At 40.6% G+C, this 144,179-nt stretch overlaps 3 protein-coding genes across 9 annotated transcripts; all 3 read left to right on the top strand.

The window, feature by feature from the left end:
* Positions 1-27,072: 27,072 nt before the first annotated feature.
* RCOR3 (REST corepressor 3) lies at positions 27,073-80,236 on the top strand. 5 transcript variants are annotated; one of them, XM_058701980.1, is made up of 12 exons: positions 27,075-27,476; positions 27,876-27,932; positions 36,819-36,896; positions 39,521-39,573; positions 41,434-41,595; positions 43,021-43,145; positions 43,901-43,979; positions 54,318-54,536; positions 60,438-60,515; positions 68,785-68,842; positions 76,900-77,141; positions 77,607-80,236. In XM_058701980.1, the coding sequence occupies exons 1-12, from the start codon at positions 27,305-27,307 to the stop codon at positions 77,949-77,951; spliced, it is 1,668 nt and encodes a 555-aa protein (XP_058557963.1). In that variant the 5' UTR covers positions 27,075-27,304; the 3' UTR covers positions 77,952-80,236. The 5 variants fall into 5 exon arrangements, with proteins under 5 accessions (XP_058557964.1, XP_058557965.1, XP_058557963.1 ...); XM_058701977.1 differs by having other exon boundaries at positions 27,075-27,479; XM_058701983.1 differs by lacking the exon at positions 27,075-27,476 and adding an exon at positions 37,266-37,448 and having other exon boundaries at positions 27,873-27,932.
* On the top strand, positions 54,543-58,489 carry LOC131496427 (vesicle transport protein GOT1B-like). Its single transcript, XM_058701984.1, is given in 3 exon segments — positions 54,543-56,994; positions 56,996-57,019; positions 57,021-58,489. Coding segments are annotated over 3 exon segments (549 nt in total). The 5' UTR covers positions 54,543-56,637; the 3' UTR covers positions 57,189-58,489.
* A 10,465-nt stretch (positions 80,237-90,701) lies between the features above and the next one.
* TRAF5 (TNF receptor associated factor 5) lies at positions 90,702-142,245 on the top strand. Of its 3 annotated transcripts, none has more exons than XM_058701954.1 (11): positions 90,702-90,860; positions 118,932-119,150; positions 120,740-120,797; positions 123,603-123,704; positions 126,482-126,646; positions 127,413-127,490; positions 127,817-127,891; positions 132,717-132,809; positions 136,731-136,871; positions 138,975-139,143; positions 139,808-142,245. In XM_058701954.1, exons 2-11 carry the CDS (start codon positions 118,933-118,935, stop codon positions 140,383-140,385), a joined length of 1,677 nt encoding a protein of 558 aa, XP_058557937.1. In that variant the 5' UTR covers positions 90,702-90,860; position 118,932; the 3' UTR covers positions 140,386-142,245. The 3 variants fall into 3 exon arrangements, with proteins under 3 accessions (XP_058557937.1, XP_058557940.1, XP_058557939.1); XM_058701956.1 differs by lacking the exon at positions 90,702-90,860 and adding an exon at positions 107,611-108,711; XM_058701957.1 differs by lacking the exon at positions 126,482-126,646.
* Positions 142,246-144,179: the final 1,934 nt, after the last annotated feature.

Genomic DNA, 144,179 nt, shown 5'->3' with positions numbered 1-144,179 from the left:
ATCATGACTAAGGTATTCACCAAACAGGTTAGATAAAAACAAAATAAAAATGACTTTTTCTGTTTTTTTAAGGTTTTATTTTAATTCCAGTATAGTTAACACATAGTGTAATATTAGTCTCAGGTGTACAACACAGTGATTCAACATTTCCATACATCACCCAATACTCATTACAACACATGCACTCCTTAATCCCCATCACCTATTTTACCCATCCCCCACCCCCCCCGCAACTTCCCTTCTAGTAACCATGACTTTGTTCTCTACAGTTACAGACTGCTTCTTGATTTCTCTGTCTCTCTCTCTCTTATTTTTCCCCCTTTGTGTTGTTTCTTAAATCCTACATGTAAGTGAAATCATATGGTATTTGTCTTTTTCTGACTTATATCACTTAGTATTATACTCTCTAGCTCCACCCAAGTCATTGCAAATGGCAAGATTTTATTCTTTTTTATGGCTGAGGAATATTCCATTATATATATATATCCATTATGTCCAATAAATATTCCATTATCTATATCTATCTATCTATCTATCTATCTATCTATCACTTCTTCTTTATCCATTCATCTATCTATGGACACTTGAGCTACTTCCATAATTTGGCTATTGTAAATAATGTTGCTAGAAATATAGGGGTGCCTATATCCTTTCAAATTACTGTTTTCCTATTCTTTGACTAAATATCCAGGAATGTGATTATTGAATCATAGGGTAGTTCTATTTTTAATTTTTTGAGGAAACTCTGTACAGTTTTCTATAGTGACTGTACCAGTTTGCATTCCCACCAACAGTGCAAGAAGGTTCCTTTTTCTCTGCATCCTCACAAACACTTGTTTCTTGTGTTTTAGATTTTAGCCATTTTGACAATTGTGAGGTGATACCTCATTATAGTTTTGGTTTGCATTTCCCTGATGATGAATGATGTTGAGCATCTTTTTGATGTTGAGATGCTTGCCATTTTTATGTTTTTGGAGAAATGTCTATTTGTGTCTTCTGTACATTTTTTAATTGGATTATTTGTTTTGGGGGGTGTTGAGTTATAGAAGTTCTTTATATACTTTGGATACTAACCTTTTATTGGATATGTCATTTGGAAATATCTTCTCCTATTCAGTAGGTTGTCTTTTAGTTTTGTTGATTATTTCCTTTGCTTTGCAGAGGTTCCTATTTTGAGGTCATCCCAGTGGTTTATTTTTGCTTTTGTTTCCCTTGTCTTAGGAGACATATCTAGAAAAATGTTGCTATGGGCGATGCCAGAGAAATTGCTGCCTGTGTTCTTTTCTAGGATTTTTATAGTTTTAGGTCTTGCATTTAGGTCCTTAATCCATTTTGAGGTTTCTTGGTGTATGGTGTAAGAAAGTGGTCCAGTTTCATTCTTTTGCATGTAGCTGTCCAGTTTTCCCAACACCATTTGTTGAAGAGACTGTCTTTTTTCCATTGCGTATTCTTGCCTCCTTTATTGAAGATTAATTGACCATATAGTCATGGGTTTATTTCTGGGCATTCTGTCTCATTCTATTGATCTATGTGTCTATTTTTGTGCCAGTGCCATACTGTTTGGCTTACCACACCTTTGTAGCAAACTTGAAATCTGGAATTGTGATACATCCACTGTTGCTTTTTTTTTTTTTTCAAGATTGATTTAGCTATTCAGAGTCCTCTGTGGTTCCATACAAATTTTAGTGTTGTTTGTTCTGATTCTGTGAAAAATGCTGTTGGTATTTTGATAGGGATTGCATTAAACATGTAGATTGCTTTCCGTAGTATGAACATTTAACAAACTTTGTTCTTCCAATCCTTGAGCATGTAATACCTTTCTTTCATCTTTTCAGTTAAGTTTATTCCTACGTATTTTATTATTTTTGGTGCAGTTGTAAATAAGGTTGCTTTCTTAATTTCTCTTTTCTGCTGCTTCATTTTAGGTGTATATAAATGCAACAGATTTCTACACATTGATTTTGTATCCTGTGACCTTACTAAATTCATGTATCAGTTCTAGTAGGTTTTTGTTAGAGTCTTTAGGATTTTCTATATATAGTATCATGTCATCTGCAAATAGTGAAAGTTTTACATCTTCCTTACTAATTTGGATGCCTTTTATTCCTTTCTCTTGTCTGATTGCTGTGCCTAGGACTTCCAGTACCATGTTGAATAAAACTGGTGAGAGCGGACATTCTTGTCTCGTTCCTAGAGGAAACGCTCTGTTTTTTACCATCAGATATGATGTTAGCTGTGGGTTTTTCAAATATGGCCTTAGAGGTATGTTTCCTCTAAACACTACATTGTTGAAGGTTTTTATCATGAATGGATATTGTACTTTGTCAACTCCTTTTTCTGCATCTATTGAAATGATCATATGGTTTTTATCCTTTTCTTATTGATGTGATGTATCACTTTGATTTATTTGAGAATACTAAACCCCACTTACATCCCAGAGATAAGTCTCACTTGATCTTAGTGGATCTTTTTTTAAAGTAGTCTCCACACCCAACATGTACCCCAATACAGAACTTGAACTCATGACCCCTGAGATCAAGACCTGAAGCTGAAACCAAGAGTCAGACACTCAACCAACTGAGCCACCCAGGCACCCCAGTGGATCATTTTTTAATGTATTTTTGAATTTGGTTTGTTAATATTTTGTTGAGGATTGTTGCAACTACAGATATTGGCTTGAAGTTCTCTTTTTTTGTAATGTCTTTACCTGGTTTTGGTATCAGGATAATGCTGGCCTCATAGAATGAATTTGGAAGTTTTCCTTCCTCTTCTATTTTTTGGACTAGTTTGAGAATAGGTATTAAGTTTTCTTTTTTTTTTAACGTTTATTTATTTTTGAGACAGAGAGAGACAGAGCATGAACGGGGTGGGGGGGCAGAGAGAGAGGGAGACACAGAATCTGAAACAGGCTCCAGGCTCTGAGCTGTCAGCACAGAGCCCGATGCGGGGCTTGAACTCACAGACTGCGAGATCGTGACCTGAGTTGAAGTCAGACGCTTAACCGACTGAGCCACCCAGGCGCCCCATTCTTTAAATGTTTAGTAGAATTCACTTGTGAAGCTGTCTGGCCCTGGACTTTTGTTTGTTGGAAGTTTTTTGATTACTGATTCAATATCATTACTGGTAATCAGTCTGTTCAAATTTTCTAGTTTTTCCTGATTGAGTTTTGGAAGGTTATATGTTTCTAGGAATTTAACCATTTCTTCTGGGTTGCTCAATTTGTTGTCATATAGTTTTTCATAATATTCTGCTATAATCCTTTGTATTTCTGTGATGTCAGTTGTTATTTCTCCTCTTTCATTTCTTTTTTTTAATTTAATTTTTTATTTTTTTAAATTTACATCCAAATTAGTTAGCATATAGTGAAACAATGATTTCAGGAGTAGATTCCTTAATGCTCCTTACCCATTTAGCCCATCCCCCCCCACAACCCCTCCAGTAACCCTCAGTTTGTTCTCCATATTTATGAGTCTCTTCTGTTTTGTCCCCCTTCCTGTTTTTATATTATTTTTGTTTCCCTTCCCTTATGTTCATCTGTTTTGTCTCTTAAAGTCCTCATATGAGTGAAGGCATATGATGTTTGTCTTTCTCTGACTGACTAATTTCACTTAGCATAATACCCTCCAGTTCCATCCATGTAGTTGTAAATGGCAAGATTTCATTCTTTTTGATTGCCGAGTAATACTCCATTGTATATATATATACCACATCTTCTTTATCCATTCATCCATCGATGGACATTTGGGCTCTTTCCATACTTTGGCTATTGTTGATAGTGCTGCTATAAACATGGGGGTGCATGTGTCCCTTTGAAACAGTACACCTGTATCCCATGGATAAATGCCTAGTAGTGCAATTGCTGGATCATAGGGTAGTTCTATTTTTAGTTTTTTGAGGAACCTCCATACTGTTTTCCAGAGTGGCTGCACCAGCTTGCATTCCCATCTCCTCTTTCATTTCTGATTTTGTTTCTTTGAATCCCCTCTCTCTCTCTTTTGATGATTCTGGCTAAAAGTTTATCAATTTTGTTGTTACTTTCAAAGAACCACCTCCTGGTTTTATTTATCTGTTTTATTGTTTTTTAGTTTCTTTTTGTTTGTTCATTTTGTTTTGTATTGTTTCTATATCATTTATTTCTGCTCTAATCTTTATTATTTCCTTCCTTTTACTGTATTTGGGTTTTGTTGTTGTTCGTTTTTTAGATCCTTTAGGTATAAGGTTAGGTTGTTTGAGGTTTTTCTTACTTCTTGAGGAAGGCCTATATTGTTATAAACTTTCCTCTTATAACTGATTTTGCTGCATCTCAAAGATTTTGGACCATTGTGTTTTCTTTTTCATTTGTCTCCATGTATTTTTTTATTTCCTCTTTGATTTCTTGGTTGACTCATTCATTGTTTAGTAGCATGTTATTAAACCTCTATGTTTTGAGCTTTTCCTAGATATTTTTCTTGTGGTTGATTTCTAGTTTCAGAACATTGTGGTCAGGAAAGATGCATGGTATGACTGATCTTTTTGAATTTGTTGAGATTTGTTTTGTGGCCTAATATGCGATCTGTTCTGCAGAATGCTCAATGTGCACTTGAAAAGAATGTGTATTCTACTGTTTTAGGATGGAATGTTCTGAATATATTTGTTAGGTCCATCTGGTCCAATGTGTCATTCAAAGCCTCTAATTCCTTGTTGATCTTCTGTTTGCATGATCTATCTATTGATGTAAGTGGGGTGCTATTATTGTATTATTATCAATTACTTCCTTTTTTAAAACCTTATTTATTTATCTTGAGAAAGAAAGAGAGCACAGAGAAGGGGCAGAGAGAGAATCCCAAGCAGGTTCCGTGCTGTCAGTGCAAAGCCCGATGTAGGGCTCAAACTCATGAACTGTGAGATCATGACCTGAGCCAAAATCAAGAGTCTGACATTTAACTGACTGAGCCACCCTGGTACCCCCGATTATTTCCTTTATGTTTGTCATTAACTGCTTTAAATAGTTGGGTGCTTCTTTGTTGGGGGCAGAAATATTTACTATTGTTAAATCTTCTTGCTGGATTGTTCTCTTTATTATTAAATAGTATCCTTCTTTGCCTTTTGTTACCCTCTTTGTTTTGTACTTTGTCAAATACTTTTTCTGCATCTATTGAAATGATCATATGGTTTTTATCCATTTCTTATCGATGTATCACTTGATTTGAGAATGTTGAACAACACTACATCCCAGAGATAAATCCCATTTGATCTTGGTGAATCTTTTTTTTTTATTTTGTCCAATATAAGTATTGCTACCCCAGCTTCTTTTAAAATCCATTTGCATGATAAATGCTGCTCCATTCCTTCACTTTCAATCTGCATGTGTCTGTAGGTCTGGAATGAATCCTTATAGGCAGCATGGGGATGGGTCTTATTTTTTATCCATTCTATCACCCTATGTCTTTTCATTGGAGCATTTAGTCCATTTACATTCAAAGTATTATTTACAGGTATGTATTTATTGCCATTTTGTTACTTGTTTTATAGTTGTTTTTGTAGTTTGTTCCTTTCTTTCCTTGCTCTTTTCTCTCATGATTAGTAGGCTTTCTTTAGTGATATACTGGGATCCCTTTCTCTTTATTTTTTGCATTTCTATTACTGGCTTTTGATTGGTGGTTACTATTCTGCATATAGTAGTCTATCTTAAGTTGATGGCTGCTTAAGTTTGAACCCATTTTTTACATTTCTCCTCCCCATATTTAAGTGTACAGTTTCATACTTTACATCCTTTTATCCTGTGAGTCCTTTGACTGATTTTTCAGGTATACCTATCTTTACTACTTTTGTGTTTTCTACTTTCCTTATTCTTGATTACGGTCTTTCCTTTTCATTCAGAGTCCCCTTTGACATTTCTTGTAGGGCTAGGTCAGTGGTCATGAATTCCTTTAACTTTTGTTTGTCTGGGAAACTCTTTACCTCTCCTTGTATTCCAAATGATAGCCTTCCTGGATAGAATATTCTGGGCTGTAGATTTTTTCCTTTCAGCCCTTTGAATATTTTCATACCATTCCCTTATGTCCTGCAATGTTTCTGCTGAAAAATCAGCTAACAGCCTTATGGAGTTTCCCTTGTATGTAACTGTTTTCTTCTCTCTTGGTGCTTTTAAAATTCTCTCCTGGAGCACTTGGGTGGTTCATTTGGTCAGGCATCTGACTCTTGATTTTGGCTCAGGTCATGGTTTCACAGTTCATGGGATTGAACCCCACATTGGATTCTGTGCCAATAGTAAGGAGCCTGCTTGGGGTTCTCTCTCTCTCTCTCTCTCTCTCTCTGTCTCTCTCTCTCTGCCCCTCCCCTGCTCACATGTGTATGTGTGCTCTCTCCCTCTCTAAATAAATAACTAAATAAATAAATAAACCAAACAAAACAAATAAATAAACTTAAAAAAATAAAATTCTCTCCTTACTACTTTTTGTCATTTTAATTACTATGTGTCTTGGTGTGGACCTCCTTGGGTAGATTTTGTTGGGCGTCTCTGTGCCTCCTGGATCTGGATTTCTGTTTCTTTCCCCAGATTCAGGAGGTTTCCAGCTATTATTTCTTCAAATAAACTTTCTGCCCCTCTTTTCTCTTTCTTTTCCTTCTGGAGTCCCTGTAATGTGAATGTTATTACACTTGATGGTATCACTGATTCCCTAAGTCTATTCTCATTTTGCATAATTTTTTTCTCACCTGCTCAGCTTGATTACTTTCCATTACTCTGCCCTCTAGGTCTCTGATTTGTATTTCTGCTTCCTCTAATGTACTATTTATTCCATCTAGTGTATTTTTAATTGCTTTTATTGTGTTCTTCATCTCTGATTGGTTCTTTTTTAATCTCTTTGTTAAGGGTCTTGCTAATGTCCTCCACTCTTTTCTCAAGTCCAGTAAGTATCTTTATGATCATAATTTTACATTCTCTATCAGACATATTACTTATTTCCATTTTGCTTAGATATCTTGCTGTGATTTTTGTCCGTTTCTTTCATTTTGGACTTATTCTTTGTCTCCACATTTTGTCTAACTCCCTGTGTCTTTTTCTCTATGTTAGGAAAGTCAGCTATGTCTCCTGCTCTTGAAAATAATGGCCTTATTAAGAAGAGGTTCTATAGTGCCCTGCAGTGCAATGTTCCCTGTTTACTGAAATCTGGCTCTTCAGGTGTGTCTCCTATGTGCATGTGCCCTGCTATTGTGGCTCAGCCACATTTTTCTTCAGTCCTGTTATCTGCAGTGGCTCTCGTTGCCTCTTGTGGTCAGTGTTTGGTTCCCTGTGGTGTTAGTGGGCCAGTCTGGAGCTGCCTTGGGTTTGAGTCAGACTAAGCATTTACCAGAGATGTGGTAGCACCAAACTGCAGGGTATTTTCCCAAAGCCCAAAGGCTTTCCTTATTGTGCGAGGCTTGCAGTCAGACCAGTTGTCAGCCTTCAGCACACTGCTGAGGCCTCTGACTGGTGTGTGTGGTTATCTTCCCCTCTCTCCAGGGCAGGAGTCATCTTGGAGTGGTGCTAGGCAGTGAGGGGCTGCTTGCACACTACCAGGTGTGTGGCACCTCCCTTGATGGGCTCTAGCCAAGAACATATTGGAGGGAGCAGATCTGCAATATGCGGGAAGGGGGGGTGTTGGGCAGTGTAGCAGTCCAGCGGTATTAGCAAGGTTTGGGCCACTGGCCCTCTGTGGGAGTGGCCCTGCAATTTCAGGACTGAGGCAGGCTTGGCTGGAGACAAGACTTGACTGAAACACAGCACAAGGGGACAGAGAGGAATAGGGGACTGGTGTTAGCAAGTTAGGTAGTGTCAGCACTAGGGTGGTTCCTATAGGTGGCCATGTGTTTATGCTAGGGGATAAGGGAGGAAATTGGCCCCTGTCTGCTCCTTTATTCCTGGAGAGGTCTCCCAAGGATCTCTGCCCCTTTGGGACATGCTCTGAGATGAGTAAACTACTCTCCCTCCTGACACCCCAGGCATTTTTCAAACTGCTGCTTCTATGCTGTATCTCCATGGACTATTTTTGGTATTGTCTCTTTAAGGGTGGGGAGTCAGTTTCCTTTTGACTTTCCTGGCTCTCCCAGAGCTGAGCCTGTTGATTCTAAAATCCAGGTTTTAAGTTCTACTGGTTGTAAAAACTCACGAAGTTTGGCCCCTCTGGTTTTCAAAGCCAAATGTTATGGGGATTCATTTTCCTGTGTGGGCTCCTCAGTGTAAGGGTGTGTTTCTTTCCTCTTTCCATGCCCACAGTCTCCCTCCCTCCCAGGGATAGTGCTACAGGTCCATTTAGCTTCCAATCTCCACTCTTCCTACCCTCTCCAATATGGCCTCTTCTCTATATTTAGTTGTGGCATTTGTTCTGCCTTGTCTTCAGGTCATTTTCTGGGTTATTCACTGGTATATTATCTAGTTGTTATCTGTGGAACAAGATGAGCTTAGGGTCCTCCTACTCTGCCATCTTCTTTTTCATTGTTTTTGATTCTAATAAATATTAAGATGTTTAAAGGCCAAGAAGAGGCCAAATGGAAAGGGAGATATTAAAAATACAGAAAAAGTGAAATAGAATAACCTAATGATTAAGATTCCAAGGCTGTGCACATACTGTTCCGCTCTTAACACAGACTCCCTTCCATTTACTCCATCTGGTCATCTACCACTTGTTGTTCAGATCTCAATTCAGAAATCAAGTCCTACAAAAAATCTTACAGAATCCCCACTCTGTGTTTCCAAAGCGACTGAGGCTTATCCTACCGTATTTAATGGCCTTGTCGGCTTGTTAGACTCCCTCACTAAAGACCAAGTCTAGTTAATCCTTGTAACCCCCAACCTTAGTCAGAGGACTTGGTGCACCCAGTAGTAGGTTCTCAAAGTTTGCTGAATACATACTTGAGAGAGAGAGAGAGAGAGAGAGAGAGAGAGAGAGAGAGATTTGGCCTTGCAGCCATAAAAACAGGATGGAAACTTGTTTTTCTTGAAGGGAAACACTTCAAACCATCATTTTAGTGGTTTCAACTAAGGTAGGTATACTCATAACTCTGTTATTATATCTGAATGCTGAAAGAGAAAATATAAAAGGAACTAACTACTCTACAGTTTAAAATAACTAGTAGAGGGGTACCTGGGTGGCTCAGCTGATTGAGTGTTTGACTCTTGGTTTCAGCTCAGGTCATGATCCCAGGGTTGTGGGATCAAGCCCTGTTCCAGGCTCTGCACTGAGTGGAGACTGCTTGGGTTTCTCTCCCTCTCTCTCTCTCTCTCTCTCTCCCTCTGCCCCTGCCCCTTTCCCCTGCCTTTTCTCTCTCTCTCTCTCAAATAAAAAATAAGTAGGGGTGCCTGGGTAGCTCAGTTCGTTGAATGTCTGACTCTTGATTTTGGCTCAGGTCATGATCTCACAGTTTGTGGGATCAAGCCCTGTGTCAGGCTCTGCACTCACAACTTGGAGCCTACTTGGGATTCTCTCTCTTCCTCACTCTCTGCCCTGCTCACATGTGTGCACATGCTATAAATAAATAAATAAATAAATAAATAAATAAATAAATAAAATGTTTAAAGTAACTAGTTGATTCCAATAGGGGGCGAGTTGTGGAAGGCAACCCATTTCAAATCAAATGTAATCAGAAAATATGTTCTTCTTTATGGCTTTAGATTTACTGTCCCAGAGAATTAATATTTGTTTTTGGACAATATATTATTATTATTATTATTATTATTTTATTTGAAAGAGAGAGAGTGTGTGTATGCACGAGTGAGTGAAAGTGGCAGAGGGAGAGAATTTTAAGTAGGTCCACACTCAGTGCAAAGCCCAGTGTAGGGCTCAATCCCACGACCATGGGATCATGACCTGAGCCAAAATCAAGAGTTGGACATTGAACTGACTGAGCCATCCAGGTGCCCCGAGGGCAATATATTATGAATACAACATTTATTATTTCACAGTTCATGTGGGTCAGGAATCACAAAATGGCTTGGCTGAGTCCTCTGAGCCAGGGTCTCTCACAAGGCTGCAATCAAAATGTTGGATGGGGCTATACATATCTTCCTTGACTTACAATGGGATCACATCCATATAAATCCATCATAAATTGAAAATGCCATTAAGTTGAACATGCATTTAATACAACCAACTTACCAAACATCATAGCTTAGCCTACCTTCATGCTCAGAACACTTACATTATACTACAGCTGGGCAACATCATCTAGCAGGAAGCCTATTTTATAATAGAGTGTTGAATATATCATGTAATTTATTGACTACTGTACTGAAAGTGAAAACCAGCCTGGTTGTTTGGGTACAGAATGGTTGTCCACCCTCATAATTGCCTGACTGACTGGGAGCTACAGCTCACTGCCTCTGCCCAGTGTCATGAAAAAGATCGTACTGCATATTGCCAGCCCCAGAAAAGATTAAAATTCAAAATTTGAAGTATAGTTTCTACTGAGTGTGTGTGTATTGCTTCCATACCATTGTAAAGTGAAAAAATTATAAGTAAGTTGGGGGCTGCCTGCAGTCACCTCAAAGATCAGCTGAAGGAAGAATGTGTTTCCAAGCTCACCCATCTGGTCATTGGCAGGATTTGGCTTCTCCTGGGCTATTGCACTGAAGGCCTCAGTTCTTTGCAGACTGTTGGCCAGAGGCCTCTCTCAATTCCTTGCCATGTAGGCTTTTCTATAGGGTATCTCACAACATGGCAGCTGGCTTCATCAGAATGAACAAGAGAGAAGAACCAGAGAGAATGTGTGAGCAAGATGGAAGTCACAGTCCTTTCTAACCTAATCTTGGAAGTGACATCTCATCACTTTTGCTGTATTCTATTTGTTAGAACCAAGTCACTGGATCCCACTGACACTCAAGAGGAGGGGATTGTACAAGGGAGTGAATATCAGGATCACAGATCACCAGGAGCCATTTTAGATGGTGACTACCACCACAGTGTATTCATGTTTGTCTCTTCGTGTACAGCAGGAGAGCAACAGTTGTGCAATTTACACTGATATCTACATCAAAGAAAGGACTCAACTCACCAGTTCCAACCTATTTTGGACCCATTAGGAGAGCCAGTGTGTCAAATCTCCCCATAGCTGTGCACCAAAGCAAAAAGAAAAAAGGGGGAAAAAAAAGTATCTGTGTGATTTGACATCCCTCACCAGGCTCTGAAACTACAGGGCATCATTTCAGACTAAATGATGCAAATTTACAGAATAGTACAAATAGTACAAATGAGGCAAAAAGTATGAATCCAGGGAGCCACCACCATTCTTGGTTTACCAAAAGGTTGATAAAACTTTCACAGGGAAGAATTAAAAAATGAGGCTGATAAGAAGAAAGGTACTATCTTACCCTAATTCACCAGGAAACAGAGCCTGAAACAACGGCTTAAGTATACATTCTTTATTGAGGAGTGTGAACCAGGAGGCAGGATCAAGGGATGTGGGGGAACAGGGAAGACAAAAAAACACTGCAAAGATGCATTATCAAGTTGGACACTACTGTGGGTGATTTACTGTAGGATCCACTGGGGCTTCCAAGGAGTTGCCTGAGATACATCTCCAGGCTGTTAATTAGAGATAAAACGGGGGTAGTATTTATCAGTTGGATCCCATACCCCACTGCTCAAAGATCCCCCCTCCAAAGCCTTGAGTTGCATGGCTCAGTACTCCTGAGTTGCATAAGCATGAGAACCACAATCAGTTTCTACACTGTTCTTCACTATGGAATCATCAGACAAAGCCCAGGTGGAGAGTGAGAAGCAAGCTCCATGGGCCTGATGTGAGATATTGCCAGGTTGCACCTAGAGGAAGCTGAAAGGATATGCAGAGAATTTGTTGCCACAGCAGGAGCTGGAATAAAAGATAAGTGAGGCCAAGACACTCTGAAATGGTTCACAAGAAGTTTCACAAGAGGTATCTGATACAGAAACAAATCTGAAAGCTGCATAGTCAGTGTAGGTGACTCTAGTTATGGGAATCCCTTTCTGAAAAACCTAAGTTGTTCAACATCTTAGTTTGGGCTTCTTAAAAAGCAAACTCTTGGGTGCAAGGCTTTGGGTGTAGAAAGTTTATTTGTGAGGTGATTCTAAGAAGCACAGAAGAAGACTTGGGAAAAGTGAGACAGAAAATGGAGAAAAGCCAGCAAGTGTGCTTTATTGAGTGGCGTTAATGAGTGGGTTAGCAATGAGTGGTTTTCCATTGTTAATGAGTAGACAACTAGGACTCAATCCCACAGAGAATTTTCTGAGGAACCAGGTGGGACAGCACAGAATCATCCCTGTGGTGGTGAGGTAGCTGGGGCATTTATTCACCCACCCCAATCCCTATTGGTTGAAGATTGCCCCCAAAGGTGTAACTCCCCCTCCACACTTGTGTGTTGCATACCTGCTGTAGCAGAACAACCTCCCATGGGACTGAAGAGACCCTTCAGGCAAAGGAAAAAGACATGGAGGCTTGAGGTAAGAAACTGTGTGTGTGGAAACCATACTCACAGTGAACTTAAGCCCAGGGGGATATGAGGCAGGATACTGACAGTGTTTGCTACAGATAGTTTTCCTTTGGATTCAGGGAGAAGCCCATTCAGTGCAGAGTTTTGGCCTTTTTTTCTTCCACATTGCAAATCCACTTTTAAAATTGGCTCAACGCATCAGTAAAGAGATTCATGTGTATTTGCAGTCTAACTGATGATCCTGGATAAACTGGAGTGGTAGTCTTCCTCAGTCTCATGTCTTCCCTGAAGGATACCCTGTCCTAGATTTCCTCTCAGTGACCAGCAGTACAGAAAACAGTGACACACAGCTGACTAGGTACCTCGAAAAGAAACTGAGTAGGCAGCTTAAGGGCAATGTGAGTCCGAACTTCCCCATGATCTCTACACTGACCTTTGGAAGGGGAGGGAAGGTAGAGGCTTGGACTATAATTTGGTGGCTGAGTGTTAATAGCTTATGGTTGGGGGAGAGGGTTGAAGTCAGAAAAAAAGGTCATCTATTAAAGTGGAGAAGTGAGTAGTACAGATGGAGAAATGAAAACAATGGAGAATATCTGAAATAGCCCTTGTTGAGAATGAGAAAAGGAGTGGACTTTAAACAACAGGATTGTTGGGAGGTATGGCAAGTCATATTGAACTCATGCCAGTCAGTCACCAGACTGGCATTTTGCCCACTGGCTTAATTCTCTTGAGCCAGGCTCAAACCCAGGTACAGATTTATAAAAGTGGGTGTCACCTCAGTGTTTTCTCTTGTACTGGGTTACACCATTCAATATAATCTGCCCAACTGGTTATAGATTTTTGCATCTAGTTCACCTGTTAAGTGGAAAAGCATGGGGCTTTAAGTTCCAGGATTATGTTTTTGATCATTCTCTCTCTCTCTCTCTCTCTCTCTCTCTTTCATATGGTTACGAATCCCTAAAAGCAACTGACTATAAATTACTCATCTATGTGTTCCAAATATCTCAAAATTATGATGGGTAAATGTTTATGAAATCCTGATGGAATGAATTTTAAAGACTCTGGGTTTATCAGCTAATGTCTAAAACATCTCTGTTCTTTCAAACGAAGAAACTGTGAAAAAAAAATAGAAAAAAACTAAGAACCAGGAAAGCCTTTTCTGGTTTATTAATAAAACAGGAAGAAAAAGGGGGCACCTGGGTGGCTCAGTCAGTTGACTGTCTGACTTCGGCTCAGGTCATGATCTCACTATTGTGAGTTCGAGCCCTGCATCGGGCTCTGTGCTGACAGCTGAGAGCCTGGAGCCTGCTTGGGATTCTGTGTCTCCCTCTCCCTCTGCCCCTCCCCTGCTTGCTATCTCTCTCTCTCTCTCTCAAAAATAAATAAACATTTTTTAAAAAGGAAGAAAAAGAGAAGACTGAGTTAGTCTGAAAACCCAACAACTTAAGACCTTTCTTAAGGGGCGCCTGGGTGGCGCAGTCGGTTAAGCGTCCGACTTCAGCCAGGTCACGATCTCGCGGTCCGTGAGTTCGAGCCCCGCGTCGGGCTCTGGGCTGATGGCTCAGAGCCTGGAGCCTGCTTCCGATTCTGTGTCTCCCTCTCTCTCTGCCCCTCCCCCGTTCATGCTCTGTCTCTCTCTGTCCCAAAAATAAATTAAAAACGTTGGGGGAAAAAAAAAATTAAAGACCTTTCTTAAAACACAGCTTTCATTTTATAAGAGAAATTGTTAAAGATGTAAAACATTTGGTTGGTAAAAACAATGTATGCATATTTATATTCCATTCTATTTCACAAGGATTTTATTTTTATTTTTTTTTATTTTTTTTTCCAACGTTTTTTATTTATTTTTGGGACAGAGAGAGACAGAGCATGAACGGGGGAGGGGCAGAGAGAGAGGGAGACACAGAATCGGAAACAGGCTCCAGGCTCCGAGCCATCAGCCCAGAGCCTGACACGGGGCTCGAACTCACGGACCGCGAGATCGTGACCTGGCTGAAGTCGACGCTTAACCGACTGCGCCACCCAGGCGCCCCTCACAAGGATTTTAAATAGCTTTATGTGTGTTTGTAAAAAAATATATACAATCATATAAGAAAAATTTTGTGTAAAATAGTATTATTCACAGTGAGGTATTAAACCCCAAAGAGTATTCAGTGGTGGATTGGGAGTTCACAAAACCACAAGATAAATATGATACATCTTTCAGAAACAAGAGTGTTACAATGATTTTTCTTCCTGAAGGAGGGTGGGGAAGGAGTAACCTAAGAGGTAGATTGGGGTCGATTACTATTCTAGGAAAGCAAAGCATAAAAAGGCTGTGATGGTTAATTTTATGTGTCAACTTGACTGGTCCATAGGGTGCCCAGATATTTGATCAAATATTTTGAGTGTTCCTTTGAAGGTGTTTCTGGGTGAGATTAACATTTAAATCCTTAGACTGAATTAAGCAGGTTGCTCTCTCTAATGTGGGTGAGCCTTGTCCAGTCAGTTGAAAACATAATAAAACAAAAAGGCTGACCCTCCCCTGAGTAAGAGAAGCCTATGTCAGCTAACCACCAACCAATCAAGACACATGAGCAAACCCTGCCAAGAATTAGCCATGACACCCAGCTGAGTCTAGCATAGATCAGCTGACCCTAACCAATATACACCATTGAGCGAAAATAAATGCTTAGTGTTGCATGCCCCTGAGATTTTCTTGTTGTTATAATGCAGAAACAGCTGACTGATACACATTTATGTCTGTCTCTATTGGGTTGACAATATAATCTGTATTGCACTGGGTTATAAAAGGTTTGAAAAGCCACTGGTCTAGTAAAGCACCCCATTTCTCCTTCATTCCTTGCTATTTAATAAGGCTTAAACGAAGTTCTTATCTAGAAGTGGCTTCTTGCAGTAACAGAGAATGAAGGTAAACACAGAGAAAATGGAGCTGAGAGATGAGAAATGAGATGTGTACTTGAGTGTGTGTGTGTGTGTGTATGTGTGTGTGCATGTGTGTGTGTGCGTGTGTAGGTGTGAGAGAGAGACACAGAGAGAGAGACTTAATAGCAATAAGGGTCCATTGCAAGCCCTGAGAGCCACAAATTTGGCCCATGCTAAATAGAATCACATTATTCTGATAACCAAAAGTAATGAAATCAGATCAAGATGTAGCTAAGAGACCCTGTAACCAGAAGGAAAGGGGAACTAAACATAGTACAGTTGGTAAGTTACTTTTAACAAATCCTGTATATATCCAGTAAATCCAGGTTTCTTCAGGGAACCTGTTTCTTTGTATTGTTACCTCTAGGAATATTGTATTCTAAGTAAAGGAACATTGTATAGATTTGGGGTGCCATTTCCTTGGTCTCTTTCTGAATAAGCTCTTTGATTTTATTTCTAATCTATACATTTAATAATAATAATTAACATCTGAATATTTGCTATGTGCCAGTTACTGGTGTGTGTGTGTGTGTGTGTGTGTGTGTGTGGGATTAAGGTCCAAGTGCCAAATTTATAGATCATTCTATATATTACATTTAGATTACTATCTCCAGTCTATAAGAATATACATTAGGAGCCCCCTAATTTCATGAGCAGCATTTTTCTAAAACATTTTCAAGTCACTTTCTAGGGTTATTTCCACAAATGAATTTAATGTTAGTTTGTTTCCATTTCAGAGGTTGCCCTATCTAATCTTATCCCCAAATCTTAATTTTTTGTTAATGCTTATTTTATTTTTAAGAGAGACAGAGACAGAGACAGAGCATGACCTGGGAAGGGCAGAGAGAGGGAGACACAGAATCCAAAGCAGGCTCCAGGTTCTGAGCTGTCAGCACAGAACCTAAAGCAGGGCCCAGACTTACGAACTATGAGATCATGACCTGAGCCATAGTCAGATGCTTAACCAACTGAGCCACTCAGGTGCCCCTAATCTTATCCCCAAATCTTCAAATTAGCTCAGAATTTGGATCCTAGACTGATTTTAGTGAATATGTTCTTTAAACGCCTTTTTCAATTGAAAACAAATTTTGATTTGTGAATTCTATTTTTTGTAATATGTAAAACTTAGGGAAAGAAGTGTGTAAGGAAAGGATAATATGGATTAGGGGCAGAGTTAAGATATAAACTTTAAACTTGTCAGTGTCTAGTCTTTTCATTTTTTTTTTAATTTAGCCAAATAAGTCTTTACCAAATCATATTTGTATGATCTAGAAATTTAGCAAAACTGCTTAAATCACCTTCCCACTTTTAAAAGTCAGGATATGTGTTCAAATATAATTGTCCCAGACACATAAATGTCTATATTATTTTAAAAGGCAGGGAGATTTCATAGTCTCCTTTCATAAACAATTCCAGAATTTAAAAAAAAAAAAATCTTCAGGAAAATGTACTTTACTTCTAACTGCAGGATTCATTCACAAACAAATATTGAGAATCTACTATGCACAGGACTGTACCCAATGCTGAGAATATAAATTAAGACACTATTTTTAAAAATTTTTTTAAATGTTTATTTATTTTTAAGAGAGCATGAGCTGGGGAGGGACAGAGGAGGAGACACAGAATCCCAAGTAGGCTCCAGGCCCGGAGCTGTCAGCACAGAGCCCGACGAGAGGCTTGAACCCAGGAAGCACAGGATCATGACTCTGAGCGGAAGTTGGCCTCTTAAGCCACCCAGACCCCCTGACACTATTTCTGTTAAAGAGAAATTCTTTTTATCATAGGTGCAAATGCCCACAGCTAAGTCATATGCTAAGTAGGAAAGTTAGAATTCAAAAAGTTCACAAAAGGTTCACATAAACTAAAACAACCAGGTGAAATTAAATGACAATACATTTATATTCATTTGCTCAGGAGGGGAAGGAGGGAAAAGGGGAAATAAACCTCCTGGAGTCTAAGAGAGACAAGCTAAACAATAATAGAGATGACTCCAGATTTAGTAACCATGTGCAGTTATTGCCAATAAAGCTTATTTCAGGATGGATTAATTTTAATGTGTCTTTTGTTGTTTTTTAGCGAGAGCGCGTGCGCTCTCAAGCGGGGGAGGGGCAGAAGGAAAGGGAGAGAATCTCAAGCAGGCTCCACCCCCAGCACAGAGCCAACCAGGAGCTTGATCTCACAACCATGAAATCTTGAAGTGAGCAGAAATAAAATGTCGGATGCTTCACCGACTGAGCCACCTAGCACCCCTGAGATTAATTAATCTTAAAAAGGTGCAAAGGGGCCAACGTATTTCCAATTGATTTTGCACCAATTCGACCTCACATGGGGGGGGGGGGCGGGGAGGGGAGTGTCTTACTTTAAGTATAAACGAGAGCATTTTAATAAGATAATAAAAAAGCTGTTGGATCTGAAAACAGTATCATTGAAGATTTCTCAAAGAGAATAATGCTGTTTAGTCTGAAAAAGAAGCTGAAGTGGGACATGATTGTTCTTTTCAAATATTTAAGAGACTAGTGTGACAGAGCTTGCTAGTTGGCTTTTAGTACCCATTTCGTCCTTTATCCTCAGCACTAGAACCTTGAGTTTTAGTGGAGCACTTGGACATTTCCTAGCCTCCTTTGAAATTAGTGGGCCACGTGACTAAGTTCTGAACATCGATATATCAGCATAAATTGTATGCGGTCCTTCTAGAAAATCTCCTTAAAGCTAAGGGGTATGCCCTCCTGCCTTTCTTCCTCCTTCCTGGAGTCTAACAGCCATCTTGGATCACAAGAGAAAAAGTGATACTCTAGGAAAGGTGGAGGGCTGAGATAAAAGGAGCCTGGATCGCTGACACCTTCATTGAAGTTGTCATTTCAGCCCAGGACTGCCTACTTCTGGATATCTTTTATATGAAAAGTAAATTTTCATTTTGTTTAAGACAGTTGTTTGGGGGTTTTCTAGATATAGTTAAACCTTGGGTAAAAAAAAAAAAAAAGAAGAAAAGAGAGAAATAAGAGGTTTTCTAAGATTCAAACATCTTAAAAAATGAAATAATCTACTTTGTGTTGCAGTTTACTGTCTCTGTATCTGTTTAAATGGAGTTTGTAGGAGCAGCTTCAGAAATGGTAAGTATTCCCGGCAGTGAAGAAAAAAAAAAGGGCATTGCCAGACCTCTAAATGTCCTGTCAGCTCTTTAAGATTATATGATCCCACCCCCATTCCACCTTAGGAATCTATGGCTCTCAAAAAACAAAACAAAAACATAAAGCTCCTTCCTGTGGTAAATATGTAAATGTTTGGGCTCTCCCCACCATTGGGCCAATGCTGCACAGCATCATCTCACTCCGTTTTGGCGTTAAACTTATTCTGAGACAGGAACTTCTAAAGTAATAGTGAAAGAGTACAAAAACCAATAAACTTCTCAGCAAAGTTGGTGTCATAAAGAAAATCATTATAAGCCTTGATAGTATGAATAAAATAGGACATCTCTTGATGTCCTTCCTGTGTGCCTAGTTTAGTTGGTGAATTAAGGTGTAGTCCACAATTACCGCCCTGCTTAATTTTTTTTTCTTTTTGTAAAATGAAGACAACATGTCTATCCTCTTTCCATCTTTCCTCTTCCTTTCTACTTTTCAGCTTCTATTAGGTGGAACTTTACTTTTACATTATTTTAAAAATTATACTTATCTTTGTCTATTGATTCTTTAAACATTTATTTCCTCAGAACAGTAATACATATACATGGTAAAAGAGACCAACTGTGAATGGAATATACAAATAATAAAATCCCCCTTCCATCTCAGACTGTGACACCCCTTCCCCAACAGTAAAATTTCTTTATATATACTTTCAGAAATATTCTCAGCATATAAAGGCAGATATATTTACTTGTGTGTTTATTAGAAAGGAGATACATATTGCTATGGTCTGGATATTAGTTTTGTTCAATTCAGCAAACATTTATTAAGCATCTACTATGTACAGAGACCTAGATAACCTTTATTCTCTCTTTTCCTTAGCATAAAGTTCCAGCTGTGTATATCCCTCTGATAATAGGGAAGAAATAGCATTTGGTACTTCAACTTAAAAAAAATTTTTAATGTTTATTCATTTTTGAGAGACAGACAGAGACAGAATGTGAGAAGGGGAGGGGCAGAGAGGGAGGGAGACACAGAATCCCAGGCAGGCTCCAGGCTCTGAGCTGTCAGCCCAGAACTCAATGTAGGGCTCGAACCCTGAGATCATGACCTGAGATAAAGTTGGACGCTCAACTAACTGAGCCACCCAGGCATCCCCGGTACTTCAACTTTTGAAATATTACATATATACATACTCTTGCCTATAACTCTATAGCTACTTGGCTTTAAGATGCTAAGTGTATTTCCGTGTTTTTCTTTTCCATATGAGTACTTTTCTGGAGTAGGATCATATTACTTGTTCCCATTTCCTTAAAGGACCTCTTTACTTCTCAAACCACTGCAGTTTGGTTCTTCTGCTCATGATCCCAGTAAAACTGCTCTCCAAAATCATTCATGTTCTCTTGTTGAAGCATTGTACACACTGTTGCCTTATCTTAACTGACTTCTCTGCTGTCCTGGTGATCCTGTTTCTATTCAGATCTCTCTATACTTTTGCTTTCAGGAAGTTATACTCTCTGAGTTCTCTTATTTCTGTATTTATGCTTAGTCTCTTTTATGGATTTCTTTTCCTCTTTATAGCCCTTCAACATTGGTGCTCATTTGCTTTCATTCTCAGCTCTTTATACTTCTCATTTTACATCCTCTTCTTGTGAGATCTAGTTAGGTCTCATGACCTCAGTTAGCTACAATCAATTGGTAATAAAACACTTTCTGCACTCCTGATCTTAATTATATATCTGCATGCTGGATATCTCCCCATTGAGAACCCAACATATCTGGAAATGAATTTATTTTCCTTGTCTGTCAAATTGATACACCTTCAGTATCTATCAACTCTGTTGTTGACACAATCCACCCAGACACTGAAGCCAAAATCCTGGCATCAGCTTAGACTCCTCTATCCCCTTTTTATTTCCATATTCAACCAATCCCCAAATTTTGCTAATTTTACTTCCTAAATATTTTCATCAGTCCCCACTTCTATTCATGCTATCACTGCCATAATTTGAAACCTCATAATTTCCTAATTCAACAGCCTAATTGATTTCTTTGCCACATTTAATTTTCACCTAGAATACCAATTGAACTAAATCACTCTCTTGCTTAGATCCCTCTGATACTTTTCCATTGTCTATAAATTGCTTAACCCTTTGAATACTATCAAGGGTTTTATGTGGTTCAGTCCTTGCCTCTCTAGGCTCATTCTGAGTTCACTCCATGCTCCAGGAATACAAAATTATTTGTAGTTTCCTGACATAATTCAAGATCCTTTACATTTCCTACACTAAGATTTTTTTTAAAGCAATCTCCACACCCAAATGTGGGGCTCAAACTCACAACCCTGAGATTTAGTCATATGCTCTACCAACTGAGCCAGCTAGGCAATCCCAATACTATTTTCTGGAATCCTCAACATTTTCATGTTTTTTTATGTCCTGCTTAGGAAATAATTTGACTACCCAAAGTTATGAGGACAATAACCCATGGTATTTTATAAAAGCACTATTGTTTCGGGGCGCCTGGGTGGCTCAGTCGGTTGAGCGTCCGACTTCGGCTCAGGTCACGATCTCGCGGTCCGTGAGTTCAAGCCCCGCGTCGGGCTCTCTGCTGACAGCTCAGAGCCTGGAGCCTGTTTCAGATTCTGTGTCTTCCTCTCTCTCTGCCCCTCCCCCATTCATGCTGTGTCTCTCTCCGTCTCAAAAATAAATAAACGTTTAAAAAAAAATTTTTTTAAAGCACTATTGTTTCACCTTTTATTTTAGGTCCACAATCTATTGAGTTTTGTTTTTTTATTTTAGTATGAGTAGGCATCAAGGTATTTTGTTTTCCACATAGTCAATTGACCTGGCAGCATTTATTAAAGCATCCATTGTTTTCTCCACATTAGTAGGGTCACCTTTGCATAAAATGTTCACGAGTTCTATCCATCTACTTTCTAACACCTGGTAGCATAAATCCTCCAACTTTGTTCTTCCTCCAGATTGTCTTGGCTGTTCTTGATCTTCTGAATTTTCATGTAAGTTTCAACTTGTCAAATGACATACACACAATCTGCTGGGATCCTAATAAGGATCAGACTAAATTTATTGATCAGTTGGAGTGACTGACATTTTTATATTGAGTCTTGCAATCCATGAGCATACTGTATCTAACCAGTTACTTGGGCCTCCTCCAATTTCTCTCAATACTATAATTTTCAGTACATTAAAACCCTGGATTGAGAATAACTTGTTCTGTGAGTGTTCCACAAGGCAAGCAAACATTTCTAATAAATTTTAACTTGATAAACAAGCGATGTCTTGCAATACGAGTAGTAAGAGACACCAAATGTCACATGTTCACAACTGAGCCAATGGTTCTTTTCTCCCTCCCTCTCTCTGCGAGATTGTGGGTGATCATCTCCCATGCTTGGTCACATGAGACGTGGTGTTTGGCAGAAATCAGTGATTTTTCAGAATGTTGTCACAACTGGCACTAGTGAATTTTTTGTCACTTCAAAGCACCTGTGGATAGTCCTTTGCTTTTCTATATAAGAGTAAGCTAGGAATGCTTTTTTCTAGGTCAGGCTGCCTGCAGATATAGACCCTTTTCTCTGCTGCTTGTCAGTTACATTAAATACAGTAGATGACAAGAGTTTATTAATACTATACTGTAGTCAATATCCGTGCGAGTGTTTACAATGCCCACCCCCCTGCAGAAAAAGGTTCAAAAGAAAGGTGGTAAGAAAGGGATGATTACAGGGGCGCCTGGGTGGCGCAGTCGGTTAAGCGTCCGACTTCAGCCAGGTCACGATCTCGCGGTCCGTGAGTTCGAGCCCCGCGTCAGGCTCTGGGCTGATGGCTCGGAGCCTGGAGCCTGTTTCCAATTCTGTGTCTCCCTCTCTCTCTGCCCCTCCCCCGTTCATGCTCTGTCTCTGTCTGTCCCAAAAATAAATTAAAAACATTAAAAAAAAATTTAAAAAAAAAAAAAAAAAAAAAGAAAGGGATGATTACAGTGGAAGTTAAGAAGGAAATCATTGAGAAATATGAATGAGGTATGCGAATGGCTGAAACGGTAAGATTTTATAAGAAGTGTATGTCTGCATCTCATCTGCAGCGGAGGAGAAAAAGGCAGAAGAATCCCTCACTTCAAATGAGATTAGGGAGATGTGTAAAATGTGTGAAACGGTGCAAAATTTTGTAGAAAAGCACCACCCGAATAAGGCTGTAGCAGTTAGTGATGAATCTGTTTAACGATAATGTGATGTCACATTTCCACGAAATCCTCCAAAGGAGTCAAAAGCAAGTGTCATTGGATAAGTTCTTCATTTTAGCTGCACAAAACAAAGAAGATTCCATTGAGCCAACAGACAGCAGTGATCCATTAGTGACAGGGAAAGTCGTCCTACACGGTAACCTTCCTCTCTCTTCTCCCTCACACCAGCCATGAAGATTTTCAAAGGTAAGTACAGGTTAATTTTATTTTCCTTTACATTTTGCATTTTCTTTATTTTGTATTATATTAGAGTATTATAATCATTTTAATATGAACATTTTTAGGTTGTGGATTTAATCATCTGAGTTTCCACTATTTCTTATGGGGAAATTCGCTGTTATATACAAGTGCTTTGGATTACAAGCATGTTTCTGGAATGAATTATGCTCGCAAACTAAGGTTTTACTATATATAGTTCTTATATATCTTTCATTAGGATTTATTCCTTGGTGTCATGGGTTAAATGGTGCCCCCAAAATATCAGGTCCTAATCTGTGGAACCTGTAAATGTTACCTTATTTAGAAGAAGGGTCTCTGCAGATGTGATCAAGTTAAGGCTCCTGATACAAGGAGATGATCCTGGATTATCCAGATGGGTCCTAATGCTATCAGTGTCTTTATGTAATAGAAGAAGAGGAAAATTCACGACACACACAGAAGAGAAAGCAATGTGAAAATAGAGGCAGAGATTGGAGTGATGTGGCTTCAAACCAAGGAATGCCAGCAGAACTCAGAAACTGGAAACGGCAGGGAACAGATTCTCCCTAAAGCCTCTATAGGGAGTGCAGCCTTGCTGACACCTTGATTTCAGACTTCTGGTCTGCAGAAATATGACAGGAGTTTTTTTTAAGCCACTGAGTTTGTGGTAATTTGTTACAGCTGTCATAGGAAGCTAATACACTAGGTATTTGATATCTTTGATGCATTTGTATGTTAACCACTTTTTTAAGATTTCATTTTCTAATTGCTTAGTGCTAGTATTTAAAAATATAATTGATTTATGGGGTGTCTGGGTGGCTCAGTCAGTTAAGCATCTGACTTCGGCTCAGGTCATGATCTCAGGGTTTGAGTTCAAGCCCTGTGTTGGGCTCTGTGCCAACAGCTCAGGGCCTGCAGCCTACTTCGCATTCTGTCCCTTCCTTTCTCTCTCAAAAATAAATTTAAAAAAACATTAAAAGAAAAAAATATATATATATAGTTGATTTATATACTGACTGTATCCAGCAATTCACTAAATTTATTATTAATACTAAAGGTTTATAGATTATAACTTTACTTACAGACTATCAAGATTTCTCCAAATAACAGATTTATGTATTTCTTTCCTATCTTTATACATTTTTCCCTTGCCTTTTTGCAATTGCTGGATGTCCAGTACCATAGTTAAGTATTTCCTCTTATATCTTTTGTTTTCTTAATGTCTGTTTTTGAGAGAGAGAGAGAGAGAGAAAAGACAGAGTGCAAGCAGGTGGGGGCAGAGAAAGACGGACAGAGAATCCCAAGCAGGCTCCAAGCTGTCAGTGCAGAGCCCAACTCAGGGATTGGTCTCAGGAACTGTGAGATCATGACCTGAGCCAAAATTAAGAGTTGGATGCTCAACCAACTGAACCACCCAGCCGCCCCTCCTCTTACAATTTTTGGTTTTGGAAGTATGAGAAAGTATCATCTATTCCAAATTTAAACTACAATGAAAATAGTAAAAAAAAAAAAAAAAAAAAAAAAAAAAAAAATTTTAAATAAAAAAGCAGCCAAACAAAATAACTAACATTATTCTAGTTAACAAATCAAGAGGCCTTTTCTTAAACCCTTCTCATGATTCTGCATCATTGGGCCTTATTTATTAATGCTTTCTTAAAGCTTTTTTCTTCCTTGATGATAGAGACATCCCCAAGATTTTCTTCTTAGGTTTTTCCTTTTTTTAAAATACTGTTCTTGTTAACTGTTGGGAAATCATTTTAAGGCTTAATATTATTCTTCAGAACCAGGCCAGCTTCAGGTGCTTTCCTTTTCTTCAGGGGCAGAATAGAAAGAAAAGCCCCCATCCCTGAGGTTCTTTTCCTAAGAGTGGAATGCCCTTGTTCTGCCCTCTTTGCTTTACTCAAATAAAGTGTAGAATCTTCCTTAAGGGTTTTACTAATAATTAGAAATAAGTTACAAAAGTCCCCAAATCTTCACCTTGTTTTTTCTTTTTAAATTTTTTTTAATGTTTATTCATTTTTGAGAGAGAGAGAGAGAGAGAGACAGAGCATGAGCAGGGAAGGGGCAGAGAGAGGGAGACACAGAATCTGAAACAGGCTCCAGGCTCTGAGCTGTCAGCACAGAGGCCAACGTGGGGCTCGAACTCATGGACTATGAGATCATGACCTGAGCTAGTCAGACGCTCAACCGTCTGAGCCACCCAAGTGCCCCTCTTCACCATGTTTTAATCCTTGACTGTATGCAGAAATTCCTTTCAGTGCAAAAGAGGTTGGAAGGTGTTGCAAAATTGGGGAGTTAGAAAACATGCTGGCCAAAAGGCCTCAGAGCAGTATTTATCTTTTGTGAATTCACTTAGTTCAGGGTCCGGCCTTTGCATTACTGGACCATACATGCTGAATCATGTTCATTAGAAGCTTGTGTATAAAAATAAAAATACCAATGTATTAATTTACAGTGAAAAATGTAATTGTCATAGGAAATGGCTATTTATTTCATTTGGCCAAGCCGTTCTTTCATTGTAGAAAAACTACATGGAAAATAAAATAACATTCAGACCTGCACTCATTGAGAAAAGTAAAAGAGTAATAGGTTTAGTTGTATGCCTTAATGGAATCACATAAAACTTTGATAGAGCAAACTACCTCCACTATCAGAACAAGATAGGTTTTGTACCTGCTCAGGAGACTTCCCCTTTAGGCAGGGATCTTGCCAAATTATTTACTTCCCAGGCTTTTTTTTCTTTGTTTGTTTCTTGGCTAAATTCCTGATTGAGGCATTCCTGCTTTAGGTATGTTACTGCTTTCAGTGAAGTCTTGGGCTGGCCAGAGAGGCTTATTTCTGCTTTGATCCACTCCGCATTGACCTATAACAGAATTCATACAAGACAATCTTTAAGGGTTTGGAGAAGACCTTACCTATGGATCCCAAATACTGCTTTGCATAGGTTTGCATGCTAGATGTTCACAGGAAGTCCTCAATTCTTACTGCTGAGCAAAAACAGTAAGTAAATGATAAGAGAAGCAAATCATAAATCGCTCCCAATGCCAGACAGCGTGGCACATAGCAGACATCCTCAAATCTAGTAAACGAAATATGCAGTTCCCTATTCCTTCTGGCTAAGCCAATTCAGAAAAGCATTACAGAGCACGTCGCCTGCCAGGCTGGAAACCCTGCCAGAATGCAGCTCTTGCCTCACCTCTGCTGGAGGACTCCGCCCTCTCTTAGAGCTCTGCTCCAAGCCCTGACCACGGGTCAGCACGGACTGAGTAAGCACCAACTGGACAAGGCCTCGGTCCTAATTTTATTTCACCACTGACAGCACCCACTTCTAACTGAAAAAACAGCAAGACGAAAAATGGGTAAAAATAAAAAGGTGAGAAGAGAAAACGGGGGAAAGGTTAGAAAAAAAAAAAACCACCCCAAAACACCTTTTAGCAAAATACAGCTGCACTGGTCAGCAGTGGAAACTCATCTCGGCACCCTCGGTCTCTCTAGGGAGTCAAGCCCCAGTTCCGGGATTCAGAAACAATAACTGCAGCGTCCAGATAACCATGACCGCGTCTGCTACTCAGGCCCACTAGGCCTGGAACTCACAGGGCGCCCCGCTACACAGTCCGACTCCAGGGCGGGCAAGGGCTCGACACCAGCTCGACGGCGGCGGAGAAGCCGCGAAACCGAGCAGCCGCACCGCCACAGTCTCTCAAGGGGCCCAGGCTCCCGCCGAGACCCGCCCGGCCGTCCGGACCCCCAACCCCCTCGGAGAGAGGGGGGCCGCGCCTTTGACTCGGGCGCCTCGGGTCGCGGCCGCCCTTTCTCAGACTGGACGCGTTCCTTCCGCCCTAAGAGGGCAAAGAGTCCCACGCCCTCGCGTTTCCCTGCGCCCGCGCGCCAGAGCGCCCCCTAGGAAGGAAGCCCGAGAGGCAGCCGCGCCTCTGCGGCGATTTTATTAGCGCACGGTTGGGGTTGCCCGGGCTGTCGACGAGCCGGGCTTCCCCGCCCCTCCCCCTCTTCCCCTCCGCCCCTCCCCGCCCCGCGGCCGGAACCTCCCTGCGGGGCGGAGTGATACCGGCGGCGGCGTAGAGCGCGGCGCGGCCGACAGGGGCGCCCGGGACTGCGCGGGGCGGGCGGAGGGAGGAGGGGAGAGAGGCGGGGCCGGGGCGGGTTGTTGTGAGGCGACTGCGCTACTGCCGGACCGGGGCGGTTATGGCGGCTCCGTATTAACACCCTCCTCCTCCGCCTCCGCCTCCGCCGCCGCCGCCGCCGTCTCCTCCTTCTCCTCCTCCTCCTCCTCTCCCTCCCGCCCTCACTCGTAAGCCATCTCCCCCTTCACCCTGACGCCTACCCCTTCCCCTCACCTTTCCCCCTCCCCTCTTCTACCATGCCCGGCATGATGGAGAAAGGGCCCGAGTTACTGGGGAAGAACCGATCGGCCAACGGCAGCGCCAAGAGCCCGGCGGGCGGCGGAGGCGGCGGCGGCGGCGCCTCGTCCACCAACGGCGGGCTGCACTACTCGGAGCCCGAGAGCGGCTGCAGCAGCGACGACGAGCACGGTGGTAGCCTCGAACTCCTCCCCGCCAGCCCGCCTGCCCCTCTCCCTCCTCCCCTCCCCCAGCCCCCTCCCCTCGCCGCGCTCCCGCCCTCCCTCCCCTCGGAGCCCAGGCGCTGCGGTAGCCTCGAACTCCCGGTGCAGTGCAGCAGCACCCCCCACGACCCCCGTCCCTCCGCCCTCGACCAATCCTCCGCCCTCGCCACCCCCCCCGCTCCCCGCCCCCATCCGCTGCCATCTCCCGGAGTGCCCGGAGTTAATATCTTCCCATCCACCCGCCTCTTCTTTCCTCCCTCCAGCAATTTTTATATTTTATTAAGTGTCTCTTCGTTTTTCTTCTTTTCTTTCTTTTCTTTTTCTTTTTCTCTCTCTCTTTTTTTTTCTTTTTGGCATTGCTTTGCAGATGTTGGGATGAGAGTCGGAGCTGAATACCAAGCTCGGATCCCTGAATTTGATCCAGGTAGATATATTTGTTTTAAGCAAAATCCTTTCTCCCCTTTTCTGGGAATGGCTTAGGGTGGAAGGGCGGGCGAGGTAGGGGTCCGGGTGTGCGGTTGGGAGGGGATGCGGGGCTGGGATGGGCAGGCATCTGGCGGGGAGGCTGTCAGGCTTGGCAGAGCTGTGACACAGGGCGTGTGGGCAGATGTGTGCATTGCAAGGTTAACATGGTTCCTTTGGAGGCCACTTGCCCGCTGGTGGCATCGCCTTTCTGCCCCCATGAGCCTGGGGCGAGGTCGGAGAGAGCAGAGGGAGGCGGCCCTCGGCGGATTCGGGGGTCCGGGGCTGGGAAAGGAGCGGCTCCTGGGCCGAGGGCTGGAAGAGAGGGTGTGCGGGCTGCGTGTGGAAGAGCCATGCAAATGTCAATTGCCACACCGCCGGCCCCGGGGAGCGGAGGGCCGCGCTCCGCAAGGGCGGCGGATGCCGGGGGCTGCTGTCATCGGCCGAAGCCGAGGGCGAGCCCTGCCCGACCCGCGCTCACACGGGATTTTCTTTTCTTTTCTTTCTTTTTTTTTCTTTTTGGCTAGGTGGTGTAGCTTTGGTCGAGACAGCTCTGCGGAGTGTAGGAGCCGCGGAGAGAAAGGGATGGGGGAAGGGGGTGGGGAGAAGCCAGAGGCACACCTCGCCCTCGAGCCAGCCCTGGGAAGTCAGACCACAGGACAGTGGCTGCAGCTGCCAAGGAGACATTTTCTCCCGAGCAGCCAGGTTCCAGCGTCCTCTGCCAACCCAGCTTGCGGGCTCCCTGTCTACTTTTCTCCAAACAGGCTCTCTGGCGGTCACGGGATTTCAGTCTGGACGGGGATTGGGCGAGAGTTCCGCATATGGAGGCGCCCTTGCTGGAGCCTCCCGGAGTGGAGCGGGTTTTCTTCCCCCCACCCCAGACCCTCTTCAGTGCAGGCTTTGGACAGACTTTGAAGGAGCTCTCTCATTTTTTTGTTTTTCTTTTTTGTTTTTCTTTTTTTTTTTTTCTTCCCTTCTCCCTTACAGTTGATCAGTTTTTTGCCCATTGCCCGCTTATAATAACATTGTGTCGAACTCTCGAGTTCTGTATTAGATATTCATTAATATGGCTTGTATTTTGGGGAGGGGGTATAGCTTGTTTGCTTCATTATAGGGTGTAGATGGGTATTATCGTTCTTCCCCTGCCCATTACGACAATGCGAACTATTTACCAACCATTTGAAGAGTTTTAGATAGCAGCTCCTCCTGTCCCAGGGGAGAGGATAAAATAATGAGTGTTAAAAGGATTGTCAAAGCAGTCTGTTTTTCAGTAGGTAAAAACAATGATACAAGAGCTCTCACTAGATCTGGGTTGCCTTCTAAATGACATAGCTGTTAATAGATTTTATTCAGAAGCTATCAAATGTGTGTCCTGGTGGGCTTAAATAATTTTAAATGTTTTGTGAAATTAATTTTGTTTATTGATGCAACTAGTAGGTGGATGACACTTTCACATTACTATGCTGCCTCAGGTATTGACATTTGGAAAAAGCATGCTTTGGCTTAAGATACATTGATTTCAGTTCCCAGCTGTTTAATTTTTGTGCTCTGAGCAAGCCAGTGGCCTTCCCTGTTCCTTAGTTTCCTAGCTGTAAAATGGAAATAAAAAAACTTCATGGAATTCTTATAAGGAATACATGACTGGGCATGTGGGAGTTATTCAGTAAAGGTTAAATTTCATAATTAGGAAGAAAGATTCTGCATACACTTATACCTTTCTGATTTGGGGCTTTCGTTGGTACTCTGCTTTTTGGGGAAATGATAAACTTACTTACAGATTAGAACTCAACAGTCAGAACTGTTCATAAGTTAATAAACATTTATCTTTTTGCTCCATTAGGTAGGTTTATATTTCATAGACAGCTGTACACAGGTAGATTAGGTGGTCTTGTGTGTAAAACCCAGGCTTCTCGCTGGAACCCATTTATACATGCCATGGCATAGACCACTGTAAAGGTTTTTCTTTTGTTTTTTGCTTTTTAGTCATATTTTCAATTTAACTTAGGTTACAATTGATACTCTTTATTAGAATAAGGATATATGTCCTATTTTAAAACCTCATCTAGACGTTTTCTCCTTAATCATCTGCAGAAGAATACTGAGCCCAAGGACACAACTAAAACCAGTTATCATTTAAACCTAGGTGGACTTTTCTATAGCCATCGTAAGCAAATCTTGTCAAACATGAAGATTATCAGTTGTTAGATACTTTTTACGAGGAAGTATTGAACCTCTACACCTTTCAACATAGTACCATTGTCTATTTTATTCTGAGTGTTGTACTGTTGTGTGAAGTTTCTACTTCATATCAATTCAATGTAATTCACTGAGAAATTAAAACATTTCATTGGAAAAAGGAAAAGAGATCTTCATTAATTAATGATAGAAATTGAGAAATGGTCATTTCCTGTCTCCTTTTCTCTTCTTCAGAACATCATCTTTAGTCTTGTTAACCACTTCATAGAGTTTATTCACCAGTAACCATGCAAGCTATTTGGAAGAAAAATTCCTTAGCTACCAAGATTATTATGATCAGAATATAGGAAAATTAAAAGAGGATTCGGGTGTGTCTGGAGGATATTTTTATTGGGGGAGATGATAGTGATGGTAGAAATCAAACACAGAATGACTTACTAAAATGGGTATTTTAAAAAATATGAGAAGAAGTGTGATTTAAGTTGGAATTACTGAATATAGGAGATTAGGAATAGTTTATGTTAATTAACAGATCATTGCTAAAAAGACCTTCATAAAAATTTACTAATTGGATTTGATTATTTTCTTAGGTGCCTTTTTTTTTTTTTTTTAGATTTTTCGCTAGGTCTTCCCAACTTTTATTTAGTGCCTCCTGACTATTCATCAATCAAGGAGGAGCAGTTTCCTGTGGTGATTATAGCCTCAAATCGTATTGTATGCCTCTTAGTTAATAGGGCCTAGTGACCTCGATGACCCATCTGATGTATCCAGACCTTTGTTTTCTCATGTGTCAATGGGAGATAATGTTAACTATATCATAAGATTAGGTGAAAATTAATGTCTATAAAGCAGCGGTCTACAGATGTTTTGCTTGTATATCCATAAAAGAATTTTCAAAAAAAATATTTTCTTACATATTTTTGACATCTATCACTTGTTGCTGTGTTTAAATAGTTGAAAAACATTATCTCCAGTGTATTGAAAATATTAACACTTTGAAATAAAGTTGTTATACCTTATTTTAAGTGTATGAGATTAAATTTACTGCAGTAATATGATAATATCTATTTATAAAAAGTATGAAATGGGGCACCTGTGTGGCGCAGTCAGTTAATCTTCCAGTTGACCTCAGCCCAGATCTAGATCTCTGTGTCATGAGTTCAAGCCCCGCATTAGGCTCTGCACTTGGTGAGGAGCCTACTTTAAAAAAAAAAAAAAAAATGAATAGGCTCACAGTCTGAAAGTTTACATTTTTCCTTTTTATCTTTTACATCGTTTCCATGCATTTTCCCCACAGGATTTTATATTTTTTTGCTTGAAAGTGCTTTATTGATCTCTACCACTGTAATATGTATTCTTGTGAACCTAAGGTTCTAAGTGTTAAGTCTCTTCTGATTTGAATGATTACAATTATTGTGTAATTGATTGAAATTGTAATAGCTATGATGCCTTGAGTAAAGGAGAGCCTTGCAAACACCCTTTGTTTGGCACTATGGAGGTTTAAGATTTTAGGCAGTGTACTCTTGTCAGATGTGGGAGGGGGTGAGAGCTGCTTTTTTAGGTGAGAGAAGGTATTTGTGAAGAGGGTCAGAGTAGAATGAGCATACAGCTTAGACTGCAGGTGAGTTCTTAGGCAGATTTTGTGGGAAAGGGAACATAGGGAAGTTAAAGGGAAAATTGATTCCCATAAAATCTATTTATGCTCATGTACTCCTTGGAAAGTCTTTGTTTATCCCAGTTTGAAGGTGGTGAATTAAATCTATAAATTGTAGAATGTTAAAAAATATTTGGTATGGGAGTACCTGGGTGGCTCAGTCGGTTAAGCGTCCGACTTCAGCTCAGGTCATGATCTTGCCAGGTCCGTGAGTTCGAGCCCGGCGTCGGGCTCTGTGCAGACAGCTCAGAGCCTGGAGCCTGTTTCAGATTCTGTATCTCCCTCTCTCTCTGCCCCTCCCCTGTTCATGCTCTGTCTCTCTCTCTGTCTCAGAAATAAATAAACGTTAAAAAATTTTTTAAAATATATATTTGGTATGTCTTAATATTCTCAGTATTTAAATTCTTATTTTAGAGAGAGAGAGAATGGGGAGGAGTGGCAAAGGGAGAGAGAGAGGGAGAGAGAGAATCTTTAAAAAAAATTTTTTTTAATGTTTATTTTTGAGGGAGACGGCATGAGCGGGGGAGGGGCAGAGAGAGGGGGAGACACAGAATCTGAAGCAGGCTCCGGGCTCCGAGCTGTCAGCGCAGAGCCTGATGCAGGGCTCAAACCCACAAGCCATGAGATCATGACCTGAGCTGAAGTTGGACACGTAACCAACTGAGTCACCCAGGCACCCCTAAAGAGAGAGAGAGAGAATCTTAAGCAGGCTCCATGCTTAGCATGAAGCCTGATGTGAGGCTCAATCCCACAATCCTGGGGTCATGACCTGAGCTGAAATCAAGAGTTGGATGCTCAATCAACTGAGCCACCCAGGCACCCCAGGATTTAAGTTCTTTATATAGACTATGTATCCCAGGATTTCAGTCAAAATCCTTATTTTAAATGTCTTAAATCTGAGAAGAAATAGAAGATTTTTATTTTTGTACCTATTTTGAAATTTCCTATAGATGTCGAAATCCTGGCTTATCAGAATTATACCTTTGCTTTTTAGTTGTTGGTTTTTCCCAGTTGGTCTCATAAATGTACTTTATCAACTGCAGTTAAGGATATCTAAAACATTTCAAAAGGATTAAGTTTTTAAGTGTTTCATGCTTTTAAAAACTGTTTAATAATTTTGTTTTCAGAACTGTCCTGCTACTATATAGTTTTTTCACATGATGGTAGCTTGCTGTCTAGGTTTCTATTTGTTTTTTCATCTCTTTAGAAGATAGGATACTTCTAAGACTGGATTATTTTGTGGTGAGTCAAGTTTGATTCTCAGTATTATTTCTGAGTACCAGACAGTTTGGGGATATAATGTTAAATATTAGTACACATAAAAGAAAAATAACCATTGAGTTTATGTCCTTTTAATATTTTTGTTCACCTTTTATAATGGAAAGGATAAAACTTTATGGGATGCAAAGCATCCTGCGGGGTACATTGTTTTTAATAATACAAGTTACTTTCTCCTCTTCTTTTGTAGGAGAGGAGTCAGGTCTGAGTTGCTAGTCACTTCAGCTATCCAATCTCATTTTCAGGGGGTTGGTGAGAGAAGCATCAGCTGTTTGTGTTCATTTATGTTGTTATCTGATTGATACGGTGACTAGAACCCGTTTCAGAGATAGAAGGGAACTCAAGAAAGAACTGTTTTCAATAAGCATATACTTATGCTTAGAAATGTCCTAGGTAAAGCTTACTAGATGCTGGGTACTTTGCATACATTAATTCGTAAATTTTTTTTTAAGTTTATTTATTTTTGAGAGAGAGAGAGAGAACACTAGCAGTGGAGGAGCAGGGAAAGAGAAGGAGAGGTACAGAATCCAAAGTAAGCTCCAGGTTCTGGGCTGTCAGCACAGAGCCCAACATGGGGGCTTGAACCCACAAGCCGTGACATCATGACCTGAGCCAAAGTCAGACGGTTAACTGACTTAGCCACTCAAGTGCCCCATAATTCATTAATGTTTAAATAATAACTACGAAGTAGGTACTCTCATCATTGTGGCTTTTTTTTTTTTTAATGTTTTATTTATTTTTGAGAGAGAGAGAGAGTGCAGGGGGAGGGAGAGGCAGAGAGAGAAGGAGACACAGAATATGAAGCAGGCTCCAGGCTCTGCACTGTCAGCACAGAGCCTGATGTAGGGCTTGAACTCATACCACGGGATAATGATCTAAGCCAATGTCGGACACTTAACTCACTGAGTCACCCAGGCAACCCTCATTATCCATGTTTTTAAAGAAGAGTTTAAACTGAGGCACAGACAGCATAGATAAATTTCCCCAAGATGATAAAGCTAGGAAGTGGCAGAGGTTGGATTCAAACTTGGAGTCTGGCTGTATGATGGTTACACTCTTAACCATTATGCTAAAATATCTCATTTCCTATGAACTTCAATCATCTCTTAAGCCTAGTTGACACATACATGATTGAAAATGGTGAAGTCTAGTTCAAGGGTTAGGAAAAGAACATTGTGAAATGCCTAATTAGGCATTCTCTACTACCAGACATGATTACTCTCCCTTATTAGCACCACCCCCCTACCCCCATATTAGAAGAGCTGTTAGTCCTCACAGTTTGGATGTCAGTTTTTGTCAGATCAGGCCCTTAATTACAGTGCTAAGAATTTTTTTGGAAACTTAACTGTTATTCTTCATAGGGAAAAATACAAAAAAAAAAGTTTATATCTGTGTAAGGAGAGACATTTCAGGAAGATATTTTAATTAAGATTTTCTTTAATGCAAGAATCAAATGCAAGGAAATATGTTTAAATATTAAGCATGATGTGCTCTTAAGACTTGAGACTTATGGAAACCTTTGTTGCATTCCTTATTCTATTAAGTAGGATTTAAATTATCTTATTGTCATAATCCATTGTGAAAAAGGATCAGTGCCATGTTAAAGATTTGAAATTTAGAATACTCACTAGAAATAGCAGTAGATAAAAGGTTTCTAACACTTAGATAGCATGTCTGTTTTATTTCCATCAAGTGGCTGCCTCTTTTGCTTTTGTGTTTGTATTTTATGTGGTTAGAAATTTAATTTAGATCTTACTTTTGAAGTCTTTTTTTTTAAAAACCTGGAATTTGTTTTCATTGAATATGAATTTTTCATAATGTACTTCTAACTTGCATTTTTGTAAATTTTCAGCTTTTATTTTTGTCCTCTTTTATTAAAGATACTCCTGACAGGGATGCCTGGGTGGCTCAGTTGGGTAAGCATCCAACTTTGGCTCATGTCATGATCTCACAGTTCGTGGGATTGAGCCCCGCGTCAGGCTCTGTGCTGACAGCTCGGAGCCTGGAGCCTGCTTTGGATTCTGTGTCTCCCTGTCTCTGTGCTCTTCCCCTGCTTGCACTCTGTGTGTGTGTGTCTCTCTCTCTCAAAAATGAATAAAGATTTTTAAAAAAACCTTTTTTTGAAGACCTTTATGACAAAATGCAGTAGGTTTTGCTTTTCGATTCACTTGTAATTATGGTTTTTCTACTACTTTGGTAGTGTTCCCTCATTTCAGATTTCTCCATCCTTAATTTTTCCTTACAGTAAAACACATATATTTTTTCAACAATTTTAGCTTCATATATATCACATATATCATTCTCTAACTATAATTTGTTGATTGAATATACAGTAGTGATGTGTAATGATTCTCCAAAAATTGAAAACTACTGAACTATATTAAATTATTGTTGGATAGATAACTTCTCTAGTTTGAGATTGTAGTAGTAGTTCTTTACCCCTGGAAGTGAATGTTGTTTATTCCAAATATCTTATAACTTTATGAATGATTACAGTTGAACCTGAGAATTCTGTTAATGTTTTATGTGAACAATTTTGGAATTCTTGCCATTAGTGGTGGTAGCTATCAACACCTCATAAAAGTCAGTTATGACATATTCATACACAAGTCTTCAAGTGAGTAGGTGGCAACAATGCTTCATTTCTTGATGGTTTTAATTAACTTGAATGCACCTAGGAATTAGAAGCCAGAAAAAGACAACCAAGTAATTAAAAGACAGAACCCACGGGCATGTACTTGGCATTGGGATAGTTGTGTCAGCCTTACATCCATTCTGTGCTTAATTTACATGCAGTTCAAATAGAGCTTGATTTTTCTGACTTTTTAGATTATAACAGATTAGAAATAAGAAACAGTAATGGCGTGCATCTACGTTAGAGGTAGACTCTCAGGTTACATTTCAACAGCATTATTAACTTTTACAGTTTTTTACTTTGTTTTCCTCTTACACAGAGTACATACTTTTATAAATATAAACTGTAATAAATGAAATTAATGCTGAAAAAGAATAGCTGGCAGATTCACAAGGAATAAGACTAAATAAAAACCTTAAAAAGCAGGCATAAGTATTTTTAAATTATGGTAATCTTGGCCCATTTAGATATGGGGCAAAACAGAAATAAGTTACCACCTGATGTATTCTCTAGTTTTTAAAGTCAGAATTGGGGCACCTGGGTGGCTCAGTCAGTTGAGTGCCCGATTCTTGATTTCAGCTCAGGTCATAATCTTGTGGTTTGCGGGATCCAGCCCCCTGTTGGGCTGTCTGCTGACATTGTGGAGCCTGCTTGGGATCCTCTCCCTCTCCCTCTGCCCCTTCCCCGCTCATGCTCTCTCTCTCTCAAAAATAAATAAACTTTAAAAAAAAAAGAGTTTTTAATGATCCCTAAGTAATGTACAGAAGATCAAACCAGGTTTATTACCTGCCAAGAATTAGGGCTATATAATGTACTCAAGAAAGTTTTTTTTGTTTTTGTTTTTTTTAATTTAAAGAGTGTAAACTTTATTGGGGGTAAATTTTAGTGTTTGTGAAATTTTCTTCAATTCCATAAGTGAAGTATTTAGTACATTTAATGTGAGCCTGTTTTCCTTCTGTTTCCCTGTACTTTCTTTGTCCTTTTGCAGGTACTATACTAAAATAGAGATAAAGCTTGCTTTGTTTATATTTATTTTGAATGTAAATAAAATCCATCATATTTAAAGTAATCAATTTTTTCCCCAGGTGCTACAAAATACACAGATAAAGACAATGGAGGAATGCTTGTATGGTCTCCGTATCACAGTATCCCAGATACCAAATGTAAGTTTTCGGAAATTGAGTGTTATGTCCATAGGGATCTATCAACCAATTCAAAATCCAACCTGTATTTGTTTTGGGTTGCTTAGATTCTCATAAGAAAACGGTTTGCTTTTGTTTTGTTTTGTGTTTTGATGGAGGTTGTTATATTAGAATGTTTTTCCTTTTGAAAGATAGTGGGTTGATCGTTCCAATTTGTGTCAGTCCCAGGAAGACTGAAAATACCTAGGATCTGATGGCATTGCTGCTTAAATCCTCAAGCAGGGGAGGGAGTTACTATGTAGACATCTGCACAGGCTTTTCCTCAGTATATGGAGCTGTAAAGAAATGCCTTCAAACTTCAAAGACCCCACTATCATTACCATTTTAAAGAGGAAAGGGGAAAGAACTGACTTCAGCAGCCATCAATCAGGTCATCTTTGAGCTCTCCATTTCTGGACGGAGACCTTCTGGATCATTGACCATGCACTTCTTGAATCATGGTGTGGCTTTAGACTTCAATGTGATGTAGCGGACCTGATCCTTTGCGGCACATCAGATATAGGAAACGTGCAGGTAACAAAACTAAGATACCCACCCCTCCATTCAGTTATCATTGAATTTGTTAAAACCCAAACAAAACCCACCACACAGTTATTCTTGCAGCTATAAAATAAGCTTGTCTTTTAAAAATATTTGCTAAATCTTAAAGATGTCCCATGATGGTTTATTTAGTCCCATGAAAATTAATGATGTCTTATATATCATGTGCATAAGTCTAAGCATACTTATTGATGCAGTAAGAGAACTAAAAATGGAAAATCGAGTATTTTGTTGCATACCTGATAATTCCTATTTGAGAGCTTTGGAATACCAACAAAAAGGTCTAGCTGGTAATCTAGGAGTTACATGCCCTTGAGGCATTCTTAACAGAAAACACAAAATTGTACATTTGGCCTGGGACTGTATACTGAGAAACCTGAAGGAGATTATCAGGTTTCTCTGGTTCAGTTCTCATTACAAGCAAAGGTTTTCATTCATAAACTGAGCATCAGGGTATCAATGGCTTTTGCTGTCTTAGCAGTGTTTTATACAATGGTGCATTTCTTAGCAAAGTGGAAAACAAAATTCAGAAAGCCACCATATCCTGATTGTGTGGTATCCATGTAGAATGTCCTAGACTGAACATCTAGTGCAGTGGTTTTCAGCCCTGGCTGTGCATTGGAGTCGTTTGGGGGAACTTTTAAAAAACAGTACTGATGTCTAGTCTCTATCTCAAACCAATTAAATCAGAATCTTTAGGGGTGGAGTCTGGACTTACTTTTTAAAAGCTTCCTCACTGATTCTATGCATAGCCCAGGTTGAAAACCACAAGTTAACTGGTATTGGTTAGCCTTCTGTTCATAGAACTGTAAGACATTTTTGTTAAAGTTAATCAGCATGTATTTAGACCTGTCTTGTGTTTTAATGCTATGTGAAGTTCTAAATGAAATATAATATTTGGGTTTTCTGCACCAATATTTGGATCCCTGCACTAGGGAACTATATAGTAGCATCCATAAAAAATAGTTGTTATTCTAACAACATTATTGTTATAATATCTTATTTATATATTAAGCTATATTATATTGACTACTAATAATAGCAAACTCATATAAAGTACCTAAAATTATGTCAGTTGTTATTCTAAGCATTTGATGTATATTAGCTCATTTAATCCTAGGAAGAAGATACTGTTTTAAAGTGAGGAAATTAAGGTACGAAAAGGTCAAGTTAATTGCCTAAAGTCAAAAAGCTAGCAGCAAGGCTGAGAATCAAGCCCTGGTAAACTAGCTGTTCTGGGATCAGAATTCTTAACCTCTGCTTCTCCAAATATGCTAAAGGAGAATTTTATATATTAAAAAATACATAATATACTTAAAAAAGGATCAAACAGGAGTGACTATATGGATTTCACATAAAACCGAGTCCTGCTGAATGTGAAATGGCAGATGTCTCAGCAATGAGGCCTTGAAATACCTAGTATATAATCATTGAAGCTGTGCTTATCTAAGTAATTCTGTTGGCTTGATTACATATGGAAGTTGAATGAAAATGGAATATTTAGACACCTTCTATATGGCCTGCAGGAAGAGCTGAAGAAAATTTAGGGATACTGAAGCACACTTAAATGTGTTGTTATTATGTATAGCTGGCAAAACCATACATAAACTGTCCTTTGTACAGCGATCAGAAAGGGGAAGGTAAAGACTTGGGCCAGCTCTTACTACAAGGTGGGGTCTGAAACAGCTAAGTCTCTTCAAATAAAGATTGCAACAGAAAATGAAGAAGTTATCCAATATTTTACATGTATTAGGCTCTATAGACTACATACCAATTGGTCTTTTTTGTACACAAAAATACTTGTGTAATGTCATTGCATTTAGTACATATGTGCTGTATAATCATAGCTATAAATCATAGTAGGTAAAATTTTAAACCAAGTAAGCTTCTAATCCTGTTCCTAGAAGTAAAAGTCTTTTTTTTTTTTTTTTGTAATGACTTCATGGAAAATGAATTCAGCTATTTTTTTTTTACTTTGTTAAAAAATGTAGACCTGAGAAAATGAAGTAAAGAATAATTAATTATATAATATTGTTTCATTGCAGTGGATGAATATATTGCAATTGCAAAAGAGAAACATGGCTACAACGTGGAACAGGTGTGTAGAGAAATGTTCTGATATTAAAGCTTGCCTCAATACTTGCTGAATCCAAAGAATATCTCCTGGTTGTTTCTGTCCTAAGAAAGTGTAGTTGAACCAATTTTGTAGATACCACAAAAGTCCTAGCAAAGTCTGACCTTTCAGAATGAAGGATTTTGCTTTTATAAACACTATTTGTCTCAAGGACTTGAACATTTTTCTTTCATTGTTTCTGTTTGTTACTCTACTGTGAGTTCTAAAAGTATCTGAAAGCCTTTAGGATGACTCTGACAAATGTTTACCAAAAAATGGAATTGTTTGTTTGTTTATTTATTTATTTATTTATTGAGTACAGGTAATTTTCTGTGATCTTTTAATCTAAAAGACCTACAAGGTAAACTTTTTACTGAAAGAAATGTTTAAGACTTTTAAATTTTGAATAAAATAATTCATAAAGAACATTTTTAAAAATCAGATAGCTTTAAAAGGACAGGGCTCCTGGGTACCTCAGTCGATTGAGCGTCTTGGTTTTGGCTCAGGTCATGGTCTCACGATCTCACGAGATCTCACGATCTCATGGTCCACACTGACATTTCGAGGCCTGCTTGGGATTATCTCTCCCTCTCTCTCTGCCCCTTTCCTGCTCTCTCTTGTCTGTCTGTCTCCCAAAATAAAGAAATAAACTTTAAAGAAAATTTAAAAAAATAAAAGATCTATATAGCAGATGGTTCATTATCTCTAATAATGAGGGAATGAAGAATATGAAAAATTAAAAATGAAATAAGAGATTTTTAAATCTCTTCAGCTAATTATTGGAATGACCTTTATCAGAATTAATAGTAAAACAAATAAATTATTGATAACCTGTATTATTTGAGAACTAACTTTATAGTCTAACATGGTTAAATACTAAGAAATCATTTCTGTGAAATTGAGATGTTTATCTAAATGTAGTTACCTTTTTTATGAATTTTGAAGCCTTTGATTATATATTTTGGTTTTAATTCTTGACTTTTTGTTTAATATTTGAGGCATTAATCCTTGAAAATGCGACAGCACATATGTTAATTTTCTTATTCATTTTAAAGGAGTATTACCAAAGTACAAAAATTAATTTTAAAACTCATTATTTAAAAAGTTGCTATATCTCTTCTTAAAAAATGAAATGTGTTAGTACCTTATAGTAAAGGTAAAGGTCTGTGACTTACTTTAATCATAGAAGGGAAAGTTGTGCAATAGTTAGAAATTACCCATTTCATGCTTTCTTATGATTTGGTAAACAAGTCATTGGAGTTATTAATATGCCTCATAAAAATTTTTTGTGTATATTATGATAATGAAGAACTTTAAGAAATATATATGGTAAATAATAAGGTTGCAATTGAGGTACTCCTTGGAACTATTGAGCCGGTGATATACTTTTAAAAGGTTAATACTTAAAACATGACTATGTTTTGACTGAGCACTTCTAGTTTTGTGTTATGATTGATAGTTTCATTCCCGTATTTACTAGATATTTTTCCTTATAGCATGTTTTTCTCTACACATTGACAAATGAGTAAATGTGGGTCAGAGTCTTGATATGAGCCTACAAACCTGCTTTAGTAATTATAGTCACTCTCCTCAGCTCACTGTTTTTCCTAGATTATGCAGCAAATGTGGTATGTAAGAACATTCACTGTTCTGAGGCCCTGTTTTAAAAGAAATAAATAAATGAGGTCTGCTACCTGGGCATCCTTGATTAAAAGCCCCAAACTGTGAGTGTATTTTCAGTTGAAGTCTTAGGCTTAAGATTTTAACCTAATTTGTGTTTAACTCTCTTAAGTGTGATGGAACATAAGTCCATTAAAACCAAAGGGGAATGATTTCTCTTCAAAGGCACTTGGCATGTTGTTCTGGCATAAACATAACATTGAGAAGTCCCTTGCTGATCTCCCTAATTTCACTCCCTTTCCGGATGAGTGGACAGTGGAAGATAAAGTCCTGTTTGAACAAGCCTTTAGTTTTCATGGGAAAAGCTTTCACAGGATTCAGCAAATGGTATGGTAATTTTGGTTTTACTGTGTTTCATACCTGAAAGATATCTTATGCTATGATTAAACACTTTGTGATTATTAAATACAAAAAAGTTTTCAGTCTAATTTCCATTTTTAAAAATATTTGACATTTAAAATACCTATATACTTGCTTATGGTCCTATTTTCTACAGCCATTCTAAAGCATGACAGTTAATGTGCTATTTCATTATAAGTCATGTTTTGTTTTGGCTTAAATATATGTGTAATAGAGTTATTAAATGTGCTTGTTCTAGGGAAAAAAATCATAATTTCAATTTTATTTTTAAATGTTTCATTTTTTAACATTAGGATTTAATTTTCTAATTTATATTCCTTTGGATATGAAAATCAATTTTTAAAGTTCTGTATTTCAATATTGCACAGGTGCTGTTGCTTTTTTTTAAGGAGAAAACGCTTTATTTCTATATTTTAAATTTTTAGTATGGTGTCAAAATAATATAAACCTGAGAAGTTGCTGCATTAATGGATGAATGGATGAAAAATTATATAATGTTTACAAATATATATAAGTGTGTTCCATTAACTGAAGAGAGCCTTTTTGATTGGGAGTGCGTATCCTTGTTTGCTAGGATGACAAATCAGTGCATGATCGTTAGTCATTTTAATACCCAAAGACTTTATTTGGCAGCTAAAGTCTGTTTGTATGATTTATCATCTTAAAACCTGGATTTAAAACAAAATGATTAAAAGAATTCATTGTTAAGAATTGAATAGCTTTTCTTGAAAACATTAATGATAAGTGACAGAAGCCAGATATAAAAGGTCACATATTGTATGATTCCATTTATATGAAAGGTCCAAAATAGGAAAATCCATAGAGACGGGAAGTAGATTACTAGTTGCCAGAGACTGGGATAAGAGAAGACCAAGGAGTAACTGATAATGGGTATGGGGTTTCTTTTTGAAGTTATGGAAATGTCTGGAATTGAAGAGTGATGGTTACATAACTTAGCAAATATACTAGAAACCACTGAATTGTAAACTTTAAATGGGTGAATTTCCTGGTATATTAATTATGTATCAATTTAAAAATTCCAATTTATAGAGGAGGGAAAAAGTAACTCTTTAAGGGAAATATGTATGAAATGCTAACATCAGACTGGGGGACATCTAGGTGCATTGTTACCATGTTAGTTTGTGACATTCTTCTCTCCCCTCCCCCCTCAGAACAAATAGGAATAGTCATTCAGAAATGTCAGTGACACAGGTGTGACGGTTTCCTGTGACTGTAACAGCACTTTTTAGTTCTATAATTCATAAAGGTACCCATGAAAATATTTTTCATCTATCACTTTAAGTATCAAAGAATAATATCAGAAATATTATTCATTCTGTTAATCAGTTTATGAATTAAACTTGCTGATATTGACATGATTTTTTTTTCAAGCTTCCAGATAAGACAATTGCTAGCCTTGTAAAATATTACTATTCCTGGAAAAAAACCCGATCTAGGACAAGCTTGATGGATCGCCAGGCTCGTAAACTAGCCAATAGACATAATCAGGGTGACAGGTAGGTTGGATGCTTTTATATAGTTATATTGCTAGGGACATTGGATTGGATTGCTTACATTTCCCAAGGCAGAAAAATTATCACGACACATTGTAAATACTTTTTAACCTTACATTCATGTTTCTGCTCTGACAGGAAGAGTTGAGTGATCAGAAGTCTTAAGAGCAAGAACTTTCTGCAACTCTTTCACTGTTAGTCATAGCCAGCAAACTTGCAGCTGAGTTATATTGGAGCTGTGTTTAACTGTACTCATGATGGCTTTCTTTTAGTATTGCTGTATTCAATACATATTTTAGAATACATTAAGAAGTGTATTCTCTAGAACATGGCTTGCCTGAGTACAGTAACCTGAGTAATTGAAATCCACATTATTTCACCACTTTCTGGTGATATAAAATCATTTTGCTTCCTGGTGTTTGTCTTTATCCTCCAACTGGAGAACTGAAATCATGAGTATTATATCAAATTAATATATGTGTTCTCTTTCCCAATGATACTCTTTCTAAATATTTTTCCTATTGGGTCTCTGCTTTTTAGGTAGAAATGTTTGCTAAAATGATTATATGTGCCCAAAAGGATCAATGTTTCCAAATACTACAGAAATTTAAATTATAGAAGCTCATCTTCCCAAAGACAGCTCATGTTTTGTTGGGGAATATTTAGTGAGATTATTGGCAAGGTGTATTGCAATTTGATAAGAGCCCTGGAATAGAATAAAAATGGAATTAAGTTTACTGATCTTTGTTTCTTCTCAGCGATGATGATGTGGAAGAAACACACCCAATGGATGGAAATGATAGTGATTATGATCCAAAAAAAGAAGCCAAGAAAGAGGTAATGATGATCATTAGAGTGCTTATAGTTGTTCTACAAATCCATGCAAAAAAGAATGAATCGTATTTCATGTTAAGGAAAACATTTTTATATAATGGCATAGGAAGTAGTAAGTTTCAGTGTTACAGGTTTTTGAAAAAAAAAAAGTAATATCTAGAACTCCTAGTTAGCCAATAGTTTAAATAATTGTTGGCAGGGGGGGACACCTTGTGCCTCAGTCAGTTAAGCATGCCACTCTTGGTTTTGGCTCAGGTCATGATCTTGTGGTGGTGAAATCGAGCCCTGCGTCAGGCTCTGTGCTGGCAGCAAGGAGCCTGCTTGGGATTCTCTCTCTCCTGCTCTCTGCCCCTCCTCTGTGCACACTCTCTTACAATAAGTAAATTAAAAAAAAAAAAAAAATTGCTGCGTTATCTCATCCACTTAGAAGTGTAAAAGCCCTGCCACAATCCCTAGTCTTTAATCCAGAGAAAAGAAAACCACCCTCAGATGATATGAGTATAGTATAGCGTAAAATTATGCTTTCTGGTTTTGTTACACAGTTTTTCTTGAAAATACTTTTTTTGTTCCATGTTATAGCAAATTAGAAATTACAGATTTTTCTCAGTCTATAATGGGGTTACATCCCAATAAACTCATTGTAAGTTGAAAATACTGAAGTCAAAAATGAAATTTAATACACCTGATCTAGCGAACAGTATCCCTTAGCCTAGCCTAACTTAAACATGCTCAGAACATACATTAGCCTACAGTTGGGCAAAATTATCTAGTACAGAGCCTATTTTATAATATAGTGTTGAATATTTCATGTAATTGAATACTGTACCAAAAGGACAAAATAGAATGGCTGTCAGTGAATCAGTTGTTTACCCTCATGATTGCATGGGTGGCTGGGAGCTGCAGCTCACTGCCACTGCCCGGCATCACGAGAGAGCATCATACTGCGTATTACTAGCTCGGGAAAAGGAGCATCCGAAGTCCAGTTTTTGTTGAATGCCTGTGGCTTTCACACCATCATAAAGTTGAAAAATTGTAACTGGAACCATCATAAATTGGGGACTGTCTGTAGTAGTGGTATACTGATAGCAGTGAAAATTAAAAGCGGCCTCAAAGGAAGAGATGGAAGAATCCCCAGCTAGAAAAGCACCCATATTCCTCAAAATGATAATAATGATGACTTAAAGTTACTAAGCAAAGGCTAAATTGTTATACACACTCATTTATAAAAGCAAGGAATTATGTAATGGTACAAAATAGACCCAATATTGAAGGGTAAAAGATTGTGTTATAGACAGCTGTGGAATGGTAAAACTGAAATTGGGAGACAGAATGTGACCTCATCCTGTTTAATGACCCCTATTCCTCTTAAGGAACTCACTGCCGTGGCCTATCCTGGCCCTTGGCCATCATCTTAATTTTTTTTTTTTTTTAACGTTTATTTATTTTTGAGACAGAGACAGAGCATGAACAGGGGAGGGTCAGAGAGAGAGGGAGACACAGAATCGGAAACAGGCTCCAGGCTCTGAGCCGTCAGCACAGAGCCCGACGCGGGGCTTGAACTCACGAACCGCAAGATCATGACCTGAGCCGAAGTCGGACGCTTAACCGACTGAGCCACCCAGGCGCCCCCCTTGGCCATCATCTTAAATTCTCATCAGTGACAACTTAAGGATCCTACTCTTGCCTCAATTTGATATGTAACTAATTTTCTTACTACTGCTAAATGTTTTCAAATTACTTGATTCCTTAATTTTTTTCCAAGTCTGCCTTGTTTCCCTGAGCTATAGACCCAAGGATCAACTACTTAAATTGCTCTCTTCCTAGTATCTTTAAGTGCCCATGTCCCTATTTTGCATACCTTCCCTAACCCTGTAAACCCACACTGCTTCATCAGTTGCTGTTCTTGGTCTGAGAGGCACAGCAGGAGAACATGGCACAATCATGTAAATTGTTGCTACTTAGAAAAAATAGCTTCAGGTCTCTGTGTAGTCCTTAATGCCTGTTTTTAACCTCTCAGCCTCCAGGTTTTCCATTGGTAAAATGAAAATAAGAATTGTTCTGGGAATCAGAGAGGTAATATGTATAGAATCACTTAGAGTACCCAGGACACAATAAATCCTGAATAAAAGTTGCTGGTTTTCTGTATACATCATCTACCGCTTCTCCCCCGCCCAAAATCTCAGCAGAGAACTTCACCTACTCCACAGAGAAAATATCAAGCAGGAGCTCCCTTACATTCCAGCAAAGTTTTTGAAGTCAGGGACTGAGTTACATTGTGTATCTTGTATCTCCTAGCACGTTACACAGTACTCATTTTCCACTTCTTTGTCAGTATTTGAGGTGATCAGACTTTAAAAAAATGTTACAGATCTGTCAGTATGAAATGATATCAGGAACATTTACTGAATGAAGTCTGCCTAAATGCCTGTCTCACACAGTAACAAAGGTCCCTTCCCTTGTGCTATATAATTCCATTGCTTGTTTGATCCCGTCTATCCTTTCATGTCACATCTAGAACTTTCCCCATTAGTTATCCCTCTCTATGCCATATTTTCAGCCTTTTCTCTTTTTTTTTTAAATTTTTTTAATGTTTATTTTTGAGAGAGAGAGCGTGAGTGGAGAAGAGGCAGAGAGAGAGGGAGACACAGAATCTGAAGCAGGCTTCAGGCTCTGAGCTGTCAACACAGAGCCCAATGTGGGGCTCGAACTCACGAGCTGTGAGATCATGACCTGAGCTGAACTCTGATGCTCAACCAACTGAGCCACCCAGATGCCCCTCAGCTTTTTCATTGCAGTTCAAAAGTATATCCAGGTCTTCTGTTTAAAAGCATAACTATCTTGGGGTGCCTGGGTGACTCTGTTGGTTGGTTAAGAATCTGACTCTTGATTTCAGCTCAGGTCACAATTTTGAGGTCATGAGATCGAGCCCCACCACAACCACACCCCACATCAGACTCTGTACTGAGTGTGGAGCCTGCTTTGGATTCTCTCTCTCTCTCTCTCTCTCTCTCTCTCTCTCTCTCTCTCTCCTGCTCTTCTCCCCTGCTTGTGTGCGCTCGCGCGCTCTCACTCAAGTAAAAAATAATAGAAAAGCATAAGTATCTCTCTACTAGTCTAGAAGAAACTCTCCTCCTTAATACTACTTCACTCTTGACTTTGCTTCAGTCAGGCTTCTATCTTTTCACTTCACTGAAACTATGGACAGAGGTCATCAGTGACCTAACTGCCATATCCAGTGATTGATTGTTAATTGTATTCTACTTGTGCTTTCTTTATCATTTCAAGTAACTTCACCCCTCCATTCTTCCTGAAAATCTGTTCTTTGATTTTTGTAACATGATTCCGCGATTCTTGTCTACTTTTTAAACTGTTGTGTCTCAATTTTGGTGACTTTTTTTCTTTTTCAGTTACTATTTTAAACTATACTATTCTATACTTTCTCAATTCTGTTTGTTTTGTCATTGTTTTTAATTTTTTCTTTCAAGTATAAATTTTGTCCTTTTCTTTATGTTGTATGCCATTGCCTTATTTTCAGGTTTTCATCTCTTTGAATTACTGGAATGTTCTGTCTTCTCTCCTTGCTTCCAGACTCTTCCCACCACCCCTTCCAGTCTGTTCTTTAACCCTATTACTGAAGCAATCTTTTGAAAACCAAATTTACTGCTGGCAACCTTTTCATGGCTTTGTAGGATTAGGATAAAACACAAAGCTCTCCAGTGAGGCATTCCCTACCCCACCCCACATATTTCAAATTACTAGCAGTGTTTTTAGATAAGTTTTTTAGTTCCCTGGCTTTTGTCCTGTGGTTATGTTGGTTCTCTCTTTTTCTGGAATTCTCTTTCTTCCCAAACCTGCCTAGCTCTGCTGATAGCTCAGAGCCTGGAACCTGTTTCAGATTCTGTGTCTCCCTCTCTCTCTGCCCCTCCCCCCCACATGCTCTGTCTCTCTCAAAAAATAAACACTTAAAAAAAAATTTTTTTTAAAGCGTTCTTTTGGAACAGAGCTTCCCAGGTTTAGCAGGTTTTAATATTGCAACCATAAGGGGCATGTAGAAATTATGGAGGGTTTTCGTTATTACGATGATTGTAGAGCACTGCCGGTATGTGGTGGGAAAGGCATGCCCACCAGCTCTCCTGCAATGCACAGCACAGATTTTTCCCACCAAAATGCCACCAGTGACTTGACGGAGTAAGTAATACCCTAGCAGTATTTGGAATGGAATTATTCTAGGGTATAACCATGTTCAACTTTACTGGGTAATGGCAAACCATTTTCCACATTTGATGTACAGTCAACCCTTGAACAGCATGGGTTTTGAACTCTGTGGGTCCACTTACATGCAGATGTTTTCAATAAATCCAGTACTGTAAGGTTTATTTTCTTCATAACATTTTCTTTTTTCTAGCCAAGTTTATTTTAAGAATGCAGTGTATAATATATACAACATACAAAACATGTGTTAATTGTATTGTCAATAAGGCTCTGGTCAACAGTAGGGTATTAGTAGTAGTTAAGTTTTGGGGGAGTTAAAGGTTACATACAGATTTTCGACTACAAGGAAGGTCAGTGCACCCATCCCCTACATTGTTCAAGTTCAGTTGTATTTCTTTTGGGCCATAGGGTACTTATTAGCCACTTGCCAATATGTGACATAATCACTTATAAAATGTTACAGATATGGTAATATGAAATGGTGTTGTCTTCTCAATTTCATCAGATTACTAATGGCGCTGAATATTTTTCTGTCTATTGTGTCTTTTTTAGAAAAATGCTATTTGTGTTTGTTTTTTATCTTCTTTTCTGTTGGGTTTTTACATCTTTTAAGACAGAATATAAAAGTTTTCTTTCATATTGAATTCTTTATGTATTTTGGATACTAATCCTTTAGTTAAGCATGTTGCAATATCTTTTAGCAGTTTGTGGTTTATCTTTTAACTCTCTTTACATGTTTTGGTGAACACCTATTTTGTCAGAAGCGTGTAAATATTCGAATTTCAATGTTCATTTATATTCTTCAAATTTTAAAGTTTTGCTTTTTACACTTAAGTCCTTGATCTGTTAGTAATTTAGTTTTGTTCATGTTGTGAGGTAGAAATCCATTGTTATTTTTGTTTTCTAATATAGAAGTGAGTTTATCTCTTTTAATTGGTCTGCAGTGTCAGCTTTATCATATATGAGGTTTTGTATATACATGGCTGTCTAGTCTGCTCCTCTTGTCACTTAAATATCCCCTGTCCCACAATGTCTTAATTACTATATCTTTATAATAAGTCTTGTTAGCTGATAGGTTAAGTCCCACTGCTTGGTGTTCAGATCCTCTGTGTTCCTCTCTCTCTTTTTGCCTCTCCCCTGCTTTTGTGCAGGATCTCAATCTCTCTCAAAACTAAATAAAACAAAAAGAGTAAGTTCTTTGACTTTTGCTCTTGAGGCTTAACAATTCCTAGAAAAGCCATATTAGATATTCCTTTGAATCTACATATAGAAGTGGAGATATACAAATAGGGAGAGATGAAACTTTTGTGTAATTTATTTGTAGATAAGTTTACATTTCCTACAAAGGTATTTATGTTATCTGAAAATGATAGCAGTTTTATTTCTTTTCAATTCTTACCTACCTTTTAATTTCTTCCCTTATTGAACTGGCTAGGTTCACCATTATTATGTTGAAAAGAACATTATGATAACAAATGTTTTTACCTTATTCCTAATTGTAGAGGGCATGGTTTTTATGTTTCAGCATCGACTAGAGTATAATTGAAGGTTTTCGACTTGCTCACATGACTGGTAGTTGATATGCTAGCTGTCAGCTGGCATTCCTCTCTAGCCTGATGGCCCGTGAGTGATCTGAGTGATCTGGCTTTTTACCATGGGCTTGTTTTCTCCAAAGCATTCATCCCAAAAGCACTAAGTGGAAACTACCCAGCCATTTCTGGCCTAGCCTTGGAAGTTATTCAGCATCACTTCTGTGGGTTATAAGTGAGTTACTGAAGTTGATCCAGAATCGAGGGGAGAGGATATAGATCCCCACTTCTCAGTGACTGGAATGTTGAGAATTTTGATGACATGTTTTGAAACCTCCAGGTTTAGAATATGGAATTTTCAGAAATGTTTTTCCTTATGTGCTTGAGAAGAATATATACCCTTTTGGTTACAGGATTCTGTCTGTGTCTATTAATTGTAGCTTGTCCGTTCTGTGCTTGAAGTCTATGTTCTCTTACTGCTTGCTTCCTTGCTAGCATGGTTTTTGTTATCTGCTTACTGATCAATTAATTGAGAAGTGATGTTTTTGTGATATTTTATGTTTTGAAGCTATTAGGTGCATAGAAGTCTAGAATTATTTTATCTTGCTGTTGAATTGAGCCTTTTATCAATATGTAATGACCCTTTCATCTCTTGTAATGTGTTCTGCTTTAAAGATTATTTTGCCTGGTATCTTTCATTTATTAAGTATTTACCTGGTATATCTCTATTATTTTCTTTCAGCATTTCAACAGTGTCCTCTGTGAATCACTGATCTATGTGTATTTTTGTTCTTTCTTGTTCTTACCTTTTGTCTTGTTTTTTCTAGTTTTGTTTCTCTTCCTTCATGGCTTGTTTTTTTTTGTTTGTTTGTTTTTTTGGGATTAAGACTGCAATTTCTGTTCCATTTTTTTTAGTCTCTGCTAGTTTGGGATGTTTCTATATTTCTATTCTTATTGTGTACCCTGGAAAATTTTCCTGCATGTTTAACTTGGTGGAGGCTTTTTTGGTTTTTGTTTTTTGAAATAGGCTACACACTCAGTGTGAAGCCCAATGCAGGGCTTGAACTCAAGACCCTGAGATCAAGACCTGGGCTGAGACCAAGAGTCAGACGCTTAACTGACTGAGCCACCCAGACACTCTCCTGCATATTTAACTTAAAATCTAAATTAATGACTTTTTGATTAATACAAGGCCCTTAGAATGCTTTGACTTTATTCACTACCCTCCTCATTTATATGCTATTTTTGTCTAATTTAAGTTACATCTTGTTTTTTAAAATCTCATATAGTTGTTCTTTATTTACATTTATACACGTGTTTAAAATTTACTCATTATTCTTTCTTGAATTTTAGACATTTCTTCAAAAATCATTTCCCCTTGTCCTGAAGTGTATGTATCTTCTACAAGTTAAATTTGTGAGATCTGTTACTTATAAACACAGTTAGTTTTGGTATGTCTACAATGTCTATATCTCTCTTGTTCTTGAAACCCTGGTTTTGCTGGGATTAGACTCCTAGGTTGACAGTTAATTATTTGAATATAATATTCTACTGCTTCTCATTTCTATTATTCCTGCAGAGAAGTCTGCTGTCAGGCTAATTATCATTCCTTTGGAGGTAATTTGTCTTTTTCTCTGTCTTTATGGTCTCTTCTTTGTCTTTTTTTTTTTTTTTTTAAGTTTATTTTGAGAGAGAGAGAGAGAACACGGGCACGTGTGTGGTATGGGAGAAGGCAGAGAGAGAAATCCCAAGCAGGCTCCACACCACCAGTACGGAGCCTGATGTGGGGCTCAAACTCACACTGTGAGATCATGACCTGAGCTGAAGTCGGATGCTTAACTGACTGAGCCACACAGGCACACGTCTACTTTGTCTTTAACGGTGTTTCACTTTTTTTTTTTTAATGTTTATTTTTGAGAGAGAGACAGAGTGTGAGCAGGGAGGGTCAGACAGAGAGAGGGAGACATAGATCCAAAGCAGGCTCCAGGCTTTGAGCTGTCAGCACAGAGCTTGACGCAGAGCTCGAACTTGTCAACCGGGTGATCATGACCTGAGTCAAAGTCGGACACTTAACCAACTGAGCCACCCAGGCACCCCAGTGGTGTTTCACTTTAATGTACCTGTGTGGAGCTGGGGTTTTTTGTTGTTGGTGTTTTTGTTGTTTTTTGTTTTGTTTGTGTTTGTTTTTGTTTTTGTTTGTAAACTTGTTTTGGATTCATTGTATTTCCTGAATCCTATGTCTTAAGTTCTGTAAAATTCTCACTGGTTGCCTCTTTGAATATTATGTCTTCCTCATTCTCCCTATTCTTTCCTTTGGGAATCATTTTAATGGACTTTAACATGTCTCTTAACCATCTCATTTTCTATCTTTTTGTCTTTCCATATTTCTGTACTGCATTATGGTCATTTTTACATGTGTGCAATTGCTGCTGTTCTTCTGAGCTCTGTCTGATTTTCTGAGTTTCTAATCACGGAATTTCTAATCTTCTTTATACTTTTTTTTTTTTTTCTAGATGTTCTATTCAGTTCTTTTGCATATCTGCTTAGTCAGTTCTGATAGACTCATAAAAGAATGTTCCATATTTTCAATTCTGTCATTTATTTCTTTACGCACATGTAACACATTGTATTTTCTTTATCCAGTAATTCTAATATCTTCAATCTTTGCAGATCTAATTCTTTTGTTCCGCTGTCTGTCACTCATGGGACTTGTTTGCAGTTTGTGGTTGAGAGCTCATTTTCCTTGGAACATACTTGTGGAAAACTTTTGAGACGTGGGTTTAAAATTCATTCTTCTAAGGGGTACCTGGTTGGCTCAGTTGGTTAAGCATCCGACTCTTGGTTTCAGCTCAGGTCATGATCTCACGGATTTGTGAGTTTAAGCTCCACAGCACGGAGCCCACTTGGGATTCTCTTTCTCTCTCTCTCTGCCCTTCCCCCACATGCACATGGATGCTCTCTCTCTCAAAATAAATAAACTTTAAGAAAAAATAAATAAAATGCATTCTTCTAGAGACACTTTGCATTTGTTTTTGCTAAATGTCTGAAGGCCCTACCAACCTGAGGCCCTTTCTTTCTTTCTCTCTCTCTCTTTCTAATTTATTTATTTTTAAGAGAGAGAGAGTGTAAGGGAGGGGCAGAGAGAGAGGGAGACAGAGGATCCAAAGCAGGGTCTGCATCAAGAGCACATAGCCGGATCAGGGCTCAAACTCACAGTGACATCATTACCTGAGCTGAAGTCTGACCCTTAACCAACTGAGCCGCGTAGATGTCCCCCAGTGTGAGACACCTGTTGTCCATTGAAGCATGGGTGTTAGGCAAGTGCCAGCTCCTGTATACTCACTTATCCCCTTGGATTCCTTTTCTAAAGAATTGGAGTATTAAATCTGTTCAGTTGAAATTAGGTGCCATTCAACCTAATGGGCAGTTTCAAATGGATTCCTGTCTCAGAAGCACAGAATAACATTGTATTTTTATGTCACACTTTAAGAATATTGAAAGTAACAATGAAATCCTACTTAACATTTCATGGTCATTATTATTAGGACTGTCTTAACCTCTTCCAAAATACAAATTCACATCATGTTTTATTCACAGATAAATAGATTTAGAGTTTAGAAATGTCAAGTTTAAGATAATTCCGTGTTGGGGCACCTGGGTGGCTTAGTCAGTTAAGTGTCTGACTTTGGCTCAGGTCATTATCTCACGGTTCTGAGTTCGAGTCCTGCGTTGGGCTCTGTGCTGACACCTCAGAGCCTGGAGCCTGCTTCGGATTCTGTGTCCCCCTCTCTCTCTCTGCCCCTCCCCCACTTATGCTCACTCGCTCGCTCTCTCAAAAATAAACAAACATTTAAAAAAATAAGAGGGGTGCCTGGGTGGCTCTGTCGGTTAAGCATCCAACTTCGGCTCAGGTCATGATCTCACGGTTCATGGGTTCGAGCCCCGTGTCGAGCTCTGTGCTGACAGCTCAGAGCCTGGAGCCTGCTTTGGATTCTGTGTCTCCCTCTCTCTCTGCTTCTCCCCCACTCATGCTCTGTCTCTCTCTCTCTCTCTCTCTCTCTCAAAAATAAAATAAACATTAAAACAATTTTTTTAAATAAAAAAATAAAAAGATAATTCTGTGTCCTTTTTAATCTTTAGGGGCCTACTTCTCTTTCAACAACTTTAAAGTGAGAATGAAATGTTATTGGCCACTTGTCATAATTCCTAATTTGCTTCTTTTTAATTTCTTAAAATACTTTTGCACTTAATAAGTTATAGCTTTTTTGGCCCTTTATTGCTGAGGGAAATGGTATTCTATTTTGAAGCAAACAAGAATAGTTTAGAGTCCAACTTATTTTTTCATTTGTTCATAGTCCTCTATAGGCCTCTGGGCTGGAAACCAAACATTTTATTGAGTAGATTGGGTCAGGGATGCATTATGTTGTATACTTTTTTTCCCCCCGTTGGTAAGTGCTGCGTGAGTACTCATATGTGATGTAATGGGTTAGAAGTCTTTTTTAGGTGTACTTAGTGCAGCAGATACTTCTAGTAATAGACTGTTTCAGGTTATTTGTGTGTGAAAACAAAATAACCTGTTACTCTACCTTTATCCTTCTAGGGCAATACTGAACAGCCTGTCCAAACCAGCAAGATTGGACTTGGAAGGAGAGAGTATCAGAGTTTACAACACCGCCATCACTCTCAGCGCTCCAAGTGCCGTCCACCTAAGGGCATGTATTTAACCCAGGAGGATGTGGTAGCAGTTTCCTGTAGTCCCAATGCAGCCAACACCATCCTGCGGCAACTGGACATGGAGCTGATCTCTTTAAAACGTCAGGTATTTCATAAAAATCATTTTTAATGATCCTATCCATTTTGTTTATCCCCTTTTGAAACCTCAATGAACTTCACCTCTTTGCACGTTTTCTCAGCTACCTGTTTACATAAGTTTCAGTCTTTAAAATTTACTTTGTTTCCAAATTCAAAGATGCTTCTGTCTATTCTAAATTTGAATCCCAGCATCACTACCTGTTAGCTCTGTGATACTGGGAAATAATAGACTCTCTGAGCTTCAATTTTATATCTATGAAATTGGGGGTAATAATCCTACTTCTCTTGCAAGTTTTTGGGAATTGTTTGAGATTTTACATGTAGGTTGTTGAGCAGCGTCTGGAACATTTTGAATGCTCAGTGAGTACTGGCTGCTCTCACCTCCTCATCATTATTACCAGTGGTAGCAGCCGAGGTATTATAAATGTATTCTCATCATAATTAGGTTAATCATGGTTAAGAGTAAGGATATAGGGTCAGTGAACCTAAATTTTAACCCCACCTACATCGTCTACTTCCTGTGTAACCTTAGGTGAGCTGTTTAACTCTTAACTCAGTTTCTTCATCTTGAAATGTGGATAACAACATGATGCTTGGGAAGAATTAAATAAGAAAATACATGAGAATGCTTACAACAGTGCCTCACACATAGTATGTACTCAGTTAATGGTTGTCATTAGGTCTCTGGCCTTTCTCGGTCACCTTTTCCTCTTTTTATTTGTCTCCGTTGTTTTCCGTGTCTCTTAGATCTAGGTACTCTTCCAAGTCTGTACTTTCTTGGTCTGTATCAACCATACACTACATGCCAGTGACAGCTGAATCTACTTCTCAGGCTATGACTTTTCTCCCAAGCTCTATATTGCTGTATTTCTAGCTACCTGCTAGGCATCTAATCTATCCCCTAAAGATTTATTTTCTGTTTTCTGTCTTACTGAAGCATGAGAATCATCTTTGATTTATCCCTTGCCATTATCACATCCCCCAGTACACACAAACCCAAGTGGTAACCAAGTTGTGTAAGTTTTATCTGAGAAATTTTCTTTAAATCAGTCCCCTCATTTTTAATCCCATCACTACTACCTTTGTTCAGGCCCTTACCACCTCTTATCCAACCCTAACTGTCTTGTTGATTGTCCTTACTATCCACTTCTCTGCAGCTCCATGTTATACATTGCTGTCAGTGTTATCTTCTTAAAATACTCGTATGATCAGAATCATTCATCTTAAAGCTCTTCGTTAATTTCTACTTGCTTTCACGTTACAGCACAGGCAGACAGGAATTTATGTTAAGAAATGTAAAATTAATCATGAGTTAGGAAACCACTGAAGGATTTTAAAGAGAAGTGTGACATGATCTTACTTACATTTTTCAACTGTATCTCTTCGCATCTTTTAAGTAGTTGCCCTAGAGATTACAGTATGCATCTTCAACCTACCATAATCGTCCTAGCTTAAGTATTACAATATGCTTCCTTGGAGTTAATATTATACCACTGTATATACAATGTAAGAATCTTGCAGCAGTATAGTGTGGGAGCAAGATCATTTTTCTGTGTCCCAAACATTCAGATTTCTCTATCTTTTGACCCTTGTTTTTTCCCCAAACTGCTCTTACATTCCTCTTCTCTTCTCCAACCGACTTCTTGAATAAATATCTACCATATTAGCTTCCTCTGCTTTCTTATCATCACATATTCTCTGACCCATCCCAATCTAATTTCTGCCCCATACACTATCCTAATTCTACCACTGCAAAAGCAATCTCAAGTTTATTTGTTAACAAGTTGCCAGATCTCATGCCCTCTTCTTGGTTCTTATTTCTATTGAATCTATTACTGCTCAATAATATTTGACACTGACAACCACTTCTTCCTTCTTAGACTTCCTTTCCTTTGACTGCTCTGACGCTGGACTCCAATATAGGTAGCATGTTTTTGACTGAATGCTTAGCCTTTAGTTGAACAGTGAATGTATGTAAGACTCCCATCTCCCAAACTACAACACCCCTTCTCCTTAGAGAACTTCTAAAACACTTTGTCTATAATATTTTTAAAAATGGCTTGAGTGGTCTTAAAGCTGGGGTAGGAGTGGCTGCATCTTTCCAGAAGATGTGGTGGTTCTTGCCTGGGCTGCTTCCTGGCGCTTCTCTTGACTTTGCTTCACGCCCTGGGCACCCCGAGGTTCTTTTGCAACTGCTCTCACCATTGGCAGCCATGATCTCCTTACCGGACACCCAGAGAATTGGAGTGGGATTAACAGGATATGGAGTATTTTTCCTGTTCTTTGGAATGATTCTCTTATTTGACAAAGCACTACTGGCTATTGGAAATGTTTTATTTGTGACTAGCTTGGCTTTTGCAATTGGTTTACAAAGAACATTCAGAGTCTTCTTCCAAAAACATAACATGAAAGCTACAAGATTTTTCCTGGGTGGTATATTTGTTGTCCTTGTTGGTTGGCCCTTCGGTAGGCATGATCTTTGAAATTTATTGATTTTTTTCTTGTTTTCAGGGGCTTCTTTCCTATGGTCACTGGCTTTATTAGAAGAGTGCCAGTCCTTGGGTTCCTCTTGAATTTACATGGAATTAGATCATTTGTTGATAAAGTTGGAGAAAGCAACAATATGGTAGAAAGACAAGTGAATTGGGGATTCATTTAAAATATTGTATTATTTATAAAGTCCTTTGAAGAATATTCAGCACAAAATTAAATTACATGAAATAGCTTGTAATGTTTTTTACAGAAGTTTAAAACTTAGATCCCACCAAGTACCAATAGCAGTTAAAAAGCAATGAAAGCAGTCTTCTAATCAAGTGATCTAAGAAGTCAGCAAGGAAACTGAAGGAGTGAAATCTTTGTTACAATACATATTGAAACTCTTGAGGATGATTTTTATTGTTTTTCTGCAGTGTGGGAAATACAGCCATCATTGGAGAACTGTGGTTCTGTTTCTTTTCTTTTTCTTTTGAAGATGCAGGAGCACCCATAGGCATTTGCTTTTTGGAAATATCCACTGGAATGGCAAAAGTATTTCCAGTTGCATTGTGTCTCTGAAAGTGATAACATGAGTTAGATTGGATTATGTCATTTTAATGTATTAAAGCCAAGGAAAACCCAGTTTTGATGTATGAAAGTCGTTCGACTTTTTTTTTGGTAACATGGTTAAAATTTTTAAAAAGTGCTCAAAATTTTTTGTTTTTTTTATTTTTTGTTTTATTTTTTTAAGTTTATTTTTATTTAGTTTGAGAGAGAGAGAGAGAGAGGGAGAGAGAGAATCCCAAGCAGGCTCTGCACGGCCAGCACAGAGCCTGATGTGGACTTGAACCACGAACCATGAGTTCATGACCTGAGCCGAGATCAAGAGTCAGATGCTTAACTGACTGAGCTACCCAGGTGCCCAAGTGCTCAAAATTTTTTTAAATAATGAAGGGATAAAATGTACTCAGTCACCTGTATTTATACTTTATCCTTGACACTACTACTTCACTTATAGCTTATATTTATTGATTTTTATGAAGGACCTTCTTTAAAGCTTTAAACTCCTTTCTTGGTTAGTCCTTTGATGTGTGACGTAGTAAAGGTTTGCACTCTTGGGTTTATAAATTCTACTACTTTTATATCCCAGACCCATCTCCTAGTGTCTAAACGGACTTCTCCCTTACCCACTCCAGTTACCTGTTCGTTTTGCATTCCCTGTCTCAGCACCACGCACACTCACTTATTCAGGCCAGTGACTGGAGTTACCCTTGATTCCTGAGTCTCCCCTGTCAGCTTTTCCCAAGCACATCTTAATTTTGTTTCCAAGTTATTTATTTTATCCGTCTGTGTGCCACCACCATCGCCCCTTCTTTCCTGCTGTGGTAATTGAAGTCCTCAGTATTTCTTCTCTGGCTTGTTAGATTAATTTTCGTCTTCACTCTATCCCCTTCTCCAAATTACAACTGGAATTATTGCTCTAAAAAGACAGGGGCGCCTGGGTGGCGCAGTCGGTTAGGCGTCCGACTTCAGCCAGGTCACGATCTCGCGGTCCGTGAGTTCGAGCCCCGCGTCAGGCTCTGGGCTGATGGCTCGGAGCCTGGAGCCTGTTTCTGATTCTGTGTCTCCCTCTCTCTCTGCCCCTCCCCCGTTCATGCTCTGTCTCTCTCTGTCCCAAAAATAAATAAAAAATGTTGAAAACAAAAAAAAATTTAAAAAAAAATAAAAAGACAAATATGGTTACATTTACTCCCTTGCTTAAAAGTTCTTCAGAAAGTTTCCTTTAGTCTTTAGGCAAGATTCAAATTCTTTGTTCTGGCCCAGCCTAACTGCTTTCTTGTCTTTTCTACCTGCTGTTCTGCCTGGAAGGCATTTCCTGCTCCAACCTTATCTCCCTGCTTAATTCTTGTTAATCCTTTAAAACTAAATTTAGGTGTCATCTCCTTTGGAAAATTTACCCTATTTTCCCCACTACCCACACCCACTAACACATATACAAAACACTTACTCCTTTCTCTCTCTTCCTCCAAGTCTAGGTTGGGTGTTTTAGCATTTACTATACTTTTATATTTATCTCCCCACTAATCTATGAAATCTTTAAAGACTGAGACTTTTACATTTTATCTTTGTATGTCTAACATGGCTGACCACCTTTGAATGATCTCTGAGGAAAAAATTTCCACAAATCACTTTATAAATATTGTCCAAACTAAAAAAAAGAGCAAACCAAGAAAAAATGTAACCAAATGAGCAAAAAAAAAATCCTAACCCTTAATATTCTAGTAAATGTTAATAATATTTCTAGTAAAATAGTAGTTAAAAACTTGACATGGTTCAAATTCATGTTCTGCCTCCTAGAGCTGTGGCCTAGGGAAAGTTTCTTGACTTCTCTGTGCCCTACCTTCCTCATCTCTAAAATGCTTACAGTAAAAGTAGAGTCAGTTCTGCTATAAAGCTTGGTTTGAAAACATGAATCTGTTCCAACACAACTGATAACACTAGGAAACAATTTGAGTATAATGTGCATTTTGCATTTGGTTATGTTTGATTTTTGTCAGTGAAAAACTGTACCTTGCTGAGTATACATCCGCACACTTCAGATGCGTACTATCTCCCTCAGTTCACTGCATATTACGAACCACACACATCCACATGTGGTATTAAAACTTTGCATCTGATTTCAAATAACCTCCTTCTGCCACTTCCCAGTAACTCACAAGCTGCAACTGTTTTGACACTACCTTCTCTAAGCAACCTCAGGTCTTTTCCAAGGTGAAGTACCATCTATATTGTAGCATTTGTGAATTTCTTTCTTATTTAGAATGCATAAAACTATTATTTTTATGAGGTTCCTTTTTTTTGTCATCGATGAGGTTTTTCAGTGTTGTGTCCCTAACTGTTTCCCCATAAGTCCTGTGGTTTTTTTATTGTGCAGCTTTGCGTAGTGGGCTGATTTTTGAGAATGCGTATGTCAGGTTATAGCAGAACTGATTATACTTACTTCACAAAATAGTTGAGAATTAAATGATTTATTACATGTGAAGCACCAACAGTGATACTTATGATTATTAAAATTATCATTCTTATTGGAATAATTATTTGATCAAAACATTATGGTAATGAGAAATAGTAATGGAATTTAATTCCTTTATATACCATTTTTCTTATGAGGCGATATTGTTAAAAGATACTCAGATACTATGATTTGTAGACTATTAGTTTTTTAGATATATATAAAATTAGTTGATACATATATAGTTGATGTGGGTATTAGTTGAATGGCCCCAAGTGTGATAAAGTATAAGTGTTTGTCCTCCTGAAATAAAATTTAAGCAGGTTTTGGTATATATCCTATATCCTTTTCATTTATTGAATATTCATACATTTACCTAAGTATGTGATCTGATTCATACTTTGGGTTATTTTGTTGAAGGTTCAGAATGCTAAGCAAGTAAACAGTGCACTTAAACAGAAAATGGAAGGTGGAATTGAAGAATTCAAACCTCCTGAGGTATGTTATTGAAGAATATATGTGACTAAGTGTGGTGAAACCTTATTCTCTGAATTATCTATCCCGTATTTACTATTTTGGTCACATGCGTTGTTAATACTTTGAAGATGTCATAATGTGGGTAATTTGTCATGTCTCTATTTTGTCATTTAGATAGTTAGTCTTTTGAGACTTGACTAATGATTTAAGTGAATTCATTTCTTTCCTGCCCTTAGCAATTCATATCAAGCGAAGTAGGGAAAAACAGTTATACAAATAGGCCCAGTGCACTGAGAGTAGAAGGTAATTGAGAAGCAAGCCAGTACATCTCTGGGTCTACAGCAGTATTTGCTCGAGGTGTGTGACTTGGTAATACAACAGGAAAAAGATTACAAGAAAAGGAGCTCATTTAGCAATTGTAATTTTTTATTTTAAGGTATTTGTCTTTTGATTCAGATTTTGTGTTAGGATTTTAGTAGGTGGACTTAATTAACATTCTTGTACTCATACCCCTGAAAATGTGAAATCTAAAAACAAGATATAGATTAACCTTTTTCTCAAGCCTTTCTTGTATTTCGTCTGAAATCTAATATATTTTTGATATTTGTGACAATCATAGGAGTATTTAAATGCCCGTAAAGTCCAATCAAATCTTTCTACAGAAGCTTCTATTTTAAATCTTTTCTCCATTCTCTCTTTTTAAGACTCCTATGCTATGCTTCATATCCTGGACTTGCCTTTCTATGTATGTAATAATCAAATAATCTTATTTGGTCCTAATGTGATGCCCCGTACCCCAACCCCCACGCCCCATCACAGGTTGCCTGAAATATCTACAAATGAAATATGTGTGAGGGGCTGGTGGGGGAGGGCAGAAAAACAGTGGTTCAGAGCTAATGCACCATATTCTGTCTCATTTGAATCTTTTAGAAAGGAAGAATCATTAGGAATAAAATTGTTTTTGTATTTTTGTTTCAAATGGTCTCTTTCAAGAAGGTTAGGTAATGGAAAAGAATAAGACATATATAGACTAATAAAATATCTCATTCCAAAACCACAGGTTATCCGGCAAACATTCTAGTGACATTTCTATTTATCTAGAAATAGTAATACAAAGAATACTACTTTATATTATTGTAACAAAAATTATTTTAAATTTTACACTGAAATTATTTTAATTTTATATTTATGCCTTTAAATGCATAAAGGCCAAAAACTTTAAATGCCTATAATTTCATAACTTAAAACTTAAATTTAAAACATACAGTAGATAGGGGTGCCTGGGTGGCTCAGTCAGTTGGATGTCTAACTGTTGATCTTGGTTCAGGTCATGATCTCATGGTTTCATGGGTTCCAGCCCTGCTTGGGATTCTCTGTCTTCCTCTCTCTCTGCCCATCCCCTACTTGTGCACATGCTCATGCGCGCTCTCTCTCTCTCTGTCTCTCTGAAAATAAATTAACTTAAAAAAATAGCAGATACTGAAAACATGGGAGTACCTTAAAGAATTTTGTCAATAAATTTGAAAATTTAAATAAAACTTAGAAATTCATAGGAAAATCTATCTCACCAAATTGTTTTAAAAAGAAAACCTGATAAAGGAACAATTAACATTTTTTTCATAAGAAAACACCAGGCCCAGACAGTTTTACAGAAAACATCTACCAGATTTTCAGGGAAACTGATTCTGACCTCAGTACTTCCAGAAAATTGAAGGATAACCTCACTCATGAACATTATATAAAGTAAGACATGAAAATGCAATAGCACTTACAACTTTATGCCATCTCATTTGATGCTCATATCAATCCCAAGAAGTAGATGAAGCAAATACTGTTATTTTACACGATAAAACTGGGCCTCAGAGAGGTTAATTGGCTTGATCAAAGCCACACATCTAATAAATAGTCAAATTTTGGCTATATTTCAGAATCTTAGAGTTCAGTTGAAGTCCTAGATTAATATCATGCTCCCTCTTACTTTTGAAAGTTTTCATTTAATAGCAAAATTGTATATTGATTCTCACATTTAAATGCAGTTTTGGGGGGCGCCTGGGTGGCTCAGTCGGTTAAGCAGCCGACTTCGGCTCAGGTCATGATCTGTGCTGACAGCTCAGAGCCTGGAGCCTGTTTCAGATTCTGTGTCTCCCTCTCTCTGACTCTCCCCTGTTCATGCTCTGTCTCTCCCTGTCTCAAAAATAAATAAAATGTTTAAAAAAATAAATAAATAAATAAATAAATAAATAAATAAATAAATGCAGTTTTGGGGTTAGAAGTTATCAAACATTTATTACATCTTTTGGGGTTTTTTTGTAAAAATAATGATAAAATGAAACTACCAAAATCTTAACATTCTATTATCCATAGAGTGAAGTTTGAATATTACTTTGAGGTTGATTTATTGAACTCAGATGACTTGAAAAAATATGTGTATTTTATTATCTAGAAAATACCCAGGATATATTTATATTTATCATATAATTTCTGTTGCTTTGCAGGGGAGAATAACCTGAATAGATACATTTCAAAATACTAGATTAACAGTCACCGTAAACACCTTGAAAAATTAATCTATCCCCTTTTCTTTAGGTTAGTTAATAGGATTGCTACCTAATACCTAACAAAAGAATTTCATTAACCATTGGAACAGGAGGCTACTAAATGATGTAACTCAACGGGAAGTGAACAGTTATTAAGATGCTTTACTTACTCATTTGGTTGTATTTGTTGTTTTCATTTAGGAAAATATTTGGTGAAGAAAGTCCATTCACTCCCATAAGTATTTGTTGATCACCTATTTCATGTAAGGCACTGTTTTAGGCACTGGGGGAAGTGTGTAAGGGAAAGAGGGGACACATTAAAATGAGGAAGAGATGGATTTTTTCATCTGCTTTAAAAAAAACCAAAAAACACCACCTTACCGTCTAGATGTTATAAGACGAAATGATTGAAGTTGTGTGATAGATTTACAAGTAAAATGCTACAGGAAAACAAGTGGTAATATTCATTCTTGCTAGGATAATCAGGAAAGACTTCCTAACGGGAGATGCTTTAGCTGAAGTTTGAAGGATGAATAGGAGTTTTACACATAAAGAAAGGGCAAGTGGAGGGAATAGTATGAACACTGGCTTGGTGTTGAACAGTACATTCAAACTATGTATAAATCCAGTGGGGAAAAACCAGTCAACAGGTATTCCCTGAGCACTTAGGATGTGCTCATTGTAGTGCTGATTACTATTCAGAATCCAGTGGAAGTGTAAAACATAAAACAGTTTTTTCTCATGAAGCATGTTGTCTACTTACGAAGGCAAAGTTGGATGCAGAGGATGAGTAAACATGGTGTATGAGAGAGATATTAACAAGATTGGGTTTCACAGGGACTTCTTTATGATAGAGAGCAGTGGGCAAGGGCAGGAGTATAAAAGTCTGAGAGCTAGGAAGAGAAGTTTGCCTTTTAAATTAAGTCAAATGGGAAGACCTGTAAGTTCCTCCTATAGGAAGGATGTAATGGGAATTTTTAATTTTAGGAAGATTATCTTGGTAGTATTGCATAGGCTAAGTTGGAATCTTTATAGCTGCTAAAATACTAAGCACGTGAGTGATAAAGTAAATGGTAAAAGGAGTTTTGGGTAGGGTCAGGTATTAATTGCAGGAGTGGCCAGCAAGTGATAAATCCAAAGAACATTGCCAAATAGAAATTAATGTATCTATTTGAAACCGTGTAAGAGTGTTGGGAGGAGTGGTGACATGTGGGGTTATGCTTTGACTTGTTTTAGTTGGAGGTAGGTGCGTGGGGACAAGGAGATTAATGAATCCAGGAAGGAAGAAACTTAAAAAAGTGCTTTTTGAAGCTAGAAATTTCCCCATCTTTGGATGTTTTCATGCATAAGTGGGTGACCTCCTTTCATTACAGATATTGGATGGAGTTTTAAGCATTGGATGAAAGGTTTAACTTGGTGACCTTTCCTAATTCTTTCAAGTCAGAGATAGTATGAATCTGCTACTGACAAAAATGGGAAAGATGTGAAGCCTGATTTAACAGGGAAAGGATGCAGTGAAGATTCTGAAGGATCTTCTAAGGATGTCATAGATTCTTCTAGAAGGCTCTTTAGGCCTTTTATTAGTTTCATGACTATTATACATTGGATTATTTTAGTTTAGAGTAATGTGTTATTTTTAAAACAACAGCATTTCAGTTGGGGCTTTGCTGTAGAAGTATGTTCTCTGTGCTACTACCTAGCTAGCCACAATTACTACACAGTTTTAGATGGCTAGATATATTCTAGTTGTCCTTTCCTTAAGTTAAATCTCTACCAAAGTTTCTTGAGTTTAAAAGAGAATAGGAAAATCAATAACTTAAAGGAATCCTGTATATTTAAAAAATTTTGACCCTGTTTCTCCTTGTCTTCCCTTTCTTCCACTGCTTCCCTTCTGTCATACACAGACTTTCTAATTCATGCAGTTTCAATCCCCCTCCCTACATTTTTCAACTGAAGCTGCTGCTTAAAGGCTAACACTGGTGCTAGTGACCGAATTCCACAGCTCTCACTCCTTTCCCTGGCCTTTTTCTGAGCCCTTGACATAGATGACAGCCTCTCTTTCTCCCTTTAACTTCTGAGAGGTGATGTTGTCTTTTATAACTATTATGTTCCCATCTCAGCTGTAATTTCCTTTCTGTACATAAATATAAGCATTCTCCCAAGTTTTTATCCTCATTCATTGCTCTTCTCTTTGGAGACAGCATACAAGCTCATCACTTCAATATATTAAAATTATATCATATGTACATATAAATGACACAAACTCAACCACAGATACTCAGCCAAATGAAAAAGAATGTTTAATAATAGCAAGTAGAGTAATGCTGGCAGTCCTGCCTGGACTCCATTTATCAAGCATCTCCCCCAGAGTGAGCAGTTAGGAGGTGGAACTGTGAATCCACTGTTTCTTGAGTCAGCTTCAGCTTCCATGTGCCTCCTGTGTGAGCAGTTTCCTTGACTTGAAATTCTAGTATTTATGTATGTATTCATGTTGTTCATTTGTTGCTACCCTAAATTTCAACCAAAGGCTTCATCTAGGATTCACTGAAAAACTAATGGTCCATTTCAGTGCTGAAGGAATACCTGGCCATGTGGACTTACTGAGAGATTGTGTGCCTGTCTCCATTACCACCTTTAAGAATATTTCAAGAGTAATTTGGAATTAAAAGCAAAAATCTTTCTTTAATTCATGGGCTGATTCTAGAACCTTCATCTAAGTAAGCTATGGCTCCATTGTTTTCCCTCAAACTTTTTCCATACCCTTAAAAACTGTGTTTACATGGATGAACCTGTTTTAGCCTCAAGTGGATCCTGAGCTCCACCTGAATGGACATGGCTTAATTACCTCATTGTCAGTGAATCCCCAGTTACTGTCACCATCTTAGCCTTGCCTTCCCACACCTCCCCAGTCAGCAATTCAGAACTTCTTAGGTCCTTAACAGCACCACCCTTCTCCCAGCTGTGTGGGCTTAAAGTCTTATTCTGCTTAGAATCCTCTTTCTCTCCCCTTGTTCCCTCTCCCCCAAGAAACTATTGCTTATTAAATTTAGTGTGAACTCATTAACCTTGATATTTACTGCCCTTCCATAAATGATCCTTACCATATTTTAGTTTAGTTAAATATCACCAACTTCCTAGGATTATTTATTAGTTCTTCCAAATTGTTGATCTGTTGTTGCCTATACGTGATATGCCTTCTCCTCATCTTTGCCTTTCGGAAACTTACCCTGTTCTTAAACCCACCTCAATGTCCAGCCCCTCCAACTTTCCTTCTTTTTTGTTCTAGTCATTGTGACTTTTCCCTCTCAGCTTTAAATTCCCCATATACTCTGAACTTTTAATTTTATTAATAGCTATTTGTGTTTTTCCTGTGTCCTGATTTGCTTATAAGCTGAAAATAAGTTTTCATAGTGCGTGTTACTGCTCTTTTATTTTTTGTTCCCTTTTCATTAATGGTACCTTTTCTCCCAGTTTCTGCCTTTCAGGTTTAACAAACATCAGTTAATCAACTTCAACTTCAGTTGGCTCAGGCATTGTGCTAGAGGTTTTTAACATATGTTCTAAACATAGCTTTACAAAAATTTTACATTTATCCTAAATTTAATCTTCAGAACACTTGTAATGTAGTATTACAGGAGATCTTCAGTATCCAGTGTTCATTAATCTGAAGGATTCACGGATAAGCAAATTTGCCAAACAAGAGAATATTCACTGATGAACTAAGCACTTCTAAAATTAGGCTCTGCTCACCAGCTATCCCTCATTAACTCTGGCTGTTATCTTTCCCATCCATCACATCAGCATCCTTCTCTATTGCTTCCTTGCTAATCTAATGCAAATACAGCACAAACCAAAATGAAATTATAAACCTTGCAAAAGATGCAAAACTTCATAAAGTCTATGAAAGTACAAGAGAATGGCTTTAATCACTTGCAAAATTGTTGACAGATGGGTATTTAGCAGAGTTAACAATTGAAAAAGGGTTGATGACTCATACGCATTTCAAAGAACAATTTGAGTAGCAAAGAATTAAGGGAGGCCCTTGAAAAAATTGTTGGAAGTTTTCAAAACAGAATTACCTATTATATGCTCATGTTACAAATTTCAAAGCTGGTGAATGTTATGCCATTATACTATTATATGCCAAAAATAAAAAAATAAATAAAAGCATATGAGTGAAACCATTAACTATTTAAAAAACAATTTTCATAAGTTTTAGTTTCATATTTCAGATTAAGTTGTAGTCAACCCTTTATTTTTTTTTACACCATTTATTCTGAAATGCCTGGACCTTTTAAAAAGGTTCTAGAACAATTATCCTTGGGTACCAAGGACCTCTTTTATCTACCTTTCACAGCCCAGGTGGCATCAGATTGCCACCTCAAATATTAGCTCCTATTCCATTCTTGTAGCCCTCTTTTGGGGGAACATATGTTTAAAATTTTGAATTTTTCTTTTGTTGTCTCCTTTTGCTTTTCCATTCCTTCCTTCTTTCGTTTTCACACTTTTAAAGTTTGGTTCACTCTTTTCTTATTACTGCTTCTTTATGCTATAGCCCCCTCTTTTTCTTGACCTTTTTGCTGTTCTTTTATTTCGTTGCCAGTATCCTAACCTTGAGGCTTATCCACTGTCTGTCTGGCCTTGCCTTGCTATCTCTTTTAATCTCATCACCTGGTATTCAGTGCTCTCTGGTTTAGGTTTGTCCCTCCTTTATTCAGTCTTTTTTTAAACTTTTTTCCTTTCTTCTCTAATAATTTTTTTCTAATTTAAATTTTTTCTTTTAGTCTTTCTTCTGAATGCTTGCTTTTTATACACCTTCCTCATGGTGAGAAAGTAGATGTACCCAGAACCTCTTTGTACTGTAGAAACTCTTATTGCTAAGACCTTGAGTGAGATAAGACCTAAACACTTGTTCTCAAAGAAAGCATTTCTTTCTGTTTTGCTATCCATCCATGTATCACAGCCTATCCATCCATGTATTACACCAGGACAATTTATCTGGTAGTGTCTTCTGCAAACCTCTGTAGACTGGTGTACTTATTTCTGTCCCTCCTTCTTCTGCCAGAAGTCCTTGTACTAATCAGTGAGTATACACTAATGAAATTTGATTAGGTGTTTAATATTGTAATTTTGTCATAATAAAAATCCTGAACTTGGATTTTTTCTTAAACAAAAATATTGGCAGAAATGTGGGGAGGTCTTGGGGGAAAAATCTGTTCTTATAGTGCGTCACTCTCTGCTTCAGAAATTAAAAGAAGTATTTTAGCAGTTAGGCCTCGTCTCTAGTTCTATATTCATTTGTAACACTGGTTTTGGTGGAGCAAGGTTAGGTTTATTCTAAATATGAAGAGAAAAAATTTTAAAGAGAGTCACAGATCTTCTCTAAAGAAGATTAATTCTCTTAAATGTTTAAAACCAAGCTAAAATTAACACTTGCCATGTGCGGTAGGAACATTGTAGTTGGAAAATGGGTGACTAATAGATTTTCTCAGTTTTAATGCCTCTGACTAGAGTATAAATGTGAATGTTGTTCATGCTCCCAAATTGGTACATTTCACTTTCATTATCTTTTTGTGTGGGTAAAAGGTAACTCAGAATATATTTTTTTAATCCTTATAAAAACAGAATCTACGTAAATCAGAGTTTTAGTAATCTCATGTCTGTGATTTGGTGAAAAGTTAAAAAAAAATAAGCACTTTGGAAAAATGTCTGTCTTCATATCCTCATTAGGAAACTTCTCTTTAATTTTGTAGTCAAATCAGAAAATTAATGCCCGTTGGACCACAGAGGAGCAGCTTCTAGCAGTGCAAGGTATATTAAAGATAAGCAGTTATTGTTGTTAACTATTTAACCTGTCATGAAAGGTGACGACCATAGTTCTTCCCTTTCTTTAGAAATGGATCAAGAAAGAGCTCTTGTGTTTACCACAAACACAAAAATTCCTGATAATCAGGAATTCTGTTTTGTTCTTGTGGATGTGACTTACTGAGCCTATATGCATTTTGGGTCCTGTATAGCATGTAACACATTCTCAGCCTTAACCATGACGGTGATGACAAGCTCAAACAAGTCATATGGTTTCTCTGTGCCTTTGCTTCTGTGTTCCTGCAGTTGGGTTCATTCTTTATATTAGTCATTGATAATTCATCATTAAGAGCATAAACTATTATGTTTCTGGTTTTTCTAATTACTCTGTATAATAGTGTTTCTCTATTTGATAAATGTCAGGTACTGAAAATATTAGTGATACACTTTCAACGTATTGTAACTTGAGATATGTGACACTGAATGATTAGAAACCCAATTTAAAAAAAAATATATATATATATGTAAAACAAAAGAGAGTTAAGAGATGCTTTTAAAAATATACATAAAGCATTTTTAAATGCACTATTTATAAGAATGCTTTGTTGAATTATATGACAGAACACTTTTTGTATTATGAATGCCTGTCGGCAAATTGGAAGCATTATAAACTTGGATTTTCCCATGTTTGAATTAAGGAAGGGCAAACTGTATATTTTTTATTCAGTGTTGTAGCTGTGTTTTTTTTTTTCTTTTCCCTTCAAGATAAACTGTCTGCAGGACTGATTGTGTAATTGTAAGTTTGGTCTATAATTTGGTTTTCCTGGCTGAGCCCTCTTTGTGTTGAGCGCTAATAATTGCTAGGTCAGTAGCTACTAGCAATTTTTTTTTTTATCTAAGAAAGTTGGGCCCCCATGAAACATATAAGTACTTTACAAAATATTTCTAGATATTCAAGCATAGAGAACATATTTAACTCAAAAATGATCTGCAGGTATCATTTGGATATGAGAATAATGTAATTAAAAACTGATTAATAGACAACTCTGCAGTTTGGATTAGAGTGAGTAAGAATTACCTGGCCACTGTGATTAGAAACTGTCACAGGACGGTGCCAACACGGTGATGTCATCCTTCTCTTTGGCCTATACAGCACAAAATAGTCATTTCATAAACAGAATGCTTGATCCTACGGAGGCAGGGTACTGGACGTGCATTGAGCACATCTATAATTGTGGAACTAAGTTTCTGAATGAGTCAGAACAAAGCTTAATTAGTTTATAATGTTCAGTAGTAGCCAGTTTTAAATTAGAAACTATTTAAAATTCAGATTAAAAAATTAGCAGGAGCACCTGGCTAGCCCATTTGGTAGGTTATGTGACTCTTGATCTCACAGTCATGAGTTCAAACCCCATGTTAGGCGTAGAGCTTACTTTAAAAAAAATTTTTTTTTTCCCCAGAGGCTGCTTCATACTGATTTGGATCTGTGACTTAATAGCTCTAACATAGTTATTTGAGGAGGCATTGCTTTTATTGATGTAAAGCCTGTGTTCTCTGTCCATCCTTGTGTGTGTGTGTGTGTGTGTGTGTGGGTGTGTGGGTGTGTGTGCGCGCGCGCGTGCGTGCGCGCGTGTGCATGTGTGTATAAAGCCTGGAGAATTTAACCCTGATTTCCAGTATTTCAGTTGCTTAAAGGTTAGTATATTAATCCTGTACTCTAGTATAAGAAAATTATCCCAGTAAAGGATTTTCTGAAGAGACTTACTTGGGAAATCTGGGCTGATGTTTACAAAGCATTCAGGATTTGATACTGTTCTGCAGCACTGTTTTTAAGTGGTAGAGACCATTGAGTCTTATGGCTGGGCTGGATGTGATGCAGAGCTGCATTCAAGGAAAGGGATAATGGCAAGGTTTACATTTATAGTTTAAGCTATATATTTATGTGGACATTATCTCAGCTTATATATATTAAAAGAATAGTTATGAATATAATCAAACATTTCCCCTCTGCTGAGATATATTCAGTATTGTATTCTTATGCCCATTTAAAAAGTAATCCTTAAATAAATCATACTGATGTAGCAATTTGTACAGAAATATGCATGTCTTAGGATTTTGAAGGTGCTCTCTTAATATGTTAATGTCATCGTTTTATTTATTTTAACTCTGTATGTGGAATTTTTGTTTCTCTTTGGGTTTGTTAAGGGTTTTTTTGTTTTTGTTTTTTTTCATTTTGGGTGGTTTTTGTTTCATAAAATAAAATAATATAGAGCTATTTGTGTCCAAAATAGTTATTTTAGGGAAAATTAAAAAGTGCCTTTTTTGCTAATGAGCCCACACGTTTATAAAATTCTTAGAAGTATGTCTTATAAACAGTGTAATCACATGGTAATGTCACCTGAACCTGAGTCTCAGTGTAGGTAAGGTACATAACTGCAGTTTTTTTTTTAACTTTAGAGTTTGCTATTCAGAAGTACCTGTCTTAGCGGGCAGTTGTTTGGGGTTTTTTTTCTCTTTAATCTTTATTTGTGATAAACCTTTAGATGATATTATTCTTATGACTGTTTCAGTTTCACAAAGTAAATCATTTATATTTTGATATTAATAGTTTATAAGCACTTTATTTTTAAGACATTCTGTGTGTATATTCTGATTGGATACTCATTTGTTAAATGCTTTTTTAAATCTTGCTCATAGTTGACTATTAGAATGACTTGGAAAGAGAAATTTGTAAATTCTAGTGTCATTTAGTGAGATTTATAATTCTATTAAATAAACTTATTTGTTGTAACTCTTTTAAAACCACATAAATATATTAAGATCATTTCCTAGGGCTTAAACATATATTTTCCACTTTTTTCTTTTTACCATATACTCATATTGTTGTTAACTAAATACTACCATTTAAATAATAAATATTTAAATAAATAATAAACTATTTTTCCTTCTTTCTCCCTTATTTGGAAGGGGGGAAGTCATGCTCAGACCAAACAAGAATATCTGGTTTATACTTGTGTAATCTATCACTTTACTAAATGTTAATTTTAGTTCTAGCTATGTTAAAACTTGAGTAACATTCTTCAAGAGTCCACAGGTAGGATATTATAAACACCAACTAATTTAAACCTCTAAAAGTACTTGCTTAGAATGGTATTTCTACATTTTCTGTAATCTGTTCCAGCCTTATGTGTCTGTGTTTTCTTACTATAACAAATTAGTTAACAGTGAAATTAATTATAGTCTTCACAGTTTGTGTTAATGGAAATATGTCTGTTTATGGCTTGTGTCGTCTACATATAAATATTTTTTCTAATCTATAGTGCTTTTAGAATTATCCTAAAATCAGTCTTGATATTCATATGATAAACATTTCTTAACAAGAATTAAGAAAGGAATTAGATTCTCGGTGTATTTTTTTTTCATGTAAAATGGAACAATTATTAGCTGTTTTCAAAAAATAATACGTTTAAATGATAGTACAAACCATTGACTCTTTAAGGTGTGTAGAGGCAGAGCATGGTATTCAATATTTATTTTAGACCTTCTCTTAACTGTGTTAATCATTAGTGCTAAAAAAATAATACATCCCCCACCTAAAATATTAGCGCTATTTTAAGGTAAACGACAAGAAATTTTTCCAGTTTTATCAAGATGTCAACTTCAATTTTTAGTGTTTTTTTTCCATATTGCCTGCCTTCTCTTCTAAAACAGGAAACGACAAAACTGTTCTAGTCAGTTATGCTTTTACACTTAAATGTTACCTTCTCTTCCTGTAGTTTGTATGTTTCATTTGTTTTTAGGAGAAATTAAGTAGCAAGTCTAGAAATTGTCTTTCTAATTTTATCTCATACGTTTTTAAAAAGCTAGAATGGTTCCTAAAGGAGGGGAAAACAGATTTGGCACTTGATTAAAACATAGGGATTGTAACCCAGTACATGAATGATCAAAAGGAAATGGAAATAGGTGATTCATATTTTTCCATCTAAAAAACACCTGTTTGCTTTAGAGAGTTTCTTCTATCATAAGGTGTCATAAGAATGGAGACCCAAAAGTATCAGCCCTCTGATGCATGCACTTCAAATAATTGATTCAAAATCTCCAGCATTTTTGTGATAGAATTTAACTTATAACAGGGAAGATTGGAACACAAGACTCAGAAGAGAAAGGGTAGACATTAGAAAGAGAATATATGATTTTGACTTTTAGCCCTCACCTACATGACACCATTCACTGTCCTACTGCTATTGATATCTTTTTTTTTTTTTTCACCTTAATATGAATTCTTGAAGAGATTTGCAGGAGGTACAAAGAAGTGCATGTTCCCAAATGGTTTGAGTTTAAAATTAATCTTTTTTTGATAGGAAAGAGCTATATCCCTGGAGTTTCTGGATGTCACTATGTTCTTATTTCAAAATGGATTTCCTGGTTATACTAAGTATATGCTCACTTTAAGAAATTTTGTTACAAGAAGCAGGAAACAATATTCTGCCTCCCCCAAATTTTACTACCCAGAAGCAGCTTGCCACTGTAATGTTTTGATTTATTTTTTGTAGTCCAAAATCAGATTTTAAAAAATAACTTTTTAAACGTACCAAATACGGTCTCGGGATATCCCTTCTGTCTCAGGAAGAAAAAAAAAGTCTGTAATTTCATGTCGAAAGCTGGGAAACACCATGCTACAAATGCTTCTGAAGTTACAATCTTACTAGCCAAATTAAAAAATATATACGAATATGGTTTTTGGGGGGTGGAATGAAGAATACTGTTTGGAAAATGTGGGCTTTTATAAAATGTAATATCAGTCATATTTTTATATTAATTCCCAAACAGAACTTTAAAAGTGTATGTTAAAGATTCTAAAGTATCATTTGCCAGCATAGGAAGCCAAGTTGTTCACTGTAACTTTCAAATGAACTTTCGAAATTTGACTGAAAATGCTTTTCTTTGTCTTCCTGGGAAATTTACAATTTACATCTTCCAGGATTTTCTAAAATTTCATTCTACTAACCTTTAAAAACTGACTTTTTGCCCTAAAGGTGAGAAGTTTAATTTAAAACCATGGTTCAGATGGACCTAATAAGCCTTTTTCATCTATAGAAAGAGAGAGATTTAATCATTGTGTTTAATTCCCTTGCTGATAAATCAATCAGATGGCCTTGCCTATTATAAATTATGAGAAAAGAATGGACCACCCTTCTTCAAGGTACAAATCGGCACAACAGTAGCTCTGATGTCCTGTGTTGTTAAAGTTAGTTCCTCTGCTTTGACTGCCCCTGCTAGGTTTTCCTCCAGAAGGCTAGCTGGGGATTCTTCTGAAGGAGCTGCCCCATTAAGTCTTCAGTTGGTGTTTCACTAGAGTTTACCTAGTTAATCAGCTACGGTATAAACTTAAGAATTCCACCTTCTAACCAAAATAGGCTGTTGAGCCAGCATCATGGGGAGTGTAAAGGTGATGAAGTTAGCTATATGTGACTCTTGTTTGGGGAAGAAAAAATCAATTCTATTTCCTGAACACTTTCTGTGTACTTAGCATTATATTTCATTGGACAGTACTTCCTAACCTTTCTCACATCATGGCATACAAAAAAAAAATACAAAATTTGTCACAACACACTGGGGAAAACATATGAGACTACTGTTGTCCAGAAAGGACTGCCAAAGAGCTCTGGCTGTTCCAGAACCTGCCCAGCTGTCCTGCAGGCTGAGGGGATTAATATCCCTGAAGGCCCACTTGTTCTCCGGACATGAGTGGGATCCTCAACCAGACTCCAGAGGTCTGATCTGAGCCTTAAAATTTTGCAAAGTAGTTTATATAAGACTGGCATCCATGAGTTAATAATAAACATACCTGGGTGACTCAGAACCTAGGTGACTTGGAAAAGGTCCTTGATATCCAGAGTATCTGGGAAAACTAAGGCTCCTATAGGAAGTAGTTTTGCTTTGAGGGGTCTGTAACTCTGGAAGTGCAACAATGTTGGTGACATGGTAAAGTCCATTGAGCAAGAGAAAATGGGAAATCAAAAAAGGGGACAGCTATAAAATGGAATCAGACATGGGGACAACTTACTGGTAGATTTTGGAATATATTTTGCTAAAGAAATAGGTGTTCTGAGCGTTATAATATCTTCATACTTGGACTCAGTTAATTTTAATGTGACTTCTTGCTAGAATACAGAAGAACTAATCTTAGATTTATTTGAAGTTTTCATTTCTAATCTCATGTATTCAGTAGATTTGGTCATTTCTAAAATGTAAACTAAATATCCCTTGAAAATTAGTACATCGATAGAACACTGTGTCTGATTTCTAAAGAGTAGTTATTTTCAAGTGCAGCAATCTCAAATAATTTGTTATTTTCAAAGTATAAGTAATAGAGAACTACTTGAATATATAGAAGTAATTTCTAATATTAAATAACCTTGGATTTCTATTGCCAAATATGCCCTCAATGGAACCTAGTCACCATTAGAATTTATACTCAACTACAGAGTTTAAAGTGGACATTAGCTCATGGATTTAAAGAGAATTTATATTGCTAAATGCTGTAAAGAACATCAAGTGTCATAATTTATTATCATGCATGTCTTCGCCTTTGAGAACAGAGGAAATGAGCATAGTTTATAAACCCAGAACTCTATATTAAAAATCACTATAGCTTAATAATCTCAAACTTCTTGCCCAGAATGCCCTTTAAGATAAAGGAACACCCCATGGAGTCAAGCCTAGCTAGTTGAATGTAAGCAGGAGATACTCATTCCCAAGTTCTCCATATAAAAGAAGGGCAGAAATTAAAAGCAAGAATTTTGTCATATCATCATGCTGCTTTAAGAAGATAATTGGGGAGATGATACCAATAGGTACCACTAAGAACGTGTCTAGCATTTTTCCTGGGGTGTTAACATATCCTCATATTATTCTCTCATCTGTGATTGTGTACATGTTGAATTTATTTAAAGCCCCATGATTCTGGTTGCTTAGGTTAAATTACGCACTTTAATATCATAAGTATCATTTTTTCCTCCTTTCTCATGTCTAATTAATGAGTTACTGTTTCTGTATTTTAAACAGTAGTTATCAAATTGTAAAATCAAAGTTTTTGACAGCTTTTATCTTTTGAGCTAAGTGCATCTCTTTCTAGAATGAGTCAGTGAACCTCCTTTTACAGTTCCCTTAAGAGCAATTTATTACCCATCTGATTACAGAAAGTCATTTCAAATTCTGTAGTATAATTGACTATCTCAAATTCACAAATCAAATGTAATCTTTTGTTATAATAAAACTTCCATAGTGAAAAGTTAAGTTCTCAAATAACTGAATGTGCCGTCCTTCTTAAATTTACAGCAGTGACGATAAGCCCAACAAGCCCTCTCTGCAGTACCGCTGGGACTCCTCCACATGCACAGCCTTTGCAACTGTTAGGGGAGTTGAAATCCAGCTACCTCCAAAGAATAGCTTCCCTTGTTTTTGTCCGTCACACTGTGATGATTCTTTTTTGTGTGTGTTTAAATTCTTATTTCTCTACGTTGGTACCCTGGTGAGATTAGGCAAGTAATCATAGTGAAGCCGATATTAAAACCAAATTATAACGCTTTTCTTAATGGGGGAACTCTAAGACTACTCACTCAGTCCATTGAGGGGATAAAAGAGATGGCTTATTCCCATCCAGTTTTGTTTACAAACGGTGTTGCTCAAATTTAGGTGACTGGCTACTAGGGAAATAAATGAATGTGGAATTGAGGATGGAACAAAGAATTCAATGCTTTACAATAAATGGACTGTATTTGAGAGTTCAAGAAAGGATTGGAGAAAATAACTGAGTATGTAAAAAATGGTAAGTTCCTGATTGTTCAGTTGAAGGCAAGTGGCTGGCTCGATGAAATGACGTAATTGATAGTTTTCATCTGTGACCCTGATATCTTAGTCTCTATCTCAGAATTGAGAAATGAGCAGAGTTTATGAGAAAGGATTTTCATTGCTGGTATCTTTTGTGTGTGCATGATGTGTAGTACACACAGCTCTCCTTATTGATCCTTCACAGGTGTATTATTTACTTTGCCTTCCAGGTGTCCGCAAATATGGTAAAGATTTTCAAGCTATTGCAGATGTAATTGGCAACAAGACTGTTGGCCAAGTGAAGAACTTCTTTGTAAACTACAGGCGTCGGTTTAACTTAGAGGAGGTATTGCAGGAGTGGGAAGCAGAACAAGGAACCCAGGCTTCTAATGGTGATGCTTCTGCTTTAGGGGAGGAGACAAAAAGTGCTTCTAATGTGCCATCAGGGAAGAGCACTGATGAAGAAGAGGAGGTGTGTTTGTGTATGGAATTTGAGCTCATATGAGTTGAGGAATCATTTTGTGTGGTGTTCTGTAAGGTTAATTTGTCAGAGGACTAGCTAAATGAGCATGAAAGGTTGACAATACACTTACTCAGTGGTGCCTCTCTCGTGACTCTTAAGTCCTAATGACATGCTAAGTTCTGATCCCAGAAGAATGGAGAGTGTATTGTTCTTTCATAGTCTTATTTTTATTTCCAGTGTTAAGCTGTTTACTAATAAAGATGCCTGTTTGGTAGCTTCGTTGCTTTTTCGGTTTTTGGTTTTTGTTTTGTTTTGTTTAAAATAAAAGAAGCTTGTGCTTCCCAAAAACACTGGTGTTACGTTTTTGTTTTGTTTTGATTTGTTTTGTTTTTCCTGTGACAGCCCGAACTATGTTGTACTAAGTTCATTAGGAACTATCATCTCATACATGTATTTTTGTTTCCTCACCTCTAGGCACAGACCCCACAGGCTCCTCGGACTCTGGGTCCATCACCTCCTGCCCCATCATCCACTCCAACACCAACAGCCCCCATTGCCACTCTGAACCAGCCTCCACCACTTCTTCGTCCAACACTGCCTGCTGCCCCTGCTCTTCACCGGCAGCCTCCTCCACTCCAGCAGCAGGCTCGGTTCATCCAGCCCCGGCCAACTTTAAATCAGCCTCCACCACCTCTCATTCGCCCTGCTAATTCTATGCCACCCCGTCTAAACCCAAGACCAGTGTTGTCCACGGTTGGTGGTCAACAGCCACCGTCACTTATCGGAATTCAGACAGATTCACAGTCCTCACTGCACTAAAGTTAAATTGGACAGAGCTACAGTAACTTTTCACCCTACCGTTATACCAGTGCTCATCAGACTGTTGCAAAAGAGGACAGGATAATCCTTCCTAGATACTGAGGCTGCGAACTAGTTCTGTGGCAGTGGGCTAGCATAAGTGGATGTCTAAGAAATTTTTTAGTTCATGCAACTGAACTAAATGTTATACGATAAAAAGCCTACGTACGGTTAGCCTCCTTTGTAGAGTATACGTTCAGTGACATGATCTCATTAAAAGAAAAAAAAGATTAAGTATTCTATATACCAAGGTTTTCTTGTTTTATTTTTACTGTATTTATTTTATTGAGATTCTTTATATTTCTGCCTCTTCATAGTCAAGGCTCTTAGTACAGGAATATTGACTTAGGAATTGTGAAAACTCCTTAAGTTTCTTAAGGATGTTTGACTTTTTTCTTTCTTCCTTAATTTAATTTTTAACAACATTTTCCTATGTTAGGAGTGCAAGAATAAATAGCCTGCATTTCAGATTTTGACATATGTTCATTTAATGCATATTTAAGAAATTATAGTGCATATCCCTTTTTTCAAAAAATCTTGCTTTTTTTTCCAAAGGAATTTTAACATATTCCTTTAAAAGAAAGCAATTTAATCAATTGCAAAGCAATTATATGAAACCACAAAGAATGTACTGAACCTACTAACCCTTTAACATACACTTCAGGGTCCTAGTACAAAGTCCTTGCTTAAAGGTCATTGACCCATCATCTATCAGTAATAAGAGGATCGGAATAATAATTTTACGTACAAATGAGGACTTAATTTGTTGAAGTACAGTGTCTTTAAGTTCCTTGAAGATGGAGTTAATTTTGACTTTTTTTTTTTTTTTTTAATGTTTCTAAATGCTATCTGCTTTTAACTAGTTGCCTATATTCGGGGACGTTAGAAGAGAATTATATTTTGTCAGTAACGTGGAGATAGTGGTTATGGAAGCATTTATTTACAGTACCCTTTTTGTGTTTAGGTTCCGACTTAAAATTGCCCTCATACTTATTAATATGGTCTGCATTTAATATAAAGGATGTTTTCTTGATAAATCTCTATTGTACTATTTGGATACATTTGTGTATTCCTTGCAGCCGACCTGTGCTTGTGGGTTTGGTTTAGGGTTAAATCATCAACATTATTTCATACAATAAATTTAAGAATTTGTTCTGTGTCATCTAAAGATGTATCAGTATATTGTCACAATTGTGCTGTTAACTTAAAATGCTGAGGCCCCTTTTTATAAAGAAGCAAAAACATTTCAAGTCTTAATTGAACTCATAAATCATTAAGTACCTACAAAGAATATTTTGCAAGTAATAGTATTTCAACAATGTGTTACTAATATTTTTGATACAGTGATTTCATATTGGAATCATGACTTGTGCAAAGGGACAGATCACTTAGATTACTCTCCTAGTGAAACATAAGGCTAAATGTTTGCACATTTACATTCTCATATTTAGAACTACTTTACAACATCTAAGGCCCTAATTTATGTTTTGAGAAGTCATATATTCTCAATATTTGAAAAATAATCCTTACATTGGCTCTAAAGCCTTAAAAGAGCTGTAGATTTAAATTCATTGTTTAGTTTCAATTTTGAAGTTTTAGACCACTCTTCTTCAGAAGGACCTTAAGTTCTGGCACAAACTTTTTCCAGGGTGTGTCTTTTCTTTCTCATTGGATCATTTTAAATAGTTCCTGCCCCTGGATTATAACTAGATAAAAATCTGATTTAAAACCCTTAATATTCAAGAATTTATACTTATTTTTACTTTAAAAGCCACGAGGGGAGGGGGGGAAGTTATATATCTTAAAAGAAAATATCTAAAGCATTTTTCTAAAGATTGTCTTGCATACGTGCATATTATACAGCTCTTATTGTCTTGTCTCTCGTCAGTAGACCTTCAGTATACAGTGTGTGGGACATGTCAGTCACGTTGGTCAGCACCAGCATCTGTCCGGCTGTTAAGTATATTATGATTCATTTAAAAATCTGTTCTATCCCACCCGTGGGCCAAGATGCTATATCTGAGGGATGTGCTGTGATTTTATTTACGTACACTAGAGCACACAGTAGAAGAATCTGAGCTTCATTAGTAATATGACACATGTATATAGTGAGATGTCTTATTGTGTGCTTTGCATATTTTGTAAATATTTTGCACGCCATTAATTTTCTTTTTTGTTTAAGCAGTGTTTGGCCTGGAAGAGTGATATGCTTGCTGCTTAATCAAAGGATTAAAGAGTTAAAGGTGTCTATGTCTTCTATTTTTATATAATTTCATGCTGTATGAGGAATTTAGGACCTCTTCACTGTGAAATTCTATTGATTTTTATAAAAAAGCAAAATCTAGAAATATTTTAATGACCATTTCATAATGTCAAGGTTATCATTTTTGAAAAATCTACACCCAAGTATTTTTTTTCATTACATAACTAAAAATAAATCACACTATTGATATGCCTGGTAATATTAATGAAAAAATATTTTTTATATATTCTTTAATTCCAGTGTAATATGGATGGGGGTAAAGGTAAGTTTTGATCATAACTTTTCCTTAATAATTTTACAATTAAGTGAGTAAAAATGTAGAATAAAGATGAAAGAATATAAAATTCTGTATTAATATAGGCCAACATTCTTTTTAGGAATAAATGTAGGGAATAAGCAAAAAGTGACAGTCATGATTAAAAAAAAATAATATTGCAAGTTTTTTGTTAAAGTACCAAGTTTAGTTAGTAAGTATGTTATAGTATTTTAATGTTTCTTCCTGCTATCCAAGGAATATTACTCAGACATGTTAATAATGGCTGCTCACTTAACACTAGAGTATCAAGGTCTCCTCAAAGCTACTAATAATCCGACTTAGAACTCAGAGCAAGATCTATGTTTCTCTTTGTGTTTCTCCAAAATGATGAATACATCTGGACTAGGAAACATAAGAAAAAGAAATTAACGTCTGTTAGTTTTTTAACTTAGGCATTCATTATAGATATCCATAAGAAGATAACCGAATAAGTAAATGCAGAAAGAATCCAATAATCAAGTCTGAGAAACCACGTGATATAAAATGTAAGAAGCGACCTCATTTTCTCGCAGCATTACTGGGAGTACATAACTGCCTTCTCCTAGGACAAAATAGGTCACATATAATCCCTCCTAACTTCAATCCGTATCATAACTTTACCTCAGTGAAGGAATGTTCTGCAGCAATAATTTTTAGTAGCAATGGAGTTGGGAAGTAAATTACTGAATTGCTCCTGGATGTGTGTTTGTATCAAAAGGCCATGTGGCTTTATTTGCCCTTCCTTTACTTGCAAAAGTCTGGCACACCTAAGGGAGAATGATGAAGACCAGGAATTAGTGTTGGGTTGAGATGTTTTCCAGATCTAAAGTAGGCCATTGTTTACCGATAAGGGAATGGGTGTTTACAATGTGGTTAATTGAAACTTGAGAATCCTAAAGTTGGAATTTGGGTGAGCAGAGTCTCTAAGGAGAAGATGCTGGGAATGCGAACTGGAGAGATCTAGGAGCAGTCTTCACAATATAAATGGCATAAAGGCTAACCTCCCAGGTTGCTTTATATAATGTCTTTTTTCTCTGTTATATGGTCTAATCTTATTTAAATATATAGGGTGCAGTTACCAAAACTAAGGAGGTCCTGAATTAACACCACAACAAAAGTTACTTCTTGAAGTATCTACCTAGCTTACTGCCCAGAACAGCTTTCATGATTGGCAGGATTTGGCTTCAAGAGGCCTCTACTCCCGAGACCATTTTTGTTCACATGCTGTAGCTTTTCCAAGAGTTTTAAAACAATCGATCGTTGAAGGGCTTGTTGCTTGACTTACATTTAAAAAAAAAAAAAAGTCCTCCCTCTACTGTGGTGACTCTTTTCCAACTCTATTGAACAAGTTACTTCACCTCTACAATCCTCAGTTTATTTTTCTTCCCTTCCAAAATCTTACTGAACTGACAGGAAATAACAAAAATCAAAATAACACTTAGCAGTGCTAGAAAGCCAGGGGAGGTACGACCAGCAGATGGAGACAGATTATGACAAAACCTCATAGAATTAAGGAACTTCCCAACTCCATGAAGGCAAAAGTACAGGAAGACATTCTCAGAAGTATCCCATAATAACCTCAGATTAGAGGCACAGATATGGAGCAGCCCCCAAAGATTTCCTTCCTGGTATTCATGCCCTTGTGTGTGGGTTGGATGTAGTGACTTGCTTCTGACCAATAAGAAATGGCAAAGATGATGTCACTTCTATGGTTAGGCTAAAAGATTGTGATTTATGTCTTGTTAACAGATGATTGCATTCTCTGGTTGCATTGCCTCCTATGAGAGACTCTGAAGCAGAGAATTCAGCCAAGCTGTGCCCTAATTTCTTACAACAGAAACTGAATTCGTATTGTTTGGAGCTGCTAGGTTTGGGGGCAATACTTGTTATGCAGCAATAGAAAACTAATGAAATAGATGACTATCTCCCATCTTAACAGAAGAAAATTGGAATGACTAGATTAATGTCAAAGATTTTACCCAGCAACAGAATAAACATGAAATATTTCCAAGATAGACCATGCTCTGTGCCATGAACAAGTGTTAATAAGTGGACAAGGATTCAGATCATCCAGAGAATGTCCTCTAAGTACAATGGAATTATAAATAAGCAACAGAGGGGGCCTGAGTGGTTCAGTCCATTAAGCCTCTGACTCGGTTTCAGTTCAGGTCATGATCTCATGGTTTATGAGTTCAAGCCCCTCATCAGGCTCTGTGCTGACAGTGTGGAGCCTGCTTGGGATTCTCCCTCTCCCTCTCTCTCTGCCCTTACCTCACTGACACTCTGTCTCTCTTTCTCAAATAAACTTTTAAAAACATTCTTTAAAAAAGCAACAAATCTCTGAGATTCCCAAATGTCTGGAAATTAAACACATTTCTAAATATGCTATGGGTCAGAAAATAAACTACAAGAGAAATTAGAAAATATCTTGAACTGAAAATAAGTAAAAACATAGTATCTAAAAATCTTTTGGATGCAACAAAGCTGTGCCTAGGAGAAAATTTATAGCTTTAAGTATTTATTTTACATAGGAAGAAAGAATAAGTCATCTAAGCTTTCTTCTACCTTGAAAGCTAGGGGGAAAAAGCAGTAAACTCAACTGAAATAGAAAAGAGTAAATAGATGGTTGAAATAAATGAAATAATAATAGAGAAAAATCTCTGAAACCAGTAGTTCTCAAAAAGATCAACAAAATACATTAGATCAAGAATAAAAAGTGCACAAGTTACCAAAATCTAAACTGGAAGAGGGGTCATCATTGTATAACCTACAGAAACTAAAAGAACTAGTAAAGGAATATTATGACCACTTTATGCCAACAAATTTGGAAAGATTAATGAAATGCACACATTCGTACCAGAACTGTCTCAGAAGATAGAGAAAATCTGAATTAAGTAAAGAAACTGAATTTGTAACTTAAAAATCTTCACACATAGAGAGGTCTTGTCCCAGATGGTTTTACTGATGAATTCTATAAAATCCTTAAAGACATAATATCAAACCCACACAAACTCAGAAAATACAGGGCTCATTCTATAAGAGCATTATTATTCTGATTCAAAGCCAAATGAAGATAAGAAAACTTCAGACTAATATCTCTAGTGAACAGAGATGCAAAAATCCTTAGGAAAATATTAAATAAAATCACCAGTATCCAAAAAAAAATTGCATGACATAACCCATTCCTGTGTATCCCAGGAATGCAAATCTCATTTAACAGTCAAAAATCAATTAATGTAATGGGGTTTTCAACCTCAGTACTATTGACATTTGGGGCTAGATAATTCTTTGTTATGCACTGTAGGATGTATAGCAGAATCCTCAGCCTCTATCCAGCAGGTGTCGGTAGCACCAGTCCCCTCCACAGTTTGACAACCATAAATGTCTCCAGCCATTACCCAATGTCCCCCAGAGAGCAAAATCACCCTCTGCTGAGAATCACTGTAGTATATCATATTAATAAAGGGAAAAAAAAACCATTGGATCATGTCAGTAGACACAAAAAGACATTTGACAAAACCCTACACCCATTCATGATAAGAACTTTCAGAAAACTAGTAATACAAGAGAACTTCTTCAAGCTGATAAAGAGCACCCATCCACAAGAAGCCTATAAGTAACATCACACTTAACTGAAGGCTTTTCCTTGGATTGAAACCAAGGGAAGGATGTCTGTCCTCACCACTTCTACTCAACATTTTACTGGAGGTTCTAGCAATGCAAAAAGGTGAGAAAAATAAAGACCTATGGATTGGAAGAACAAAAATTTATTTTAAAAAATTGTCTATTTGTGGACGATGGCATGTAAAAAATAAACCTCCAAAAACCTACTAGAATAATAAATGAGTTTAAGAAGGTCATGGGATACGAGTTCGATATAAAATCAATTACATATATATTAGCAATGAATTATCTAAAAATAGAATTAAGAAAGCAATTTTGTTGACAATAGTATCAAAAAGTAAAATAGGAATAAATTTAATAAAGATGTGAAGACCTATTCATTGAAATCTATAAAATATTGCTGAGGCAAATTAAAGAAGACCTAAATAAATTGAGGGATACACCATGTTTATGGATTGGAAGTCTTAATATTGTTAAGATGGTAATTCTCCTCAAATTCATAGATTCAACCCAATCTCTACTGAAATCTTAGCAGGTTTGTTTTGTACAAATTGTCAGATTATTTCCAAAATTTACATGGTGATGTAAAGGCTCTAGACCAGGGATCAGCAAACTTTTTCTATAAATGGCCAGACAGTAACTATTTTAGGCTTTGCAGTCCACACCTGTTGCATGCAACTACTCATCTCTACCCATGTAGTTCAAAACCAGCTATAGGAAATATATAAATCAGGGGTGCCTGGGTGGCTCAGTTGGTTAAGCATCTGACTTTGGCTCAGGTCATGATCTTGTGGTCTGTGGGTTCGAGCCCCATGTCAGGCTCTGTGCTGACAGCTCAGAGCCTGGAGCTTGCTTCGGATTCTGTGTGCCCGCCTCTCTCTGACCCTTCCCAGCTCAAGCTCTGTCTCTCTCTTAAAAATAAAAAAAAATAATAAATAAATAAATAATTTTTAAAGAAAATATATAAATCAACAGACATGGCTATTTATCAACAAAACTTTATACAAACAAATGCAAACCTGAAACTTAGATTAACCAAAACAATTTTGAAAAAGAAGAACAAAACTGGGGACTTACACTAACTGATTACTTGTTATAAAGCTGCAGTAATAGAGACACTGTGATATTGGTGTAAAGATGGACATATAGATCAATGGAACAGAATAGAGTCCAGAAGTACACTCACGCATATATGGTTAATTGATTTTCAGTGAAGGTGCCAGAGTAATTCAATGGCAGAAGGGAGAGGATGTCTGTATGCCAAAAAGAACCCCACCCCCAAAACAAAAAACCTTGATTCTTACTTCACACTGTGCAAGTTAAAAAATTAACTTGAAATGGATCATAGGCCTAGATGTAAGAACTGAAACTATAAACTCCTGGAATAAAATACATTATCAAAAGAATGATCCATAAAAGAAAAAAATTAATGATAAATTGGATTTCTTCAAAATTTACATCTTTTCAAAAAGATACAACTAAGAGAATAAAAAGGCAGGGAGAAAATATTTATAAAACATGTATCTGATAAAAGATTTGTATCCAGAATGTATAATGAACTCTTAAGAACCCAAAAATAAGAACTCTTACAACAATAAGAAGATAAGAACAACAAAAATCAATTCAAATGGGCGGAAAATTTGGATGGACATTTGGATAGAGAAGTTATGCAAATAACAAATGAGTCCATGGAAAGATGTCACACCATTAGTCATAAAGGAAATGTAAAGTAAAGCCACAATAAGGTACCCAGAATACCCACTAGAATGGCTAATATTAAAAAGATTGACAATATGTACTAACCATTGCCAGATTTGCAGAGAAGCCGAAAATTTCTCATACGGCTGGTAGAAATGCAGTATGATGCGGTGATACAACCCCTTTGGAAAGCTGGCAATTTCTAACAGATTAAAGGTACACATACAGGGGCATATGGGTGGCTCAGTCGGTTAAGCGTCCGACTTCGGCTCAGGTCATGATCTCACTGTTCGTGGGTTCAAGCCCTGCGTTGGGCTCTGTGCTGACTGACAGCTCAGAGCCTGGAGCCTGCTTCAGATTCTGTGTCCCCCTCTCTCACTGTTCCTCCCCCACTCGTGCTCTGTCTCTCACTCTCTCAAAAATAAACATTAAAAAAAATTAAAAGAGAAATAAATAAAGGTACACATACAATACAACCCAGTAATTTTACTCCTCAGTATCTACCTAAAGAGAAGTGAAAATGTATGTGCATACAAAAACTTGTGCTTAAATGTTCATGGCAGCGCTATTCATATCCCAATACCGAACATAATCCAAATGCCCATCAGATGGTGAAGAGATAAAGAAAATGTGGCGTATCCATACAATGGCATACTAAACAGCAACGAAAAGGGAGAAACTATTGGTATATGCAACAAACTAGATGAATCTCAAAACCATTATGCCACTTGACACAAAATACTGTGTAGTTATTTAAATAAATTTTCCAGAAACCGCAAAATTATAGAAACAGAAAGCAGATCCCCTCTTGCCTGAGTCCAGGGCTGGGAGTAGGGATGGAACGCAAAAGGACACATAGGGTGATGGGTTGGTTCTAAAATTTTATGGTTGCATAACTGTATGCATTTACTAAAATTCATTGATTGGGTGGGTTTTGTGGTATTGAAAGTATGACAGTAAATTTGTTTAAAAAGGGGGGAAAATGTAACCAAAGTGTGTGCAGTGGATGCAGCAGCCCCAGAATGGTGTACCATAATGAGAGGCCCTTAGTGTGACTGCTGAGGATCATATGGAACTTCTCAGGATAGAGAGGCAAGGTCATGGACTACAGAGGTGTTGTAAGAGTCAAAGGCATTTGAAATTGGTCAGTTTTCCCCATGTTAAACCCTTTCTGAGCATATGCCTTTCTTTCTTAATGCTTCTGTCCTGTTTGTAAAACAGAGGATGTGGATAACCAGAGTTACAAAAGCATTGTTTAAAATCTCTCCATATAGAGTAGGCCCCATTCTCCAAAAAAAAAAAAAAAAAAAGAGAGAAATATCAAATAATGAATGGTCTTCCTTGTTACCAACCTACTACAAGGTCTAACAAAACCAGATTGTGCCAATCAAACCCACAATCTTACTTCATGGTTCCTAAGGCTAAATAATAACCTTAATATATATATATACATACATATATATATATATGTATGTGTATATATATATATATATATGTATGTATATATATGTATATATATATACACATACATATATATATATTTAATACTTTACAGTGACTATGCAGAGTTAACATGTTAAAATGTTTTTCCAAGCACTGATGGGAATTGCATGTGTGAATCTTATTAAAGGAACTGTCAAAATGGACAGAATCCACATTTGGCCAAGCATACAGTGAAGACAGCAGGCTTAATTTTAAAACAATAAAAATCTAATTGTTGCAACAAAAGAGCCGACAATCACACAATCAAACCACGAACAGAGAAGGGGAGGGAGGAATGTGTATATTGATTGAGTGATCCTCTGGAACAAATACAGACTATATGGAGATCTATATCCCACCAAAACCTGCATACTAATTTATAGCAGCTTTATTCATAACTGCCAATTAATTCCACTTCATAATGGGAAACAACCAAGATGATCTTCATTAGGTGAATGGATAAGTAAATTCTGGTACTACCAGATAATGGATATACCTCTGGAAAAACAGTATCTGGAAAACAAATCTTTTGTTTTGTTTTGTTTTTTTAAATTATATCCATCCTGGGAGAAGCTCCCTGTTCCCAGCACTTCCTGCCTCTCTTGTGGTGTTTGCTGGGCTCACTGACAGGCAGAACTGAGGTAAAGGTTATTTGATGAAAGCAAAGGGACCACATATCACTGGGTCAAGAATTTAAATTCAGAAAACCCACAGATATTCATTCATTTATTGCCTCGATGCAGGACCTACTTAGCAAGCAAGTGAGCATTCTATGTGCTCAGCACCCTGAGGTTTTGCTTTTTGCCTGGGAGTGGTTTGCTGCTATATCACACTTTCCACGTGTGGTTCCATTATGGGCAAAGAATTTCCATTGTAACTTACAATGGAAGTTAAAGATGCAATCTAGGTCTCAAGAAGAATTTTTTTCCTTTTTTCTCATCTCACTGATCTCTAGGTGTTGGAAGGTATGACCTTTTACTCTGCTCTAACTAATGCTTGTATTGATCAGTCTTGTCACACAAGGGCAGCTTGAGGAAGGTAAAACATCCATCTATTGTTCCAGTAGGTGGCGTCCTCCCCTCTCCATCAACACAATCTTTCCATTGACAACCAGGGCTACAATCACCTACCCTATTAATTTATCCAGCAAATTAAACAGCTGAAAGCCATGTCTTTCTGAAGTTTGGGGGTAAATTTAGAGTGTTTATATGAGACAGATAAAAAGTTTAGCTCTTTTATTCGGTGTAAAAAGTTGGTATATACCAATCTTGCCCTTATTTTTATTAGATGGATTTAGTTTGAAGACTGGATTCTGTTTGTAACATTGCAAATATTTTCAGAACATAAAATTGCTAACATTCATCTCCTTCTTAAAGTTGTTCTGTTTGAATTTACATGCAGTGTAGTGGTTACGAGCCCTAGAATGAGACTTCCAACGTTAAAATCCCACCTTTCCCAAACTAAGAATTTTGCAATTGAGCAAATTATTCAAGACATGCGTTTTCTTATCTATAAAATAGGGCTGATGATTAAATGGGTTGATATCAACAAAGCACTGAGCACAGTACCTGGTGTATAATAAGATAATAAATGTTAGCTATAACCTGCAAGTATTTAATATTGGTTTTCTATGTACATTTACATTCTGTCCTTCCCCTCCATCTTCAAGATCCTTGATGAAAGGGATCATATCTCTTCCATCAGACTGGTCTATTCCCAGGGTCTGTCTTCTCTATTCTCCCACACACCCTTTCCAGGATTCTGTGATCAACATGGGGAGCTGGGAACATGACCTTTAGTTCTGACTAACAGTAACACCTATTGAAAATTCCTCTCTCTCAACTTCCTAGCCCTGAAGTCATGCAGCCCCCACTCCCCACAACTAAAGATTCTCTATCTGTCCCAGCATCTGATTTCATTGTATTTAAAACTCAGATATGATTCTAGGGACAAATTGCCTGCTTTATTCAGTTGATAGGGAAGAAGAGGAGAAACCATGGAATCATAAGTCAATGACAGTACAAGGAGCCCAGTGCACACCTGCAAATGTTTCTAGCCAGTGAAAGGAGATATACCCTTACAAAACATATCAACAATGACTTGTAGATGCTGGTCAGGGTATGGGGGGGTGGTGGGTAATGAGTCAGGAAGTAGGCAACGATAAGAGAAGATGTATAAGGGAACAGGGAGAGACAGTAAGGTTCATGGAGCGCCTACACTGCGTCAGGAATATAGGAATGCTATCTCATTTATTTCACACAGGATTGTGAGGTGGGTCTAGAGTCCCAAAGCAATGCCCACTGGAGTGGTTAATCTGGCTCACCAACCCAAAAGTTGGAATCTGGATTTCTGGCTCTTGTGGAAAAATGGAGACCACGGGAGGACAGGATGGCATGGAACCTGAGCCTGAGCTGGAGCCTGGCTGCTCCTCCAGATCCCACACAAGCTCTGTAGTGCACCAGTGTCCCTCCCCCTCCTCCATGACTGCAGCCTTGGGCCTCCTTCCTGTCTCTTTCTGCCTGGCTCCCATGCATCTCTGGGTTGTGCATTTTACTAATTCTCCCCTTTTACTGATGAGTAATCAAAGCTCAGGGCAATCAAGTACTTGCCCACGGTTGCCTAACTGAAAGTGAGGAAGCTAGAATTGGACTTCTGATCTATTTCATTCCAAAATCTCGCTCTTCATGCTCCATCAACCTCCACAGAGATTTATATAGCCTACAAATACCATTCAGAACATACGCTCCTGGAGAGAAGTATTCTAAGAAAGAGGCCTGTGTCTAGGAGTCGGGAGAGCTGGATTTAAGTTGTAGCTACAGCCCTTGCTGAGTGTCCACCTTCGGGCACCTCACTTCAGGTCACTTCTCTGGACCTCAGCTCATGGGTAAAATGAGGAGGAACAGGCCTACTTCACAAGGTTGTTTTGAAGATCCAAAGAGATGTCTGGGGAGCCCTTGGTCCAAGGTCAACCTCAACAATTCTAAAGGATTGCTAGACACGCAGCAAGGAGGAGGGCGGGCAAATTGGTGCTACTGCTGAGGAAGATGGGGAAGGACTGGTTCCAACCAGACCTGAGACCTTGAGCTAAGGGAGTCAAAGCAGGAAAGGACTGGCTCAGCTTGGTTGTCCCAGGTTGAAGGGTAAGATGTGTACAGTTCAAAGGCACTTGAGGAAAATCTGAGATGCTTTTTATTTGTAGGTACTTGTGATTCCAGTGTGGTTAGGTTAGATTTCTAACTGCTCGGTAATTCTCCGCGTCCTACCCGACACCTTCCTGCGCGTCCGCCCTTCCCCTGGGGCCTGCGCCCCTCGCCAGGACTGCTCCGGGCCCCGCCCAGGCCCCGCCCTTCCCGGGTCCCGGGCCCGCCCTCCTTCCTCCCCTGGTCTGGCTCCGCGAGCAGGGCTGGGGGGCTGAGAGCCTGGCCCCCGCCTCGTCGCCGGTCGCTGCCTGGAGTAGCCGCGAGCCTGCGGACCAGCGCCGGCTGAGCACCCCCGCGCCGAGCCACACGTGAGTCCCGGCAGGTCGCCTCCGGGGCGGTGGCCGCGCCGCGGTGATAAGCCCCGAGGCTGTAGAGCTGGAGTGAAGGGACCGAGGAGCGTTCTTCGGCTCGTCCCGTTTGCTTTGAAACCGAAAGCGCCACAGCGGCACGGGCCCCGCAACCACCTCCTGGCGCCTGGCGCTCGGCTGTGGGGGTCCCGGGCCTGGCCGCCCGCCGCGCTCGCGTCTAGCGCGTCCCGGACCAGCGCCGGGCGGCCGCGGGGTGGGGGTTGGGGGGCCGGGGGAGCCTGCTGGGTTGGTGGCCGCTGCTGCGGGCGAGGGGGTGCAGTTGGGTGTTGAGGGTCAGAGCCAGGCTCCGCGGCTCCGAGCGGGTTTTCTTTGCAGGAGAAGGGTGTGTCGTGGACGGAGACCGGGGATCTGGGCTGGGGAGCTGCTGCAGAGCGCGGCTGTGGCCTGGAGGGACCAGGTTCAGGTTGAGGGGTGATTTCCAGGCGTGCCCTGCACGCACGCACTGCAAACCCCAGGCTCTCCGTTCGCACCCTTCAGCGCCCCCTCTACTTCTGCAGGACTTCTCCAACCTGAGCCCTCTGGAATGAAACTTTAATTTTGGAATGAATGGAAACCTCCACGAACTGTTCGATTGATTCGATTGAGCGTGCTCATTTAGAAACACCACACAGCACACAATACACACACACACACACACACACACACACACACACAGACACCCAAAGCCGAGCTTGGAGGGGTCTTGGAAGAAACCAAGGTTCAGGGAGGTGAGTTGCCCTGGGACACCCAGAGGATTGGTGGAATCTGGGTTTTCCAGAACAGATCGCTTCCCCCTTGCCGCCGCTCTGCAGGGTTTTGGCAGTTCTGAAGATTTTCTGTGAATACCGGGGCCTCACTCTTGTCGCTGACTCCACTGGGCTGCTCTGCCCGCTGCCGACTTTCTCGGCCGGTTCTGCCCCCTCCTGCAGAGTTTCCATATTTGGCTATTTCAGATTTACTTTCTCGAACTCAGTTATCGCCCCGTGGCTGGCAGGGCCGCTCTAGGCCAGCGGTGAGGTTGGGAAAAGGCTGCCCCTGCAGCCCCACCCTCCACAGCCCTGGGCCGTGACCCGTGTCCCTGAGGACAGGCATCTAGTAACCAATTTAATTCAGTAAATATTTATTGGGCACAGGTGCTGTGTGACTAAGGCCAGTGGAATATGATTTCTTCCTCTAGAGACGTTCGCGGTTTAAAAGGGCTCTGGAAGACAAAATGCAAAGAAATGGAGGTGCTTCTGGGAATAGAACAGTTACGTGCGTGAGAGAGAATTGTAGGCCAGGAAAGGCTGGGTAGGGCCTCTCAAATCCAGGGTGCTGCTGCTGGCTCTGTCTGCCCTTGTCACATGGCCGATGAAAGGGAGTTAGTGCAGTTGATGGTCGGGTGAAAACTATTTGACCACTCCTCCCTGTGGTCTACTCGGATTTGCATAGTAAGGTCACTGCTGCAGGAAAGCTGGTTGTGAAATGGAAGCAGAAAATATCTAGCCCCTGTCGAGGCTTTCTTGTTTTCGTTACCATTCTGTTTTGAACTGTGTGGAATGGGTAGGCCCTCAGATCCTGGACACAGGCAGGAGAAAGTCACCTGTGTGAGCCCGGCTCTGGACGACCTGCTGGAGGGGCAGTGATGGAGGAGGTGACTTTCTCAGGTCCTCTGGGCTGAGGTCCGTGGCCGTGAGGGTAGGATGGGCAGCGTTTCCATCTGTCAGCAAGCATCACCTGAGCACCCATTGGCTATGGGTGGCAGGGCAGTGGAAAGAGTACGGAAAGGAGAGGGAGGCCCCGTCCACTGGAAGTACTAAGTCTGTAACTGGGATATTTCAGTGGGGGCAGAGCGAGGGAGCTGGATGCCTCTGAGTCAGTCTAAGGCTCGTCAGCCTTAGACAATCAGACCTTCTGTGATTATCTCAGCTTCTCAGCAGAGGACCCTGAAGAAAAAATAATTCCATGTTTGTAAAGCTCTTTCCTTTTTAAAGCATCTTCTCATTGCTGTTCTCATTTTGTTCTCCCTGATATTCTAGTGAATCAGGCCAATGCAGGATTATTCTCCTCGTCTCCCAGATGGTGAGGGTGAAGTCCTGAGTGTAATAACCCTTTAGGTTCCACTGCTGGGCCGGGCCTGGGTCTCTAAGGTGCCTGGTTCCTCTGCTCCAGGCCCCCACCCTGGTTTCTCAGACAACTAAATCTACCCACCTCCTCCTCAGTCTGGACTCTGGTAACACATGTCTGGTGTGCTCCCAACCACACAGAGCAGAGTCCCCTGGAGGCTCTGCCTGGGGCGTCACATGGACAGACATCTGCTCTGTTAGCTCTACCCCAACTCAGTGAACTCGGGGCAAGACCTGTGTCTATTCTGGTTTGGGTCCTGGAATCTGACAGAGTAGGCCTAAACAAATGTCTGTGTTGAATTCATTTGAGATGTGTCTCCCTTGGGACCGATGGCTGGGGAACATGTGCTTGGTGGGGCTCTGGACAGAGAGGCTGAGCTGTCAGCAGGACTTGCTTAGACCCCAGGAATCAGAACAGCCCTGTGCAGTTTGAAAATAGCCTTTCTGACCTGATTAACTTCTCATGGCCTCCCTGAGAGAAGGGAAAGGCAGGTTGCTATTCCTTCCACTTCCCTGGTTGCAAGCTAGGGCACAGAAGTGACCGGAAAGATTTCACAGAATGTAGGGACCAGCCAGGACCCCAGTCCAAGTCTCCTGACTCTAATTCCTGTGCTCTTCTCCTGGTATTTTGGCTAGAGGAAGCCAAAATTCTGGGTAGGAGGAGCGTGAGAGAACCAGAAAGGCATTCATCAAAGGCCACCTGACACCTTTGTCACTGGGGGTCTTTAAGGGCTAATAGGCCAAGGGAAGGGGGGAGCTGTGGCAGACCCAGTCTCTGAAGAGCTTTTTCTGTGCAGATGGTGGCTTTTACTGAGGCTACTCTGGGGCAGGGGTCATCACCCCAGCAGAGCGAGGTGGGCATCTGTGTGTGTGCTGAGGGTAGAGGGCACCAGGGCAGAAGCGATCTTCAGGGCTGGAGGGTTCCTGCCCCTGCTGAGGCCAGGGTTGGGCCCCACTGAGCTTGTTGCTTTGCCCAGAGGAAAGCTTTATTTGGAGGGTCAGACAGTAGTTGACCCACATGGCCCCTGGCAGGCCCTGTCTTGTGAGGAAGTGGACTGGAGGACCAGAGAGGAAATAAAAGTGAAAATACTCACCAGTCCTGACAGAAAAATTCAAAGTCAGCTTGAAGTGGCAGTGAGGAGTATATTCTGCGTATTGTTATCTGGAGGCAGGTGGCGACACATGATTAGACGGTGCCGTGGCCAGAACTGGGTACCTCTGCAGATACCTGCAGGGTCTGTGGGCCCCGTGTTGAATGACAGAGCCCAGGGAGCACCCCTTCCGGAGTGTGTGAACAGGGAAGGGGGACCCATTCACTTTCAGCAGCTGCCCATGCCTCATTGCCGGACATGCGCTCCACCAGCTTCTCTCCTCTCCAGTCCAGAACATCCCTGGGATTTCCCCCATGGTCTGTTTCCTCTCAGGGAAGAGGTACTCTCCTGACCCATGGGAGGGAGAGCACCTTCTCCACCTATGCCCCTGATGCAGCCCTCTTCTCCCTCTGACGGGCTCCATCCATCGTTCCCTTACCACTGACCTCTTCCTCTGCCCCACTAGCTCAGCCTCTGTTAAACAGGAACAGCCCATGTTTCTGCAACCCCTCTTCTCTCCCTTTCACTGAAAAGCTTCTGGAAAGAGCAGCCAGCACTTGCACTTATGTATTCCTCGCTCCGCGCTGTGCACCTGCCCTGCCGCTCAGATTGCCCGAAGGTTTCTGGGGCCTGGTAATCCTCAGTCGCCAGCCTGCTCTGCAGCTGTTGCCCATCTCCTTGGAGGGTGCCCCACTGTCCCCACTGATGTTCCCTTCATTGACCTTGAGCTTCTCATCCTCCTCCCTCCCTGCAAGTGCCCATATGAGGACCAGGCTGTGTCCTCAGGCTGGCCCTCTAACCCCTGTGCTCCTCTCCCTAGAGCCCTCCTGTCCTCCCATGGCTCAAACCAACACTCTTCAGGAAAGGCTCTGTCTCTCACCCAGCTCTGTTCCTGGCCAGTTTGATTTGCGACACACAGAATCTTGGCCGTGATGTTTCCGGAGCCCCTCAGACACGCATCCCAAGCCGTGCCTTCCTCTGAGTTCTCCCTCACCTGTGCAGACATCACTGTTCTCCCACAGTCACCTCTGGCCTGTCTCCCCTGGCCGGTTCTGGTCCCCAGGGCGGCACCCTGAGTTCACGTCCATTCGACACATCCATTTGACCTCTTTCCTGTATTACCTTGATTGTGCATTCTCTTACTTTCCTGCCTTTCCGTTTCCTCTCCTGCACTGCTGCAGAGGGGCCGCCTAAATGCATAGTGGAAATAGTGTGGACTTCAGAAGCTGCGTTCAAATCTGAATTTATGACTTGCTGGTTGTAGTTGTATGATCTGGGCAAGTTGCCCAACTTCCATGAGGCTCTGTTTCCAATGGTAAATAGAGATAGTAATGTCACCCACTTGGGGTTGCTGGAAGGATTAAATGAGCCAATATATACACAGAGCCTAGCGTCTGGCGGATACTCAGTAAAGCTGTTTTTCTTCTATGTGTTTGATAGCAATAGGGAGTTGTGGGGTCTCTGGGGAGGTGGAAAATGTGTGTGGAGCCTAAAGGCATTCACATTAAATTAAAAAGCAGACAAACAAAAGAACTGCCAAGTTCCAAGGGAGCCCATCATTTAAACTAGCCTGTTGCTGACACTTGGCAATCTAGACCGAGCAGAGCTCAGCAGCCAGGTAGGTGGGCTCGGATGGGACTGGACATGGTGGGGATAAGCTGGGACAAGCCCTTGGCAGGCAGAAGGCAGAGAGGAGGGCAGGAGGCATAAGATAATGGAGGCCCAGGCCCAGGGAGAGGGTTTCAGGGGCAGGATTCCAGCCTTTAGAATAATGTGTGGGCACAGCAGCCGCCATCTTGGAGGGATAGTTGTGCTGGTAATAAGGTGACACAGGGACCCAGCAGAAGAAATACAATGGATTTGGGAAGCAAAATACAGGCACTGGCTTGATCACCAGGAGCAGAGAAGTCCTTTAATGGGATCCAACTATGCAAGCAGAGCAAAATGTGGAGTGAGGTTGACTGGGTACAGAACTGCCGGCCAGAGCCTTTTCCACACTCCCTTACTAAGGAGGGTGGCTGGGAACAGCCAGGCTGTGTTCTGAGCCTTCCATTTGCATTTGTAGAGGGCCCTTGAGGCCAGAGGATGGAGGCAAGTGGGTGGAGTGAAGCTAAACAGTCATGAAAGTCCCTCTTCTGCCTTCATGACATTAAGATTCTGAGGAAGAGGCTGGGCAGATACCTATGCTACAATTTAGCAAATTTACCCTGCTTCCCTGGGTTAAAGGCAAATAATTTAACATAAAGTGAAGGCCTAAGTGCTAAGTAGTTGCAGAATAAAAGAAGTGATTCACCAGTTGGGTGGGGTTATTCCAGGAAGCCCTCCTGAGGAGTGAGGAGAAGTGGGCCAGAGAGATGGGAAGGGATATTGGACCCTGGGCAAAGGCATTTGAAAGGGATAAAGGAAGGAGTGAATAGTTGCCTTTAATGGATGGGAAGTAGATTATTCTGGAGCCCCCATATTGAAGTGGTTTATTTGAAAAGCCAATAATTTGGATTGTTACCTCAACTGCTCAGTGGCACTTCTGGAAGACCTTTCTGAGAAATGTCCAATGCCATGGATATTGGCAGTGGACAGACAGACACTACCTTCTTTCAATCTTTTCTTGGTATTAATTCCATATGTGTGACTTCACTTGATTCATTTCATTGATGCTGGATCATTGGAGCAAATGTGACTTCTCTAGCATCCATTTCTTCCACCTTACAATCATAGTGCTTGATTCTCTCAATGTCAGCTCTGCCTAGGCTGTGTTAAACAGCTGTAGGGCCTTTTACACCTAACTTCCCTGTTCCTAACTTTCTTCACATCATTTCTTCTGCCTAGAGTACCTCCTGTATTAATCTACTAATTCATGCCCCCCGCCTTTGAAGGAAAACCCAAATTCATCTCTTGTTAAGAAGGCTTCCCCAAGACCATACCCAGCTTTGATGATTTTCTCTGAGGGCTCACAGGATTCAGCATATAGTCATACAGATATGATTCATTACAATGAAAGGATCCAAAGCAAAATTGGCAAAGGGAAAAGGCACATGGGGCAAAGTCCAGAAGAAGCCAGGCGCAAGCTCCAAGAGTCCTCTCCACCACTGACGTCACATAGGGTCATGTTATTCCTCCAGGTTTGAATAGTGACAACATGTGAAATGTTGTCTACCAGAGAAGCTCATTAGAGACTCGGTGCTCAGGGTTTCTATTGAGGACTGGTCATGTAGGCACCCTCTGCCTAACGTATACCAACATTCCAGACTTCCAGAAGAAAAACAGGTGCTTAGGAATAACCACATTGTTTGCAAAACAGTTTGGGGACAGTGAGCCATCCGAATTAGTTAGGAGAATTGGCCCCAAATCCACCTTCTAAGATGTTAACCAAGGGCCATCCTTGGAAACAGAACTTCCCAAGGATGGCAGTCTCAGGCCTGCTATGTTACCTCTTTTCTGCACAGCTTGCCTGCATAATTCCACCCGATAGTGCCTAGCTATGCTTATGCTGTAGAGAAAATCACTCTAGATAGGAGCCAGGAGACCTAGGATCCAGCCCAGCATGGCTACCTACTGCTGGGTGACCCTTTGAAGATCTCACTCCATTTTCTTCTTTCCTGTGGAAGAGGGGAATTATAATTCTTCTTTGTAGACCTCAAGGGTGAGGCCTACACCCTTGATGGTGGGTTATTCTATCTATCCCTCTTGGTTGAGCACCTACTGTGTGTCAGGCACTGAGTGAGCACTGTGGGAGTACAGAGGGAAGTGTGGTGTAGTGGCTTCGAGAGGAGACCAGTCTGATATTAAACCCAGCACTTACCAGCTGTGTTACCTTGAACACGTTATATAATCCTGATCAGTAGAATGTGAATAGGAAAATAAAACTGGTGCCCACACCTCAATGGGCTGCTGTGCACAGTGGAACAACCCATGTAAAGCTTCTAGCCACAGTATCTGTCACGTTGTAGGCCCCCAAAATGGCAGCTATTAATTCACTCAGATAGTTGAGCGGTTGCTGTGTGCCAGCAACTTGAAAAATACGTGGCCCCAGGCCTACTTTCTGTTTGCTGGTTCAGGTTAATAGTGAACAGATAATGACATACAAAAATGAATTGCAGTCATAGTAAATGCTATGAAGGAGAAGTACAGCATGGTAAATAGCATGCAATTTGGAAGAGGGGACCTAACATGGCTGAGGAGGCATGTGAAGGCCTGGCTGAATATGTGATGCTTAAGCTGGGCCTCAGTGAGTTTCACTCAGAAAGAGGTTAGGGGAAGGGGAGGACAGGATGTTTCCAGTGGAGACAGCAGCTTGAGCAAAGGGAGACCGGCCTTAGGGGTGAACGCTGTAAAGAGGGCAGTTTTGCCACTTGTATGAAGAATGGCAAACAGGGGCACCTGGGTGGCTCAGTTGGTTAAGCATCTGACTCTTGATTTCAGCTCAGGTCATGAGTTCATATTTTGTGACTTCGAGCCCCAGGTTGGGCTCTGTGCTGACTGTTAGGAGCCTGCTGGGGATTTGCTGTCTCCCTCTCTGTCTGCCCCTCCCCTGCTCACTCTCTCTCTCTCTCTCTCTCTCTCTCTCTCAAAATAAATAAATAAAAACTTAAAAAAAAAAAAGAATGGCAAAAAGACCAGGGAGAATGGAGAATAAAAGGTAGGGGAGGAGGGGGGCTTCCAGATGACCCTAGAGATTGGACGGGACCATTGCAGCATGCATTAGGGCTTTGGAACGTTAAGAGGAATGGGAGGCTGTGAAAAGATCGTGTGAGTGACACAGCTTGGTGTTTTCAGAAGCTCAGTCAGGCGGTGTGTGGAAAATGCTCTGGAGGAGTGAGTGGGTGAGGGAGACCAGTTGTAGGAGGCTGTGCTGTGGCCCAAGTGAGAGGGATGGTGGCTTGAATCAGGGTGTTGGTCATGGGGGTGGAGAGAAGGAGGCGGAGTGTACCTGTCAGGTACACTCAGGGGGCCTCTGTGACTGATGGGATGTGGGGGAGGAGAGAGAAGGCATCGCCCGGATGATGCCAGTTATCTGGCAACAGCAGGAAGATAAAAGAGTTGTGTCTTTACCAAGAGGTAGCTCTGGGGAGAGCAACTTAGGAGAGGGGAAATCGGTTCAGTTTGGGATGCCTTGGCTTTGGAGTTCCTGTGAGACAATCGGAAGAAGGCACTCAGCAGGCAGCCTTCATGTGGGTCTAGATGCAGAGGAGGTCTGGGCTGGAGAGAGAGAGAGTTGGGAGTTGTTAGTTCATACATTGTCTCTGTTCTTGGACAGTGTGGTTTCAGGGAAGCTAAAGGGAGAGTGTGTGTGTTTGGGGAAGGGCATGGAGGGGGCAACAATGTCTGATGTTGCTTAGAAGCCAGGTAAGATGAAGACTGGAAACGGACCATTGGCGTTAGTGAGCCAGCAGTCACCGATTTGGGTGGCTTGGTGAGGGTGTGAGCCAGGCCCGAGCCGGCTGAGGATTGGACTGAAGAGAGGCCAGTGGAGACAGTCCCTCCACTGTGTTGAGGGTGAGGGTGAGTGAAGAAGTTTGGCTGTGAGAGGAAGGAGAGCTCGAACTTTCGAGAAATGTGAGAGTGAGGATTTTTAGCGTTGCTTGATCTCTAGAGAGATCGTGGTTGTGTGAGAGTGATGGAAGGAGCCAGCTGAAAGAGAGAGGTTGGCGATGAGGAAGGGGGGTGGGTGACAGTGGATGTGAAGCTCCCTGAGGAGGCAGGGGTCCAGGACAGGTGGAGAAGTTGGCTTCATTCAGAGGTCACCTCTAACACGCTCTGAGAGGGAGAGGGCAGAGCAGGGGCCCCCGTGCAGGGAGACACATAGGTCTGGTGGCAGGAAGTGGAGGTCTTTCTGGTCTGAAGACTTCTATTTTTTGTGTGCAATAGGAAGTGAAGTTTCTGGGTGAGGCCTGGGGGGCGTGGTCACGGTTTGCAGAGAAGAGAAAGGTTTGAAATAGATACTGAAAACAAGAGAGTGAGCTGAAAAGGAAAACCTGGCCTCCAACCCTGTTACCTGTTCACATGGTGAAGCCTCCAGAAAAGGACCCTGGCAAATGTGATTTCACCTGTCTAGCACCTTGTGAGGCACCTGGGTGAGGGCCCTATACATATTTCTTGAGTTGAATTGTTGGCCTTGTCTACCTTTAAAAATCCTCCTCAACATTTTCCCCTCCTTCCCAGGTACCTGGCTTCCCCTATGACATCTCACCAGGGGCTGGTTCATGTTAGTAGGACTAAGGACCATGGCTCAGACTTGGCCCTTCCAGCCCTGTATGGCTAGACCCTCCCCTCCTGACACTGACTACCTCTCCCCAAGTCAGCCATCCTTTTTTTTTTTTTTTTTTAATCTTTTAAAAGTTTATGTATTTGTTTTGAGAGAGACAGGCAGCGTGAGTAGGAGAGGGGGAGAGAGAGAATCCTAAGCAAGCTCCACACTGCCAGTGCAGAGCCCGATGTGGGGCTCGAACCCACGAACTGCGAGATCATGACCTGAGCCGAAACCGAGAGTCAGACGCTTAACTGACTGAGCACCCAGGCTCCCCTCAAGTTTCCTCTGTCTAGCTGTAACTGGTGGAATTTTAGGACTAATAAACAGTTAAGATGGGAAGTTTTAGGTACCGGGAAGCAGCATAGGTAGGAGAGAAGCTTTCCTGCTTTTTGCAGAATTCAGTCTTTCTGTGAGTGTTTATGGTATGCCTGTTATGGGCGCCCTTCTAAGTATTAGCACCTCAGTAAACAAAGGAGACACCTCTGCCTCCTGGAGAGCTTGCGCTCTGTCTGGGGAAGACGGGCAGTAAAGAAGTAAACCTCAACATGCCTGATGGTGGGGAGTGCTCTGGAGAAGACTGCATCAGGTGATGGGGCGTGTGGTCAGGGATGGTTGTGTTTGCAGTTGGGGAGATCAGTGGGGACCTCACTTGAGAGGGAGCGTTTGGGCAGATACCTGAAGTGCAGGAACAAGCCATTCAGGTGTCAGGGGGACAGACAGCAAGTTAAGGCGCTTGCACTAGTCAAGAAAAAGTGAGGCCATGAGACTAGAGTGTGTGAACAGGTGGAGAGTGCTAGAAAATGAGGACAGGCCAGATCGCATTGGACTCAAAGGACACTGGCTTTAACCCTGAGTGACATGGGGGCCATTGGAGCCCAGAGGAGTGGCATGTCTAACTTCTGTTTTTAAAAGGATAGCTCTGGCTGCTGGGGTATGACTGGGCTGTACAGGGAAGGACAGGGGCAGGAGGCCAGCTAAGAGATTAATGCTGTTCCCCATAGGGAGATGACACTGGCTTAGACCAGGGCGGTTGTGCTGAAAGTAGGGAGCAGGGTTTGATATGTTTGGAAGAAGAGCCAAGAGGATTTGTGTTGTGGGGTGCAGAGTAAGAAGGTCAAGGGTGAGTGACTCCCGAGTTTTGGTCCAAGCAATAGGGTGATTGTGACAGCATTTTACTGAGGTGGAGGAAGGCCATGGGAGGAGCAGGTTGGGTGGGGCGCCAGGTAAACAAACACAGAGGTATGGACTAGGCACTTGGAATGAGGAGAGGTCCAGATTGCAGGTAGACATCGGGGCACTGTCAGGGGTGGCATCTAAGGGAGGAGCCAAGATGAGCTCACCAGAGAGAAGAGGTCCAGCACCAGCCTGGGCCCTCTGAGAGATGGGGACATGAGGAGTAGCTAGTGCGGAGGAGGAGGAGGAGTCTAGAAGCTGGCCCAATGGTCTAGTTCTGTGCATCTCACACGGTACTGGCTGTAGAATCTGGCTACTACTGAGAGATCCTGATTCTGAAATATGTTAGCTAGGGTAGGCTAAAAGATTGTAACAAATAGGCTTCTGAAACAGAGGTCTGTTTCTTTGGGGTAAAGTATCCAAGTCAGCATCTTTGTCATGCTCCAGGGCACACTCTTAGAGCACATTGTTGGTGTACTTTGTATACAGGCATGGCCCCCACCTAGACTGAAAACCTCTTGGGGACAGGAACTGTCTGGTAACTGGGGGTCGACCCCCACTCCACCCTCTCCCGCAGTAGAATGAGGCACAGGCCTATGCACACAGCAGGCACTGAATAAGTGCTGACTAGGAGTGAAGGATGGACATGCATGGATATTTAGTGCTTATTTACGTGGCAGGCACTGTGTGCTAGTAATTTACGTGGATCAACACCTTCAATCTTAACTCCAAGCCATAGAGGCAGCTACTATTCTCCCATTTTCTAGATGAGGAAAAGAGGACACAGGTAAGTGAATGGCAGAAGGAATTGAACCCAGCGGTCTGGGTCCAGAGCTGGTCTCTAGGCTGTCCTGCCTCTCCTCGAGACCTCCATCTTGGTGTTGGTTGGGATGTGGTCCATTTCCCTCTAGCTATGACACAGAGCAAAGAGCACTGGACTTGGTGTCAGGAAGCCTAGGTTCACATTCCTGCACCACTATGTGCCCGCCGTGTGATTTGGGGCAATTCGATTGACAGCTTGGGGCCTCAGGAACTTCATCAGAAATGTGATGATATTGCCACAGGGTTAGTGTGAGGACTGGGTATGATGTTGTATGTAAAAATAGAAACTGCTGGGGCGCCTGCATGGCTCAGTTGGTTGAGCTTCCGACTTCGGCTCAGGTCACGATCTTGCAGTCCGTGAGTTCAAGCCCTGCGTCGGCCTTTGTGCTGACAGCTTGGAGCCTGGAGCCTGCTTCGGCTTCTGTGTCTCCCTCTCTCTCTGCCCCTCCCTGCCACTTTCTCTCAAAAATAAACATTAAAAAAATAAAAAATTTTAAAAAAAGTAGAAACTGCTAAGTACCAGAGTGTGTGTAACTGGTGTTATTTTTATCATCTTGAAAAATCAAACTGTGGGACTCCTAAGATTGCCCAAAAAAAGTTGCCAGAGGGGTATAGACCACAGGAAACCCCACAGGCCTTGCTTCAACCAAAATAGTTCCTCTGTACAATTTTTATTTATTTTTTTTATTTTAGAGAGAGAGAGTGCAAGTGGGGGAGTGGGGCAGAGGGAGAGAGGGAGAGAATCTTAAGCAGAGCCCATCACGGGCTGTCTTCAACTCTGGGATATCACGACCTGAGCTGAAATTGAGAGTTTAACGCTTAACCAACTGAGCCACCTAGGTGCCCCTGTATACTTTTTTATTTACTGATATTTCTGCATAAGATTTGGTTTGATGAGTTTCACTGTTTTTAAAAGGTTATGACACACTCTTGTCTAACTCATCTCTTAAACCCTGTCACAGTTGACTGGCTTAGTTTTGTGGGGGAAAGCCATTCTTTCAAATTCTTTCTCTTTCTCTTGGGTCTCCTCCCTGGGCTCCTTTCCTTCTCTCCCTCTTCTGCGGTCCTGATCTCAAGAACCTGATGTCCAGTGTTATACTAGGGACTACAGCGTTCTGTGACCAGGACTCTAGGGTGCCCACCCATGTGTGGGTGGGGCAACTGGGGTATACCTGGGGTAGCAGACCTCAGGAAGCTTTTCCCCTCAAGCTTGGGCGAGAGGGCCATCTCTGGTCCCATCTTCTTCCTCCCTGGGCCTGGGCCAGAGCTGGCCTCACTGCTGATCAGGAGAGATTTTTCTGTCTGCCTCTCACAGAACATCAGCTCATGTCCCGGCCACAGCCTCACCCAACTCTCAGACAGTGGGCAGTGCATCACACGTCTGTGGTCAGCTTTGGAGATGTGAACCTAGCACAGAGGCAGTTGTGCGCAAGCATGTGTGGGGGATGAGGCATGGCTAGAATGATGTTGGCCTTTGGTAGCTAAAAATCACTAAAAAGTCAAGCCAAGGTGGCTTGGCACGTCTGTTCTGTAGCCTAAGATGGTCTCAGGTCCCTCCCTTTTCCTCTGAGCACCCTTGGGCTAAGAAGGGTGAGGCCAGGTGAAGGTTTCTAAATTCCCAGCCTGATCTAAACTATTGTCTGTTGGCCATGTATCCAGACTGCCATGCGGCTCTGCTTGTCCGGCCCCTGGAATCGCGGTCTCCCTGTCTATGAGAAAATGGAATGGTTGGGAAGGGAGAGGGCGAGAGAGCTGTGAGGCTGAGCTGACACCCCAGCATGTGATGAAGTGGGGATCCCCACCCACATGTGGAAGTAAGTCCGGTTGGGATGAGGAGGCCTTTCCCATGAGGAGAGGTGGGAGTTTGGCAAGAATGAGGGACAGAGGCTGATCCAGTCTCAGGGGACTCCCACGTGGAGCCCTGCAGAAGTGTGGGCGGTGGGGGGGTCAGGGCCAAGGGATCAGGGGGTTTCAAGGAGGAAGTACCAAATGCCACATAAAGGGCAGGATGGCCATGATTTAGGACAGACTAATCAGCAGCTCTGATTGTGTGATTACAGTTTAGGTCATGGAACAAACATAATATGCTTTTCCAAACTACCTACCCATTCCCCCAGTCCCCGCCCAACACTCAGATGATTCGGGGACCCCAGCTTCTTCAAGGGCAGGGTACAGAGGAACTGGAAGAGCAGGCAAGGCTTCAGGGACGTGCCCATGGGACCCTAGGAGGGACACAGGTCTGCAGGCACTGCGGGGGCTAAGTGGCCCATGCAGGTGCTGCTTGGTGGGAGTGGGGGTGGAGGGAATCCAGGCCCACCGTGCTGCATTTCTGCTTCGCCATCAGTGTCTGCATGCAGTAGGTCCTCAGCGAGGGAAAGATTTACACAAAGTGACTGAATGAATGAACATTTAGTGGGAGATAGTCCAGTGTAAGCATGAGTTCAGAATAACGCACTGGGTGAAGTGAGGAGGAAAATGTGTTTGGAGGAGGAAATAGAGAAGTGAGAAAAATGACAACAGAAAGGCAGCTCTGGGTGGAGAGAGAGCAGTTAGCTTAGTGAAGGGTCCTCGATGAGGGGGAGTAGTACCCTGTTTGGGGGAGGGCGTGGTATCTGCAGAAATCATGGAAATGGGTTCAGCTTATGCATATAAGTGAAGATGAATCAGCAAGGTGCTGTGCCCGCCTGCAAGGGAGTAGTTGTGATTCAAGCCTTAATGGGAGTGCTGACTGTAGGTGAGGGGACAATGGGGTGTGTGGGGGGGGGGGGGGGATGGGCTCTCCAGACTCAACTCTGTGATCAGAACTGTCATTTATCACCATCACTTCTGTGCCTAGACAAGGGGACCGGAGCGGGGTAGGAATATAGGGATACAGCAAAAGCAAAATGCATTCACAGAAAAGCAGTGAGTGAGGGAACACACACAAGCATGAAAAAACATGGGAAGGAAATGGGAATATTTAGGCAGGTTGCATGGGGGAGGGGAAGAGATGTTGGGGAGTGGTTGAGGTCGTTGTCTCCTACGTGCAGGGTTGTCTTCAGGAAAGGGATGAGGTTCTTTCCCTCCTCATGGACCAAAACAACTCCTCATGTCCCTCCTTTTGCCCTCATTCTTCCCCATCTCCTTGAACAGAACCACCTCCCCCAAGGTACTGAGGTCCAAATCCTGGCATCAGCCTCCAGTCCTCCCTGCCTCCAAGCTTCATATCCGGTCATTTATTTGCTCCATTTCCCTGCCACCACCATAGTTCAGTTCTGTGTCATCTCTCCCTGATGGCTACAGTGTCCCCACATAGAGATCACCCTCCTGACCGCTTTACCCCTGTCCCCAGCCTCAAAGTCTATTGTCTGTGCAGCATCTGGAATGGTCTTTTTAGGCTCCAAAGCAGACACTGCCATTGGCTCCTTGAAGTACTCATGCTGCTTCCCATTGCTGTGTTCTTAGAACATACCCGACTCCTTCCCGTGGGCGACCAGGCCCATGTGATCTGGCTCCGGCCGGATCATCCAAATTGGGGATGCTATCTCCTGCTGCTCTTCCTCTTGTCCCTGACATTAGGCAACACCGGCCTCTCTGTTTCTTGAACATGGCAAGGCCTTTCCCAGAACTGATCGTTACCCTTGCTGTCCCCGCTGCCTGCAGAGTCCTTCCTGCTACTCCTCACATTTGCTCCTCCCCTTCCTCCCCTCGCTGTTCAGGTATCCCCTCCTCCGTGAGCCCTTCCTGTCCAAGTGGCTGCTCCTGTCTCTCTATCTCAACATCCTGTTTATTTTCTTCAAAGGACTCACCGTCGTTTGTTACTCCCTTGTCTCCTCCATTAGCTTGTAAGCCCCATAGGAGCAGGCTTGAACCCTTTCTGTCTTGTTCCTCCCCAGCTCCCAGAGCCTGATACTGTGCCCCACATGTCAGGCAGTCAGGTCATCCCCAGGGTAGGGGACCTTGATGGAGGGACTCTGGGAACAAATGCTTAATAATAATAATAGTCATCACAGCATTTCCTGTGTCCACCGTTATAAGCTCTTCATGCAGAGGGGGGTCAGTAAACTTTTTCTGTAAAGAACCAGATAGTAAATATTTTAGGCTTTGGGCCATGTGGTCTGTGGCACAACTGATCAATTCCACTGTGGTAGCAAACAAACAAACAAACAAACAAACAAACACCCCAGCCATAAACAATATGTAAACAAATGAGCATTGCTGTGTTCTGATAAAACTTTATTCACAAAAACAAGTGGTGGGCCAGCTGATCCTTAATGTATAGTATTATTTAATCTTTAAAGATTCTACAAGGTAATTATCATTATCATTATCACTATTTTATAGATGAAAAAACTGAGAAGTGTAGAGACCAAGTAACTTGCCTGAAGTCATACAGCTATTCAGGGATAGAATCAAGATTTTTGCCTAGGCAGGTCGACTCCAGAGTCCATGGTGCTAGCCAACATACCACACTGCCTCTTGTCAGACTTTGGAGAAGCAGAGAGGAACCCCCAGCTCCTCCTTATCCCCTGAAGGCCTCCACTGCTTCCTGGCCATAGGACCTCTCCAAGTTTCCTCATTCAACAAATTGGGGATGCTAATGATGTACGTACATCTTAGGGTTGCTGTCAAGATTAAAACAAGACTATGCATGTAAATTAGCTGGCTCTGAGCCTAGACATAGCCTCACTGTGTGTAATCCTGACCCAGATCCAATTCCAGCCCTTAGGTCCCATTCATATCTTTTCATATTGTCCCCTTGCCCTCTGTCTACCTCATTCAGATTTGTCCTAGGTTGTCTTCGTGGCCCTCCTTCTGACAGCCCCTTTCCAATAAGGCCTCACGTTAATCTTAGATGTCCCTTATTTAGCCAACACTGAGTGCTGTGTGCCAGGCATAGGGCTGGCTCTGAGTATCTGGGGATCAATGAAGACAGCTCTTCCTAGGAGCTCGCCCAGGAGCTGAACCCCGACAGCAGGGAGGGCTTTGAAAGAGTGGGAGCTGAGGCTAGGGGCAGAGAGATAGAGTCAAAGCTTCCTAAAGAAGAAACTTTCACGTGGGAAGAGCAGTAGTGTTTTCTCTATTTTTTTTCTCTTGGTCTAAGTTTCTGAGAGCAAATCTGAAAGGTCTGCTTCAGCATCATTTGGAGCCAGGTGGACTCTGGAGGGTTCTGAGGCTTCCCTGTGAGTGAGACTGATGTTCAGGGAGCAGCTGCCACGGGGTACCTTCAGATGGGTGCCCCAGGAAGGGCGCGGGGATGCCCTTCAGCCCTTGAACCCCCTTTTCTTCACCAGCGGTGCTTTGCTGCACTCCCAGGAAAACAAGGAACCAGGAGTTTCCTGACAACTTGGAGAGAAGTCATACTTCTCTTCACAGGAATTAAAATCTTACCCACATCATTCATCCTGTATCCAAGAAAACCCTCTTCTGGGAAAGCATAAGGAAAAGAAAAGGAAAAGAAAATACACGCTGCTTCTGCTTCTGCTTCTGCAGTGCCAACGCCAGCCGTCACGTGGATCGGTGGTGGGTTTGGTGAGCTGTTGTCACAAATTATCTGGCTGTTGTGGTGTCACCTGGCCTCTGCATGGTCTCCCTCCCACATTATGCCTGATGGAAAATGGCCTCATTACTTCTGTATTTCTCCAAGGCCCTTCCTCTTTGTCTAGCCTGCATGGTGAAAGGTCAATGAAAATAAAACCAGTTTCTCCCAGAGGTCACAGTGCAGTTGTACTGTTGTTGTGTTAAGCTATGGAAACAGTGGAGAGGAAGAGAAGATCAGGGGTTGGAGCTGAGGCTGAGCAGTTTTCTTGAGGGGTTTCATCTTCCAAGGAAAGATCTTTCTGAGCCATTGAAGATGCAGGCTTTGGTAAGCACTTGAAATCCATCTCACTTCTCCCTCGTGCAATGAGGATAATGTACTAGATAAAATGCCTTTATTCTTCTTCCTCTTTGGTCTCCTCCTCCTCCTCCTCCTCCTCCTCCTCCTCCTCCTCCTCCTCTTCTTTTTTCACTTTCCTGGTAGTAGCTGTTCTTCTTGGAAGAGCAGAATCTCAGAATTCAAAGGCCAGGTGACTGAGAGAGGGAGCTGCCTATCCTTCTAACTGGTGGGCACCTGGCTGTCTGAGCCAGGGCACAGATTCCAGAGTCTCCTCGGGTTGCTGCGTCTTGGGATTTGACATTGTAACTTTTCCTCCTTACTAACCACATCTCTTCTCCTTTAATTTTAGCCCAGGACACTTTGTTGGCTCTCAGGTGGGTTTGGGGAATAACATCCTTGCACCTGCCCCTCTTGCTGAATGTGAGCATCCATCAGGGAGCTGGCTCCTTATGCTGGTGAAGCCTGAACAGAGCTGAGAAATGGGCAGTTTGCCTTCTAGCAGCCCATCCTATGACTGGTAGGTCTCATTGGCCAGTGCAGTGTTACCCCTCCATTGCCCATGGCTCAAGGACCATCCTGAGCCTCCTGCCCAGCCTTTGTGCCCCCACCTTGTTACCTGGCCCTGTAAGTCCCACCTGTGAGAGAAGGCAGCCTCTCTTGAGTCTGCAGATCTCAGGACCCTCCCTTACAAATGAGCCTTGGGGAAGGCTGTAGGCCTCTCCCACAGTCCTCAAACCCTTCCCCATCACTGCTAGACACTTACCAACCCCTCTGGACCCCAGAAGTCATTAGCCGGAAGGATCTCAGACCTAGTAAGGTGTGGAGGGTCACATGAGGCTGAACAGGGGTTACTTTGGGGGAAGGAGCACCCGTTCAATCCCAAGGAGGGAGGAAACAAGGTCTGCGCTGTAGCCACAGGTATAAGTGGGAAGGGCAGACTTCAATACTGGCTCCAAGGAATTTTCCCATTGCTGTCTCTCTGGGATGTCTTCTCTCTCCAGATCTTATTTTCCTGACATAGATCTAAACCTATTATGTCAAATGCCATCACTAAAATGACAACTGAATTATTTGTGAAGTAAAAAAAAAAAAAAAAAAAAAATTAATGCCCTGGGCAATTTAAAACCACTTATTGATACCACAAAGGAAATGTGGCCATTCCTAGGAATCACATCATTTATTCTGGAGGAGATGTTAGTTGTCCTGTCTTCTGACTCACCTCTACTCTCTTAAGACTGTCCCTAAGGGACCTCAACCTGGATATACCCCCTACCCACATCCTTGCTTCTTTGCTTCTCTCCTTCATCCTCTCCCATTGGTGTCATCAGATGAACCTGGGAGTCATCCTCCACTGTCCTCTCCTTCGGCCCTTCCACGGAACCCATTTCTAACCCATTTCTCTGCATTTTATCTCAGAAATGCCTCACAAACATGGCTTCTCTTTGCCCCTGCCTTGGATCAGGCCATTGTCATCCTTCTTTATCTGTTAGATCAGCCTCTTCCCTTGAACTCCCTGTTTGGGCCTGTCCTGTATGTTCAGCATCCCTAAAAAGATCTAAACCTTGGGGTAAAATTTGGAATTCCTGACTGGCATTCATTAAGGGCTCTTCATGCCATGCTCCTCCTCTCTCTCTCTCTCTCTCTCTCTCTCTCTCCACACTTACATCTCACAGCGACCTTTTTAGGGGTTTCTGACAGGAATTTAGTTACACAGGAATCAACTTATACAGGTAAGCCGGGAAGCCGAACAGGAGACTCGGGGTGAGGGAACTTGGAGATGAGTCATGCGGGAGGCTGCCCCCCTCCCCCTCTAGAGCTTAGGAGCTGGAGACCACCCTCAGCCATGGAGGAGACCCAGTCACTGTTGGGATGCTGCCCAACTCCAAGAGATGGGAGAGAAATACTCTGGCTTCTCCCTCCACATTTCAATGTCTTGACAGTGTCTCTTATTATCCGAATCTAGCCAGAAGCCAGGGAGCATTGGGGGCCAACCCTCACCCCACGTGGTGATGCAGACCAGGGCAGGGGAGCAGAGAGTGGACCTGAGAACCGACAGGCAAATAACTGGCATGTTCCCTTAATTCCACTTCACCTACAGTTAATTATCAACCATTCCAGAACTTTTATGATATCCTCTGAAAAATTCTTTTATCTCCTTCATGTAGAAAATGTTTCCCCACTTCTTCAAGACCAGGTGAGATGTTTTCTTCTCTGTGAAATCAGCACAGACACTTCAGAAAGCATTAGCTACCCCTCACCTGGGCTCAAACAGTTCTTTTGTGGTACTTGCTACAAGGGTGTTATAATGCATCATTCTTGTGTCTGTTTGCCTCTGCTTGACTTGGAGACCCTCCAACAGCAGATGTAGTATCACAGATCTCTGCACTCTTGGGACCCAAACCAGGACATGTGCATGCTGAGTCCATGGAGGGATGTATAAATGAGGTTGCTTTGTGGGGTGTCTTGCTCAAGGTTGCGTAGCTGGTGAGTGGCAGAGCAGGGATGGAGCCCAGGTCTCTGGGCCTGTGCCATTTTCACTCTGGAATTTCATCCGTAGTAACTAGTAACTCCCAAGAATGAGATCTTGAAAACTCTGGAAGCATAGCTCCTGGCCTTATATCTTACAAAGTCTGAAATGATTTATAAAAACATTCTTTCATTCATCTAAACAAGATGTCTGGGGTCCTGTGGAAGTAGTGTGGACAGACAGACAGACAGACCTACTTTTCTTTTTTAAAGAAAAGTAGACAAGGACCTACTTTTCTTTTTTAAACCTGAGACTGAATTCTGCTAGATGTGTGTCCTTTCTGTTGTAACTAAAACCTAAACTCCTGTTGCTTCAGAATGTTAGACTGCTCATTATGTGTTCCCCAAAAATGAATCAGAAGTAATTTGTAAGTAAAGAACTTAAATCCTGACATCTACAGCTTTGCCTTTGGAATATCTAGAAAATTCTCGAGAAAAAGATGCAGTAATTTATGAAGCTAAAAAATGAGGTTTATAAGGCATATTGTATGTGTTTTTCTGTTGTCTTTTTAGGTTTGAGTAAATAACTTTCAGCAGGAGGCCCACACTGTGAGTTCCATCAATGGCAGGAAAAAGGCACTGTTGTTTTGTTTTGTTTTTTAATATTTAAATTTTAGTTAGTTAACATATAGTGCAATATTGGTTTCAGGAGTAGAATTCAACAATTCATCACTTACGTACAACACCCAGTGCTCATCATAACAAGCCCTCTTTAATACCTATCACTCATCCCTCACCCACCTCCCTCCATCAGCCCTCGGTTTGTTCTCTGTTGTTAAGAGTCTCTTGTGGTTTGTTTCCCTGTCCTCTTCCCACCACCTTTCCATATGTTCATCTGTTTTGTTTCTCAAATTCCACATATGAGTGAAATCATATGGATTTCTCTTCCTCTGACTTATTTTGCTTAGCATAATACATTCTAGCTCTATCCATGTCATTGCAAAAATTTCATTCTTTTTGATGGTTCAGTAATATTCCATTGTATGTATACACACACACACACACACACACACACACACACACACACACACACATCTTCTTTATCCATTCATCAGTTGGTGAACATTTGGGCTCTTTCCACAGTTTGGCTATTGTGGTGCATGTACCCCTTTGAGTCTGTGTTTTTGTATCCTTTGGGTAAATGCCTAATAGTGCCATTGCTGGATCATAGCATAGTTCTATTTATAGTCTTTTGAGGAACCTCCAGTCTATTCTCCAGAGAGAGAACACCCCACCAACAGTTCAAGAGGGTTCCCCTTTTTGCACATCTTCACCAACACCTGTTGTTCTCATGTTGTTAATTTTAACCATTCTGACATGTGTGAGGTGGTATCTCATTGTGGTTGTGATTTGTATTTCCCTGATGATGACTGATGTTGAGCATCTTTTCATGTGTCTGTTAACCATCTGGATGTCTTCTTTGAAAAAGTGTCTATTCGTGTCTTCTTCCCATTTCTTCACTGGGTTATTTGGTTTTTGGGTGTTGAGTTTGCTAAGTTCTTTATAGATTCTGGATACTAACCCTTTATCAGATATGTCATTTGCAAATATCTTCTCCCAAGGAAAAAGGCACTGTTTACTCCAATAGGGAGGTATACAAGCCCTGATAGTGATTTTGATGACTTTTCTTTTCTTATTTGTGAGAACTGAACTCTTTTTACTATTCCTGTTACATAAGCTATTATACCCAAAGGGGAAAGATTTTAATAAAATGTAACTCTTATTTATTTCCACTAAATAGCTGCCTGGGAATGACAGAGTACTCACTGGAAATGTTCAATTAATTAGAGAAATATATTTGTTAGACAAAGAAACAGCAGCCCTCATAGTTCTATTATTGGGACTGTCTTGTGTCAGAGAACAAACACCTTGAATTGATTCCATTTTGGGGACTGGTCATGCGCCCGAAAAAGCTTCAGAGGCGGGAGACAGACCCTGCCCTGGGAGATACCACAGTTCAGTTTATATACAAGAATACTGTCCAAAAACATCTAGTGCCTATGGTGTAGCAAAACATAAGTGCTTATTTTTAAAAAATATCTAATGAGATAAAAACTCAATTTCATAAGAACAAATACCGGGCAAGATAACAGATTAGAGAGTGCACAGGGTCAGTAGATGACCTCTGCGTGCTGACTACAGCTGAGCAAGACACAAAGGTGGGGAGAGGGAGCATGGGAGCGTGGGGCATCGGGTCCTCAGGACTCTGCTGGTCAATCAGCAGGGGCAAGGAGACTGTCTGTGAGGTCACTGTGCTGGGCCGCCCAGCACAAAGACTGACAAGACATGGGCCCACCCAGCAGCCTGATAGAGCAAGGGCCCCGGGGGTGCTGGGGCAATTCTTAGCAGGAAAGCAGCTAATGGGCTCTTACTTAGTTCAGGTATGTTCGGGCACAGAAATTGGCAAATTGTACAAACTGGCCTCCCTGAGACCCTTTCCGGGGATCTGCATGAGCAAAACTATTTTCATAATACTACTAAGATATCATTTGCCATCTTTACTCTGCTTTCCTGAGCATACAGTGGTGTTTTGCAAAAGCTTCATGATGTGTGATTCTGTAATACACTGCACATGGGAGAATTGGATATGAGAGCCCAGCTATCTTCTGTTAAGCCCAGAGATGTGTAGAAATGTAAAACAATGCCACTCTTCTCACTTATTTTTTTTGTTTTGAAAAATGGCTATTTTTCATAAAAATGTTTTATGTTAACATATAATTGGCTCATTATCTTAAAGTGAATTAATAAAGAAGTAGACATTTTTAATACTTATTTATTTTTAAATTTATTTTATTTTATTTTATTTTTTTATTTGAAAGAGAGAATCTTAAGCAAGCTCCATGCTTAGCACAAAGCCCGATGCAGGGTTTGATCCCAGGACCCTGGAATCATGACTTGAGCCAAAATGAAGAGTCAGATGCCAACCGGGTCCCCCAAGAAATATATTTTTTTTAGTTTTCAGTTTTAATCTCAAAGTGATAAATATCAACAGAGAGAACCCACATAAACAAAAACTCGGGGGTCCTCAATTTTTTAAGAGGCTTTATTTTTTAGAGTGGTTTTAGATTCACAGCAAAATTGAGCAGAAGGTACAGAGATTTCCTACAGATCCCCCAGCCCCACACATGCACAGCCTCCCCATTGTGCATGTATCCCCCACCAGAGAGGTGCATTTGTCACAGCTGATGAACCTACATTGTTTAGGGGAGGAAAAATAATTTTCCCTCTACTCTTCTGAGTTCTTAGCTGAGACCCCTGTGGTAAAAGACAGATTAGCAGGAGAAAAAACAAACAAGTTTATTAACATATATAACTCATGTATGCATGGGAGATACCCAGGGAAAAATGGATAGCTCTTTGAGGTGGCTTGGAATTCAGGATTCATTGTAAGAGGGAAAAGGGAGGGGGAAGAAGGCTTTTTAGTGGGGAGTGAGTGATTTTTAGGAAAAGATGAATGATCCCTTAGAAGAGTTGTGATAGTTTGTGACCAAGTTTGTCTGGGTATCACCTTCTAGTTTCTTCTCCTGTGATGAGTTACTCTTTCCTGGTTGATGAAACTTCTGGAGAGATGGTTTATAATAATTGAGTTTCTCTTGGAGGATTTGTCCTTAGTCAGATAAGGTGTTGTTTTAGGACAAATGTAGAATATGTATCTACCATTATGGTATCATACTGAGAGTTTTCACTGCCCTAAAAATCCTGTGCTCCACTTATTCAACTCTCCCTGCCTCCATTCTCCCCCTGGCAAACACTGATCTTTTTACTGCCTCCATAATTTTGCCTTTTCCAGAGTGTTGTATAGTTGGAACCTTACAGTATGTAGGCTCTTCAGATTGGCTTCTTTCACTAAATAATATGTATTTGAGATTCCTCCACATCTTTTCATGGCTCAATAGCTCATTTAAAAAAAAAATTATGTTTATTTATTTTTGAGAGAGGGAGAGTGTGAGTGAGGAGAGGGGCAGAGAGAGAGGGAGACAGAATCTGAGGCAGGCTCCAGGCTCTGAGCTGTCAGCACAGAGCCTGATGTGGGGCTCGAACTCACAAACCACGAGATCATGACCTGAGCCAAAGTCAGACGCTGAACCAACTGAGCCACTCAGGCACCGCTGTAGCTCATTTCTTGTTGGTGCTGAAGAATATTATGTTGTCTGGGTGTATCACCATTTATCCATTTGCCTACTGTAGGATATCTCGATTGCTTCTAAGGTTTGGCAGTTAGGAATAAAGTCCCTATAAACATCCGTGTGCAGGGTTTTATGTGGACATAAGTTTCCAGCTCCTGTGGGTGAATACCAAGGAAGGATTCCTGGATGGTAAGAGATGTTTAGTAAGAATCTGCCAAGCTGTCTTCCCAAGTGTTGCATCCCCACCAGCAGCGAGTGAGAGTTCCTGTTACTCCACATCCTCACCACTATTTGGGATCGACAGTGTTGGGGTTTGAGGCTATTCTACTAGTTGAGTAGTGGTATCTCATTGCTTTTCTTTTTTAATGTTTATTTATTTATTTTGAGGAAGAGGGAGAAAGAGAGGTGAGTGGGGAGGGGCAGAGAGGGAGGGAGATAGAGAATCCCAAGCAGGCCCCATGCTGGCAGTGCAGAGCCTGATGCAAGGGTTCATCCCACAAACCACAGCATCACGACCCGAGCCGAAATCAAGAGTCACATGCTTAACCATGTTAGTGGACTGAGCCGTCCAGGCACCCCTCTCATTGTTGTTTTAATTTGCATTTTCCTGATGACATATGACGTGCAGCACCTTTTCATGTGCTTCTTTGTCTTCTTCCCGGGTGAGGTGCGTTTTGGAAAACAGTCCTTTATCAGATGTGTCTTTTGAAAATATTTTCTCCCAGTCTGTGGCTTGTCTTCTCGTTTTCTTAACAGTGTCTTTCACAGAGTAGGAAATTTTAATGAAATCCAGTTTATGAATTCTTTCTGTTATGGTTTGCATCTTTGGTGTTGTCTCTAAAAAGTCACGGCCATACCCAAGGTCATCTAGGTTTTCTCCCTTGTTGTCTTCTGGGAGTTTAAAAGTTTTGCATTTTACATTTAAGTCTGTGATCCATTTTGAGTTACTTTTTGTGAGGGCGTAAAGTCTGTGCCTGGATTCTTTTTTTGCATGTGGATGTCCAGTCGTTCTGGCACCACTTGTGAAAAAGCTGTCTTTGCTCCACTGTATTGCCTTTGCTTCTTTGTCAAAGATCAGTCGACTGTATTTATGTGTGTCTATTTTTGGGCTCTCTGTTCTGTTCCATTTATCTGTCTGTTCTTTCACAACTACTACACCATCCTGGTTTTATAGCTTTAGAGTAAGTCTTAAAGTAGGGTTGTGTCAATCCTCCAGTTTTGTTCTACTCCTTCAATATTGTGTTGGCTATTCTGGGTCTTTGGGTCCTCAGTTTTTAAGAGTCTAAAGTGGGGGGGGGGCGGGGAAGGGAGGGTCCTGAGACCAAAAAGTTTGAGAACTGCTATTGTAGAGAAAGATGGACACACAGATGAGTGTATTAAATTTTTTGTTAGGAAAGAGGATAGAATGTGGTGGAAGGGAACTCAGACTGAACTCAGACTACATCTTAACTGCCCTCTTTTGGGAGCTGAGCAAGCCCGTTGCTTTAGGGTACATCTCTGAGAGTCCAAATTTAGATGCTTTGTGACACAGACATGAGCCTGGTCTTAGGAGAGAATCCTAGATGGGCGTGGGACATGAGTTGTTGTCTTCCCTTGGGACCAGAGAAGTCAGGGCCGATTAGGGAGGTTTGGAGTTGGTTTTTCCATTTCTCTGAGAGAAAGGTGAATCTTGGGGATTAGGGTTGTGCATGTAAATCAAGTACTATGCCTTTTCACCTTCATAATTAAGGCTTGTGAAATCTCAAGAGTAAGCCCTGTTAAAAGGGGAACAATCACATCTTGTGCTGTTTACCTACCACCCTTGAAGTTCTGCAGGAAACGTAGAGAGGAAAAGGTGGGGCTTTGGTCTCAAACCCCAGGATTAAAAAAAAAAAAAATCCCCTGTTCTGCTGAGCTGGGCTCCTCCAAAGAGAAAGCTTTATTAGCTGAAAGAGACCAGTTGCTTACTCTGCTCCATTCATGGCGGCCACACCCCATATCAGCCCGCTCCAGCGGGGGGAGAGGTCTGCAGCTGACTCAAGCCGAGCTGGGTGTTGGATGGCACCCATCTCCCACCCGCACAGTCAGGCCGCGCAGCTGCTCTCAGGCCCAGTTGACTTCATCAGCTGCAGGGAAATCTTGAGGGATCTCAAGAGCAAGCCAAAGCAAACAAGCCTGAAGGCCAAGCCTTCCTGTTCCCTAGCCATGTGGAAGGCTGTCACCTCCAGGGACCACCCTCGATTGCCTCCCATCCTTTAGCCAACTGCCAGACGCCCTGGAAGCACCACTCCCCACACTGTGCCAAAAGTGACAGTATTCTTACTCCAGGGGAGGCAAGGCTTGCCTTGAGGGGAGGCAAGGCTGTTGTTAACCTGGGGACCACTGGTGGGTTCAGAGGGTCCTTAAAGGTCCCGAGACCAGGTATGTGTGCTCTTTTCGGGGGGGAAGGTCTAGAGTTTTCATCAGATTTCAAAAGTAGAGAAAATCCTTATAAAAAGTTAAAAGGATCACTGTGCTAGAGAGCAACACTAGTTATAACTGTCCTGCTGAAGAGTTTCAAAGAGTCCTTCCAATAATAATAATTCAACAAAGAGTTGAGTTCTCCATGCCTGGCTCAGTGCTAAGGGCTGGAGACACAACAATGAATAAGATCGGATGTGACCTATGTGTCATTGAAGGGCACAGATATAAATGAAATACACAAATGCATGTCTAATTCATTTACTTGTTTATTTATTAATTTATTATTTTAAAAAGTTTATTGATTTTGAGAAAGAGAGAGAGAGAGAGTGCAAGCAGGGGAGGGGCAGAGAGAGAGGGAGAGAGAGAGAGAATCCAAGCAGACTCCACACTGTCAGCACAGAGCCCCACGCAGGGCTTACAGCCACAAGCCATGAGATCATGACCTTAGCCAAAATCAAGTCAGACACTTAACCAATTGAGCCACCCAGGTGACCTGCATGTCTAATTTAAAATCAAATGCGGTTCTGAATTTCAGAACTTGATTCTATGACACATAGAACAGTGGATGTTTAGTTTTTGTTTTTGAATGTTTATTTCTGAAGAGGTAATATACTCATGTTCAAAAATTCAAAAGAATTATACAATGAAACACACTCACCCCTGGCCACCCACCTACCATTATTCCCTAGCCTCTCCCTGGAGGCCATGCATGTTTTATAGACTGATGAGTGGGTGTTCTGCTATTAGACGGAAGGAGGGGAGAGGAGGGCGGAAAGGAGAAAACTTACCTGAGGATATGATGCTTGAAGTTTGAAGCATGAATGTGAAGGGAAGAAGACTGCAAAGGGTTAGGGGAAGCATTTAGATAGAGGCAATAGCTTATGCAAAGGCCCTGTAGCAGGAGACAGCTTGATGTATTAGAAAAATGAAAAGAAAGCCTATATGGCTGGAGTGCAGAAAGCAAGGGGAGGAGAGGTCTGGGATGCTGCTGGGTGGGGAGCATGCAGTCTTGTAGCTCTCTTAGCATTGTGGACTTTCCCCTAAGATCCTGGGAAGCCACTGAATGATGAGAGGAGAGAACCTTCAATCATACTTGCATTTTGAAAATGCTATTCTGGCTATAGTATGGAGAATGGATTGGACGAGAGAGCAGTCAATGTGCTTATTTAGTGCAGGTGAGAAATGATGTGACTACATATATTGCAAGAAATGTATTGGTATAAAAGGTTCCTGCTTCTGAAAAATGTTGACACAGTATTTGTTTCAGTTCTCTCAACTGAGCAGAAGAAAATTCCATAATAAGAGTTTGCTTAGAACATAGTTATTTGGTCCGAGCATGTGGCCAAACTGACAGGATAATTTAACATCTGTAAAAGGTTGATGGACGAGGGGCTGAAGTCTCATAAAATCTTGCTACAAGTCTTTTGGTCCAGCCTCCCTCCTGACCACCCCCGGAGACATCTCCCCTGTGCAGGAGCCCTCCAGTGGCTGGAGGTAGTCACTGTTGTTACAAAGTTATAACAGAATGACCCTGTGGGTGACAGTGCACTAGTTAGGAAACCAACTACTACAACACCTGATGGCTGTAGTTGTTTTGGTATTTGCACACGTAACTTTCCTTCTCTTGACCCCCCTCCCCCAGAATGGCTTATTCTGAGGAGCAAGGAGGGGTCCCCTGTGGTTTCATCCGCCAGAATTCCGGCAACTCCATTTCCCTGGACTTTGAGCCCAACACGGAGTACCGGTTTGTGGAACAACTGGAAGAACGTTACAAATGTGCCTTCTGCCACTCAGTGCTTCACAACCCGCACCAGACGGGGTGCGGGCACCGCTTCTGTCAGCACTGCATCCTGTCCCTGAGGTGAGTGGGCAGGGCCTGCAGCTCTGGCCAGACCAGGCGTGGCTGTGCCTGGGATGGAAGTGTCGAACGTGGCCACTCGGCTGTCATCGTGGTTTTTGGAATTGCTGTGGTTGGCCGCAGAACCGCGAACGCGAGGAGGGGCTCTCCCAGGGGCTCTCTCTGAGACCCTGAGGAATAACCTTTTTTTTTGGCCTCTCGCTCATTGATAGTCACCTTTTTTTTCCCTTTAAAAAAAAATTCAATTCCTAGTAACTTCTTTTGAATCCATGTTTAATATCTAATATTGTACAGGTTGGAGAGTTCTATCTAGAATATGGACAATTATAAAATCAATTTCAAAATTTGTAATTTTTCTGTATTTAAGACGAGAGCACGTAAATGGCACTGTAGGGCTTAGAGAGGAAATATATTTCTCCTGTATGTTTGAGAAAATGTGAAGTCTTTTTCAAGAAAATCTAAGAAACATTATAATCCTACCCGTGAGGAAAGAGGGCCTCATTTACTCTTTCATGCAGTGATTTACTGGTAACTAGGGATTTCCAGATTGGATCGCTGTAGTAATTTATCTATGCTGGTAGCTCTGAAAGTAAGCCTTGGGATCCATATTTGTTTTATGTTCTGCTTAAATCAGCAAGAATAATAAGTCTGATGGTGTGAAAAAATAATAAAAAATGAACGATAAGTAAAAAGATAAAAAAAATTCAAGCATAATTAACGTACAGTGTTCTGTTAGTTTCAGGTGTACAATGTAATGATTCAACAATCCTCTACATTACTCATGGCTCATGATAGTCACCTTTTCTTGACATTCAGACCACATGCGAGGCAAACCTTGATGCACAGTCTGTGTTGGGAAGGACCTGCATCTCACAGGGGTCTGTGTAGTTGCTGCTCCGACTTTTCCTTGCCTTAAGGCAGAGGTGGTGTCGCATCCAGAATGGACCTCTCTGCAATGGATGCTGTCCACTTAGGGCAGTGGGAAAACCTGGGTCATACCATTTTGAGGGAGAAGACCAGGGAAGCTATGGAAGCAGGCTTTGGGGTTTTTTTTAGGGCACTAAGTAAGTTGTTTCCTACCAAGCTTGGAAAGAGGGTTATTACAGCACATTCTCGTTTATTCATGGGTTTGTCTATTCAGCACCTGTGTGTTCCAGGCACCTTGCTAAACTAAGCTTCAGTGTACAGAGAGGAAGAGCTGGAGGTCAGTGTGGAACGGGACCCACTCTCTGCCCTCCAGAACGCTCCAGTCTAGTGAAGAGACAGGTTGTGGCACAGTGTGATAAGCAAAAGACTGCCGTGGGAGCACCGGCAGGGGGCATTTAACTCTGTCTGGGGGACTGACTATTTGACCTGCATCTTGGAGAATGAATGGGAGTTTTTTGGCAGACTGGGAAGGTGCTGAAACTGCAGTGGGAGGTGGGGGAGAGACACAACCCTTCTTGGGGGAGGGAGCAGCAGGAGGGAAGATAGGGCCAGGTCTGTTCAGGGGAGCTGAAGGGGTCAAGCATGGCTGGAGTGCTGGGGCTGCTCTTGGAAGAGTGTTTGAGGTCAACTCTTAATTCCAGCTCTATTTTTATTTTTCTCTCCAGAGAATTAAATGCAGTCCCACTCTGCCCTGTAGATAAGGAGGTTATCAAATCTCAGGAGGTAAGAAAATCACCGCTTTGGTTTAGCGGCTCTCTGAGTGATGGAGAAACCAGTGTCCTGGGTTGAACTGGATATAGAGGTTGGAGCAGTAGAGCGGGAGAGGGGGGCCTTTCTTAGAGTCCACTTTCCTCTGGTGTGGGGTCAGGCCAAACCCTACTCCTACCACTGTTTCAGAGGCTTATTTGGGTCTTTATTGATGCCTCTCCCCCTGCCCGCAACCAAATTTCTACTCTGCTCCCTCCTGATCCCCTTCCAACACCAGCTCCAGGTACATTAAGTTGCTTGGAGAAATTAAACATCCTGTTTCCTGGAATTCACTTTCTCCTCTAGTTAATTTCTAAAACTTCCTTTTATTATTATGTCTAACAATAGCTTTATTGAAGTATAATTCATATGCCATAAAATTTACCTTTAAAGTATATGTGTTTCTTGGAAAATAATAACATAAAGTAAAGTGTACATGTTTCTTGGGTGTATACTTCGGAGTGGAATTGCTGGGTCGTATGGTAATTTTGTTTAGGGCCATAATGGTAACTTTATGTGTAATATTCTGAGGAGCTTCTTCAGATGATTTTTCAAAGCAACTGCGCCATTTTACCTTCCTACCAGCAGACTGTGAGAGTTCTAATGTCTCTAGATCCTTGCCGAAAGTTGTTAATGGCCATCATTTTGATTACAGTCTTTCTAGTGGGTACCTGTTTTGCTTTGCATTTCTCTAATGATTAATGATATTAAGCATCTTTTCGTGTTTTTGTCTATTTGTGTATCTTCTGGGAGAAATGCCTTCTCAATTTCTTTGCCCATTTTTAGTGGATTATTGGTCTTTTATTGTCGCGTTCTAGGAGTTCTTTATATATTCTGGATACAAGGCTCCTGTCGAATGTATGATTTGCAAATATTCTCCCATTCTATGAGCTGTCTTTTCACTCTTGGTGGTATCCTTTGAAGCATGAAAGCTTTTCATTTTGATGAGGTCTTACTTGTCTTTTGTTTGTTTTGGTCACTTGTTCTTTTAGTTGCATCTAAGAAACCATTACCTAACCCCTGATCATGAAGATTTTCTCCCTTAAAACTTCCTTTTAAGGTGGCTCAGTCAGTTGAGCATCTGACTTTGGCTCAGGTCATGATCTCGCAGTCTGTGAGTTCGAGGCCCACATCGGGCTCTGTGCTGACAGCTCAGAGCCTGGAGCTGCTTCAGATTCTGTCTCCCTCTCTCTCTGCTCCTTCCCCCGCTTGTGCACGTGTGCTCTCTCTCCCTCTCTCTCTCTCTCTCTCTCTCCCCCTCTCCCTCTCAAAAATAAATAAACATTAAAAAATAAAAAAAAAAAAACTTCTTTTAAGCTCAGTTTTCTTCCTCTACAATTCTGTTACAGGACGTTCAAGCATCACCTCCTCCAGGAAGCTCCCTGAGCACTGGTCTAATGTACATGCTCCTTGTCTATGCTCTTATGTTGTGTTTTCCAAATGCCTAGTAGAGGACAGTGCCATGCTTGTGTTTGCCTCATGCAACCAGGGGTTGACATACTACAACATGAGATATGTTGAGACAAATCCAGCCTTCCACCTGTTTTTGTATGGCCCATGAGCTGAGAATGGTTTTCACATAAATCATTGAAAAAAATCCAAACAAGTGTACACAGGAACTCTGTGCTACTTTTGCACATCTCATGAGCATGTAAACTATTTCAAAACAAAAAAATATTTTATTAAAAAATTTTTTTAATGTTTATCTATTTTTGAGAGAGAGACAGAGACAGAGACAGAGAGAGTGAGAGTTTGAGCGGGGGAGGGACAGAGAGAGGGAGACACAGAATCTGAAACAGGCTCCAGGCTCTGAGCTGTCGGCACAGAGCCCGATGTGGGGCTCGAACTCACAGACCGCGAGATCATGACCTGAGCCAACGTCGGATGCTTAACCGACTGAGCCACCCACAAACCCCAACAAAAAATTTATTTTAAAAGTCAAAAGAAGAATAACGTTTTGTGACATGTGAAAATTATATGAAATTTACATTTCAGTGTCCATAAATGTTTTATTGGAACACAGCCAAGCTCATCCATTTAAGTATTGTATGCAGCAGAGTTGAATAGTTGCAAAAGAAAACATTGCATTGTGGCCTGCAAAGCTGAAAATACTATCTGATCCTTTATGGAGAAAGTTTGCCAACCCCTGGTGTGTGCTGAAATAGCAAGTCCTCACAGCTTCAGTGACAGTACCTGATGACTAATACAAACTTTTATACTGTGACAGGAAGCTGAAAGCGTCACCCTCATCCACAGCCCACCTTCTGACCTTTGAGCATATGAGGTCAAGTGCACCATGAGATTCTCTTGCAGCCTACTGTGCTGAGCATTGAATTTCCTGGCCTGTATGTTCAGTGGCCTGTTGGAAATACGTATCTGAAAAAGCCTTTTCTTTTATGGTGGCGAATCTGATATTTCCATTCCAACCACTGTCTGGAAGTTTCCACCTGACTTTTTTTTTTTTAATGTTTATTTATTTTTGAGAGAGAGAGAGAGAGAGAGACAGAGTGTGAGCTGGGGAGGGGCAGAGAGGAGAGGGAGACACAGAATCTGAAGCAGACTCCAGGTTCCCAGCTGTTAGCACAGAGCCCAACACGGGGCTTGAACCCATGAGCAGTGAGATCATAACCTGAGCCAAAGTTGGATGCTTAACTGACTGAGCCCCCCAGGGGCCCCTCCACCTGACTTTTGAGATGTATCTGAAGACCAAATTAATCATAGTTTCATTCACATTGCTCTGAAGCTTTGGAGTATATGAGACCTGTTGTGTTTCTCTTTTAGGTGTTTAAAGACAATTGCTGCAAAAGAGAAGTCCTGAACTTATATGTGTATTGCAAAAATGCTCCTTCATGTAATGCCAAGATTATTCTGGGGCGATACCAGGTGGGTGTTACTCATGACCAATATTTGCTTTGGCTATCTTTCCAGTGGCATGTATTGAACACTTTTATGTGACAGTTACTGGGCAAAGCATGATAGGGGGTTCATTGGGTTGCCCTCAGAGAATTCCTGTCTAGCAATACAGTTGGCTACAGTGCAGCACTCCAAGAGCTAAGTGTGGGTGAAGAGGTCCATCTCATATGGAATGCACGGAGGGCATACTATATGTGCTAGACCTACACTGTGGGCTAGGGGTCATTGACCCAAAAGAGAAGCTGTGGGACATGCTGAGCAAAAGGACATGCCAGTTCTGGGGAACTGTAAAAGATTTGGGGTCCCCAGGGTGGGAGCCAGGGCAGTCTGCACAAAGACACGTTTGCAAGGGTCCCTGCCCCAAAGCATTGGCAGATGCTGGTGGGTGTTTCCAGCAGCTGTGGGCCCCAGCCCGTTGGTTTATGATCCGAGGCATATAACATAGAGCATAGCAGAACTAGGATGTGATTTAAAGGGGAAGTGTTGGTGTGAGCTGCAAACACACAAGGTGTAGGAGTAGTGAAGGGGAGTTTCTCTCACATGGAACTGCCCTACCTGGTTCTTCCAGCCAGCTGGGGAAGCTCGATAAATGGGAAGCTGGAAATGTGGCTGTGCCATGGCAGGCCCGTATCAGGTTTGATCACACTGTGCAGGAATAAGAAGCGGGCATCTCTAGCTTCCAGAGAATTGCTTGGGGGCTGCTGAAATTTTGCTCTCCCACCCACATCTTTTGGAACACATTTCAGGTGATTCAGCCTTTTCTCCACCTTGCCTCTGAACCCCCCGGGCACTGAGCTTATAAATGAGTAAATGATTTCCTTGTTAACCCCAGGATTTCTTTGGAGGTTCACTGAACTTCTCCTGGGTTGATAGGCCCTGGAGCAAGGCCTCTTTTCCAGCTTTGTTGTCACTAAGGCTGAAAAGGAAATGAGGCTCAAATGGACCATCCATCCATCAGCTTTTGTGACCAGATCCGCACTTTCTAGAGAAGAGTGGCTGGTGTCTTTTCACCTGTTTCTTTTGTATTTCCCCTCATTCCTGCCTCCCCCCACCACCACCCTGGCTTCCAAAGGTGAGGTGAAGGTTCTCAGGCAGGAGAATCCTGATGGATGTTCACTATTTTGGTGAGAGCGGAGGGGTAGCAGCAGTGAATTTTGGAGAAGATACGGATTTCAACGGTCACTATTTGTTTCTTATTACTAAAGGTAAAGGAGAGTAGCTGTAATATTTATTTACCTCCTGTAGAAAAACTGGTTGTTTTTCTCCTTCAGGAAGGGGGTCAGCAAAGTGTTTCTGTCAAAAGCCAGTCGGTAGATTTTTTAGGCTTTGCAGGCCATACAATCTGTGTATCAGCCACTCACCTCTTCCATTTCAGATGGAAAGCAGCCTCTGGCTGTATGTGAACAAATAAATATGGCTGTTCTCCAGAAAAACTTTATTTACAAAAGCAAGTAACAGGGCAGATTTGGCCCACAGGCCGGAGCTTGCCAACAGTATTGTAAGGGATCTTGCTGGGAATAACATCAATAGGGTTTTGATAACTTGTTAGCATCACAATAACTTGCAGTGATCCAAAGCATTTATTAAGATATATCTCCTGCTGGGGGCACCTGGATGGCTAAGTGTGTTAAGTGTCCAACTTTGGCTCAGGTCATGATCTTACAGTTCCTGAGTTTGAGCCCCATGTCAGGGTCAGCTCAGATCCTGCTTCAGATCCTCTGTTTCGCTGTCTGTCTGCCCCTCCCCTACTAGCTCCCTTTTCCTTTCTCACTCTCAAGAATAAATAACCATTCAAAAAGAAAAAAAAAGATATACCACCTGCTTTTCAAAATTGATACCATAAAGAATACTGGAACGAACACTGTCCATGTTATTGTTGTCTCGTATTCTGATTAAGAACATTTCCTGACTAACAAGCTTGACCACTCCCAGCTTCTCTTGGGCCTGTGATTCTGGTTTTGTTTTTTTTGTTTTTTATTTTTTTTATTTTTTTCAACGTTTTTTATTTTATTTCTGGGACAGAGAGAGACAGAGCATGAACGGGGGAGGGGCAGAGAGAGAGGGAGACACAGAATCGGAAACAGGCTCCAGGCTCCGAGCCATCAGCCCAGAGCCGGACGCGGGGCTCGAACTCACAGACCGCGAGATTGTGACCTGGCTGAAGTCGGACGCTCAACCGACTGCGCCACCCAGGCGCCCCCTGGTTTTGTTTTTTTTTTCCCCATCTGCTTTTTTTGACCACTCTGGAACAGCTCTCTCTCCCTCCCCTTTCTTCCTTTAATCCTTTTCCTTCCTTCATGTACTTAGGATATGTCCCACTCTTACTTGCTCTTTCCCTCCGTCCCAGCTTTTACCATCTGCCATGCAGAGATTAGTACTTGGTGCTGGCAGTGGGGATGGAGGGTGCACAGAAGAAATTAAAAATGCCCTTGCAGGACTGGTAAATTACTCAGCAAGCCTAAGGAAAGTGTTTAGGAACTACCCTGCAAATTCGGGCATGTTACTAGATAATCTGAAATAGACTCAGCTTGCTTCCTTCTTCAGCCATCTTCCCTGTCCTCCTAACCCCTACCAAACAAGGCTAGCCATCACAGCCTCCGTCTGGGCAGCCCCATCTGTGCCCTCTCCTCTGCAGCCCTGTCTGCCCAGCTGCCCCCAGTGTCCTCCCTCCCTCTCTAGGCTTCCAGCTGGCTCCCCTCCCGCTGCCCTGGTCAGCGGGGCCCACTGGCCTGTGTTATCTGTTGCAGGACCACCTCCAGCAATGCCCGTTTCAAGCCGTGCAGTGTTCTAATGAGAACTGTCAGAAGCCAGTCCTTCGGAAAGATCTGAAAGAACATTTGAGCGCATATTGCCAGTTTCGAGAGGAAAAATGCCTTTATTGCAAAAAAGATGTGGTAGTAATCAATCTACAGGTAAAGAAAGAAAGAGAAAGAAAGAGACAGAGGAAGAAAGAGAGAAGAGAGAAAGAGAAAGGAAGAAAGAAAGAAAAGAAAGAAAGAAAGAGAAAGAGAGGAAAGAAAGAAAGAAAGAAAGAAAGAAAGAAAGAAAGAAAGAAAGAAAAGTAAGAAAGAAAGAAAAAGAAAGAAAGGGAAAGAAAGAAAGATTGTCTTTTATGGGACTAAATTCTACCTGAGTGGTCACAGTGAATTTATTTTTGTACAGAAATAGGTCCAAAGAATTATCTTAGAGTTCTGTAAAAAGCCGAAAACCTTGCTGGTAGGACACTACTCATTTATCATTGGTGAAAGCACTGTTTGAGCACCTACTAAGTGTGATTGTGCAAGGAGCAGTGCTAGGTGCTGGGTCATGAGGAGGTGACGATATTGTGTCCTCAGGGTGCTTCAGTCCATCTGGAGTGGCAGGATGTAGGCAGAAAGAGAGTGTGCTGCACTTTTCACATGTACCAGAGGAGCCATACTGATGACTCACAAAGTTTGCCCTCAGTGAGTCCTGCGCCCTCTGACCTTCTTTTGGAATATTTGGAAAATTGAATTAATTTACGTGAAGAAAGCGGCCATCTTTATTTAGTCCTTTTTGGAACTAGGCTGTACCTTCCTGTAGAGGGCAAGCCACATAACACAGATCCCCAGAGACCTATGCATAAACCCTGTGAGGCCATAGTAGGGAACCCTGGGAAGCGCAGTTTGGCTCTGTTTCATCACACTTTCTCTGTTTCAGAATCATGAGGAAAACTTGTGTCCTGAGTACCCAGTATCTTGTCCTAACAAGTGTTTGCAGATGATTCCAAGATCTGAGGTAACTGTAAATGATTCTCTTAGATTTTACGTAAGGTAAAGTTTTAGTAACCAATGTGGTATGTGTTTGATAAAATCCCACAGGCAGAAGCCCAAGGTTTAAATAACCCCACGACAGCCATATCTCTGTGTTCCCTTCCCTTTTCCCTGAGAATTCTTCTCGGTTTTTACCACAGCTCTCCTTCTGCCAGGCCTCAGCATGGCTTTTCCCGTTCTGTTCCCTCCCTTTTTCCCAAGCCACCCTTGGTCCCCTGCACGCTGCAGTTCTATCAGGCAGTTGGAGAACTGGTGATGAATTTCTGTGGCGTGAGGCTGTCTGTTTCTTAGGTGGATGAACACCTCGCTGTGTGTCCTGAAGCTGAACAAGACTGTCCTTTTAAGCACTATGGCTGTACTGTAAAGGTATGGAATGCCGTTTTGTTTCTGCCCCTGCCTTCTACTGTATCGTTTATTTGGCGGGCTTATTTCACTCTTTGATTCCATTCAGGATGCAGAAGGACATTCACTTTGGAGAACTTTTAGACTGGCAATTTCAGTCAGGGTTCTCCAAAGAAACAGAACCAATGGGAGATACATACCTACCTATACATACAGAGACTTACTTTAAGAAATTAGCTTATGTGACTGTGGGAACTGGTGAATCTGATTATTTGCAGAGCAGACCAACACTGTGGAAACTCAGGCTGGAGTTTCTATGTTGCAGTCTTGAGGAGAAGTGCTTCTTTTTTTTTTTTTAATTTTTTTTTTAACGTTTATTTATTTTTGAGACAGAAAGAGAGAGAGACAGAGCATGAACGGGGGAGGGGCAAAGAGAGAGGGAGACACAGAATCGGAAGCAGGCTCCAGGCTCTGAGCCCAGAGCCCGACGTGGGGCTCAAACTCACGGACAGCGAGATCGTGACCTGAGCTGAAATCGGACGCTTAACCGACTGAGCCACCCAGGCGCCCCGAGAAGTGCTTCTTGAGGAAACCTTATTCTTTCCTCTTAAAAGGTGGTTGGATGAGGACTTCCCACATTACGTAGAGTAATCTGCTTTACTTAAAGTCAACTGATTTGTAAATGTTAATCTCAGCTACAAAAGTTCCTCACAGTAACATCTAGATTAGTTTTGACCAAACAACTGGGCACCGTAGCCTAGCCAAGCTGACACATAAAATTAACCATCATTGGGGCGCCTGGGTGGCGCAGTCGGTTAAGCGTCCGACTTCAGCCAGGTCACGATCTCGCGGTCCGCGAGTTCGAGCCCCGCGTCAGGCTCTGGGCTGATGGCTCGGAGCCTGGAGCCTGTTTCCGATTCTGTGTCTCCCTCTCTCTCTGCCCCTCCCCCGTTCATGCTCTGTCTCTCTCTGTCCCAAAACTAAATTAAAAAAAAAAAAAAAAAAAAACGTTGAAAAAAAAAAAAATAAATAAAATTAACCATCATGGTAATTATTTCTAATTCAGACTCCACTGCGTCTACCAGATTTTGAGACTTTCTGGAGTCATCCTTCTGATGATTATAAATCTCGGTTTTATGGTACCCCTTCTATTACCACATATTTTGAGATGGAATTGATTTGAAATCATGTTTTAAAATGTATTGGGGCGCCTGGGTGGCTCAGTCGGTTAAGCGTCTGACTTCGGCTCAGGTCATGATCTCAAGGTTCATGAGTTTGAGCCCCGCATCAGGCTCTGTGCTGACAGCTCAGAGCCTGGAGCCGGCTTCGGATTCTGTGTCTCCCCCTCTCTCTGCCCCTCCCCTGCTTGTGCTCTCTATCTCTCAAAAAATGAATAAATGTTAAAAAATATATATTTTTTAAATAAAAAAATAAAATGTATTTTATTACCTGTTAAACACCTTTAAAAATGTTATTTAATCAATTTATAAAATATACAAAGAAAAGAAAGTTTGCTTTCTACCTCATTTTAACAGATTCTTGATGGATCAAACTTTTAGGCATTAAGATATACCATGCACTGTATTGTTTCATACTTTGTGTACATCTAAAATTACTCCAAATTAAAAGTTTATTTTAGGGGCACCTGGGTGGCTCACTCGGTTGAGCACCCGACTCTTGGTTTTGACTCAGGTCATAGTCTCATGGTCTTGTGGGTTCAAGCCCTGCATGGAGCCTCGCACTGACAACACAGAGTCTGCTTGGGACTCTCTCTCTTTCTCTCTCTCTGCCCCTCCCCCACTCACTCTGTCTCTGTCTCTCAAAATAAATAAATAAACTTTAAAAAAAAGTTTATTTTAAAAATCATAAAAAATACTAGAAGAAAAGGTGAGTGGATTTTTTTATTCTTGATATAAAAGTCTTTCTTAGATGACTAACACAAAACCAGGAGCTGTAATTTTGATGTTTAACCACAAATATTTTAAACTTTTATATGATTTTTAAAAATACCATAAGTAAAATCAAATGGCAAACCACAAACTGGAAGTAAATATTTACAACATATGACAAGACAAAAAAGGATATTTTCCTTAATATATTAAGAATCATTACAGTAGGCATAGGAATATATGAGTAGTTTCAGAAAAAAATTCAATTGACTAACAGATGTAAGAAAAGACACTCAGTCTCACTCCTAAATGTATATTATAACAAGAAATATAACTTTCACCATCAAATTGACAAAGATTAAAACAACTTACAATATCCCAACTTTTTCTGAGGATAGTTTAGTTATATCTATGAAAAGTGAGGGGCACTTGGCTACCTTAGTTGGTAGAGCATGTGACTCTTGATCTCAGGGTTGTGAGTTCAAACCCCACGTTGGGCATAGAACTTACTTATTTTTTTTTCTTTTTTTCTTTTTTTCTTTTCTTTTCTTTTCTTTTCTTTTCTTTTCTTTTCTTTTCTTTTTTGAGAGAGAGAGAGAGGGTGCAAGTGAGCAAAAGGCAGAGAGAGAGAGAGAAGCAGGGGTCACCCAAAGTGGGGCATGAGCTCACCTGACGTGGGACTTGAACTCATGAACCATGAGATAATAACCTGAGTGGAAGTCAGATGCTTAACAACTGAGCCATCCAGGCACCCAGAGCTTAGTTTAAAAAAATAAAATATAGGAGCACCTAGGTGGCTCAGTCGGTAAAGCGTCCAACTTCCACTCAGGTCATGATCTCATGGTTTGTGAGTTCGAGCCCCGCGTCGGGCTCTGTGCTGACAGCTCAGAGCCTGGAGTCTGCTTCGGATTCTGTGCCTCCCCCTCTCTCTGCCCCTCCCATGCTCATGCTCTGTCTCTCAATAATAAATAAATGTTAAAAAAAATTTTTTTTAATAAAAAAATAAAATACAATAAAATAAATTTTTTGTTAAAAAAAAAATAGTGAGCCCATACAGTGGCCTTGTAATTCTATTGCTAGGAATTTATCTCACAGAAATTCTTTCATAAGTATGCAATGATTACACGCATATACAAACCCTCACACAAAGCTGTTTATGTAGCAAAAGACAACAAAAAACTAAAAACCTCTAAGTCCATCACTAAAGTACTGGCTATATAATTTTTATTATATATTATAATATATTATTTATATTTTGGAATACCATGTATCTGATAAAAAGAATGAGGTATGTATTTTTAAAAATTAAATATGGTTATGATCTCATTGAGTTAAAAATGTGTATATATCTTCACTGACTCTGGTGAGTGAGAGACTTAGCAAATTGGATGCGGTGCTGGAAAGAAGAGGACTTTTGCTTTTCATTCTATATCTTGCTGTATTGTTTCACATGAGCATCCATTTCTCTTTTTTTTAATTTTATTAAAAAAATTTTTTTAATACGAAATTTATTGTCAAATTGGTTTCCATACAACACCCAGTACTCATCCCAACAGGTGCCCTCCTCAATGCCCATCACCCACCCTCCCCTCCCTCCCACCCCCCATCAACCCTCAGTTTGTTCTCAGTTTTTAAGAGTCTCATATTTTGGCTCCCTCCCTCCCTCCCCTCCCCCATGGTCTTCTGTTAAGTTTCTCAGGACCCACATAAGAGTTAAAACATATGGTGTACGTCTTTCTCTGTATGACTTATTTCACTTAGCATAACACTCTCCAGTTCCATCCACGTTGCTACAAAAGGCCATATTTCATTCTTTCTCATTGCCATGTAGTATTTTGTTTTAATGTTTATTCATTTTTGAGAGACAGAGAGAGACATATCATGAGAAGGGAAGAGGAAGAGAGAGGGAGACACAGAATCTGAAACAGGCTCTAGGTTCTGAGCTGTCAGCACAGAGCCTTACGCGGGGCTCGAACTCACGGACTGTGAGATCATGACCTGAGCTGAAGTCAAATGCCCAACTGACTGAGCCACCCAGGTGCCCCTACATTTCTCTTATTTTAAGAACCTATTTTAAAAAATGCATATTGTGGGAACCTTTAAAAAAAATCATTGGAGTCCACAGATTTTCACATATCAAACCAGTGACAGTCTTGGCTACAAAAAGGATAAGGTTTACCTTTTTAGTGCATGAAATATGGCATTGCTTTCCAGCTCTGAAAGGAATCTTCCTAATAGTTAGGCCTAAACTCCCAGTTGGGCTGTAGTCTAGACCTTCCAGGATGAAAAGGAAGAAAAGGAGGAGGAAAGGTATTCTCTAGAAAAGGGGCCAATCCTAAACTGAAGGAAAATTGTTGATAAATGTATGCTTTGGTCCACAGATCACCCAGAACATCTACCATTTGCTTTTACTAGTAATATAGGCAGTTTGCAATTCGGTATTTTAATCATCAGGGAAGAAGTAACCCTTTATTCTTATAAACCTGTTATTTGATTTTGAGGGCAACAAATTTGCCTGGGCTGAAATTACAATCAGGTTGCATGCCTGTGGCCTTTGATAGAAGACAGCATGGAAATGTGTGCTTGGTAGGAGAGAGAACTAACCTAGGCTTGAAACTGATCTGAAGCTAACCTGCCAAAGAGATAGGTTTTGTGTGGGAATAGTTGACAGAGGATAACTACACTTGACCCACGGTCACACATTCCCAGCACAAGGAAGGAAATCCGCATTGAAATTTTGACAGTGGCCCGATTCTCTGTTTCTGTAAGTTTAAAATTGTCTCATGGGCACTGTAGAATCCTGTGGCTGGGAAAGGGACCTGGAGGGGCTGTTTTTCCTGCAACTCAGCTTCAGACAAGCAAGCAAAATTGTTAAGGTCTGCTTTAGCAGAATATCTCGCCACCACCTTCATGTTTGGAGCTTTTCAGCAGCCTGACTTCCTTTCCTCTTCACATTGAAGGATAAACGGGGGAACCTGCTGGAGCATGAGCATTCAGCCTTACGGGACCACATGCTTCTGGTTTTAGAAAAAAACTTCCAGTTAGAAGAACAGGTAAATATTCAAGAATTCAGATATAAGGGGAGGCAGCACAACCACTGGGGCTGGTAATCGTTGGCTTTTTATAGTCTCCTCTGTTTCAGTACATGTCTACTGGAGGTAGATGGTTTTCTACTAAGTGGCCAGGCAGACCCATAGGATTATAGAATATTAGAACTGGAAGGTGCCTTTGAGATCTCTGGACCCAACCCTTTTATTCAGCAGATGAAATAACTAAGCTCAAAGAAATTTTGATGTGTTTGTAACTTGTAAGTGGTAGAATTTACTCTCAAACCCATGTCCCCTGATTCTTAGTCTAGAAATACCACACTGTCTCTGCAGCCTATCCACACACCTTTTGGTTAATATCTGGCACCTAGTAGGTGACTAGCAGGTGCTTGATGTTTTTTAATTAGACCAATCTTACCATGAAGCAATAGTTCACTATCTGTTCTAGGCATTTTGGGTTTTATATATTTCGTAGTAAGTCTTAACTCCTGCCTATGAAAAGCTTTGCAGCCTGATAAATGCATACATACATATGTATTTCACTGAGTTGTGATTACCAAGTGAAATTATGTGTGCAAATGCCTGCCACAGTCCCTGGAATATTCATAATGGACTCCAAATGCTGATTCTATTGAGTAATTATTATAAAAGTTAATTATTTTGTTAGAACATCTCAGAGGATCAGACTTCTCAAGCCCATGTCAGGAAGGGAGGGAGCTGAATTCTATTATTGCCAATTAGTTTATGGTGTCTAATTCCATATTAAAGTAGGTATGTGAGTTCCAAGGTCAGACCCTGGAGAAAAGTGCGAAGACCACTCAGACCGTGACTTTGGTAGAGGGCACACTGCCTGATAACCATTCCTAAGTTCTTTCTGTACCACTTGCCTCATCCATCCATCCATCCACTCATTCAACAAACACCTGCCATACATCAGCTATGAGGTGCGTTGCTAGGGGCTCTGAGTCAGGAAAGACACAGCTTCTGCCCTAGAAGGACTCACAACGCAAAAATGCAAATAGATAAGTTGCCGTGCCATAGGATATGCTGTTACTCAGTCTGGGGTACAGAGGCTGCAGCAGTTTGCTCTGTGGGATTTGGGGAAAGCTCTTCAAGGTAGCACATCCGAGCTTCATTTTGAAGGAAGAAAAGATTTGTCAACTTAAATGTTGTGGGGAAAGAACGTTCCAGAAAAGGAAAGCTTGTGCCAAGACCAGGAATTATGAGAGAGGCTGATGGTTCAGGGAACTGGGGTTTTGGGGTGGTGAGGCTCCTGAACATGAGCTAGAAAGAGCTGGAGACTGGTGTGCTGGGTGCAGATTGCAGTGGCCTTCCATGTAAGCTAAGAGGTTGCAGATACTGTACATTCAATTATTATTTTTTATTCATTCATATCTGCTTTGTTTCAGAAAGGATTTAAGGGCCAAAGTTTGAACTAATGTTTGTCAGTAATAGGGGAGCTAATGGAGGTTTCGAGATAAGAAAATACAGGTTTCCCACACAATGGGAAACAGAGCAATCCTATGGAACCTTTCATAAGCCAATGTCGTGTAAAGCAAAGAAGCAACTACCATTTCATAAAAGCGAAGATCCTCTTTGATTTCTTTCGGTTAGTCAAACAGGCACTAACGCAGGTCTTTCATGAAAGCAAAGTGGCGTAAAGTTTTGGATGGTGGGGGCAGGCGAAGACCACTACTTGGCTGGCTAATTGTTTGGCTTTAAAAAGTAAGATAGCTGGTGGTAGCACAGAAGATGGATAGAGGGAGAGGAGAGCATGAGGACAGGGGGACCAGGCAGAAGGATGTTGTCATGAACTAGGCAATGTAGCAGTAGAGCCTGGCAGTTGAACAGTGAGGGCTCTGGAGCCAGAATGCCTGGTTTTGAGACCTGGCCCCACACTTGCCGTATGAGTTTGGACAAGCTACTTAACTCCGCTCTTCCCCAATTTCCTCATTCATAAAATGGGGCTGTTGGAAGGGTTAAATGAGCTAATATATTTAAGCTCTTAGCACAGTGGCAATGTAATAAGCAGTTGAAGGCAAGATACTGGAAGTGATGGTGCTGGTGGCTCAGCCAAGGCTGTGTCTGGGGATGGGAAGGGCATTGAGAGACACTCCAAGGTCACAATGGCAAGCTGTAAGTTTAGAAGGCGGAGAACATGGAATTATTATCTGAGATGGACACTGCAGGACAAGTAGAGGTAAGGTGGAGGGAGAAGACACTTATCAGGGAGATATGTCTACCATGTAGGTGGAAATCAGCTCTCAGGATCTAAATGGAAGATTCTGGGGCCAGAGAGCAGATGGTTGTTGCAACCATTTGTTCATTTATAAAACACGTATCCAATGCCCTCTGTGTGCCAGGCACTGTGCAAGGCTTTGGGGATGAAGAAATAAGGGAGATGTAGCCTCAATAGTTTAGTGGAGGAAAAGACCAAAACAACCCAAAAAAGCAATAAGAGTAATGAAGGTAAGTTAAATGCTAGAGTGTAGTCAGGGGGTCTTAGAACTTGAGAGATGACCTAGGTAGGTGATACTAGTGAAGAAGTGTTTCTGAGAGAAAGTGTCCTTGAGTAGAGGCTTAAAAAATGGTAGTTTCTAGATGGAGGAGGAAGTGTGTGAGAGACCAGGACTCGATGGACAATAGAAGTGTGTAGGCTTGCAGGGCAGGGCACAGGTGGGATGGGAATAGGCAGCAGGCTGAGAAAGTAGCCAGGGGCAGATCATGTAGGACCCTGTAGGGTCTGTAAAAGAAGGCCACTAAGGATAAGGTGGGGGGGGGGGGGGGAGTGACAGAGTGATTTGTCTCTGGTTACAGCATGAAGGATGAATTGGAGAAAAACAAGTGTAAAGAAAGGGAGAGCATCATTTGTTCATACTAAAAATATTTATCAAATACCTGCTGATGCCAGGCACCAGACCAGTTGCCAAGGTTACAGCAGACTGTGGGACATGCGTCCCAATTCCCATAGAGCTTCCCATCTGGCGGGAGTGCGAGGGATGGTGTAGGACCAGGTGGGAAGCTGTCGTAGCAGCCCAGGTGAGAAATAAGGCTACAGTGAGTGTGAAACGAAATGAGATGAAAGGAGAAGCAGATATAAGAATCGTTTGTTTTGTTGTGTGTCGGGAGTTTAAAGTTGGTAAGTATTGCTGATTGAATGGATGAGGCGATAGGAGGAGGGTTGTCTAGGCTCACACGAAAACTTTTGGTTATTTCCCTGAAATAATTACAGATTCTAAGAGCATATCATGTTTTGCCTACCACTTGCTAAGCTAGCTGTATGCTGGGCAGGTCACTTAAACTCTCTACCTCTGTTTCCTTATCTATAAAACGGAACTGATCATCATACCCAACTCATAGGGTTTTTTGAGAATTAAGAGAGCTAATGAATACAAGGGTATGACAGACATTCAGCAAATGTCAGCTATTACTATTGATACTGTGCAGATAGCATCTGCTGTGCTGTGATGATCAGTACTGTGTGGTTGTTTAATAAGTGCATACTGAATGAATGAAGAGAACTAGTTCAGTAAATTTTGTTAAGTGATGTCACTATCATTAGATGAACCATCATAGCTGGTTAAGCTATGAAAAAGACTGATGAGAAATTTGTGGATCTGGTTTTTTTGAAGCACCTACAAATATTATATAGAAATCTACCTGTAAATATTTTCCTAGAAATACATGTATGTATTTTTCTTTTTTTTAATTTAATTTATTTATTTATTGAAATTTATTTAAATTCAAGTTAGTTAACATATAGTGTAGTAATGCTTTCAGGAGTAGAATTTAGTGACTCATTACTTACATGTATATTTATTTTTCTAGAAACACTTTCTTACTGCAATATTTTTCTAGACTTGTATTTAAATTATTTTAACTTGTATACATACACTTAAATGATCTCATTCCCATTTCTGTTATTAGATTTCTGATTTATATAAGAGCCTAGAACAGAAAGAAAGTAAAATCCAGCAGTTAGCAGAAACAGTAAAGAAATTCGAAAAGGAGTTCAAGCAGTTTGCACAGCTACTCGGCAAAAATGGAAGCTTCCTCTCAAACATCCAGGTGAGAAATGGCCTCTCTATTCATAGCCAAGATTTGGCCTTCAATTGGCAGTCAGGGTTTCTCTTATAACTTCTTAAGTGGAGATAATTTCAAATGTAAAGAAAAGCTATAAGAATAAGATAGTGCTTAAAAATACCCATGTATTCTTGGGGTGCCTGGGTGGCTCAGTCAGTTAAGTGTCAGACTTCAGCTCAGGTCATGATCTCATAGTTGGTGAGTTTGAGGCCCATATTGGGTTCTCTGCTGTCAGCATGGAGCCTGCTTTGGATCCTCTGCCCCTCCCCTGCTTGTGCACATGCTCTCTCTCTCTCTCTCTGTCTCTCTCTCAAAAAAAAAAATCTGTGCATTCTCCGCCCAAATTCACCCATTGTTAGTATTTTGTCCCATATCTCTCTACAGCTCCGTTGCTGTATGTATATGTACTTTCTGAAGCATTTGAGAGTAAGCTGTATATATATTATGGCCCTGTACCTATACACACTTCACTATGTATTTCATAAGAATAAAGATCTTCTTTTACATAACCCCAGTACATTTAACAATGTCAGTAAGTTAACTAATATAATTATGTAATTATATTTATTTATATTATATCTAATTATAATAATATAACTAAGGTAATTAACAGAATTGACGTAATACTTTATATAATTTATGGCAATTAGGGTTATAATTGATGTTAGGCCAATATTAGTTCCTTTATGTAAGATTCATTGAGTGTATCCATAGTCAACAAAGTGAAATATTAATTCCCTTGGGAATAAAATGCTTTATTTATTTAAAAAAAATTTTTTTAATGTTTATTTTTGAGAGAGCAACAGCATGAGCAGGGGAGGGGCAGAGAGAGAGGGAGACACAGAATCTGAAGCAGGCTCCAGGCTGTGAGCTGTCAGCACAGAGCCTGATGCAAGGCTCAAACTCATGAGCTGTGAGATCATGACCTGAGCCAAAGTCGGACTCTTAACCCACTGGGCCACGCAGGTGCCCTGGGAATAAAATGCTTTAAACACTAAAATATATCAAAAATTACTTGCAAATCATGAATGTTAAGTAACCATAAACAAATTTCTAATGAATAGTATCTTTACTGTAGTTATAAAATTTATGGTAAAAAAAAATTTTAATGTTTATTTTTGAGAGAGAAGGACAGTATGAGTGGGGCAAGGGCAGAAAGAAGGAGAGAGAGAGAGAGAGAGAGAGAGAGAGAGAGAGAGAGAATCCCAAGCAGGCTCTGCACTGTCATCATGTCAGCCTGATGGGGGGGGGGGGGGCGTGCTTTGATTTCACGAACCTCGAGATCATGACCTGAGCCGAAGTTGGACGCTCAGCCGACTAAGCCACTCGGGCACCCCTGTGGTGAAAAGGATCTTAAGACCTGTGGTATGGGTAGCAGTTTTGAAATGTGGACTATCCCAGAAAAATGCAGGCCATGTAATTTCCCCATACTTTGTCAGCACACTGTGTGTGTGTGTGTGTGTGTGTGTGTAGAAAAAAAGGAAATCTTTATTTGTTATTATCTCAATTCTGACCTTTTTCTAACACAAAACCAGTCAGAGTTAAGGTCCTGAGGGGCAAGTGTGGAAGAGAAGTATGGGTCTAGTTTTATTTAGTCTCTTCTACCCAGGTAGAGAATCTAAAGTTCAAGCCTTGCCTCATTGCACTTCTGGACCACTTTTAGGGCTCAGGCCAGAACAGATGGGTCTATTTCCAGCTCATTCTCTGCCTTCTAACAGAGCAGGCGTGGATCAGAATAGCCTCTGAGAAGGACGTGATTAAGGCAAGAGGAGAGACAACAGGAGAACAAAGATATAAAGATAGGTTAGAGCACCAAATGGATAGAAATTGAGGGAGGAGTATAAGTCAGATGAAGAGAAGTTCAAAAATTTGGAACAGGAGCTGTGACCGGAAGGAGGAGGAAGATACTAGGTAGTTCATCTTTCTGTGAACCTCACTGAATTTTCTCTTCCAGACTGTGCATTTTTCATTGCATTAATTGATTAACTAAATGTGAAATGTTTGGGTTGAAAAAATTCAGTATCAATGAATTACTAAGATATTAACTTTTTTTTCTTTTTTACATTATGATCCATGTTGTACTGAAAGGCTCTTGCCAGTCTCATTGACAAGTCTGCTTGGCTAGAAGCTCAAGTGCGTCAGTTATTACAAGTGGCTAACCAGCAACAAAATAAATTTGATCTGAGGCCTTTGGTGGAAGCGATTGATACAGTGAAACAGAAAATTACTCTGCTAGAAACCAATGATCAAAGACTAGGTATGGCACGTATTTTACTTCTCTTTGGATGCCTCTGTTGTCTGCATGTTTCTGGAACAAGCAAACACCTGGCCAGATGGAGAGTCGCAGCTGTCCAGGATAAACAATGGTCGAATCTGGTATTTGTGAAACAGAACAGCATGAGATTCTGGCCACTCGGGGGAAAATGATGGACGGCGATGAGCAGGGGCTGGAACAGGCAAAGGGTAGAAATGGGCCAGGAAATTCCAAAAACAGGGAGTGGTGGTTTTTAAGAAGAGTGGAAAATAATGAGAAAACTAAGGGAGAGATGTGGTGGAAACATTGTTTGAAGTATAGGAAAATCTGAAAGGGTTTGGCTATTTAAAAGCATCCCAGTTATTAAATAATGGGCCTCACCATGCTAATGCACACGAGTCAAATGCTGTGTGTCTTCTATACGCTTTGGTGAGCTTCAGTTCAAGAGTATGCATTTGGGTTTCCTTGGTGCTACTTTTGCCAAGACATGAGAGTCACTGAGTTAATTATTCATACAAATGATCCATTGGTGGACATTGAGTTCAGTTCATCTTTAGGATGTCAGAATTTTATTTTTCTCTTCAGATAACACAATTCCACTTTGGACAAATTCTGAAGACAACTTTAAGGCCTATGGAATCTTTTTTTTTTCTTTCTTTCTTTGCAGTTGTTTTGGAAGGGGAGACCAACAAACATGATGCCCACATTAACATTCATAAAGCACAGCTGAATAAAAACGAAGAGCGATTTAAACTGCTAGAAGGTGCCTGCTATAACGGAAAGCTCATCTGGAAGGTGACAGACTATAAGACGAAGAAGAGGGAGGCACTCGATGGGCACACGGTGTCCATCTTCAGCCAGCCCTTCTACACCAGCCGGTGTGGCTACCGTCTCTGTGCTAGAGCATACCTAAACGGCGATGGGTCCGGGAAGGGGACACACCTGTCGCTGTACTTCGTGGTGATGCGAGGGGAGTTTGACTCACTGTTGCAGTGGCCATTCAGGCAGAGGGTGACCCTGATGCTTTTGGACCAGAGTGGCAAAAAGAACCACATTATGGAGACCTTCAAGGCTGACCCCAATAGCAGTAGCTTTAAAAGACCTGATGGAGAGATGAACATTGCGTCTGGCTGCCCCCGCTTCGTGGCTCATTCCACTTTGGAGAGCACCAAGAACACCTACATTAAAGATGACACCGTGTTCCTGAAAGTGGCCGTGGATTTAACTGACCTAGAGGATCTCTAGTCCCTGTTTCTGGGGATGATGAAGGACTTGTTGGGTCCAGAACCATGGAGGAGGACACCTGTGATTATCATAGGGACTGACATTGAACTTAGTACACATTTGTATTTGGCTTCTTGCCACTTGGTGTTTGAAGGCAGTTTAAAACTTCTCAAGTGCTATCTTCTTTTTACGTTTTACTCTATCCCAGTTTGAAACTTAAAACCTTAGAATATTCTCTCATTATTTATATTTTTATATTTCTTGAAAGATGTTAAGTTTCTTGAAAGCGAGGTCTGGGGCATATCTGTTTTACTGGTGCTTAGCATAGTGTCTCATCGTAGGCACTATGTGAAATGTTACTGAGGGACACAGAGGAAGAATTGAAAATGCTTTGGTATTTTATTATTTGGCCTGCTGATTCTAGACCTGACCATAAGCCTGCAAAAGCCATCTTCCAGGGTAGACTATTCCAGTTAAGTAGTTGGGTGGTGTACTTTCAAAGACCATAAGCCCAGTTTGGACCAGACTTTATTTGGTCAAATACAAAATTTGTGGAAATTACTACACCTCTAAATATTTTCATTAAAAATTACCAGTAGTCACCAAGTACAGTTTTGCAAGGCTGTGTTAGAACTGGTGAATAGAGGAAGCATTTTCATTCTTCCTGCTGAAGTAAACAGAAAGTACTGCACTGTGTGTGTGTGTGTGTGTGTGTGTGTGTGTGTGCAGAGAGAGAGAGGGAGAGATAGTTTATACATATATATGGAGATATAGTCCTCCAACTAAAGCTCATATTTTATTAGGTACAACCATGTGAAAAAAAGCTGTTTTCATAGGTCAGAAAAGGTCAAGTATTAACAGTTTCATAAGGTTCAATTTAGTAGATATGTATGTACATGTATATGTATGTATACACCTAGTTTAAAAGTATGTTGGTAATAATAGTAAGTTACTGTGAGGATGGGTAGAATTTAGTACATGATGGAGAAAAATGTCATAAATGGATAAGAGGAACTTAAACCTAGGGAGAACACCATTATTATTCCTATGGTGTCAGAAGTATTCTCATCCCAAACTGATTGCTAAAAGCAGTATCTCCTATTCTTTTTGAAAGAACTTCTGAATTCATAAACTGATATGAAAATGGGCATTTATATAAACCTGTGACTTTTCTTGTTGAAGTTGTGAGTACTTTGTGAGGAACAGAAATGATTCTATTCTTACGCATCTGTCTGTGTGGGTCTATCTACGAGCGTGTGTGTACCAGTCAAGTGAATCCCAGTTTTCCTGAGTCCTCCTTTGTTGTTATGCAACTCAGTGTTTCCTGACATTCAAGCCAACTCCCTTGAGTGTGTGGGGATAAAGTGCCCTGGGCTGAGGGCCACTTAATGCAGCTTACCCAAGTGAGGACCGTGTACCTTATAGCTTTTGAGCAGTCGATCTGATAGAAGAAACATGATTTTTATACCAGTGGCTTCTGGAATAATTGAGACTTTCTTAATCTCTTCTCTGAAAAATTTCAAGATGCTAAAGACTCATCTTGCAGAAATCATCCCAAAGACTTAAACTTAAAGAAATAAGTTCACAATGGAAACGTACTAAAGAACAACACTGTAGCTGCTGGTGAACTCTGGCACAATTGATGGTCAACAGATTGACCTCACACACACTCAGGAAGCATTTCTGTAGATCACACAGCCAGACCCAGTGGTTCTGTGTGTTTGTTTTCAATGTTCCTAATCCAGTCCAAGTCCTTGGGAGTAGAAGATCATATTGTTGTAATTAGTTTTAAGTGGGTATGAAAAACATTTTAAAGTGAATTTATCAAAATACTGGTTTTGTGTTCTAACCAACTTCTCTACATAAAAAGCTTCAATCATGGCATGGTTTGCTTATGAGTTCAGAGTCCCTTCATCATTGAAACAGTGATCATGAAACAAGGTATTACAGAGTAAAAAAGACTCCTTTCTCAAAAATAAGAGTTGTGATTTTTGTTTTATAGAAGTGGATCCATGTAAACTGTTTTTCCTGTTCTACGATCTGAGCAGTTATTTTTATTCCATGTCAGAAATATTTAAAGATTTTATTTTTTAAGTAATCTCTACACTCAATATAGGGCTCAAAATCACAACCCCAAGATCAAGAGTCCCATGCTCTACTGACCAAGCCAGTGGGGTGCCTCTATATCACAAATATTTAAATTTATTCTATTTTGGTTAGATTTCAATTCCTGATGAAAAGAAAAAAATAGGTGTAAGAGGGAAGTTAAGAAAGGCATGTACAGGATTAAGGTAAGGTGGGGAGGTACTCTACATATGAATGCATATTAACAGATCTGAACTCTGACCCCTGATATCCAAATTTGATTTTTCAGAGAAACAAGAGATAGTCACAGCCAGTTCCAATTCACAGTGCCAGTCTTGAGCACAACTGAACAGAACAGAGAGCACAAAGTCTTTGTGTGGTGCTTTGGGCAATCGGTCCACACTGCCAACTACCTCTTTTCTCTTCGAAAGTGGTTGGAGACATAGGTCTTAATTGTACCTAAGAATTCTGGGCTGGAGATAAAGCCTTGATGGATGCATAGTAGGGGACCCAGGTGGTGCAATCGCCTGAGAACACCACATTTTAGGGGAGGAGGGAGAGGAGATGAGGAGAAGTACCAAGGGAGGTAGGAAGGCAAAGAATGTCAGCAGGGCCACCCTGCCAACAGTGGTCCCTCGCAGCGTACCCCACAGCCAACTCTTAAGCTCACAGTCTGCCCCCTCCATGCCACTCCCTCCTCAGCCTTTGCCTGAAGCTGCAGGCTTAAATATCCAAGTACCTACTGCACATCTGATCTTTCAAGTCCCACGGGTACCTTAAAGTACACTTCACCATAACTGAACTGGAGAGCTTCCCACTCTCCCCACCACTGCCCACCTGTGATGCTTCCTGTTTATTCTACCCCGGCTAATGACCTCATCATCCAAGCCAGAAGTTTGGACACTATTCTAGATTCCTCCCTCACCTTCCCCGTCCAGTCACCCACCCAGCACTGCCAATTTGACTTCCAAGTAATTTCTTGAAACTATTCCTACTACCTGTTTATACTGCCCACTACTGTCCTGTTTGCAGGCCTACGTTTTTGGCTACACTTTTCTTTCACCTCTTCACATCTAACCTCACGCTGCCACCCAGTAATCTTTCTGAAATGAAAATCTGAGAATGACTCCTCGCAACACCCACTGTGGCCACATCACCCAAAGGCCAAAGCCAAGGCTCGGCATGCCTGCCTCTGCACGCCCCCCCAACCCACCTCCTGACAGTCCTCCTACTTCATATTTAGCAATAGCACCCCAAGCCATTGGACATTTCCGTGTGCTGGTGCTGCACTTCTAACTGGAATACTCTTCACTATCCTTACCTCTTTCTTTGCATGATGAAGTCTTTCTGTTTAAGATTCTTTGGTTTCATCTCCAGGATGTCTTCCCAAACTAGTCCTCACTTACTGTACATCCCACTCACCACCTTCGACCCTTTGCTAGGCCGAGAGCTCCAGCTCTGTGCTGTAGACTTCCTGGTCTATATTCCAATTGTTGGACTTTTCTTTTTTTCAAAAAATGTTTATCATTTGAGAGAGAGAGAGAGCAGGAGAGGGGCAGAGAGAGCAGGAGAGAAAGAATTCCAAGCAGGCTCAATGCTGTCCAGTACAGAGCCAGCCCCACACGGGGCTCGATCTCATGAACTGTGAGATCATGACCTGAGCCGAAATCAGGAGAGCCACCCAGGCGCCCCTGGACTTCTCTCTTTTCTAGAAAACAAGTATTAATTGG

Source organism: Neofelis nebulosa, chromosome 15, assembly GCF_028018385.1.
Source record: "Neofelis nebulosa isolate mNeoNeb1 chromosome 15, mNeoNeb1.pri, whole genome shotgun sequence".
NCBI lineage: Eukaryota > Metazoa > Chordata > Mammalia > Carnivora > Felidae > Neofelis > Neofelis nebulosa.
The sequence above is the reverse complement of the archived record's forward strand: the minus strand, read 5'-3'. Positions and strand labels throughout refer to the sequence as shown.

Coding starts and splice junctions, on each gene's coding strand:
- RCOR3 (XM_058701977.1), top strand. CDS start 27,305: ATGCCCGGCATGATGGAGAAAGGGCCCGAGTTACTGGGGAAGAACCGA. Junction 27,480..27,875: donor CAGCGACGACGAGCACGGTG/GTAGCCTCGAAC, acceptor ATTGCTTTGCAG/ATGTTGGGATGAGAGTCGGA. Junction 54,537..60,437: donor TGATCTCTTTAAAACGTCAG/GTATTTCATAAA, acceptor ATTTTGTTGAAG/GTTCAGAATGCTAAGCAAGT.
- TRAF5 (XM_058701954.1), top strand. CDS start 118,933: ATGGCTTATTCTGAGGAGCAAGGAGGGGTCCCCTGTGGTTTCATCCGC. Junction 123,705..126,481: donor TTATTCTGGGGCGATACCAG/GTGGGTGTTACT, acceptor TATCTGTTGCAG/GACCACCTCCAGCAATGCCC. Junction 136,872..138,974: donor GCTTCCTCTCAAACATCCAG/GTGAGAAATGGC, acceptor TTGTACTGAAAG/GCTCTTGCCAGTCTCATTGA.